The sequence below is a fragment of the Moschus berezovskii genome, chromosome 23 (genome assembly GCF_049115385.1).
Source record: "Moschus berezovskii isolate FMDL1 chromosome 23, NW_MosBer_1.0, whole genome shotgun sequence".
NCBI lineage: Eukaryota > Metazoa > Chordata > Mammalia > Artiodactyla > Moschidae > Moschus > Moschus berezovskii.
Window position 1 is genome coordinate 42,181,700 of NC_142482.1, and position 104,958 is coordinate 42,286,657.

Sequence of the window (104,958 nt, forward strand, 5' to 3'; positions counted from 1 at the left end):
CAATTCTCCTCCAATTAAAAATAAAATTTAAGAAGAGAAAATTTAAAAATGCTCTTTTTTTCTTGATGAGTATGAAGAAAAATAAAAATTTTGTTTTGCTTTGTGTAATTAATAGTTTCTAAAATTCCAGAATTGATTGACTATTTGAAAAACAAAAATCTGTATCCACCATACTTTTTCCCATCATAATTTGGAATGCTATTAACTGCAGTTATTACCATTCAAACTATGTCCTATATTAGAGATGTATGGCCGCCTTTAAAAATATTATCTAATGAGCTCCTGTAACAGACTATAGTCACAGAAGAGTAAAATGAGGAATTTAATTATTCTAAAACATCAAACACATGCTTACCTGAGGAAACAAAAATGTTGAATTCTTTTTAAAAGTTTTAGTCAGATGATTTCTTAGGAACTTCACATGGGCATTTTCGTGAAAGTGCTGGATGGTCAGCATCCACCAGAGAATGCACCCACTGAGGTCTGCCATTTCTTTGACAACAGCTGAAGGAAAGGAGAGTGTCTAATTTGTAAGTTCAGTTCAGTTCAGTCGCTCAGTCATGTCCAACTCTCCGCGACCCCATGAATCACAGCACGCCAGGCACCCCTGTCCATCACCAACTCCCGGAGTACACTCAAACTCATGTCCACAGACTCGGTGATGCCATCCAGCCATCTCATTCTCCGTCGTCCCCTTCTCCTCCCGCCCCCAACCTTTCCCAGCATCAGAATCTTTTCCAGTGAGTCAACTCGTCGCATGAGGTGGCCAAAGTATTGCAGTTTCATCTTTAGCATCAGTCCCTCCAATGAACATCCAGGATTGATCTCCTTTAGAATGGACTGGTTGGATCTCCTTGCAGTATAAGGGACTCTCAAGAGTCTGTTAGAAGGTGCTATAAGGCAAAGTTCCTTCTTAGTCCCCCAGATTGATGCCTGCTATAACTTTTAGTGGTGAAAACAAATTGAACTTTTGTTTTGGGAATAGTTTTCTGACAAACATTGCAATGTCCGTATCAATTAAGCAAGGGTAATTGATAGGGCTGTTCAGAACATCTGTGGCTTACTAATATTTTTCATCTAGCTCTATAAATTGCTGAGAAAGCAACTGACATATATGTTAAAATCTGTTCGGCCATGGCTGTGGAATTGTCCATGTCTCTCTTTAATTTTGTCAAATTTTGCTAAAAAGAAAAAATGAGACCAGTGATATGTTTATTCTCGTGCATGTGAATAAAATCATTATGACATATTTTGGTAAAATAACTTGTAAATTTATTATTCACTTGCCAATGAATGTTGGTTATGACTGCAAATCATATATGTGTTTGAAACATATTGTGTATTGGTAGGATCCTGAATCTTCTGTAAAAAAAATACCTCTAGCCCTGCTTCTTTTCAGATTGACCAAACTTATTGCATCAAAGGAGTGATTAGCTATCTATTTGGACACACATATGGAAATCTGGTCATGGTGGGGCAGAACCCCCTTAAGACTGTGAATAAACAATATAAAGATTTCATGTTTAGAACATTTCCTGACTTAGAAGTCACATTTTGCCCAAAACTTACTTTCAAATCACTGCAAACGATCAGTCCAGATAGTATCAACATTATATTTGATTCAAGCATATTAAGATTAAACTGTCTAATCCTTAAACATCTCACTTCAATTCTTCATTTGTATGCTGTGATATCCTTTTCATAGGGTGGGTGAAGGTTTTCATAAAATTATAAGATACCTCAGTTATTATGAAAACTTCTCTATTTATGGATAGATTCTTGTCATTAATTTCTTATGGTGTATATAATAACTGTTAGCATCCAGATTTAGCCCAGAAAATACCCCAGGAGTGGGAAGTGATGAAAGAGTGAAAGAATAAACTTCAAGGACTTCTGGTTTTCCTTCTTACATGCAAAAATGATACCACTGCACCAATTGGTGTAAGAATCTGAATTGATAAAGATAGGTAATTATAGGTAATATTTCAAATCTTACATGAACACATTGCCATATTATTTAATGTCAAGATGATTTAAAAATTTTCCAAGTTTCAATCAATTATCTTGTATTCAATCTATGACTATTTCTGTTTATCCTTTAAGTGCTCCTGGTCACGTAGCTCAAGAACTGCTGGGTTTTAAAGAAGGGTTACTTAACTGTGTTTCTATGCAGCATCTGTTTTTTTTAATATCCAGTCATCTGTTTTCATCTAGGCAGTGTACTGGAACTACAGCAGTGAAGTCTACTGCGTTATTCAATTGGAGTTAGTGAGTTTGGGGTCTTATGTTAGAAGTAGAGAATTGAAGAACGTGTCTATTTCAAAGTCCCAATTGCCTTATCATACCTGCACTCTTGTAGCCTTATTTTTTTCTTTTTCTGTTACTATTTGTCCCACTACAAAAAAAACAGTACTGCTTGTCTTCCTAATTTTTAAATTTATTTTTCATTAATAATCTTCTCTTTATTTATAATTTATTTGCAATTTTCAGTCTCTATTCAAAAACCTTTGGCAGTTTGGTCAACTGTAAGTGTCCTACTTATACAGAATGAAAACTTGAGGTATATTTAAGAAAAGATAAAATATAAATGTCTACCATATAACTGACACTATGCAAAATTCTCAGGATTATATGACAAACAATGTGTGGATGATCCTTTAGAGGGGAATGCAGAGAATAATATGGCAATTATAATAGTGATATATGGACTTAGATGAGGTACTTACCTAAAACTCAAGGGATGAGGGTTGTTTCTTGGAAGAAGTCGGGCTTCACTGGTGGCACTAGTGGTAAAGAACCCACCTGCCAATGCAGAAGACCTGTGTTCGATCTCTGGGTGGGGAAGATCCCCTGGAGGAGTAAATGACAACCCACTCCAGTATTCTTGCCTGAAGAATCCCATGGACAGAGGAATCTGGTAGGCTACAGTCCATGGGGTTGCAAAGAGTCAGACACGATTGAGCAACTTCACTTTCACATTTGGCCAAATGCATTAGGCAAGGAAATCTCTGTGATGACTGTCCTTATTTGGAGCAAGCTTCAGCATTCCTTTTATTTCTTGGAATACTACCACTCTCTTGGGACTCTAATGCTAAAATTTCATTTTATTTATTCATCTTCTGGTTGTGTCATGTAGCACGCGGGATCTTAGTTCCCTGACCAGGGATCAAACTTTTGCGCTCTGCCTTGGAAACACAGAGTTTTAACCACTGGACCACCAGTTCAGTTCAGTTCAGTCATTCAGTCGTGACCAACTCTTTGCGACCCCATGAATCACAGCACGCCAGGCCTCCCTGTCCATCACCATCTCCCGGAGTTCATTCAAACTCATGTCCGTCGAGTCGATGATGCCATCCAGCCATCTCATTCTCTGTCATCCCCTTCTCCTCTCGCCCCCAATCCTTCCCAGCATCAGAGTCTTTTCCAGTGAGTCAACTCTTCGCACGAGGTGGCCAAATTATTGGAGTTTCAGCTTTAGCATCAGTCCTTCCAATGACCACCAGAGAAGACCCTAAAGTTTATTTTAAACTTTAGTAGAGTTTGAATGTATCTCTACCCCCATTTCCTCCTAGGTAAGCTATTATCTCCAGCCTTTTGCAACATTTCTCTTACAGAAAACACAGCAATGCTTATCTTTCTACTGCAGACTTTCATTCCCTGCCTACCTTACCATTGCGGGCTTTTGTTCCAATATGCAATACATTTTCCATTTTTTAAAAAGTCAGATAGTCAAAGAATAACATACCAAATAAGCTTCTTCTAGAGGTTCTTTCCAAGCAAAAGAAGAAAGCTACACTAATTAAATTGATCTTTTAAAAATGAGTCTCGGTGGTAATGAAATGGAGCAGGACTCTATGCTTTTTGTTGACTGTGTCCTCTGCCTGACTTTTGTCTGTGGAAAAACTTCAGCCAAAGAATAAATTTATTCAGAGAAGTGAGAACACACAGAAAGGAAGGAAAACAAAGGAGACCAAGTAATGGTTTGGTCATTAAGCATAGTCAAAGACCTTTAGTTCCTTCTTAAGGGCTATAGACAATATTCTGAACCATATCCTGGGAGCTATCTTACAGATACTGAAATTCCCACCAGGTGGAGAGTTCACTACATGTTGTAGCCATGACAGAAGCTGCCACAATTCCTCAAGAAATGGAAGCAAACATACCCTGGAATTGAAGATTAATGGTATTTTAAAAAGTCAAGATGATGCTGGTCAGACCACTGATGACCCATTCCAAGATGACTGTGCTGTTTCTGCCTCTAGGCCCTTTCTCAGTCGATAGAAGTTCTTGCCCACTGATTGTCAGTGGTGGAAGTTGGCCTTTGGACAGCAGTCTGTCCACTCCTTGCCCTCCACTGGTTGCCAATATCCAAAATAAAACAAACTTTCCTTTCCACCACCTGGCCTCCTTATTGGCTTTTTGAGTATTGGAGCAGCCGGATCCCACTTTTACTTACAGTAAGAAGGGAGGCATGTAACTCTTCGGTAGCAGTGCCAGAAGGTTAAAAAAAATAAAAGAATAGAAGTTGGACTTCCACTTTACATAACCAATTTCCTAACACATTTTATTTTAACCTCTATAAACCTCTATTTCTATATCTATGTATCTTTGGAAATAATGGATGACTGTCTCACAGGGCACTTATGAGGACCTAGTGAAACAATCTTTTCAAAGCACTCAGCACTGGTGTCTGGATAATAATAATAACCTCAGTAGAGCCTTCCCTATTTCCAAGATCTTGGATAAGTGCGCATTACTTGATACTTTCTAAATTTAAAGAATTCTGAAACAATTTAAGTTTGTATATACTTGGTCCATTCTGCAGAATAGGGATTTACTTTTATTCATATTCTTTTTAGTCCGTTCTTTACTTTTTTCTTAAACTGTGATTTTTGTTCACTGAAATGCAATCTGTTAAAAAAAAAAACAACTATAAAGACAATTCATACCCTAGTTCAATTTGTCCCCTAACCATCCTCAACCTTACTCCTACTCTTGTGTAGAGAAGTAACCAGTGTCATTAATTTTTAAAACTTTTAAATATACACAAAGTCTCAATTTGTTTCTTTTCTAGCTTTACTTCATGCCCCATCTTCCTCTAGATATTACCCTCTGCCCTTTTCCAGATTACTCAAGCTAAGGTTAATTACATAATAATGTTAATTAAGAATTAGTCATTCTTATTATTCTTAAAAAAACTAGATATTTTCTCATGTAATCTCATACAGACACACAATACATAATAAAATCATATATAAGTGTCTTAAATTATTGTTTTATAAAAGTAGGACCATCTTATGTATTTGTTTCAGCATTTTTTATTTCCTTATTCAGCAAAACCACAGGAAAACATCTCCAAGACGTGTTAGTGCTATAATTCCTTGTTTCAGATGAATGAACACTTTCCATTCTGTGAATATATTAATTATGTAGTAAATTTCTTATCAAAGGACCCTATATTTTTCTTTATCATTGGTCATTAAAACATTTCAGCATTAAACATTATAGTTCATTTGTCCTTTCTAGAGGAATGATTCCTGCAAATAACAGCACTAGATTGAGAGTTTATGTAGTTTTTAGAAGCCATTGCCATATTTTCCCCAGGAAAACTTGTAACTCTTTGAATTTCCACCAGTAATCTGTGAGTAGCACTTTTCCTTCATTCTCATTGGTAGTAAAATTCAGTTCTTCTTTTGCTTCCAGTCTGGTGAAGATGAAGAGCTTTATCATCATTATTTTAATATCTCTTTCTCTATTTGAGAATTTGGCCACACTTTCTTATACATTTGTTTATTTGGATTTGCTATTCTAAATCACAAAGAGTCAGACACGACTTGGTGACTGAACAACAACAACAAATTGTCCATTCATATAATTGCTTTCCGGGATATTTGTGGGTTTTCCCCGTGTTTGTTAAAATCATAATCTTTTTTTATGAATTATAAATATATGTTTTCTAAATCTACTCACCTGGAAAAGAAATTGAAAAGAACTTGAATAATTAGAATAAAAATATAATATTTTGGCCACAATAAATACTATAATATAAAACATTTAAATTTTACAGACAATCTGTATAATCGTGAATTGAAGAAGAACTTGGTTACTAAACCTGGAAATTTTAAAACTCTATTAAAGAATATAGAATATATTGGTTCTGCTGCTGCTGCTAAGTCGCTTCAGTTGTGTCCGACTCTGTGCGACCCCATAGACGGCAGCCCACCAGGCTCCCCCGTCCCTGGGATTCTCCAGGCAAGAACACTGGTTCTACATAAATTCTTTAAAACTGCTTTATGTAAAATATGTTATAAACCAAGTTAAGCAATTTTCTTAAGATAAAATAAATTGAGGTCTATTTTCTGATACACAAATCAAAAGTTTGGTAGCATAACCTCAGATGGGTTCTCAGCAAATATACACATGGAATAAAAATTTCTTCCTGAGGGAAATAAGTAAGTCGCTTTAGACTGGAAAATGAATTCCAATTCAATAGCAGAAAGTCCAAATTGTCTTTGAAAGATATTTTAGTCCCCACTGTCATTTTTTCTTAGACAAAGTTGAGGATTCAGTCCCTGGAGAAAGGGTTTGCTGAGCAAATCAAAGATGAAAGAGGAATGTCTCTTCATAAAGCTCTCCTCCTTCTCTCTTCCCACTGGGTATGGTTAATTGCTAAAAACTATGCGGGAAGACTTTTGCAATTCAGTGTTTGAGATTTCTGCCAGAGACCAAAGCAAATACCAATATTGATCATCTATTTTGAAAAACTAGTGGAAAAAAGAAATCTGAAAATAGCAATTCATGCACTAATTACAGGTGATGCCAGAACACCATTCAGATCATCTGTAATACTTCATTCTTATCTTCCAGTTAACTCTGAATGGAGACATCATGACTTGCTACATTTTGAGTATAACTAAAATAAGCTGAATGAATTTCATCAAATCAGTTATACAACTAAATAGCATATGAAGATGATGACAGTTTATCTGTGCACTTTAAATTACCCCTATTTCAAACTCAAGTCTTCGTGAACATAAAATTGATCTATCGCCAATGTTTAAGATGGAGGTAAGTAGAATATATTTCAAAAATTACTAAATAAAATGACACTAAATTTGAGTATTCTAAACATGCATTTTGTGGACTGTTTATATTTCAGATCTCAGCAAAGACCAACAACTTATCTGTTAGGAAAAATCTGATTTTATCCAGCTTCAGCTTCTAAAAACTTTATAATATATTATGTGTAAGTATATATTTTGTATGTGATATAGTTTATGTTTTATATCATTATGTATTTAAAGTATAAATTACATATGTACATACAAATTATATATTGTGTACAAAGATGTTCAAACATTTTTTATATAAATATATTTTGAATATATCTGTAAAATCTATGGGAAATAAGAACTTTAGAGCAGGTCAGCTTTAGGTTCTAATCTTTAGTCTGTTATTTACTAGCTCCAGGACCTAAGGAAAGTAATTTCTCTAAAAATATAAATTCAGTTTCTGCCTGCAAATTTAATCTTTAATAAAATGGAAAAAAATTTTGACAAACTTCCTCGTATTGATGAGCCAATTTACAATGTATTAGCCGTGTGAAAAATTACTCCTATCATTCATCCTTTTGGGCTTCTCTGGTGGCTCAGACAGTAAAGAATCCACCTACAATGTGGGAGACCTGGGTTCGGGCCCTGGGTTGGGAAGATCCCCTGGAGGAGGGCATGGCAACCCACTCCAGTACACTTGCCTGGAGAATCCCCATGGACAAAGAAGCCTGGTGGGCCACAGTCCATTGGGTGGCAAAGAGTTGGACAGGACTGAAGAAACTGGGCAAAGTGCTTCGAGTTCTTACATCACTATCATACTTTGACTAACATAAGCACGTTCATCTTTTTACTCCTGCAAGAATGTGGTATCTATGTGGTATTTGGAAACCTACCTCACAGGGATATGAAATAATTTGAGAAAATGTAATAGTAAACAGTTTTTGTGCTAAAAGGAAAACATCATGCCCATAGTCTTACTGAAGGTAAAACTGATATCCAGAGCTATTTAATAACTTGCTCAGTTATACAATGATTTACTGGCTATTTGGGGACTAAAATTCTTGTTACTTCTATTGTTTCAAGGCTCTTTCCATAGTGTAGCTTAAAATGATGCTTCCAAGATTCTGTTGAACTTTATCTTTTTGAATGTTCAAAGTCAGATGTGGGATAAGAGAATGCAGTAGACAGATGATAGATATAAGAATAATACATCACATAAAATTTATAAATATCTCATCAGCAGCTTTCTAAACTTCTCTCCTTCTATCAACTTCCAGTAACTGCTGTATTAACCCAGTTATACTCACTATCTAATCTCCTTGATATCTCTCATAATTCAAATGTTTTCTTCTGCTGCCCTCTTGAATGCTACTCAAAATGAGATGAACATTATCTTGAGATTCTGGCAATGTACATTTACTCAAAAGCAGAGGAATCTTCTCAGTAACCTTTCAGGAATAGCCACAATTGCAAGCAATTGAAGCAGATGTCCACAGGTAGTACTCAGGAGCCTGTCTGATATAATTTCAGAGAAGCAGACAAGGACTTCATAGGTTTTTGTTCTTTTGTTTTGTTAATAAACACTTCAGTCCTAACACTGGGGATATGAATCAGAATTCAAATTACTTAAAACTTCTAAAATGCAAAAATGATATCACACCTAGTTAGTCTAAAGATATACTTTCAAGAATGGATAAATATTTGAAGTTACAGTGTGCTTGAAAGATGGGTGAATATACAAAAAAAAAAAAAAGAGTAAAGCAGAATACAAGAATTCAATGCTCTGAAATCTCCTGTTTTCTCTCCTCACTATTTTCTGGCTCCATCATCTTTATATCTTATTCTGCTCCAGTGCTTTCTGCTGGAGTGATAAATATTTCCCCCCTTACTGTGCCCTCATTACAGAACATGAGAGGATATTACATATGACAAGATATGTGAGCTAATATATCATATTGATGCAGAAGTAGTTTATCATGTTTGTATGTAGCGAAATATCAGAGGGAGAGGGGTCAGTTGATTAAATAACTGATTCCCTCTTCTGTAATCCGTAGAGAGGACTTTCTTGACTGAGTTCCAGGAAGTAACATCCTATCTAGGATCAGTCAGGAAAGGCCATTGTCCATGTGAGAGGAGAAAATACATGCAATGTCCTCCATGATGAGATACCTCCTGAGCAATAATATAAGAATTGTGTCACTCTTCAGTATTACATTTAAAGAGATACTACACCTTATCCAAACAGGAATACTGAGAATGAAAGTGGGTCTGTTACCAAACTGCAGGCACAGTAGGAGTAAACTCAGCAGTCCTGGGTAAACTGGGAAGTGTCATTCACCCCAGTTACATGGACGAGAGGGGATCTGTTCAACACTTGTGCAACTCAAGGAAATTATGGATTGTGTGAAATCTCTCTACTGATGCCATTTATCCTGTTTAACCTGATTCCTCCATTCCTTGGCAACCTTCTTTTTTTTGCCAATAAAATACAAAATGGCCCCCCCCACAATCCATCTCTTAGAAAAAAATCCTTGCAGATTCAGACATAATTTTTAAAAAACATGAAGAGTTTAAAAAATTAATTTTCTTCCAAAGATCTGCACCCTAATGGGGATCAAAGTATTAAACTAAAACAATGCTGGTCTGAGAGTTAAATACAGCGAGTAAATTTCTGTGTGTGTGTGTGTGTGTGTGTGTGTGTGTGTGTGCGCGCGCGTGCACACACACAAGCTCAGTCCCTCAGTTGTGTCCGAAGTTTTGTGGCCCCATGGACTGTAGCCCACCAGACTCTTCTGCCCATGGAATTTTAAGTGAGGATTTTTTTTTTAATGTTAAAAGAGTAATATCTGCTTTTTAAAAATTAGAACAAAAAACAGGCAAATTTATAAATAATTCTTTTTACTCTCCACCATCCCCATTTCTTAGCAGTGACACTTTCTTCTGTATTCTTCAAGGTGATTTTTATTTTATGTATTAATATCTTTATGTATGTATGTATAAAATACTATTTTTAAAATTAATAGAATCATGCTATACAAATGTTCAGTAACTACTTTTTTTCATTTAGAGATACATTTGAACATCATTTTATGTCTGTATCTATGACTATGTTTCTCAAAGTTTCTGTCAAATGAGAGCAAGGCAATTTTTAGGGGGCTACTAGTCCCAGAATAAGTAGAACAAAATTAACATACAGATTGCTAACATTCAAATGAACCTGAAATCATGAAAAATTTATATTCTGATATTTATAAAATAATAAAATAATTTAGAGTGTCCTGTTAAGATTTCTTCAGGATGAATACACATTTAGCAGGTGGAGCTGACATAGCAGCAGTTTTAGGAAATTCAGGGCGCTGAATAGCTTTTGCTTAAAGCATCTCAGGAGGGCTTCCTGTGTGGCTCAGAGGTAAAGAATCTGCCTGCAATGCAGGAGACACAGGAGATGTGGGTTTGATCCCTGGGTTGGTAAGATCTCCTGGAGGAGGGCATGGCAACCCACTCCGGTATTGTTGCCTGGAAAATTCCATGGACAGAGGAGCCTGGCAGGTTACAGCCCATGGGATCGCGAAGAGTCAGGCATGACTGAAGTGACTGGGCAAAGTGTCTCAGAGTTCCCACATCCCTATCATACTGGGACTAACATAACCGTGTTTCTATGTGCCAGGCACTATGCCAGCCAGTTTTCACTGAAAAATCACATTTATACTTCACAGCAGGTGGTTACTAGGATCCTTACTTTGAGGGTTGATAGTCTGGGGGCTAAGGAGAAAAAGGGAAGGTGAGTTTTCAACTGGCAGAGCCATCTTTCATTGGTAATCTTAGAAAATTTATAATTTTATAAACTATAAGTAATTCCTCTCTCAATAACCTCAAAGACCTTGAAACACTCTATTTTCATCCACACTGCTCTGTTTTCTAAGGGCCAGGGTCTAGACTAAGCAATGTGTGTATGTGTTTCGTATCAAGACAACGTAAAAAAGCAGGATTATCTTCACAAGTGAGAACTTGAAGATCAGAGGATAAGAAACATTCCCAGTGTAATGTAACTAATTAGGCAAGGTAGCCTATGAGCCTAAGTCCAGTTCCATATCATTAAATAATCTTATATGAATTCTGAACTTCTAAAATAAAAGATATATATGTCCTCAGTTGTATCCATTATTAGATACTTTCTATGTGTTCTTTTGTTTTGGAAGGGGTGAGATTTACACAATTTTAATTATTTTTAATTTACACAATTTTTACATAGGGAGTCTCATTGGCATTGGGAGAAAATAGATGGCACTAGGGTTAAAGAGTTCACCTGCCAAAGGAGATGCAGGAGATGTGAGTTCGATCCCTGGGTTGGGAAGATCCCCTGGAGAAGGGCATGGCAACCCACTCTAGTATTCCTGCCTGGACAATCCTAAGGACAGAGGAGCCTGGCGGGCTACAATCCATAGGGTCGCAAAGAGTTGGACACGACTGAAGTGACTTCGCACACTCTCACAGAATGATTTCAAATGGCAGGGACTGTGTCTATATCTATCTAATAGAAGGTACCCAGGGTAGAAAGAAGTGAGAAGAATGAATTTACAGAATAACAAAAGATCAAATTTTGATATTTTATATAAAATAAGTTCTATGAATATGGAAACTGATGTTACTTTACAATTTTTGAAATTTATTTTGCTAATACACTTAAATAAAAATAGAAACACTTGAAATACTTGGAAAGATAAATATGTATATTTTTGTCAATATATTTTCACATTATTAATAGCATCAGTCTGTAAGTTTATACAAACTTAGCAAAATGCTTGTAACTAACTGATAGTAAATAAATGTGCTTGTTACCTTACTTTTATATTCCAGAGAACCAAGAGCTGAACCATTGAACATGAATAAGATCAATGAGAGTGTCCCCCAAGAGTTCATCCTCTTAGGTTTCTCAGATCGACCATGGCTGGAGCTTCCACTCTTTGTGGTGTTCCTGATTTCCTATATCTTGACCATCCTGGGCAATCTAGCAATAATTATTGTGTCCCGTCTGGATCCCAAGCTCCATACCCCCATGTATTTTTTTCTTACCAATCTCTCACTCTTGGACCTTTGCTACACCACAAGTATAGTTCCACAAATGCTGGTAAACATATGCAGCATCAGGAAGGTGATTAGTTATGGTGGCTGTGTGGCACAACTTTTCATTTTCCTGGCTTTGGGTTCCACTGAATGTCTCCTCCTGGCTGTCATGTCCTTTGATAGGTTTGTAGCCATTTGTCGGCCTCTCCACTACTCCATCATCATGCACCAAAGGCTCTGCCTCCAGCTGGCAGCTGCATCCTGGGTTAGTGGCTTCAGCAACTCAGTATTGCAGTCCACCTTGACCCTGCAGATGCCACTCTGTGGCCACAAGGAAGTGGATCACTTCTTCTGTGAAGTCCCTGCTCTGCTTAGGTTGTCATGTGTGGACACAACAGCAAATGAAGCTGAACTATTCTTTATCAGTGTGCTATTCCTTCTAATACCTGTGACACTCATTCTGATATCATATGCTTTTATTGTCCAAGCAGTGTTGAGAATACAATCAGTTGAAGGTCGGCGAAAGGCATTTGGAACGTGTGGCTCCCATTTGATAGTGGTGTCACTTTTTTATGGCACTGCTATCTATATGTACCTGCAACCACCATCCCCTGCCTCCAAGGACCGGGGAAAGATGGTATCCATTTTCTATGGAATCATCACACCCATGTTGAACCCCCTTATATACACACTTAGGAACAAAGATGTAAAGGGAGCATTTAAGAGGCTGATTGCAAGGATTTTCTTAATCAAGAAATAAGAATATCCAAATGATAGGCCTTGTTAAAACTTGAAGTTTACTTATTTTAATAATTTAATAAATTATTTAATTTAATAATACTTAATTAAATTTAATTAAATCTGTCCAAGTTGCTTTAGTATGACTCTTAGAACTGTTATAATGACCTTCTTCAAATAAAATGTCACTGACAAAAAAGTACATTTATTTCCTACTGTCTACCTATAGTCATTGCACAAGTCCTGAGAACGGGTGCATTATGATCCTCTAAAATTGTGTAAGCTTAAAATATTTAAAATCTCAGGCTTTATAGCACTGGTTTGTATACTTGGCAAAGATCTTAAATTTCTGTGAGTCTAGAATAAAAGCTTAGGAGACATAACATTTTTATACACATTCAAATATGCTTACACATCACAAATATTTTCTTAATTACAGGAGATACAACAGAAGTCCATAAAGTCATACAAAGCTCCCCCTCCCATAGATATAAAGTTAATGATAATAGCTTAAATTTTAACACTATTCCCACATCAACACAATATTTGGGTTTCACAATGATTTTTCTTCCACAGTTTTACTTGGATCTCCTCTCATGTCTATACTTTCCATGTATCCTAAATTGAAGTATCTTATCCTATTTCATCTACCAAATAAATTTGTAGCTACATTTTAGGCCTGAATCACACACTCTTTATTGGAATTTTTTTTCATGATTCCCTTACCATCTATGTTATCTTTCTCCTTTTAAGCCCTAAAGCAATTAGAATCTAAATCATAAAACTAGCACAGTATATAACAATATTCATTGCTTGTTTAATGCACTTCTTTTGTTCAAGAAGAAAATCTTATTATGTTAGCTCCCTTAGGTGGCATAGATTATAATTCATACTTCTTCCACATGGCCTTCAGAGCTCATCAAAGTGCTGAGAAAAATATTTGCACACTGTGAGTCGGTTTTTGGCTGATTTTATGAATGGCCGGCGTGCAGCAGTCCATGGGGTCACAGTTGGACACGACTGAGTGACTGAACTGAGCTGATGAATAGCTGCACTGTAGTCATTTTAACTGATTCTTTTTCTAATTACTTCTTCTACTAAATACAAAATCAGAAAGTTCAATAACTAAGAAATACAATTAGCATGTTTCCTTTTAATACCTGTATTCAAAATGTACCAACAAGGTACATTTCTGCCTCAGTGTAATTTTCTGACACAACATGGTGGATCTTTAAACTTCAACCTGCATCAAGACCACCTGGAGCCCTTTCAAAATCCAAGATCCCTGGGAGTCAACCCACCTACACTCCCAGAGTTTCTAAAGTAGGAGGTCTGGAGGGAGGGGTTGGGAATTGCGTTTCTAATTAATTTTCAGGTTGTGCAGATCAGGGACCGCACTTTAAGGACTGCTGAGCTAATGGTTAAAATGAATAAAGATGTCTTGCCAGTACTGGGGCTCGGGGTGGGCCACCTCCTACAATATCACAATGGTATTATTTTGAGTTGAAGTTGCTTGAGAAGCAGCAGATACAAGAAGGAAACTCTGACCCTCCTCTGTCCCCCGGAAAACAGAACAAATCCCTCATGTGAAAGGTACACTCCCCACATTTGGAGGTAGGAGAACATCCTAATCACCACAGATAGGGAATTCGGGCTAAGAAGTCAGTATAAATCAACTATTTTTAATTAAACATGCAAATCACTGACTTCAGTTCTAGGATTCACATTTAGAGAGATACAAACATTGTAAATCCAAAATGTTTCTGCAGAATAATAACTAGAGAACTGAGGAATCAGAACATCATGCCTCTTGAAGAACTACTGAAGGCCTAGGTTTATTTAACATGGAGTGAAAATGCTTTGTCAATGTTTGATGCAATAGTTCTCTTCACGTATTTAAAGGGCAGTCATGTATTGTTTGTTCTGTGAAGGATAGGATTCATATTAATGGGTAAAAATAAAGTTGGTATTATACTAAAAGGGATTCATAATAAAATTTGAATTATACCATGATGAAATAGTTAAATATTTCTGGCAATGTGGGAAAATAGAAATCTATATAAAATAGACTCAATTAGTCTACCTATGCTTTTCCTCTTTAAAATCTGCTTTAGAAATTTTATGTAGCTAAATCACATGTCTTAACCATTTCTGTGAATGACCAAAGAACAAAAGTAAACACAGAGAAAATGATAGATATAACCAAGCCTTTAGAAAAATGTCATGTAGAAATTGATTATTTTGGCATCTAAGGGAAGAGTTAGGTGGAAGCTACTGTGATTCAATGAATGGGAGTCAACACTGGTAAAAAAAAAAAAGTAGAGAAGTTTCAATGAATAAATATCTCTGTGGAGACAGGATTTTCAATTCTGGAGGGAAGTTGGACTACATGGCTGGTAAGATCATTCCTGATCCAGGAAGTCTGTGTCTATGTCAGTAACAATTAGGGAGAATTTGGTTAGATATAAAAAATAACTTCCTGAAGATAAAATTTGCAATATAACAGAATATATAAATAATGAATACAGTGAAATTTATTCTCTCATAGTTCTAGAGGTTGAGTGTCTGATGTTGAGGTGTCAGTAAGGTCATGTGCCCTCTGGAAGCTGTGGTGGGGGAGTGGGTAATTGGCAGGATCTATTCCTTGTCTTTTTTGGTTTCTAAGGGCTGCTGGCATGTCTTGTGTCCTTGACTTGTGGTCTCATCACTCTCAGCTCTGTCTTTGTTTTCATATCTCCTCCTCTCTGTCTGCCTCAGTCTAATCTCCCTTTGCCTTTCTCTTATAAGGAAACACGTGATGACAGGTAGAACCCACCCAGGTAATCTAGCATAAATTTCTCAATATCCTTGAGTAGTCACATCTTTTGCTACTGAAGGTAATATCCGAAGTTCTGAAAATTATGAGGTGGACATATCTTTTCAGTTCAGTTGCTCTTTGCGACCCCATGGACTGCAGCACGCCAGACCTCCCTGTCCATCACCAACTCCCGGAATCCACTCAAACTCATGTCCTTTGAGTCGGTGATGCCATCCAACCATCTCATTCTCTGTCATCCCCTTCTCCTCCCACCTTCAATCTTTCCCAGCATTAGGGTCTTTTCCAATGAGTCAGTTCTTTGCATCAGGTGGCCAAAGTATTGGAGTTTCAGCTTCAGCATCAGTCCTTCCAATGAATATTCAGGACTGATCTGCTTTAGGATGGACTGGTTGGATCTTCTTGCAGTCCAAGGGACTCTCAAGAGTCTTCTTCAACACCACAGTTCAAAAGCATCGATTCTTTGTCACCCAGCTTTCTTTATACTCCAACTCTCACATCCATACATGACTACGGGAAAAACCATAGCTTTGACTACATGGACCTTTGTCAGCAAAGTAATATCTCTGCTTTTTAATAAGCTGTCTCAGTTGGTCGTAAGTTTTCTTCCAAGGAGCAAGAGTCTTAGTCTTTTAATTCCATGGCTTCAGTCACCATCTGCAGTGATTTTGGAGACCCAAAAGATAAAGTCTGTCACTGTTTCCATTGTTTCCCCATCTATTTGTCATGAAGTGATGGAACCAAATGCCATGATCTTAGTTTTCTGAATGTGGAGCTTTAAGCCATCTTTTTTACTCTCCTCTTTCACGTTCATCAAGAGGTTCTTTAGTTCTTCTTCACTTTCTGCCATAACGGTGGTGTCATCTGCATATCTGAGGTTATTGATATTTCTCCCAGCAATCTTGATTCCATCTTGTGCTTCATCCAGCCCGGTGTTTCTCGTGATGTACCCTGCATATAAGTTAAATAAGCAGGGTGACAATATACAGCCTTGACATACTTCTTTCTGATTTGGAACCAGTCTGTTGTTCTGTGTTCGGTTCTAACTGTTGCTTCTTGACCTGCATATAGATTTCTCAGGAGGCAGGTCAAGTGGTCTCGTACTCCCATATCTTGAAGAATTTTCCACAGTTTGTTGTCATCCACATAGTCAAAGGGCTTTGGCATAGTCAATAAAGCAGAAGTAGATGGTTTTCTGGAACTCTCTTGCTTTTTTGGTGATTCAACATATGTTGGCAACTTGATCTCTGGTTCCTCTATGTTTTCTAAATCCAGCTTTAACATCTGGAAGTTCATGGTTCATGTACTGTTGAAGCCTGGCTTGGAGAATTTTCAGCATTACTTTACTAGCATGTGAGATGAGTGCAATTGTGCAGTAGTTTGAGCATTCTTTTCGCATTGTCTTTCTTTGGGATTGAAATGAAAACTGACCATTTCCAGTCCTGTGACCACTGCTGAGTTTTCCAGATTTGCTAGCATATTGAGTGCAGCAGTTTCACAGCATCATCTTTTAGGATTTGAAATAGTTCAACTGGAATTTCATCACCTTCACTAGCTTTGTCCATAGTGATGCTTCCTAAGGCCCACTTGACTTCACATTTCAGGAGATCTGCCTCTAGGTGAGTGATCACACTATCATGATTATCTGAGTCATGAAGATCTTTTTTGTATAGTTCTTCTGTGTATTCTTGCCACCTCTTCTTAATATCTTCTGCTTCTGTTAGGTCCATACTGCTTCTGTCCTTTATTGTGCCCATCTTTGCATGAAAATTTCCCCTGGTATCTCTAGTTTTCTGGAAGAAATCTCTAGTCTTTCCAATTCTATTGTTTTTCTCTATTTCTTTGCACTGATCACTGAGGAAGTCTTTCTTATCTCTCCTTGCTATTCTTTGGAACTCTGCATTCAAATGGGTTTAACTTTCCTTTTCTTCTTTGCCTTTCACTTCTCTTCTTTTCATAGCTGTTTATAAGGCCTCCTCAGACAAGCATTTTGCTTTTTTGCATCTCTTTTTTTAGAGATGGTCTTGATCACTCCTTCTGTCCAATGTCACAAACCTCCATCCATAGTTCTTCAGGCACTCTATCAGATCTAATCCCTTGAATCTATTTGTCACTTCCACTCTATAGTCATAAGGGATTTGATTTAGGTCATATCTGAATGGTCTAGTGGTTTTCTCTACTTTCTTCAATTTAAGTCTGAATTTGGCAATAAGGAGTTCATGATCTGAGACACAGTCAGCTCCCAGTCTTGTTTTTGCTGACTGTATAGAGCTTCTCCATCTTTGGCTGCAAAGAATATAATCAATCTGATTTTGGTATTGACCATCTGGTGATGTACATGTGTAGAGTCTTCTCTTGTGTTGTTGGAAGAGGGTGTTTGCTATGACCAGTGCATTCTCTTGGCAAAACTCTGTTAGCCTTTGCCCTGTTTAATTTTGTACTCCAAGGCCAAATTTGCTTCCCTCTTTTGACTTCCCACTTTTTCCAGTCCCCTATAATGAAGAGGACATCCTTTTTTCGGTGTTAGTTCTAGAAGGTCTTGTAGGTCTTAATAGAACTGTTCAACTTCAGCTTCCTCAGCATTACTGGTCGGGGCATAGACTGTGATATTACTGTGATATTGAATGGTTTGCCTTGGAAATGAACAGAGATCATTCTGTTGTTTTTGAGATTGCATCCAAGTACTGCATTTCATGGGAAATAGATGGAAAAACAGTGGAAACAGTGTCAGACTTTATTTTTTTGGGCTCCAAAATCACTGAAGATGCTGATTGCAGCCACGAAATTAAAAGACTCTTACTCTTTGGAAGGAAAGTTATGACCAACCTTGATAGTATATTAAAAAGCAGAGACATTACTTTGCCAACAAAGGTCCGTCTAGTCAAGGCTATGGTTTTTCCTGTGGTCATGTATGGATGTGAGAGTTGGACTGTGAAGAAAGATGATCGCTGAAGAATTGATGCTTTTGAACTGTGGTGTTGGAGAAGACTCTTGAGAGTCCCTTGGACTGCAAGGAGATCCAATCTGTCCATTCTAAAGGAGATCAATCCTGGGTGTTCTTTGGAAGGACTGATGCTAAAGCTGAAACTGCAATACTTCGGCCACTTCATGCAACGAGTTGACTCACTGGAAAAGACTCTGATGGTAGGAAAGGTTGGGGGCGGGACGAGAAGGGGACGACAGAGAATGAGATGGCTGGATGGCATCACCGACTCTGTGGACATGAGTTTGAGTGAACTCCGGGAGTTGGTGATGGACAGGGAGGCCTGGCGTGCTGTGATTCATGGGGTCGCGGAGAGTCGGACACGACTGAGCGACTGAACTGAACTGAACTGAACTGCATTTTAAATGAGGTTTCCTTCATTTTGACAGTATTCAAAGCAGAGTAACATGCTAATGTTACAAAAGGGGCAATCTGGAGACACAGACTGTGTTGGTAATATTTCCATAATTGAAATGCTCTGTTAAGATAGTCAAAGCTATGGTTTTTCCAGTAGTCATGTACAGATGTGAGAATTGGACCATAAAGAAGGCTTATCACTGAAGAATGGATGTTTTTGAACTGTGGTTTGAGTCCCTTGGGCAACAAGGAGATCAAACCAGTCAATCGTAAAAGAAATCAACTCTGAATATTCTTTGGGAGGACTGATGCTGAAGCTGAAGCTCCAATACTTTGGCTACTTAATGCAAAGAGCCAACTCTTTGGAAAACAATTTGATACTGGGAAAGATTGAGGGCAGAGAAAGGAGTAACAGAAGATGAGATGGCTGGATGTCATCACTGACTCAATGGACAAGTTTGGGCAAACTGGGAGATAGGGAAGGACAAGGAAACCTGGCAAGCTGCAGTCTCAGAGTTGGACATGGCTCAGAGTCTGAACATCAGCAACAACTGTTAAGAACAGAGGATATATTTTGTATGAAAAATCTATCCAAAGATATTCTTTTGTTTGTATTTGATTTTGTCCAGGAGAGAACCCTAAAATGGATATAGTGTGTGCTTTGTCGCTCAGTTGTGTCTGACTCTTCGCGACCCCATAGACTGTAGCCCGGTAGGCTGCTGTGTCCATGGGATTATCCTGGCAGGAATACTGGAGTGGATCTCAACAGTACTCTAATCTTATTGTTTATTTTAAGATTTGATAATCCCTGTTTTATTAAGATGAACATACTGTATTTCAATGTCACGAACCTCCGTCCAGAGTTCATCAGGCACTCTATCTATCAGATCTAGTCCCTTAAATCTATTCCTCACTTTCATTGTATAATCATAAGGGATTTGATTTAGGTCATATCTGAATGGTCTAGTGGTTTGCCCTACTTTCTTCAATTTAAGTCTGAATTTGGCAATAAGGAGTTCATGATCTGAGCCACAGTCAGCTCCTGGTCTTGTTTTCGCTAACTGTATACAGCTTCTCCATCTTTGGCTGCAAAGAATATAATCAATCTGATTTCGGTGTTGACCATCTGGTGATGTCCATGTGTAGAGTCTTCTCTTGTGTTGTTGGAAGAGGGTGTTTGCTATGACCAGTGCGTTCTCTTGGCAAAACTCTATTAGCCTTTGCCCTGCTTCATTCCGTGCTCCAAGGCCAAATTTGCCTATTACTCCAGGTGTTTCTTGACTTCCTACTTTTGCATTCCAGTCCCCTATAATGAAAAGGACATCTTTTTTGGGTGTTCGTTCTAAAAGGTCTTGTAGGTCTTCATAGTATATTTCTACTTCATTGACTATGCCAAAGCCTTTGACTGTGTGGATCACAGTAAACTGTGGAAAATTCTGAAAGAGATGGGAATACCAGACCACCTGACCTGCCTCTTGAGAAACCTGTATGCAGGTCAGGAAGCAACAGTCAGAACTGTACATGGAACAACCGACTGGTTCCAAATAGGAAAAGGAGTGCGTCAAGGCTGTATATTGTCACCTTGCTTATTTAACTTCTATGCAGAGTACATCATGAGGAACGCTGGGCTGGAAGAAGCACAAGCTGGAATCAAGATTGCTGGGAGATATATCAATAATCTCAGATATGCAGATGACACTACCTTTATGGCAGAAAGTGAAGAGGAACTCAATAGCCTCTTGATGAAAGTGAAAGAGGAGAGTGAAAAGGTTGGCTTGAAGTGCAACATTCAGAAAACAAAGATCATGGCGTCTGGTCCCATCACTTCATGGGAAATAGATGGAAAAACAGTGGAAACAGTGTCAGATTTTATTTTTGGGGGCTCCAAAATCACTGAAGATGCTGATTGCAGCCATGAAATTAAAAGACGTTTACTCCTTGGAAGGAAAGTTATGACCAACCTTGATAGTATATTAAAAAGCAGAGACATTACTTTGCCAACAAAGGTCCGTCTAGTCAAGGCAATGGTTTTTCCCGTGGTCATGTATGGATGTGAGAGTTGGACTGTGAAGAAAGATGATCGCCGAAGAATTGATGCTTTTGAACTGTGGTGCTGGAGAAGACTCTTGAGAGTCCCTTGGACTGCAAGGAGATCCAACCAGTCCATTCTAACGGAGATCAATCCTGGGTGTTCACTGGAAGGACTGATGCTAAAGCTGAAACTGCAATACTTTGGCCACCTCATGCGACGAGTTGACTCACTGGAAAAGACTCTGATGGTAGGAAAGGTTGGGGGCGGGAGGAGAAGGGGACGACAGAGAATGAGATGACTGGATGGCATCACCGACTCTGTGGACATGAGTTTGAGTGAACTCCAGGAGTTGGTGATGGATAGGGAGGCCTGGCGTGCTGTGATTCATGGGGTCGCGGAGAGTCGGACACGACTGAGCGACTGAACTGAGGTCTTCATAGAACTGTTCAACTTCGGCTTCTTCAGCATTACTGGTAGAGGCATAGGTCTGGATTACTGTAATATTGAATGGTTTGCCTTGGAAACGAACAGAAATCATTCTGTCGTTTTTAAGACTGCATCCAAGTACTGAATTTCGGACTCTTTTGTTGACCATGATGGCTACTCCATTTCTTCTAAGGGATTCCTGCCCACAGTAGTAGATATAATGGTCATCTGAGTTAAATTCACCCATTCCAGTCCATTTTGGTTCACTGATTCCTAGAATGTCTACGTTCACTCTTGCCATCTCCTGTTTGACCACTTCCAGTTTGCCTTGATTCATGGACCTAACATTCCAGGTTCCTATGCAATATTGCTCTTTACAGCACCGGACCTTGCTTCTATCATCGGTCACATCCACAACTGGGTATTGGTTTTGCTCCATCCCTTCATTCCTTCTAGAGTTACTTCTCCACTGATCTCCAGTAGCATACTGGGCACCTACCGACCTGGGGAATTCCTCATTCAGTATCCTATCATTTTGCCTTTTGATACTGTTCATGGGGTTCTCAAGGCAAGTATACTGAAGTGGTTTGCTATTCCCTTCTCCAGTGGACCACATTTGGCTGTGGTCCATTTGATCAGATCAACTAGTTTCCTGTGATTATGATTTCAGTGTGTCTGCCCTCTGATGCCCCCTCGCAATACCTACTGTCTTATTTGGGTTTCTCTTACCTTAGTCGTGGAAAATCTCTTCACAGCCTCTCCAGCAAAGTGCAGCCGCTGTACCTTACCTTGGACGAGGGGTATCTCCTCAAGGCCGCCCCTCCTGACCTTGAACGTGGAGTAGCTCCTCTCGGCCCTCCTGCGCCTGCGCAGCCACCGCCTGTTGGACGTGGGGCAGCTCCTCTCGGCAGCTGGCCCTGGCCTCAGGCGTGGGGTAGCTCCTCTCCGTGCGCCTCTTTGCGTGGTCAGTTGCGCCGGGGCCGGCGTCTCTCCGTCTGCGCCGCCGGGGCCGGCGTCTCTCGCGTCTGCGCCGCTGGGGCCGGCGTCTCAGGGACCAAGACCATCCCCATGGAAAATAAATGCAAAAAAGAAAAATGGCTGTCTGAGGAGGCCTTACAAATAGCTGTGAAGAGAAGCGAAAAGCAAAGGAGAAAAGGTAAGATATAAGCATCTGAATGCAGAGTTCCAAAGAATAGCAAGGAGAGATAAGAAAGCCTTCCTCAGTGATCAATGCAAAGAAATAGAGGAAAATAACAGAATAGGAAAAACAAGAGATCTCTTCAAGAAAATTAGAGATTCCAAGGGAACATTTCATGCAAAGATGGGCTCGATAAAGGACGGAAATGCTATGGACCTAACAGAAGCAGAAGATATTAAGAAGAGGTGGCAAGAATACACAGAACTGTACAAAAAAGATCTTCACGACCAAGATAGTCACGATAACGTGATCACTGACCTAGAGCCAGACATCTTGGAATGTGAAGTCAAGTGGGCCTTAGAAAGCATCACTACGAACAAAGCTAGTGGAGGTGATGGAATTCTAGTTGAGCTATTTCAAACCTTGAAAGATGATGCTGTGAAAGTGCTGCACTCAAAATGCCAGCAGACTTGGAAAACTCAGCAGTGGCCACAGGACTGGAAAAGGTCTGTCTTCATTCCAATCTCAAAGAAAGGCAATGCCAAAGAATGCTCAAACTACTGCACAATTGCACTCATCTCACATGCTAGTAAAGTCATGCTCAAAATTCTCGAAGCCAGGCTTCAGCAATATGTGAACCGTGAACTCCCAGATGTTCAAGCAGGTTTTAGAAAAGGCAGAGGCACCAGAGATCAAATTGCCAACATCCGCTGGATCATGGAGAAAGCAAGAGAGTTCCAGAAAAACATCTATTTCGGCTTCATTGACTACGCCAAAGCCTTTGACTGTGTGGATCACAATAAACTGTGGAACATTCTGAAAGACATGGGAATCCCAGACCACCTGACCTGCCTCTTGAGAAACCTGTATGCAGGTCAGGAAGCAACAGTCAGAACTGTACATGGAACAACCGACTGGTTCCAAACAGGAAAAGAAGTGCGTCAAGGCTGTATATTGTCACCTTGCTTATTTAACTTCTGTGCAGAGTACATCATGAGGAACGCTGGGCTGGAAGAAGCACAAGCTGTAATCAAGATTGCTGGGAGAAATATCAATAACCTCAGATATGCAGATGACACTACCCTTATGGCAGAAAGTGAAGAGGAACTCAATAGCCTCTTGTTGAAAGTGAAAGAGGAGAGTGAAAATGTTGGCTTGAAGCTCAACATTCAGAAAACAAAGATCATGGCATCTGATCCCATCACTTCATGTGAAATAGATGGAAAAACAGTGGAAACAGTGTCAGACTTTATTTTTTGGGGCTCCAAAATCACTGAAGATGCTGATTGCAGCCACGAAATTAAAAGACGCTTACTCCTTGGAAGGAAAGTTATGACCAACCTTGATAATATAGTGAAAAGCAGAGACATTACTTTGCCAACAAAGGTCCGTCTAGTCAAGGCTATGGTTTTTCCTGTGGTCATGTATGGATGTGGGAGTTGGACTGTGAAGAAAGCTGATCGCCGAAGAATTGATGCTTTTGAACTGTGGTGTTGGAGAAGACTCTTGAGAGTCCCTTGTACTTCAAGGAGATCCAACCAGTCCATTCTAAGGGAGATCAATCCTGGGTGTTCATTGTTAGGATTGATGCTAAAGCTGAAACTGCAATACTTTGGCCACCTCATGCGGCGAGTTGACTCACTGGAAAAGACTCTGATGCTGGGAAATGTTGGGGGCGGGAGGAGAAGGGGACGACCGAGAGTGAGATGGCTGGATGGCATCACCGACTCTGTGAACATGAGTTTGAGTGAACTCCGGGATTTCGTGATGGACAGGGAGGCCTGGCGTGCTGTGATTCATGGGGTCGCGGAGAGTCGGACACGACTGAGCGACTGAACTGAACTGAACTGAACTGTATTTCAGGTTATCCAAAGGGGTTACTTCGGAGGGTCTGGAATTTCTCGGTTCACGGACTGTTGAAGCCCGGCTTGGGGAATTTTAAGCTTTACTTTGCTAGTGTGTGAGATGAGTGCAATTGTGTGGTAGTTTGAGCATTCTTTGGCATTGCCTTTCTTTGGGATTGGAATGAAAACTGACCTTTTCCAGTCCTGTGGCCTCTGGCGAGTTTTCCAAATTTGCTGGCATATTGAGAGCCACTATTTGTCAGTTAGCAGAGATATTCAGTGAAGAGAATTAAAAACGTTCTTGCCCTCAAGCAGCTAACAAATCAGAGGCTGAAGCAGAGATGGTATATAAAGACCAGTAAATGTTTCAGTCATCTACTGCTGGGTAAAAAACTTAACGGCATGAAATTCTATCCATTTTATTATGCTCATGGATTCTGTGAGTGATTTTGGACAGGGCACAAAGGAGACTGTTTGGCTCTGCTCTACAATGTCTGGGAATACTTAGGCTATGGGGACTAGAATTCTGTGGGAACATCTCCACTTTGTTGATCTAAAAAAATAAAACAACCAGTTATTTTACCAACAAAACAGGTTTATTCTGCAACAGCAAAGAATAGCATTTAGGCAGGATGGAATCTATGGGAAACCACAGACAAGTCCAAAGAACAAAGGAGAGGAATGCTCTTTTATAGGGAAGGGCAGTTAGGTGGATCTGCTGTGAACAAGGAGTCCATTGGAAGAAACTGGGAGTTTGAAGTGTACTGGCTTTTCACTGGCTGAGTTGTGGCAGTCTCTTACTGGCTGGGTTGTTGCCTGGCAATGAGAAATTCTTTCTTCTTCCTGCTGGGTAGTCAAGTGATAACTGTCTTCCTTTTGGAGACACCAAGGTACCATCTCTTCCTTTTGGGTCAGCAACTGACCTGGAGTGGTAGGGCTGAGAGCACTTCTCCCTACCGCCTCCTAACTCCAGTTAAAATGAGGTTTCTGCTTATTAATTTTCATAACTTGTAAGTCTGGCAACTGGATTGGGAAAATTGGAAGACTAGACTCTTGCTGGGAACGTTAATCAGGGCACTACTAGTAGCATCTCCATGTGGCTGGACTAGGCTTTCTCATGGAATGGTCTCAGGGTGGTCAGACTTCTTAACATGGTTGTTCAAAACTCTAAGAGTGATTTCTCTTCCTGTTAGGACCTAGCCTTTCTTGTCACAATGTCACTTTTGTCATATTCTATTGGTTAAAGCAGTCACAAGCTCACAGACATCTCTCATCTTCAACCAAGACAGAATAGCGTAAGTCTGGATAAGGAGGAAGTGGGAGACTCTGAATGTGGCGGATATTTCTCCTTGGCTGCCTCACACTCTCACCCTCTTCCCCTCTCTACCTTAGGTCACCCTAACAGTAACAAACAGGAATATGAATGCTTAAAAATAGCTGGAGGAAAAGAAACGAGATTAAGATAGGCCCAAGATTTATCCTCCTTTTCACAGATCCTGACATGGCAAATTAAGGTACAATGCCCAAGGTTTTTGCTGTAAGAGATGGAAAACATCCCTTATTTCCTAACACAGCATCTTGGGGAATTTATTTGAATTTCATTCAATCAAATTTCAAAATAGGATAATACTCCCCCCTTCCCCCAAAAATGATACTACTAAACTCAGCCAATTAAAGATAGTTCAGAAAGGAACTATCACTTTCACTTTCACTAATGAGATAATCTTTTGATACTGATAAGTGAAAGAGGAGAGTGAAAAGGTTGGCTTGAAGCTCAACATTCAGAAAACAAAGATCATGGATTCTGGTCCCATCACTTCATGGGAAATAGATGGGGAAACAGTGGAAACAGTGTCAGACTTTAGTTTTTGGGCTCCAAAATCACTGCGGATGCTGATTGCAGCCATGAAATTAAAAGACACTTACTCCTTGGAAGGAAAGATATGACCAACCTAGATAGTATATTAAAAACAGAGACATTACTTTGCCAACCAAGGTCCGTCTAGTCAAGGCTATGGTTTTTCCATTGGTCATGTATGGATGTGACAGTTGGACTGTGAAGAAAGCTGATTGCCGAAGAATAGATGCTTTTGAACTGTGGTGCTGGAGAAGACTCTTGAGAGTCCCTTGGACTGCAAGGAGATCCAACCAGTCCATTCTAAAGGAGATCAATCCTGGGTGTTCATTGTTAGGACTGATGCTAGAGCTGAAACTCCAATACTTTGGCCACCTCGTGCAACGAGTTGACTCACTGGAAAAGACTCTGATGCTGAGAGGGATTGGGAGCAGGAGGAGAAGGGGATGACAGAAAATGAGGTGGCTGGATGGCATCACTGACTCGATGGACGTGAGTTTGAGTGAACTCCGGGAGTTGGTGATGGACAAGGAGGCCTGGCGTGCTGTGATTCATGGGGTCGCAGAGAGTTGGACACGACTGAGCGACTGAACTGAATGAGAGAATCTAGTCTCTTGGGTCCTCTCTGTTCCTCCCCCTCTCTAGAGAAAATCTGCATGATAAAGACCGCTGATGTTCTCTTTCCCTCTCCCTCCCCCAAACTGGGTGTGTCCTGGTCCAAGATAACACTTTCTTTTCTCTTGCTAATGGCTGTGTCTCTCTTCAATTCTAAAGGAAATCAGTCCCGAATATTCTGTGGAAGGACTAATGCTGAAGCTGAAGCTTCAATACTTTGGCCATCTGATGTGAAGAACTGACTCATAGGAAAAGACCCTGATGCTGGGAAATACTGAAGGCAGAAGGAGAAGGGGACGACAGAGGATGAGGTGGTTGGATGGCACCACCAACTCGATGGACATGAGTTTGAGCAAGCTCCAGGAGATGCTGATGGATAGAGAAGCCTGGTGTCCTGCAGTTCCATGGGGTCGCAGAGTCGGACATGACTGAGCAACTGAACTGAACTGTGTTTGCTGGAAAACTTCCCATAACTAGCCTCCCTCCCACAACATCTTTCTTTCGTCTTCAGCTGGTGCAGGTATTTGAAGTGGTAGCTTTGAGTCATTTCAGAGTTACTCAGTTTTCCTGAGTATTTCCCATGTACACAGGAGATATACATGTTGTCAAACTACTCTTTGTTTTTCTCCTGTTAATCTGTTCTTATTACAGGGGTGTCTAAGCCAAGAATTTAGAAAGGAAGAGGAAATATTACACATCTGAGGTAGGGTCTTGGAGCAACACCCCATCGTGTGCGGCAGACAGAGGGCAGGACATGAAAGTATCCTTCATTCTCAGGGGACAAGGGAGATTACCAGTTTACCCAGATTACCACAGGGGGGAATGACGTCAGGTTGGCTCATCTGTTGCCAGGGAAAACAGCTGAGAAGCACCACACTCACTACCCCTTAGATAAACAACAGAGTAGATGGAGCTAGGGCAAGTATATAGGCATTTACTGATTCAGTTAAGTTCAGTTCAGTTGCTCAGTTGTGTCCAACTCTTTGCGACCCCATGAATCACAGCACGCCAGGCCTCCCTGTCCATCACCAACTTCCGGAGTTCACTCACTCATGTCCATCGAGTCGGTGATGCCATCCAGCCATCTCATTCTCTGTCGTCCCCTTCTCCTCCCGCCCACAATCCCTCCCAGCATCAGTCTTTTCCAATGAGTCAACTCGTCGCATGAGGTGGCCGAAGTATTGCAGTTTCAGCTTTAGCATCAGTCCTTCCAGTGAACACCTAGGACTGATGTCCTTTAGAATGGACTGGTTGGATCTCCTTGCAGTCCAAGGGACTCTCAAGAGTCTTCTCCAACACCACAGTTCAAAAGCATCAATTTTTCGGCGATCAGCTTTCTTCACAGTCCAACTCTCACATCCATACATCACCACAGGAAAAACCATAGCCTTGACTAGTCGGACCTTGGTTGGCAAAGTAATGTCTCTGCTTTTAAATATGCTGTCTAGGTTGGTCATATCTTTCCTTCCAAGGAGTAAGTGTCTTTTAATTTCATGGCTGCAATCAGCATCCGCAGTGATTTTGGAGCCCCAAAATATAAAGTCTGACACTGTTTCCACTGTTTCCCCATCTATTTCCCATGAAGTGATGGGACCAGATGCCATGATCTTAGTTTTCTGAATGTTGAGCTTCAAGCCAACTTTTTCACTCTCCTCTTTCACTTTCATCAAGAGGCTCTTTAGTTCTTCTTCACTTTCTGCCATAAGGGTGGTGTCATCTGCATATCTGAGGTTATTGATATTTCTCCCAGCAATCTTGATTACAGCTTGTGCTTCTTCCAGCCCAGCGTTCCTCATGATGTACTCTGCATATAAGTTAAATAAGCAGGGTGACAATATACAGCCTTGACGTACTCCTTTTCCTAATTGGAACCAGTCTGTTGTTCCATGTCCAGTTCTAACTGTTGCTTCCTGACACTCCTACAGGGTTCTAAAGAGGCAGGTCAGGTGGTCTGGTATTCCCATCTCTTTCAGAGTGTTCCACAGTTTATTGTGATCTACACAGTCAAAGGCTTTGGCATAGTCAATGAAGCAGAAATAGATGTTTTTCTGGAACTCTCTTGCCTTTTCCATGATCCAGTTGGCAATTTGATCTCTGGTTCTTCTGCCTTTTCTAAAACCAGCTTGAACATCTGGAAATTCATGGTTCATGTATTGCTAAAGCCTGGCTTGGAGAATTTTGAGCATGACTTTACTAGCGTGTGAGATGAGTGCAATTGTGCGGTAGTTTGAGCACTCTTTGTCATTGCCTTTCTTTGAGATTGGAATGAAAACTTTCCTTTTCCAGTCCTGTGGCCACTGCTGAGTTTTCCAAATTTGCTGGCATATTGACTCCAGCACTTGCACAGCATCATCTTTCAGGATTTGAAATAGCTCAACTGGAATTCCATCACCTCCACTAGCTTTGTTCGTAGTGATGCTTTCTAAGGCCCACTTGACTTCACATTCCAAGATGTCTGGCTCCAGGTCAGTGATCACACCATTGTGGTTATCTGGGTCATGAAGGTTTTTTTTGTACAGTTCTTCTGTGTATTCTTGCCACCTCTTCTTAATATCTTCTGCTTCTGTTAGGTCCATACCATTTCTGTCCTTTATCGAGCCCATCTTTGCATGAAATGTTCCCTTGGTATCCCTAATTTTCTTGAAGAGATCTCTAGTCTTTCCTTTTCTGCTGTTTTCCTCTATTTCTTTGCATTGATCCCTGAGGAAGGCTTTCTTATCTCTCCTTGCTATTCTTTGGCACTCTGTATTCAGATGTTTATATCTTTCCTTTTCTCCTTTGCTTTTCGCTTCTCTTTTCACAGCTATTTGAGGGGCCTCCCCAGACAGCCATTTTGTTTTTTTGCATTTCTTTTCCATGGGGATGGTCTTAATCCCTGTCTCCGTCATGAACCTCCGTCCAGAGTTCATCAGGCACTCTATCTATCAGATCTAGTCCCTTAAATCTATTTCTCACTTCCACTATATAATCATAAGGGATTTGATCTAGGTCATACCTAAATGGTCTAGTGGTTTTCCCTACTTTCTTCAATTTAAGTCTGAATTTGACAATAAGGAGTTCATGATCTGAGCCACAGTCAGCTCCTGGTCTTGTTTTTGCTGACTGTATAGAGCTTCTCCATCTTTAGCTGCAAAGAATATAATCAATCTGATTTTGGATCTATGATTAAGAGGGAAAGTCAGTTCTGTGAGTAGGGTGAAGCAGGCACTGGTGGAGCAGGGGATGGAGGTACAGAGAGGAAAGGAACAGCCATCTTGGGCGGCCTAATCATACAATGTGTAGGTATGGGTGTAAGGCAGGCATGTATGGCCTTTGGCATGATTTTAAGGAATGTAGGTTGATCTACACCTAGTTATACACTAGCTCCCAGCCACCCCCATCCCTAATCTAAGCTGAACCCCCAGAGTGAGGCCTTTATAAAGGAGAGGCTGCAGCTTCTGAAGAAGGTAAGGTCAGGAATGAATAATGAGAAGTATGGAGAGGATGGCACTTAATGAAGAACGCCTTCCAGGTTAAAAGACACTTGGGAACTATGAGAGGATACACTGACTGAAACCGACCACCCTGCAGGCACCATAGCAACCATTTGCAGGAGTTATTTTACAACAGGAGGTCAGGACTGCCTTACACAAAATTAACAATCCACCACCAACCAGAGATATTCAGGAAGGTCAAAGAGATGCCATGTGTCCTACCACCTCCCAGAATCTTTCTTGCTGGCATCCATCTTGGCTGAGCAATGTGTGAGCCACAAGGAAGTACCCTGAGTCAGAATGATTGTGTTGGGGCCAGTGTGAGAAAAGCAGGAGAGACTCCATCTTGAAGCCTGTCATCCATCTTAAAAGACAGGATATGAACTGGGCCTGAACCCTGCCCAAGAGTGAGGAAACTGTTGCCAGTGAAAACCAGGTCTCCTGGAGACTTCCTTCCCTACAGATGACGAACGGAGATTGTAGTTGAGGTCAGGCTGCCCCTGTTAGATTCACCATGGAGATACCCCCCTTGATGTATAATCATTGTTCCCCGCTTTAACCTTAATTGTTTGTTCTCCTAGCACCAAAATCATATACAACAAAGAGGCTGCTAACATGTAACCAGTCACAAATGTAATGGGGGGCATAAAACTGGGCCTCTCAGAAACAGGGTCCTTGTTGGGAATTGATTCTCCTTGGATCTGCTGGCATCATAAACTGTACTCCACTGTCTTGCGTGTCCTTCAGGGTGTGCTTTGAGACTCTGGATTCCACAACAATTGGACAGAGACAACCCAGAAACTAATCCCATCACCATAAACCAGAGATTGGCAGAGCAGCTCTCCTGGGTTCCCTTACCCTCCTGCTCTCCACTGCAGGACCCCTTCCCTTGTGCCTCCTCCGATAATTCATTTCAGAATGTCAGACAAGAGTTCCCTTTCAGGCCCTGGAAGGGATTCTTCCAGGAACAGAGAGACAAATCAGGGACTGTCATCCTAAGCCCCAAACTGAAACTGAATTTCAATGTGTGTATGTGCACAGGCTTTTAAGGAGTTTATACAGATCTTTCATCAGTTCTTACAGGAATGTGTGCACCCACATGGTAAGAATCTCCCACCCAAGACTTTAAGGGGAGATAGAAGCAGCAGACCAGCACCCATGGCTTTGAGCAATAGAGAGCTTCTTAAAGAGTTTAACTTGTGAGTTTAGTCCTTTTGTTTGTGCTGAGTCCACAGAATTTTCCTAAAACAGGAAGGGACTATCAGGCAAATGTATGCCTCAAAGGAAAATTATAGCACACCCTTTAGTTTCATCTGATTCTGAATCAATGAGAGGTTATTTTACAATTCTGTAAATTGTAGATGCTGCTAAGTCACTTCAGTCGTGTCCGACTCTGTGTGACCCCATAGACGGAAGCCCACCACGCTCCCCCGTCCCTGGGATTCCCCAGGCAAGAACACTGGAGTGGGTTGCCATTTCCTTCTCCAATGTGTGAAAGTGAAAAGTGAAAGTGAAGTCGCTCAGTCATGTCCGACCCTTAGCGACCCAACGGACTGCAGCCTACCAGGTAATTGACAGGAATAAAAAATAATTCCTTTCTTGTTCAGTTGCTAAGTCGTGTCTGACTGTATGCAACCCCATAGACTGCTGCATGCCAGACTCTTCTGTCTTCCACTATTTCTTGGAGTTCGCTCAATTTCATGTCCATTGAGACCGTCACGCTATCTAATTATCTCTTCCTCTGCCGCCCCCTTCTTTTGCCTTTACTCATTCCCAGCATCAGGGTCTTCTCCAATGAGTTGGCTCTTTGTATCAGGTGGCCAAAGTATTGGAGCATCAGCTTTAGCATCGGTCCTTCCAATGAGTATTCAGGGTTGATTTCTTTTAGGATTGACTGTTTTTATCTCCTTGCAGTCCAACGGACTCTCAAGAGTCTTCTCCAGTATCACAATTTGAAAGCATCAGTTATTCCTGACTCAGCCATTTTTTATGGTCCAGTTGTTGTCTTTAGATATGCAAATTATTTCTCTCTTGAGGGGACATTTTCTCCCTCCCCAGTCCACCTTCTTCACGAATCCTCAGCAGTGTAAAAGCCAGTTTGGACTTCATTTAGATTTTGCTTTCAATATTCCTGATCTATAAATGGCGTCCGCTCTTTGAATTCTCCTTTTAACTGGTAATAACACCTCACCAGTTATCTCATTAAAGAGATAAAATCTTTTCAAAGGGGTTCATTTTTACACTTGTATGAGAGTCACGATTGTATATTTTGGGGGGAAATTAGCCTTTAAGTAGGCTTCCCAGGTGGGTGCCGGAGACGTAAGAGATGCAAGTTCGATCCCTGAGTTGGGAAGATCACCTGGAGAAGGAAATGGCAATCCACTCCAGTATTCTTGCCTGAAAAATCAGAGGAGGCTGGTGGGCTACAGTTCTTGGGGTCGCAAAGAGTCAGACATGACTGAGCTGCACACACAAACACTCTTTAATTAGACTTTTATTCTCTATTTGACTGGAAGGAGTTTCTAGTGCCAATTCTATAACCATAGCAACCGGAGCCTAAGGTAAACCCACAGAATTCCTAAAGCCCCCACAGCCTCTCCTTTGTGGTGACCAGAAGGGAACAGCGCTAAGCTCCTTTTTTTCCCCTTTCCCTCTCATTCCTCTCCATCTTCCTCCTTTTGCTGTGACACTCTTCCCTTCCTCTTCTCAGATTCTCTTCCTCCTGGATCTCCCCATTCGTCCCCATTTTCTCCTCCCTTCCTGCCCTCGTCCCCTTTTTCTCCTCTTCCCCTACCTTCCAGAACCCGCCCGGACATGGAGCTCCTCCATACACACACAGTTTCCCCCACCTCTCAAGGTGGGACCGGGCCACCCTCCGCTGGGGCAGGCCCAGGACTGGGTCACTCACACCCAGACCAGCCTCCGGTGTCGCAGAGGGACGCTCTTAACTTGCAGTGGAAAGGAGGGTTTCCTAAAAAGAACGGAAGAGGGAACATTACAAGGTTCTGTTCAGTAAAAACAAAAAACTAACCCTAATATATAATTTCGATGTAGCGAGTTTAAGGAAAAAAAAAAAAAAACAACGTAAAGGTCATTTAGAAAATGAGCAAAAACGAGCGACGCAAGCATTGGTGGTTCAGTGGTAGAATTCTCGCCTGCCACGCGGGAGGCCCGGGTTCGATTCCCGGCCAATGCAAGGTTATCTCTGTTTTTCTTATCATTTTAAGTTTGAAAATGCTCTGGTTTTGAGCTCGGATATTTCCTATTTTCGAATTTTGACCTATTCGTGTATTTTTTGACCGTAAGACCCGAAATCACTTCTGCTAGGTGAAAGGGGCAGACTGGTTGGCGACCGGTTGTTTTCCTAACAGAAACATCCATTTTTTCTGCCTTCAGAATACATAAAATCAATCTTTTGGATTCATTCTTTTGTTTGTAGCATGAGTAAATTCAATGAATGGCCTTTGAAAGAAAATTTTCCCCCGTTTCAAAAAACGGCCCTTTACGTAAAGTGTAATAAAGGAAGTACTTTGAAGCTCAGGTACCTCGTTAAGCAGAGTGGCGCAGCGGAAGCGTGCTGGGCCCATAACCCAGAGGTCGATGGATCGAAACCATCCTCTGCTAGCTAGCTCTTTTGTATTTTTTTTCCTGAAGCGGGCGCGAGGGGCGCGAGGGGCGCGAGGGGCGCGAGGGGCGCGAGGGGCGCGAGGGGCGCGAGGGGGGCGCGAGGGGGGCGCGAGGGGGGCGGCGGTGGTTCGAGGAAAAGGACTGTAGTCTTAGCAACCCTGTTGCCCGTCTTTCTTTACCTGATGAAAACGTGGGTAATCCAGGAGTAAATTCTTATTCCAAGAAAATTTTGAGACGAAAATAATTCACAAATCAGAAAGGCTTTAATGTCAGGTGCCGTATCTCAGAGAGTAGAGAATTAGTGTTAACCCATCTTTACCTACTATCGTATTATAAACAAGAACTTAAATTTAGAGTTAAATAAAACCATATATAGCTAATTTCAGAAATTTGGTTAAAGGGAGTTGGAATTTATTTAAAATAACAATTCTCAAAAATCTCTCCCCGCCGCTCTGTTTCCCTTCTTAACACATCACTACCTAATATAAAGGTATATTTTATTTTATTCATTCAGTAGTTTGTCCCCCTGTGATTACTGTAGTGTCTAGACCATGGCCTGTCACATCTTAGGCACTGCTTGTTTGTTAAGTACATGAAAAGGTACCATTTTAAGTACACCAAACAACACTATTCATTGTTATTTTTCACCTTTTAAAAAATTACAAGGGTACAAAGATGACCACCCAAAATCCATCTACTGTTTAACATTATGATATATATTCACTACAAATTTCTTTTATATTTAAGGAAAACAACAACACAAAATTGAAGCACTCTTCAGCTGCACCCCCAACCCTAACATCCTTTTCTTAGGGTAACTCTGTCGTGAATTTGATATGCATATCTCCTGTTCCCCCAACTTCCCTCTTTTTTTTTGGATGAATAATTTTTATTTACCAAGAGCCTGAGAACAAGTCATATTATGAAGTTTTTATTTAAATAACACAATGCTTATTCAAAAGTGTTGACAAAGTATCTACATGAAAGGCTTTTCTTTATAATATCATTGATTAAGTCTATTTCTATGCAACAATCTATAACCAAACATGAGAATACCTAATATCTACATAAATGTCTAGAATGGAAGGCCAAAGGGTCATATTTGATTTTCACTTGGTTCTAAAGTGAATTCCTTGGTGGTCCAATGGCTAAGACAACCCGCTCCCAACACAGAGCACCAGTCTTCCATCCCTGATCAGGGGGCTAGATCCCACACTCTGCAACAAAGATCGAAGATCCTGGGGGCCTCAGCTAAGACCTGGTACAGCCAAATAAATTAACTAATAATGAAATATAAAGGCAACTTCTTTGTCAACCTGGCAACGGAGGCTTTAGAAATCCTGTCATTAAAGCCCTTTTATCAACTGTATTTTTTTCCACATTAAAGTCCTATAACTGTATAGAATCACTATATTCAGTTCAGGTGCCAGGTGAAAATCTCATTTCATTTTCAATCTGCTTGCATTGATGTCCATGGCAAATATAATTTTCATCTGAGGTGGTTCTTAAAGTACTATCCTCAGTAGCAAGTTTTCTAATCTCACAGATCACCAGAGGCACATGTGATTAATCCAAAGGAAAACATTTGTCAAGAATGATGAAACAATTCACTATTTTCTTCTGGGTTCTATTTAAGAATAAATTTTAAGACTGTTCTTGGATATTGTGACCATAGATTGAGCATCTTCTCAAAGTGGAAATTCATGCTCCCTCCCAGCAAAAATCAGGATTTTGTCAGGTGTTTAGATTTACAGAAAATATTCAAATATTTCTCGTTTGAGGACCAGAACTAGTGTGTCCATGACCCTCTTGTTTTATTTATTTTAGGGTGCAGAATGTTTGATTTTTGACTTCTTTTTATTTGGACAGCTCTGACCAGACCACAAAACAATACCTCTTCTCCCTCTCTCTCACGCTCACAAGTGATTTCTGGGGAAGCTAACTTAAATCCAGTGATTAAACGGATACAGAAATGATCACTTTACTTATTCCATTTTAGTGTCAGTAAAAAGTTGAAGCATTTCAATTGGATCTGGAAAATCCAAGGCCTTTGATCTGTACTTCTGTTTTCTTGCCACAAGATGGCAGAAGAGGGCAATACTTGTATCACCCACTGACGGTAATTATCCCTTAGATCTCTTAACAGTGGAAGGAAAAAAAATCTCAGAAAGAGCAAATAATAGAGGTGATGAGTAGAAAGTCGATGGGTTCAGGATGAAATTAGGGGACTGCTCTTGCCAGCTTCCAAGACCTAATGACAGGGGCGCAGGTACTGGAAAAAGAGGAATGAATGACAAACCCGTATATTTCGCAAGACTCGTTGACATGTTGGCATGACTTCCAGGAGGCTTGTTGCCTGTGACAGGGACAAAACTGTTAATCTGAGATAGGTCCATATCCCCAAATTTAAGGGAAGTAACAAAGGGAAAGACACGAAATGTTGCGGTCTTAAGTGGGGATATGGGTGTAGGGGTTTATTTTGCTGTTAATGGGGAGGAAAAAAAAAAATTACAAAAGCGATCCTTTGTTGGTGAAAGGGGATGCCAGAGTAGTGGAAGATGGTAAAGATTCCAACTGAGAAGAATTTAGGCACTACTGAAAGATGCAGAGGAATGGGGGAATTGAAGGGCTTTTGATCATGCCTTGAGAAATTCCATTCCCTAACAGTCCTAACTAGCCCATGCGTTAAGTAAATATGCTCTACTCTTTAATACTGAGTTTTCTGATTTCTTTCGCGGGATTTTAAGTTGCGGACTCAAGACATTGCCAGAAAACTGCTCCCCCGGCTAAATGAGTCCTGGATGTCTCCCTTCCGTTGCATCCTGATTAAACATTGGAAGAACGCGGCTTTCCCAAGATGCTGGGTTTCTTGTTCAACATTTTCTCTTTAAGTACCGTCCCGGACCTTTAATATTCACATAGCACTATGACATAAATCATTTCAACTCACCCTAAGATCTTCGTAGATAGGGCTAATGTTGCAATACCCATTCTGCAGATGGGAAATAGAAACAAAGAGGCAATTTCTTCCAGGATCTGACTGCAGAACAGAACCGTTATTTTATGGCTCTAGACTCCCGAGCCTTGTGCATTTCCCCAAGACAAAGCTTGTAATTTACTTTCGAGAAAATCTCTACAAAACGCGCGAAACTGTTGGCAGAGTATCAGGCCAATTGCAACCCACGGCGGGCTTTTCAAATAGTACTGATGCCCAATCAGAGACGGAGGGCGTTACTCGCTTCGAAAAAAATTTTGCTTCCTGTAGCTGAGGGCAACACTGAAAATCCTTTTCAGTGGGCGTCAAATAACCCATACTAAATTTGCATGGCAAGCTTTGCGCTCAGTTGCAAAGCCTTGATTGACTGAGGCCCCATAGCCTGCCAGGCTCCTCTTTTCCAGGCAAAAATACACTGCCTAAATGCTTACCCAAGACCGCTTGCGGAGAGCTTTAAAAAATTTTATCCCGTTTTCCGCCGTCCAACCAGCCGCGTAATCTGAGTGAAACTAGACTACAAGCAAGTGCACCAGCTACTTTTCTGAAAGTGTAGGTGGCTCTGAAAAGAGCCTTTGGGTTTTGTAGGGCTGCGAGCCGACTTACTTGGAGCTGGTGTACTTGGTAACGGCCTTGGTACCCTCAGACACGGCGTGTTTAGCCAGCTCCCCGGGTAGCAGAAGGCGCACGGCCGTCTGGATCTCCCTGGATGTGATGGTCGAGCGCTTGTTGTAATGCGCCAGGCGCGACGCCTCGCCAGCGATCCGCTCGAAGATGTCGTTGACGAAGGAGTTCATGATGCCCATGGCCTTGGACGAGATGCCGGTGTCCGGGTGGACCTGCTTCAGCACCTTGTAGACGTACACGGAGTAGCTCTCCTTGCGGCTGCGCTTGCGCTTCTTGCCGTCCTTCTTCTGCGCCTTGGTCACGGCCTTCTTGGAGCCCTTCTTCGGGGCCGGAGCGGACTTGGCAGGATCAGGCATGCTGACAGGAATTAGGAAATCTCCGGGAAACAAACGAAGGAGAGTCCCTTTTATAGTCACAACTCCATATGCAAATGAGTCTTAGTAAACTTCTCTGTCTGATTGGTGAATACTAGTGATGACGTTAATGCCAACATTGTCCAATAAGAGCACTAGTTGTAAGAAATTGCTTTTGTCTTGTTTAAAATAGGAAGGCAACTTTGGCCAATGGAACGGCTGCTTTTTCGCGCGCACTGTGGCTATAAATTGTGAGTTCCCTTGCTTTATTCATTTCTGCTGTAGCTTCTGAATACTGGGCTATGTCTGGACGTGGCAAGCAAGGCGGCAAAGCTCGCGCCAAGGCCAAGACCCGCTCCTCGCGGGCCGGGCTCCAGTTCCCTGTGGGCCGAGTGCACCGCCTGCTCCGCAAGGGTAACTACGCCGAGCGGGTCGGGGCCGGGGCCCCGGTGTACCTGGCGGCGGTGCTGGAGTACCTGACGGCTGAGATCCTGGAGTTGGCGGGTAACGCAGCCCGGGACAACAAGAAGACGCGCATCATCCCGCGTCATTTGCAGCTGGCCATTCGCAACGACGAGGAGCTCAACAAACTGCTAGGCAAAGTCACCATCGCTCAGGGCGGTGTCCTGCCGAACATCCAAGCGGTGCTGCTGCCCAAGAAGACTGAAAGCCATCACAAAGCGAAGGGCAAATAAGGTCTAAATTCTTACTCCAGTCTCTAAAAACAAAGGCTCTTTTCAGAGCCACCCATAACTTCTGTGGAAGAACTGAGCACTCTCTTGAAACCTGTCATGCCTGGCTAAGATTACAGTACAGTATATGGCATATGTAGTCCCCCTACTGACTGAACATTAATATCTGGTAAAGACCAATAATCAGTTTGCTCCATTGTCAAACTATGACCCTGCCAGCCTTTATCCTCTCCTCAGGAACACGTTTCTGACGATTCTTCTTTCCAGCATTAAAGTCCTATGTTTCTGGGTCTTTATCATTAGACCCAATTGTCCAATAGTTAAAACTTCTCTTTTTTCAGGGCTATTTCTGCTTACAAAAAAACAACTAATCACTTGATCAGTGTAAACCTAGCATCACTCCAGGCCTTCTGGTCATTACGCAGTTTACATATTGAGGTCCCAACTATTTGCATCAAAATCAATTAATCAAGTTAGATAACCACTTACTAGTATTCAAGCACACAGCAGCCCCCCTTCCCTACACCACACTGGGCAAATCTAAAATTCTGTCTTCACAGGACCAGTGTGCCAGTCTATTTTGAAACTTTATTTTAGGTCTTGATACAAACATTAAATGCAGAACTTGATTCAATTATGAAGTGGGACTAGCAAATACATTACTTTGCTGTAATTCTCCCCCCCCCCCCATATTATCCGAAAAGGGAAAAAGACCCCAATGAAAATGCATTTCTTTTAGAACTTAGTCCCTGACTTTCAGAAAGTCTGGACCAAATTCATTTTTTACTGGTGAAATCAATATTTCAGTCGAAAACCAAAAACTCAGACAAGATACAGTGCAGTCATAATTCCCTGCGAAAATACAAAACAATTTAAGAGGACGGAAAACACACCCTTTTCAGAGTTGGTAAGATCCAATTGACGGAGAAGGCAATGGCAAGCCACTCCAGTACTATTGCCTAGAAAATACCATGGATGGAGGAGCCTGGTGGGCTGCAGTCCGTGGGGTCGCTAAGGGTCAGACACGACTGAGCAACTTCACTTTCACTTTTCACTTTCACACATTGGAGAAGGAAATGGCAACCCACTCCTGTGTTCTTGCCTGGAGAATCCCAGGGATGGGGAAGCCTGGTGGGCTTCCGTCTATGGGGTCACACAAAGTTGGACACGACTGAAGTGACTTAGCAGCAGCAGCAGCAGCAGCAAGATCCAATTGAAGACCGATTTTTAACCAATCAGGTTACTCCAGCAAAGTCTGGCCAATCAGGACCGGATCATCTGTATAAAGTCTCCTCCTGGCACTAATCTTTCAGTTGCTACTTCCGCGACACAACTACCGCAGTTATGGCTCGTACAAAGCAGACGGCTCGCAAGTCCACCGGTGGCAAGGCGCCGCGCAAGCAGCTCGCCACCAAGGCTGCCCGCAAGAGCGCCCCGGCCACCGGCGGCGTCAAGAAGCCGCACCGCTACAGGCCCGGCACGGTAGCTCTGCGCGAGATCCGCCGCTACCAGAAGTCCACAGAGTTGCTGATCCGCAAGCTGCCGTTCCAACGGCTGGTTCGCGAGATCGCGCAGGACTTCAAGACCGACCTGCGCTTCCAGAGCTCGGCCGTGATGGCGCTGCAGGAGGCCTGCGAGGCCTACCTGGTGGGACTCTTCGAAGACACCAATCTGTGTGCCATCCACGCCAAGCGCGTCACCATCATGCCCAAGGACATCCAGCTTGCTCGCCGCATCCGCGGGGAGAGGGCGTAAACTGTCCTTAACTGGCTCGGGGGCGTTAGCTTCTTCCCAAAGGCTCTTTTAAGAGCCACTTCCGTCTTCACCGAGAACAGCTGTTAACACAAGGATAGGTCTTCCTGAAGCAGAAAAATTTTATCCAGGACCTAAAATCTTAGTCGCAAATTAGATACGAAGCGTACTTGCCAAGGCTGATAATTTTGTAAGCTATTTTTCAAAGCTTACGACGTAACTTTTGCCAACCTGAGTTTCCGAGCAGAGAGCAAGTCCCTTCCCCAGTTAGAGTAGTCTCAGGATACAGCTCTGGTTGACTGTCCCGATATGTATGTGCAGTGCTTGGAAGGGCAAGTATTGTAAATTCTAACCGATTACTGATTAAACTGCCCAGGGTCCAAGGAGGGGCAGAGTATCTAGGTTAAGTCAGGCAATGTGGCCCAGGATTTAGCAATAGTGTGCAGGCCTCTAACGTAACTGATGATTTGTTTTCTACAACTCCAAAAAATAATCCGGTTGAAGCTGGCTACAGAATGTTCAAAAAACTAAGCCCTTTTGAGAACTGCATTTCTGTTTATCGGTAGCACCTGGTAACCCTGCAGGATCACGTTCTGAGCTGTTTATTCTTCACCCTCATTCCAAGATTTTATATTGGGAAATTAACAAATTAGCCTTTGGCTTTTATTTGCCAGCTTTCAGGAACCTCCTAACACAGATAAGCACGAGGAACAATCCACAAGCATCAGTGTTCAGTTGCTCAGTCTTGTCCGACTCTACGACCCCATGGAACACCAGGATTCCCTGTCCTTCATCTCCCCAAGTTGCTCAAAGCTTGCTCATTGAGTCGGTGATGTCATCCAACCATTTCGTCCTCTGTCGTCCCCTTCCCCTCCTGCCTTCAATCTTTTCCAGCATCGGGGTCTTTTCTAATGAGTTGGCAAGAGCATCAGGTGGCCAAAATTTTGGAGCTTCAGCTTCAACATCAGTCTTTCCAATGAATACTCATGACAGGCCTCATGCATGCTATCAACATCTGGTGACTTTCTAGAGGTAGAAGCCACAGTGAGCCTGTTTGAGGCAGTAATGCCCTCCACACCACTTGTGGGTTTATCCCATACCTGACATCACACTCACACCTATGAAATTCTAGGACCAGGAGAGTATTCTAAGTCTGTGTGAACCTGTTTTATTTTTATAACTTTTTATTTTATATTGAAGTATAGCTGCTTATATAACCAAATGTTGTGATAGTTTCAGGCAGATAGCAAAGGGACTCAACCATTCATATACACATATCCATTCTCCTCCAAATTCCCGTCTCATCCAAGCTGCCACAAAGTATTGAGCAGACTTTCCTGTACTATAAAGTAGGTAGGTCCTAGTTGGTTATCTGTTAATATCTTAAATATAGCAGTGTGTACATGTCGATTCTGAACTCCCTTTCCTTCCCTTGCCCCTGGTTCGTTTTCTGAGTCTGTGAGTCTGTTTCTGTTTCATAAATAAGTTCACTTTTATCATTTCTTTTTTAGATTCTGCTTATAAGGGATGTCATACGATATTCCTCCTACTCTGTGTGAAACTATTTTAAATGTAAAATTTTGCCCCTTTTCTCTCACCATATAGATACATAAGGCCAAAAGAAATATTTCATGCTATTCACTGATGGTTCTCCAGAATAAAAAAGCCTGACACAGGCAGGTGCTCATCAAATTCTATTTGAATGAATATAGTGCTGATTTCCAACACTGTAGACACAAGATAGCCTTAGGGAATTACTGAATGCTTCCCACCTCCTGCATTGCGCGTTTCATCCAAGATACTTCTTGAAATCTATGGGGAGTAGGTATAATACTAATGACAAGAATTATGTAAAACTTTATAGTTTCCAAAGTATTTTCACATGTGTTTTCATTTGTGAACTTGGTGATAGTTCCCCGGATTTAGAGAATATACATATTAATCCTTCACTAGCTCTAGAAAGTGTGTCTTCTGAAGGTAGCCAAGTGCTGGGAAGACAAAGCCAATAGATCTGAGTTTGGGATTCTGAACAAACCCTCAAAGGAAGTGAGGAGATCTGTATAAGCCTCCCATGTCTGTAGGAAAATGAAGTAAGAGTAATTGTCTAAGAAAAAAAAAACTAGGTAGAAAAGCCTGTTTTCCTTTAAGTAGAAAGGCAGAAGTTAGGCTCTTTTTTAACATTTTGCAATTCCTCAGTAAGGTCATCTGGGATTTGGATGCCAAATGAGATCCGAAGTTAAGAAGTGTACTATGGCTCAGTGAGGACATGTTCTATTAGAAGCCTGCTCTATTATAAGGTTGGTTGTAGAAAAGCTGGTTTTAGGAAATGTTCAAAAATTCTTAAAAAGAAAGAAAGAAATTAGAATAACCACTAAAATCAAAGGCATCAACTCTGAGTACTTTTTAAAAACATGATTTGCAGAAAACGAGTGTCTTGGCCTGCTCAGGCTGCTGTATCAGAATACTACAGACTAGGTGGCTTATAAATAATAGAAATGTATTTCTCATAGCTCTGGAGACTGGGAAGTCCAAGATCAAGGCGCTGTCAGATTTAGTGTCTGGTCATGCGACGAGTTGACTCACTGGAAAAGAGTCTGATGCTAGGAAGGATTGGGGGTGGGAGGAGACGGGGACGACAGAGAATGAGATGGCTGGATGGCATCACCGACTCTGTGGACATGAGTTTGAGTGAACTCCGGGAGTTGGTGATGGACAGGGAGGACTGGCGTGCTGTGACTCATGGGGTCGCAAAGAGTCGGACACGACTGAGCGACTGAACTGAACTGAACTGAATTGAAGAACCCTATTGCTAACTCATAGATGGCTATTTTCTCCATGCATGGAAGAGTCAATGGGGTCTCTCTTATAGAGGCATGAATACCACTGATGAGGGCCCTGTACTTAAAACCTAGTTAGTTAGTTCAGTCGCTCAGTCGTGTCCGACTCTTTGCGACCCCATGAATCACAGCACGCCAGGCCTCCCTGTCCATCACCAACTCCCGGGAGTTCACTCAAACTCATGTCCATCGAGTTGGTGATGCCATCCAGCCATCTCATTCTCTGTCGTCCCCGTCTCCTCCCACCCCCAACCCCTCCCATCATCAGTCTTTTCCAGTGAGTCAACTCGTCGCATGAGGTGGCCAAAGTATTGGAGTTTCAGCTTTAGCATCAGTCCTTCCAATGAACCTACCTTCCGAATACCCTCACATTAGAGATTAGATTTCAACATATGAATTTTGGGGAAATAGAAACAGTCTATAGAAACCAGTCTGCTTTTAAAGATTAGAAGCTTAGGAACTGTGTTCATAGCCTCTGACCCTATTGTAAACCCTAGGGGACGAGACAGCAGGGGACTCCTGCTCCACAGACCCCAATCTTTATCTTGATTTTTATTTTCTCAATATCCATCCTGGAGATGCTAGTAAGGTGAAGTGAATGAAAGGCAATCAAGAGTTTCTGGCAGTTATTATCTGACATATTTAGGCATGAAAAGTGACAAAATTAGGAGATGGAAGGGACTATGAAGACCATCATTGGTCACATTGTATTACAGAATTTTGGGAACAAGGTAAGGCTAAACAAGGAGAGATTGTTAGGCATGAACAGCTGCGTATATTAGACCAGGGACCAGGCTTGATCACTCAGAGCTTTTGTGTGACAGAAGATTTGTTACAGTGAAAAAGGACAGAGAAAGCTTCTGACATAGACATCAGAAGCAGGCAGAGAGTACCCCACTTGCTAGTCTTATCAAGGCCTTATATACTTACCAGACCCACTCCCACAACATACATCTTAAATCAACAAGATCAGTCAGAAGGTTCTTGTTAAGAAGGATAAACATGCCCTTGAGCAACATACATTGTTGTTATATAATCATATGGCAAAAGTCCTCTTGGAGAAGGTCACTATAAACCCTGCCATAGAGGCAGAACTTACACAGGACTGGGGAAACAGACTCTTGGAGGGCACAAACAAAATGTTGGTGTGCACCAGAACTCAGGAGAAAGGATCAGTGACCTCAAAAGAGATTGACCCAAACTTACCTGTGAGTGTCCAGGAGTCTGGCGGAGGCACGGGTTGGAGGTGGCCTGCTGCAGGGTCGGGGGCACTGAGTGCAGCAATGCATGCATGGGGCCTTTTGAAGGAGGTCGCCATTATCTTCATTACCTCCACCATAGTTTGGTCTCAGGTCAAACAACAGGGAGGGAACACAGCCTGCCATCAACAGAAAATTGGATTAAAGATTTGCTGAGCATGGCCCTGCCCATCAGAACAAAATTCAGTTTCCCCCTCAGTCAGTCTCTCCCATCAGGAAGCTTCCATAAGCCTCTTATCCTTATCTGTCAGAGGGCATACAGAATGAAAAAACCAAGGTCACAGAAAACTAACCAATCTGATCACAGGGACCACAGCCTTGTCTAACTTAATTAAACAATGAGCCATGCCATGTAGGGCCACCCAAGATGGACGAGTCATGGTGGAGAGTTCTGACAAAACATGGTCCACTGGAGAAGGGAATGGCAAACCACTTCAGTATACTTGCCTTGAGAACCCCACGAACAGCATGAAAAGGCAAAAATATGACACTGAAAGATGAACTCCCCAAGTCAGTAGGTGCACAATATGCTACTAGAGATAAGTGGAGAAATAATTCCAGAAAGAATGAAGAGACGGAGCCAATGCAGAAACAACACCCAGTTGTGGATGTGACTGGTGATGGAAGTAAAGTCCGATGTTGTAAAGAGCAATACTGCATAGGAATCTGGAATATTAAGTCCATGAATCAAGGCAAATTGGAAGTAGTCAAACAGGAGATGGCAAGAGTGAATGTAGACATTTTAGGAATCGGTGAACTAAAATGGACTGGAATGGGTGAATTTAACTCAGATGACCATTATGTCTACTACTGTGGGCAAGAATCCCTTGGAAGAAACGGAGTAGCCATCATAGTCAACAAAAGAGTCCGAAATGCAGTACTTGGATGCAGTCTGAAAAACGACAGAAAGATCTCTGTTCATTTCCAAGGAAAACCATTCAATATCACAGTAATCCAAGTCTATGCCCCAACCAGTAACGCTGAAGAAGCTGAAGTTGAACGGTTCTATGAAGACCTACAAGACCTTTTAGAACTAACGCCCCAAAAAGATGTCCTTTTCATTATAGGGGACTGGAATGTGAAAGTAGGAAGTCAAGAGATACCTGGAGTAACAGGTAAATTTGGCCTTGGAGTACAAAACAAAGCAGGTCATAGGCCAACAGAATTTTGCCAAGATAATGCACTGGTCATAGAAAACACCCTCTTCAATTACTGCTAGGTAAGGAGGCAGAAAGTTGCCTGGTTTTTCTATAGTTGCAAGGGAAGAGGATTGTTGAGATTACACACCCAATAACATCTTCAAGGTTAAACACTCAGATTCCATTACTAAACAGGAGCAGGAAGAAGAAGAAAGCCAGACAAGTAGCTCAATAAGAAATAGATTAACTAATAGAAGATGGGCATGCAGTCTTTTGCACATATAGTATCTACAGAGATTATAAAGTACTTGGAGAATATTAGGTATTTGTTCAAGTAGTAAATAATCAACTACACACATTTGAAATAGAAAGGGTAAACATTACTGAAGCTCAGAAAAAGAGAAAAAGTAAATGTGTTATTCGTTAGAGAAGGCATTTTCTCCGAGAAATGAAATCTGCTACCTGACAGACAAGCCAGGGCCCGAAAGGTCATTTCAAATAGCCAGAAGGAAACCACTTATCATTCAGCCTTTGAAAGTTTTTTATTTTTTAAATTCCTGGAATAAAATCGTTCCTCGTCTTTACATTAGCACTTTATTAAAGACACTATTAAAGGCACAGAACTTTGGGGTGCACTTGATTTCTCAATTCAAGAAAGGAAAGAGGAAGGTGGTGTTGGCGGGGGCGGGGCGGGGGGTAAGGGGTTGGGGGAGAAGGGCAGGAAAGGAGTCCCTGAGAGGGATTTTCACTTGCTCACAGACTCGCCAGAGGAAACGGCGGGTAAAATATGAGCTTTCTCAATTTCCTGAAGTATTTCTAAGTGAAACGAAGAACGTTTGAAAAAACCAGTTCTACCAGCAAAAATGTAGCAGCCAGTGAGGGAAGAGAAAGGAAGATGATAGGGTGAGTAAAAGATAAGGAAAAGGAGAGACCACCGCTGAGAACGATGAGGAAGCCCACCCTGAAGCTATCTATAGTCAGGCTCTCAGCCACGAGGTTTCACAAAAACCCCCAAGGGACTACAATCAAGGCTCCCGGGATGGGCCATTCATTACGGAAGCCGCAACTCGCTAGTGCGATCAATGTCTAGGAGAGAGCAAAAAAAGAGAAAAGGACAGCAAGGCCTAAACCAAAGGAATGGTTTCCCAGTTGTGGGCAAGGGCAACACAATGTATTGTAGAAGCTGAACGGAGGTATTTTATTAGGCCCTTTTTTTTGACTCTGTATTTTAAGCACCTCTCCATTTTGGCAACACACTCCAGTACTCTTGCCTGGAAAATTCCATGGACGGAGGAGCCTGGTAGGCTGCAGTCCATGGGGTCGCTAAGAGTCGGACACGACTGAGCGACTTCACTTTCCCTTTTCGCTTTCATGCATTGGAGAAGGAAATGGCAACCCACTCCAGTGTTCTTGCCTGGAGAATCCCAGGGACAGGGGAGCCTGGTGGGCTGCCGTCTATGGGGTCGCACAGGGTCGGACACTACTGAAGCGACTTAACAGCAGCAGCAGCAGCCATTTTACTGAAAACGTGGGCGGGGCTTCGGGTCTGGAAACTCCCAGAGGCGTCACGGCTGTCTGAGCGGTTCCCAATCAGGTCCGAAAAATCACTATATAATCATCACCGCTTTGACAAGATACACCGCCATAAGGACTGTGGTTGCAAACATGTCTGGTCGTGGCAAGGGTGGTAAGGGTCTCGGGAAAGGGGGTGCTAAGCGCCACCGCAAGGTTCTTCGCGACAACATCCAGGGCATCACCAAGCCTGCCATTCGTCGTCTGGCTCGTCGCGGTGGTGTGAAGCGGATTTCCGGCCTCATCTATGAGGAGACTCGCGGGGTGCTGAAGGTGTTCCTGGAAAACGTGATTCGGGACGCGGTCACGTACACCGAGCACGCCAAACGCAAAACTGTCACCGCCATGGATGTGGTATACGCTCTCAAGCGCCAAGGACGTACTCTTTACGGCTTCGGAGGTTAAAGCTGCATTTAACTGTTATACCTTAAAGGCCCTTCTTAGGGCCACCCACTAAATCTGGTAGAGAGCTGTAGGCGCTAAACTCCTTAGGTTGTGTGGAGAAAATTAAGGTCTCAAGTATAATTTGCGTATGGTGACAACCTCCAGTCCTCTGTCTCTGTCAGTATTTCCGTCACCAACAGTGGCAGGAAAAGTAACCAAGTATCCTTTTACTAAGTTCCAGAACAGAACGTGGTGGCTGGGTTGACTTTAATTTCATTGCCTCCGCTTAAACACTCCTTTCATGTTATTGAAACTTGTCAATCATGATATATCTAAAAATAACACAAGACACTGAGATTCTCTAGACCAGCTGGCCCCAACCTTTTCGGCGGGAGCGACCGATTTTGTGGAAGACAGTTTTCCACGCGCCTGGGGGTGTGGGGAGGGGATGGTTTCGGAGTGATTTGAGCACATTAGAAGCCCCAGTAGTTTGGCCGCGTGATACGAATAGCCCACTTATCGAAAAGATCCTTATGCTGAGAAAAATTGAAGGCAGGAGGTGAAGGGGGCGACAGAAGATGAGATGGTTGGATGGTATCACTGACTCGGACATGAGTTTGAGCAAACTCCGAGGGATAGTGAAGAACAGTGAAGTCCATGGGGTCGCAAAGAGTAGGACACGGCAAACTAACTGAAGAGCGACGAATATATATCGTGCACTTTATTTCTCTGGAGTAGGAAACGGCAAACCACTTGAGTATTCTTGCCTGGAAAATCCCATGGGATCACAGATTCGGACACTCCTGAGACTAGCACACTTTATTCTTACTTTTGTTTCATCAGTTCCACCTCAGATCACCAGTTAGATCCCGGAGGTGGGGGACCCCTGCTCTAGACAAGTTTAAGAATTTGGATACATCCTGCAGGCTTTTTTTGAAAGCCAACAAACTATTTCCTCCCTCACCACGTAATCCTAGAGTCCGAAGTAGAGGCGGGACAATGCTTCCTAAACGCAGAAAGAATGGGCGTGGAAGGGCGGGGTAGGCGAGGGACCAGCCGTCTATCGTCCAATCAAGACGCGAGGTTCGCTATATATTTTGGGACGAGGGCCGCTCACATCACTGTTAGGTAGTTGGCACTACTTACCAATGGCTCGCACTAAGCAGACGGCTCGCAAGTCCACCGGTGGCAAAGCGCCGCGCAAACAGCTTGCCACCAAGGCGGCTCGCAAGAGCGCGCCGGCCACCGGCGGCGTCAAGAAGCCGCACCGTTACAGGCCCGGCACGGTAGCTCTGCGCGAAATCCGCCGTTACCAGAAGTCCACGGAACTGCTCATCCGGAAGCTGCCGTTCCAGCGGCTGGTGCGCGAAATCGCGCAGGACTTCAAGACTGACCTGCGCTTCCAGAGCTCGGCCGTGATGGCGCTGCAGGAGGCCTGCGAGGCCTACCTGGTGGGGCTCTTCGAGGACACTAATCTGTGTGCCATCCACGCCAAGCGCGTCACCATCATGCCCAAAGATATCCAGCTTGCCCGCCGCATCCGCGGGGAGAGAGCATAAATTTTATGGTTCCTCCAACTAACACCTACCACCAAAGGCTCTTTTAAGAGCCCCTCAACTGTCACCGAAAAGGAGCTGTTCATTTTCGAGTATACATTTTACCAGCAGAAAAACGCCATGAATTTTAAATGAAACGTATCGTGGACCCAAATGTTACTGTGCCACTTAAATGCTATGTAGAAGTGGCTGTATCCTGGGCTCCTACTCACTCTATTGAACTGTTTCTAGGGGAAACACTTTTCAAAGTGATATTTAGTCCTTGGCTAAAGGAAGTGACTGAAGTGGCCCATTCCTTAGCTAGTGCTTTCTGCGGACAGTTCTGTTATGACAAAACGCCTTTCCCCCACATTTTGCCAAGTAGTACCATAACAACTTCAGATAGTGTGTCTCCTGTCTCCCTGTTGCAGGAAGAAATAGTGGTCGAGGTTCGAGCTTCGCAGCAGCCAATTAACTGCCCAATTACTCAGCTCTCTGGGACTCACCTACAACTGTAAACTGGCAAATGAATTAGTTTGTAGACCAAACTAAGACTAGTTCCTGGCACTAAATGCTCAATGAATGTTAGCTCTATTATGCCCTCTCCTTTTATAAAGTAGACCCACCCCCACCCCTCCCAAGTTTTCTGAAAGTTTCGTGATTGAAACAGTGGGAAATGCTTGATTGGTACATTTTCTTAAGATCTTTTCTTTAGATCTGGGTTTGCATAATTCTGAAAAAAGGCAGACCTGTAAGAATAACATGAACTATCTGAGGAGGAATTCAAGACCGTGAAAGCCATACAGTAAATATTTTAGGTTTTGCAGGTAACATATAGTCTCCGTCACATCTTTAAAATAGGAAAACTCTTAGCTTGGTCATACAAAAATAAGCCACTGTCTATATTTGGCCATAGTAGGCTATAGTTTCAACACCAAGAACCCCTGAAGACATGAAGTGTGTCAGCCAACAGGTTTTCACAAGAACTGACTGTTGAATGCATGAGACCCTAATCATCACTGCATCCAGGGACAAAATCCTCTCCAAGCTTCCCCCTCCCAATAAATAACAAACATCACCCTCCATTTCACTTCACAGTCACTGCCTCAGGTCCCTTGGATGTTAATGTTTTCCTGAATTCTCTTAAACTTCTACAACCTCCACTCACTCCCTACTATCCAATCCACACTTATAGTCAGAGTTCAAGTATTTCACTGAAAAATACAGGTCTATCTTCATTAAACACGCAGAAATGTCCACATTGAGGTCCTACAAAAGAAGGTGTTCGTGACCATTCAATTTGTTAAATGTTGGTGAAGATGGAGTTTGAGGGAGAGCAGTGGAAAGTGCTGAAGCTCCAAAGGAGGAAAACAGCTTCTGAAAGACGAAGAGAGACCCATGCCATCTAAATAACCTTTCTGCTGTTGCTGGAGGCCTTCAATAATTTTTAGCAGATTGCAGAGTTTTTTTCTAAAATACATCTCTGGGTTAAGAAATTTTCTTTCTTATTTTAATGGATTTGCTTACAAATTAAAGGGAGAAAGCATCTCAATCAAAAACATACTAAATTTGTTTGAATGTGAAGACAGGTCATTGGATTCTGAAGCCAAAGCAATTTCTCTTCCTCATGGAAGAAGGCACTTTGACCACAGAACTAGTCAGAGCCGCGAAATCCCATTCTCTAAAGATACTGCCACCTGGAAACTCCTTGGAAGGCAAAACCGGTTTTTAAAGTAAAATCTATATGCTTAATTTGTGGCTATACGCAACTGGCCATCCTGCACCTGTGTTACTTGCTGCCGTTCGAAGCAAAGTTTAAGCAAAACCAAGGAACCTGGTGTCTTTCCTCTTGCAAAAATCGAAGGTCGAAGTTGGCGACAAAGCCTTTTAAAAAACATTCACTTGATACTTACTAACACTTTATTGCAATATGCAACTATGTAGCTCGATGCCTTAGGTCCGGTGAATCCATAGGAAAAGCTGAAGGGATTTTTTAAAATATCCTTCATTAACTGCGCGTGATTCATAAAAATACAAACAAGTATGTGAACTTGGAGGCTGTTTTCCTCCTTTAAAGCTTCAAGGAGTCAAATTCTGTACCACTGTTTTTAACATTTAATCAAATTTTGGAGACTAACAAACACAGTTTGGGAGTCCAACCTCGACAGGCGGCTGCCTGAGGGCGGTGGATCGGAAGCTCCACCAATCACAGGGCAGCACCGACTTATATAAGCCCGGGCCGGCGCAAGACGGCATTGCAAAACTTGCTCTTTGGAATTTGAGTCTCTCTTCTAGCAGGTTCTCCCTTCGCCATGTCGGAAACCGCTCCTGCTGAGACGGCCGCCCCGGCGCCGGTGGAGAAGTCTCCTGCCAAGAAGAAAGCAACCAAGAAGGCCGCGAGCGGTGGAGCGGCGAAGCGCAAGGCTACCGGGCCCCCAGTTTCCGAGCTGATCACGAAGGCTGTCGCCGCCTCCAAAGAGCGCAATGGCCTTTCTTTGGCGGCGCTCAAGAAAGCGCTGGCAGCCGGCGGCTACGATGTGGAGAAGAACAATAGCCGCATCAAGCTGGGGCTCAAGAGCCTGGTGAGCAAGGGCACTCTGGTGCAGACCAAGGGCACCGGGGCTTCCGGCTCTTTCAAACTCAACAAGAAGGCGGCTGCCGGTGAAGCCAAGCCCAAAGCCAAGAAGGCGGGGGCTGCTAAAGCGAAGAAACCCGCAGGGGCCACCCCTAAGAAGCCCAAGAAGGCTGCGGGAGCGAAGAAAGCCGTTAAGAAGACGCCTAAGAAGGCGAAAAAGCCCGCGGCCTCTGGCGTCAAAAAAGTGGCCAAGAGTCCCAAAAAGGCCAAAACCGCGGCAAAGCCAAAGAAGGCTGCTAAGAGCCCCGCGAAGCCAAAGGCAGTGAAGCCAAAGGCGGCGAAACCCAAAGCCTCCAAGCCTAAGGCAGCAAAACCCAAAGCTGCAAAGGCGAAGAAGGCGGCTCCTAAGAAGAAGTAGGAAGTTGGCGCTTGAGAAGCAAACCCCAAAGGCTCTTTTCAGAGCCACCCAGAGATCTCTAGAAACAGCTGTGCACTGTGATCTACCGCCCTCCAAGAAAATGTTCCTTCCCGTTAATAATAAGTGAAATCATGCACTTAAGCTAGCACTGGCCCCTCCACTCCTCTTGCTTGGAGCCTGGTAGAGAACCGAACCACCATACATGGGGGGGGCGTACCTATCCAGGGACAGGGCCGCGCTGCCGTCTATGGATGAGGTGGCACAGAGTCGGACACGACTGAATCAATTTGGCCAAACTAAGTTAGGTGAAGACTACTGTCCCAGCTCCTCAGCAGAAAAAGTAGGTGGCTCTGAAAAGAGCCTTTGGTTTGGAAGGCGTGGCTCTTGACGCCTTACTTGCCCTTGGCCTTGTGGTGGCTCTCGGTCTTCTTGGGCAGCAGTACCGCCTGGATGTTGGGCAGGACACCACCCTGAGCGATGGTGACTTTGCCCAGCAGCTTGTTGAGCTCCTCGTCGTTGCGGATGGCCAGCTGCAAGTGACGCGGGATGATGCGCGTCTTCTTGTTGTCCCGCGCCGCGTTGCCCGCCAGCTCCAGGATCTCGGCCGTCAGGTACTCCAGCACCGCCGCCAGGTACACCGGGGCCCCGGCCCCGACCCGCTCGGCGTAGTTACCCTTGCGGAGCAGGCGGTGCACTCGGCCCACAGGGAACTGGAGCCCGGCCCGCGAGGAGCGGGTCTTGGCCTTGGCGCGAGCTTTGCCGCCCTGCTTACCACGTCCAGACATATTACAACTCTTTAAGACTACAGCAGAAGAGACTAAAGTGAGAGAAAACTGCACATTTTATAGCTGCAGTTGGGCGCGAAAAAGAACCTGTTTCATTGGGTAAAATTGCAGTTAAAGTTGCAGACTAAAGTGTAGGTCCTTTAAGTGAGCGTTTTCATTGGACAACATTGAATGTGATGTCACTACGAGCATTCGCCAATGAGACAAAGAACGTTACAAAATCTAATTTGCATATTGAATTATAAAATGGACGCACTGGGAGATCCCTCTGTTTTTTCTGCGATCTTGTAATTATTGTCAGTCATGCCTGAGCCAGCCAAGTCCAATCCGGCCCCGAAGAAGGGCTCCAAGAAGGCCGTGACCAAGGCGCAGAAGAAGGACGGCAAGAAGCGCAAGCGCAGCCGCAAGGAGAGCTACTCCGTGTACGTCTACAAGGTGCTGAAGCAGGTCCACCCGGACACCGGCATCTCGTCCAAGGCCATGGGCATCATGAACTCCTTCGTCAACGACATCTTCGAGCGCATCGCTGGCGAGGCGTCGCGCCTGGCCCACTACAACAAGCGCTCGACCATCACATCCAGGGAGATCCAGACGGCCGTGCGCCTTCTGCTTCCCGGGGAGCTGGCCAAGCACGCCGTGTCTGAGGGTACCAAGGCCGTTACCAAGTATACCAGCTCCAAGTGAGCCACTGGCTGCTTCATCAGACTCCAACACTTCCAAAGGCTCTTTTCAGAGCCATCCACGGGTTCCAAAGAGAACTGGCACTTAGTTTATCTAATTTTGCTGCTGCTAAGTCGCTTTAGTCGTGTCCGATTCTGTGAGACCCCATAGACGGCAGCCCACCAGGCTCCCCCGTCCCTGGGATTCTCCAGGCAAGAACACTAGAGTGGGTTGGAAGTAGATAAAAGCAGCGGCTCAGCGGCGAAGAATTTACCTGCAATGCAGGAACCGCCGCAGAGATACGGGTTCGATCACTTGGTTGGAAGGATCCGCTGGAGAAGGGCATGCACCGCACTCAAGTATTGTTGCCTGGAGAATCCTATGGATAGAGGAGCTTGGCGGCCTACGGTCCATGGGGGTTACAAAGAGTTGGACACGACTTATTGACTGAGCACGCATAGGAGCAGGTTGTCCGACCTTTAGATTTTTCATGTGGTTTGATGCTGCTGCATGTTCTTAAGTTTAAATGTTTCACCCCTTTTGGTAATGGCACTTCAGTTCACTTTTTTACATGGTCAGATTGTATAAGGGAAAAATCTAGAACATTTCAGTTTCTTTTCTGAGTCAGCTCCACAGTTCATTTCACTCATTTCTTCTTTACCTTTTCTCCCCCTTGTAATAAGGGAGAAATTCTAAATGAAAAGGCAGTCTTTGAAACCTGAAGGAGAGTAGCAGGATGGCATTTTTGTCCCAATTTAGTTCAGTTCAGTCGCTCAGTCTTGTCCGACCCCATGAACCGCAGCACACCAGGCCTCCCTGTGCATCATCAGCTGCCGGAGTCTACCCATGTCCATTGAGTTGATGATGCCATCCAACCATCTCATCCTCTGTTGACCCCTTCTCCTGCCCTCAATCTTTCCCACCATCAGGGTCTTTTCAAATGAGTCAGCTCTTCGCATCAGGTGGCCAAAGTATTGGAGTTTTAGCTTCAGCATCAGTCCTTCCAATGACCACCCAGGACTGATCTCCTTTAGGATGGACTGGTTGGATCTCCTTGCAGTCCAAGGGACTCTCAAGAGTCTTGAGAGTATCCAATACCACAATTTAAAAGTATCAATTCTTCGGTACTCAGCTTTCTTTATAGTCCAACTCTTACATCCATACGTGACGACTGGAAAAACCATAGCCTTGACTATATGGACCTTTGTGGACAAAGTAATGTCTCTGCTTTTTAATATGCTATCTAGGTTGGTCATAGCTTTCCTTCCAAGGAGTAAGCGTCTTTTAATTTCATGACTGCACTCACCATCTGCAGTGATTTTGGAGCCTCCCAAAATAAAATCAGCCAGTTTCCACTGTTTCTCCCAGGGGGAGGTTCAATCTCCCAGTGGTCGTCCTTTAGTCGCTAAGTTGTTTCCCACTGTTTTGTGACCAAACGGACTGTAGGCTGCCAGGATTCTCTGTCCATAGGATTTTCCAGGTAAGAACATGAGTGGGTTGCCATTTCCTTCTTAGGGAAATCTTCCTGACCCAGGGATCAGACCAACATTTCCTGCAATGCAGGCCAATTCCACTTAGCCACCAGGGAAGCCCATATACGATATTCAACTTCAGTTATATGTTATTTACTGCCTATTAGTTTGGCTTCCCAGGTAGTACAGTGGTAAGAATTCAGACTCGAGGTTGGATCCCTGGGTTGGGAAGATCTCCTGGAGGAGGAAATGGCAACTCACTCTATTATTCTTGCCTGGAAAATTGCATGGACAGAGGAGCCTGGCGGCCTACAATTCATGGGGTTGCAAAGAGTCAGCTGTGATTGAACAAGAGCATGCACTTTGAGCCTGAAAATTGTTCTTTGTTATCACATTGAAAGATCAGGGAAGGGAGCAAGGATTAATAAGTGTTAGGCCTTGAAGACCTACCAGCACCAAATTAACAATTCCCCAGTTAGTTACTTAATCAGAAAGATCTAAAGAAAGTAGAAAACAGAATGATAGTTTCACTCTCTGTTTCAACATTTTAAATACCAAAGTCCACATACTACTTACAATAAATTTCCGGGCTCCCAATGGTACTTGGTACAGCTGTGAAAAAAAATACTAGTTAACTAATGTACTATTTAATTAAGATACACCTCATGCAACAAGTTGACTCACTGGAAAAGACTCTGATGCTGGGAAGGATTGGGGGCGGGAGGAGAAGGGGACGACAGAGAATGAGATGGCTGGATGGCATCACTGACTCGATGGATATGAGTCTGAGTGAACTCCGGGAGTTGGTAATGGACAGGGAGGCCTGGCGTGCTGTGATTTATGGGGTTGCAAAGAGTCGGTCACGACTGAGCAACTGAACTGAACTGAACTGAACTATATGTCTAACCCAGAAAACATAAAACTGTATGACCCAGAGAAGATCACTCTGTGTTGAAACATTTATTATACTTTTTATTTCTCAAATTAAATAATTACTTATTTTGTTGAAAGAAAAAAAAAAATCTATGTAATGTCTCTTTCATAGTAACATTTGTGAACCTTATCCAGCTCCCAAGAACACACTTGAAAGCAGTGTATATCATCTCATAAAGTCCTAAGAAAACTGGGGCTGCATTATTATCTCCATTTTACAGGAGAATCACGGTGTTAGGCTTGTACTCTGTAGCCCTGCAAGTCCTGTAATCCCCAACCTTGAGACCAAAGAAAATGTCTGGAGACAGAAACAGAGACATCAATAGTTTATTGGCTAGGGTATCTTACAGGTCTGAAACAGAGTTTTTAGAGCCACTCTCCACTGTGTACCAACAGCAGACAGGACAAGGCAGCAGTCTTCATGGGGGTAAGTGTGGCAAGGTGTACCAATTACAGTGGGAATGGATGTCATGTGGGCTCATCAACTACCAGGGAAACCAACAAATGACCTCCTTCACGGTTCCTTTGGTTAACAACCATCAAGGGTTCTCTTTATTAACCCAGGATGCTAGAGCTATTCTGTTCTAAGAATACAACAATAACTGGTTTAAACATGGGGCAAGCACTTAAGAAGTTTAATCTCTATGATTAAGAAAAAGATCAGTCCTGTGAGTGGGATGATGTAAAGCAGGGGCTGTTCAAGCAGGAAATGTACAGAGAGCAAGAGAACAGCCATCTTGTGTGGCCTGATCATACATGGGTTCACTAAAGTAAAATCCAACATACCCAGCTAGCAAGTATTGGCGTAACTTCAGTCTCAAGTGGTTTTCCGGGGCCTCTGCTACTTCTACCTGTTTGGGTTGCTTTCAGCTATACTCTTATTAGTTCAGAATATCAGAATGACCTGCTTTGGTACTCTATTCAGTTTCTCAATATTTAGCATTTTTTTCTTATATATTTCATTTGTTTTATCTCCTTATACATCTGGAAGTATTTTATTTCATTTGCTCTAATATTTTGTCATTTAGGGGATTACTGAATGTCAGAGTTTATGTTATGGCTCTTTACTCAAAGATCTGCCCTCAAGGAGTAAATTATATGGCATTTACATCTTTCTTTTGGCATATAGGTGGGAAAAGTCACATTAGTTATTGGCTGCCATGTATTAAGTGTATATTATCTTTAGATACTGTGCATTATTTAATTTTTCTTCTTTATTTTATTTTTTCAATCTAAGGAGGTAAGTGCTAATAGTATATTTGGTCTACAGGTAAAGAGACAGAGAATTGGGATTGTAGCATTATATTTATGTTACTGACTGCTATGTTACTGTTACTGGCAGATTTCCTGGTGGCTTAGACGTTAAAGCGGCTGCCTACAATGCAGGAGACCGGCGTTCAATCCCTGGGTAGGGAAGATCTCCTGGAGAAGGAAATTGCAACCCGCTCCAGTATGCTTGCCTGGAAAATCCCCTGGATGGAGGAGCCTTGTAGGCTACAGTCCAAGGGGTCGCAAAGAGTCGAACACGACTGAGCAACTTCACTTTCACCACTGGCATTAACAATGTACTACAATCTGGGTGTCTGGGTGGTTGAAAAAACAGAAAATTGTTTTCTCACTCTTCTGGAATCTAGAAGTCTGAGAACAAAGTTCTAAAGGGTTACTTCCTTCTGAGGGCCATGAGGGAAGGATGGGTTCTAGGCCCTCTCCTTAGCATAGATGGCCATGTTTCCCCCTCTGTCTTCACATATGTTCCATCTATGCCTGTCTGTGTCCAAATTTCCTCTTTTAAGAGAACACTGGTCATACTGGATCAGGACCCAATCACTCTCCAATGACCTCGTGTTAATTTAATTACCTATTTAAAGACTCTATCCCTAAATATGGTTACATTTTGATAGGGGAGAAGATAAGATTTTTCCCCATTTAAGCTGCCTTCCTTTAACTAGAACAGCCCATAGAAATCAGCACCTTATTACTGCCTTCCCTGGACTAGGCCTAGTTTTGGTCTTTTGGAATGAGGAGGACAAAAGAAACTAAGAATAAGGATAGGTTAATGTTTAGCATCCATTGCAAATAATTAAACAGCATTCAGGTCTCATCTACAGTGAAAGTTTAAGCCTTTCACTTGGGGAAATCTGAATTGCTGACCTCTAGGAAAATGAATATAAAGGGTCTTCCCAGCTGGGCTGCTGCTTCAGGGAGGGACCTCTTGCCAATTTCATTACCATTTTCAAGGCAGAAATGATGGTCAGATACGAGATATAAGTATAATTCCATGTCTCACACAGCAGTTTCAGCGGGCAGGTTTCTCTCTGCTCCTTGGTAGCATGATTTAACAGCAAATTGGCACACATTTCCAACAGATGAAATACAGTCTGTGTGCAAGCACTATGTGAATTTAAGTTGTAATTTTCGAACATTGTCTTTTGGAAAAGTTAGAAACAGCTTTCTGTTTTGATTTTTCTTTTATTTGAGTATTATAATCAACAGGCAGACTTTGCTATACATGCTTGTTTCTCACAGGAAAGGCAAAAGTTATTAATTGTATGATTATGAGTAGGGCTACAGGATCATCTAAAGAGAGCTGGACCAGTGTTCGCCAAGAAAAAAAAATAATAAACTGCCCTTTTTTTTCTTTTCTGTTCTTGGGAACAAGAAGGACAAACTTTTTTTCCCCCCAAATAAAGAATGGCAACTTTTTCACTATTAAAACAAATACACATGGCCCATCTCCATTTGTTTATTTGTTTTGAAAGAATTTAATGATAACAAAAGACCACAAAATACATCATTTTTACAGTGATGGCCACTACCATGAGGCTTGAAAACTGACTCTGTCATTGATCCTTAGCTGTTTAGACAAAATACTCCCCTCTCTGTGCATTAGTTTGCTCATCTAGAAAATATATATGGAATGAGAGTGGCCTTAAAGGACTACTGCAAGCTTTCACCTTCCTACATAGGATGGACCGAAGTCTGGAACATTAGAGCAGCAGCACATGATACACATAAATGGCATATATTCTTCTATATTTCTCAACTCCATCAAATTACAACTGAAAAACTATCCGAAGTCATGGTTTGTGGCTTTTAGAAGTCTATGTTTCATGGTGTGGCCACTGCCAAAATTTAACACTAGGTTTGAAGGAAGCAACAGCTACAGTCTCATGTAGCCTAAAGAGATAGGCATTCCACCTTAAGAAGTCAGGATAGTGTTCAGGGATTTTCTTTCACCAAGATTTCGGATCCAATGAAAATGTATCGGAGGACTGTCAGGATGACAGAAGTGAAGATCCATAGTGGATGTTGTTCTGAGTACTCTGATGAGTTTAATTGCACTGATGGCTTCAGCAGGATCGTGAAGTGATGGATGTAGTTCTGGAAAACAAGGCAAAAGTCAAAGTTTCAGGGAAAAAAATGTGATTACAGAGATGAGAGCTTTGATAAAAATGTCCTTGATAGTGAGGTGAAGGTGTTTGAATGTTAAGTGTTAAGCTCTTTGGTGTGAACTCTGCAAAAATATAGAGCCAGATGAAATGCCTAACGTTCAAGATATTTGATTCAAATACAGCATGCACTTTTTTGATGTATCCAATTTCCATGACTGAAGTGACTGAGCATGCATGCACAGTGTTGGGGATGGCTATGGTAGAAGCTGATACACAGGATAATTTAAGACTGCCTTGGGAATTAGAGCTTGGATGGATTTCCAAGAATGGAAATCATTAAAATGCAATTTGTTCTCCAGAAATGAAATTTTAGTGAGATTCTCAGGAAGATCTTTTTTGAGACTTGATCCTATAGCATCACACGAGGTTAAGTTTCTCCTAATATAAGTACAAAAAAACCTTAAGAATGCAAGGCCAGGCACCTTCTGGAGAAGAAGATAACTCATCTCCATGACATAGGGCACAAAGACTTGGGAAAATATGAATAGTGCAACATACCATGTAAACTTCTTATTCAGCTCATTATAGAGTATTTGTTCCAATTGCTTATTATCATGGATTCATAGCTTTTTATATGCCAAACTATTCCATTGGATGACTATAATTGTTCTGTTTAAATCTCAAGTTAGCACTACTTTCAGCTTCTCTTGCCTCTCTCATCTTAACTCTATTGTTACTCCAGACATCCTTGTGTTCAGTCAGCATACAGGTTTTACACCCATCAGGATTTCCTTTGTCTCAAAACTTGTAATTAGTTCCTCTTCAAGGACTTTAGATTCCCGAGAAGAGGTGGAAATCTCCAAACCAAGATTTATGTTAGACTGCTTTGTGTGATGCCCGGCTGCCTTAAAGAACTTAGAAGACTGGGATAACAAATTTTAAAAAATGTATTTTCAAAGGCTAAGCGCCTGTTACTCTTTTCACTGAAAGTTCTTAAAATTTTTTGAAAATCAGACTCTTTTCTTCTTGAGCTGATAACTTCACTCTTCTCTGCCATGTAACATGTCACGTCACATTCTCAAAACACTGTTCCACAAGAACTAACTAGTAAAAGACACTGATATATTTGACCTATATTTTAGATGCAACTCCAGATTCATATCACATATACATATTCCTAAAGTATTAAGGTGTAACTTTATCCAGGCCATGACTATACTCTCAATTTTATATTCTGCATTATTTTCACAATTAAAGGAGACAGGATATAAAGTCATTCTTAAAGAATTAAAACATATTAAAAAAAGATCGTTAATTAATGGACATTTTTCTTCATTCTAAGCACAAGGAAATCCTCTGGGAAATATTTCGTCTCTATTTTAATATAACCTACATTAAAATTATTCTTTTTAATATGCCTAATATAAAAAGTCAGTAAGTTGAAATTATAAATCACCTAGTGGGAAAAAAATAATAGTTTCCAAAGATGTAGGTTATACCTATTAATTCTGAATGTGAGGTCTTAAGCAAAGATTCAGAGTAGTTTTCCACATAGTAAGACTTTAGTCTTAAGAAACTTATCATGGCTACTCATTTATGTCTTGGCATATTGTAAATTAAATTGTAGGTCACCTATACATTTTCATATGCAATATGAACAAATGGTCATTTTTGTATCAAGTGGTCACTTGATAGAATAACATACTTTTAGGGGGAAGCATTGCTACCTTGATTCCGGGTAAAGACCAAAATTGTTTTATTTGCCATTCCTAAGGGCCTAAAATGAAGAGATGGAATTTAATCTTCCTGAATTGAGGATGGGAGAACAGTCCTCTATTTTTTAAAAAATTTATTCCAATTAATACAGCAAAAGTAAATCCCAGAGACATGCTGGAAAAATAAGAAACCAGGGTTTGGAGAAAATGGCAGAGTTCTTCCCATACAGCTGCTTGGCCCAGAACTCTCCTTTAGGATGGAGTCACAAGCGACACCGTTAGTAAATTTCAAACTGCGCGCGCAGCGTATGGATTGGCTATCGCCAAAACGTGGCACCCGCCTGATCTGTGTGTTAACTGAGACTTTCACTTCCGTTTGCTTTGCTTCAGCCTTTTTAACTTAATACTTGGCGAATTTAAACTCAGGGAAAAGGGAAGAAAGCCAGCAGCGCTTCCCAAAGAAAACATAAGTGAATAATATGATTTGTAACTTTCTTACTGTGTTCCAAGGAACTCATTACTCAGACACACACACGTTAAAATTAAGGATGCAGGGGACAAGCCATGGTCAACGAAACCTTTTGCCAACTTCAAACGTAAAGAAGAGCTGATTTTGCTTTGGGACAAAAAGTATCTTTTCTTTACACTTTTCTAATAATAAACCTGATCTTTCTCGACATAAACACAAAAACATCTCCAGCGCTGCTGCAGCACCACCTACATCACAGAGGAAGCAATTTCTAACAAGATCAAAGAAAATGTGAACATTAAGAAAACCTAGCGAAGACAGAAAAGATGGCCACCTGCAAGCCAAAGAGAAGCCTATGAAGAAACCACCTCTGTTAACAGCAGACTTGGGCTTCTGGTTTCCAGAACTGTGACAAATTTCTCTTGTTTAAGGGAAAACAAAAAACCGGAACTTGTTACTTAGGATATAAGAAACACTTACTATATAAAATAAGTGCCAGTTCTCTTTAGAAGATTGAGTGGCTCTGAAAAGAGCCTTTGGGGTGTAGGCCAAGCCTTACCGATCACTCCGTGGCGGGCCGGCTCACTTGGAGCTGGTGTACTTGGTGACAGCCTTGGTGCCCTCAGACACGGCATGCTTGGCCAGTTCTCCCGGCAGCAGCAGGCGCACGGCAGTCTGAATCTCCCTGGATGTGATGGTCGAGCGCTTGTTGTAATGGGCCAGGCGCGACGCCTCGCCAGCGATGCGCTCGAAAATGTCGTTGACGAAGGAGTTCATGATGCCCATGGCCTTGGACGAGATGCCGGTGTCCGGGTGGACCTGCTTCAGCACCTTGTAGACGTACACGGAGTAGCTCTCCTTGCGGCTGCGCTTGCGCTTCTTGCCGTCCTTCTTCTGCGCCTTGGTCACGGCCTTCTTGGAGCCCTTCTTCGGGGCCGGAGCGGACTTGGAGGGTTCAGGCATGGCCGGGAGTTTACTACCAAACAGCCCAAAAACAACAGGAAGAAAAGAGAAGCCGTAAGAATCCGTTTCCTTCCCAGCTTCTTAAAGGAGGCAGTGAGTAATGCCAGGCGTCTGATTGGTGGTGAATGCTGGAAACGTCACATAATAGTTTTGTCCAATTAAAATAAGCGTATTTCAAACTCACGGTTTCATTGGGTTAGGTGAAACTCAGCTTTAGCCAATGGTTCACCGTCATTTTCGCGCCCAGTAAAGACTATAAATAAGATAGGAATGGTTGTATACATTCTTATTTTACATTGGTGAGTTTGTACATTCGTCATGTCTGGTCGTGGCAAGCAAGGAGGCAAGGCTCGTGCAAAGGCCAAGACCCGCTCCTCGCGGGCCGGGCTCCAGTTCCCCGTGGGCCGAGTGCACCGCCTGCTCCGCAAGGGTAACTACTCCGAGCGGGTCGGGGCCGGGGCCCCGGTGTACCTGGCGGCGGTGCTGGAGTACCTAACGGCCGAGATCCTGGAGCTGGCGGGCAACGCGGCGCGGGACAACAAGAAGACGCGCATCATCCCGCGTCACTTGCAGCTGGCCATCCGCAACGACGAGGAGCTCAACAAGCTGCTGGGCAAAGTCACCATCGCTCAGGGTGGTGTTCTGCCCAACATCCAGGCGGTGCTGCTGCCTAAGAAGACCGAGAGCCACCACAAGGCCAAGGGCAAGTAGAAGCCTGGCGTTGTTTACAACTCAAACCTGTTCAAACCAAAAGGCTCTTTTAAGAGCCACCTACTTGATCAGCAAAACGAGCTGTACTTTATAAAATTCCCATTGTTTCGGGTAGCAAGGTGTTAAAAAATAATCCTGTAACAAAGTTTAAGTCACTTACATAAATGTAAGTCGTTTTCCTCTAAGTCCCTATTAAGTTCAGTTCAGTTCAGGTGCTCAGTCGTGTCCGACTCTGCGACCCCATGAATCACAGCACGCCAGGCCTCCCTGTCCATCACCAACTCCCGTCCCTATATTGCCTTCTAAAAAGTCAAACGGTTGCTTTCAAGATTTAGGTTAAACCTATGAGGGCAAAATTAACGTCTTTCTGTGATTCCTTTACAGGGTAAAATGGCTGAGACAAAACCTTAGGATCATATGACAGGCTTAGCTCCCCTCCTAATTCAGTTGAATCTTAGGGCGCAGCACTGACCCTCCTAAATGAGAATAGAATAGTAACCCAGCAAGGCAAATTACTTGTTTCAAGTAGCTTCAGACAAAGAATACGCCTTATACTGGGCTGTTTACATCAGTGCTGGTAAAGTAAAAGACATGAATTATTCATCCATTAGGAAGATGTGCCTTAACAAATAGACGGGGTAGACATTGTAAATCACATTTATAAGATAAGTAAATCAGCAAGCCAGGTTCTTACAGTCCTAATGCTGTCAATGATTCTTGTTCCCCTTTTCCCCCCACTATCATCACCCTGCTCTCAGATCAAGTCATACTAACTAAAGAGGGCCTTCAATTCTCCACACCAGCTAATCTAGTTTTCATTATGAATACATTTTAATGAAAGGAATTACTATCACATTCCTAGTCCACTGGAATAAGTTTCCTGAGTCTCCTGAAATATTTTTATTTCCTACATTTAAAATCTCAACTGCAATCACAAGTAAATAATATTCTTTGAAATAACAGTGACCACAACAATCACAATCGGGAGGTTTTCCTTTTCCTTTTTAATTTAAATTTATTTGATGTTGGAAGAATCGAATCCTGATTTCAGTGAATCTATTCAGTTCTTTCCTCTTAAAAAGTCGTGTGCATTATTTGAGTCTGTAAATTTTAAACAGCTATATCTCAGAACTAGAACTCTCAAGAATAAATGATACAGCCCCAGGGAATGCCTATGAGACCTTCATGTTTTAATAATAAAATATGCTGTGGTTATAGTTATTGATGTTGATCATGCAATAAGTAACACTTCCTTCCTTGCATCATTTCTATTCCCCACAACAAGGACCATCACACTGTTAAATAATGCCTTTATTATTAATGGTAATCAATGAACCTATAATCAAATAGTTGATAAATGAATATAAATTGTTTTAAATAAAATATTCAAGTGTGATATGTCATTACTTATAATTCCACATATTAACTGAGCTTTTAAAATTGGGCTTCCTTTGTGGCTCAGCCAGTAAAGAATCCACCTGCTATGTGGGAGACCTGGCTTCCATCACTGTGTTAGGAAGAGTCTGATCCCTGGGTTGGGAAGATCCTTTGGAGAAGGGAACAGCTACCCACTCCAGTATTCTGGTCTGGAGAATTCTATGGACTGAGAGAATGGACTATTAATCCAACTTCACTGGATGAAGCAGCACTTACTGTTCTTTACTATCTACACAATCAGAAGGAAAATAAAACTTGTATTTAAAAATGGAGATAACACAACTTTTCAAAAATCTTGCCAAAATTAGACATTTCTTTGAATTAGATCCTGAAGAATTCCGTAATTTATGCTGAAAAGTCTTCATAAGAGGTACACTTCAGTTTGAGTGACAGAAGGTTTATGAAAGTATTATTTAAACTTTGTTCTTGAAATTGGTATTCCCATTAATTTCCCTCTCTGCAGACTGGACTACTATGCAAGCATTGGGCAGTATTTTCTCATATTAGATATTTTTGTGTATTATTGGGGAGAAAGAATTTTCCTCTACCCTTCCAAGGTTCTTTTACAGGTCTAATAATCAAATTGATATGATGAGATAGATTAACAGAAGAAAGATCAAATAGAATTTCATACATATGGAAACCCCACACAGGGAAGATCAGAAAAAGAATGTAAAATAAAGTTTATATGCCATTCTGAGCTAAGGAATTAGATAACAGCTTCCAAGTACAACAGGATAATTCACAGAACAATAAAAGGAAAAGCAAATACTGGATAGTTAGTTTCCCCTGCTATGCAATTGAGTCACTCAAAATTTTTCTCTGGTAATACTTCTGGGAAAGTAAAAGTATCAGTTGCTCAGTCATGTCTGACTCTTTGTGACCCCATGGACTGCATTCCACAAGGTCCCTCTGTCTATGGGATTTTCCATCCCATAGAGTTCTTTGAGCAAGAATACTGGAGTGGGTAGCCATTTCCTTTTCCAGGAGACATTCCTGACCCAGGGATGGAACCCAGGTCTCCTGCATTGAAGGCAGATTCTTTACCATCCGAACCACCAGGGAAGCCTGGGAAGACACCCATTTTGAATTCTTCTAGATAGTTAAGAGATGAGCAGAGTTTATCTTGAGATTCAGTTCAGTTCAATTCAGTCGCTCAGTCATGTCCGACTCTCTGTGACCCCATGAATCACAGCATGCCAGGCCTCCCTGTCCATCACCAACCACCGGAGTTCACTCAAACTCATGTCCATAGAGTCGGTGATGCCATCCAGCCATCTCATTCTCTGTCCTCCCCTTCTCCTCCCGCCCCCAACCTTTCCCAGCATCAGAGTCTTTTCCAGTGAGTCAACTCGTCACATGAGGTGGCCAAAGATTACAGGGTCTCAATTTACATTTACATTTAAAGTCACTCAGTCCTGTCTGAATCTTTGCGAAACCATGGCCTATACATGGACATGAAATTAAAAGATGCTTGCTGCTTGGAAGAAAAGTTATGAACAAACTAGACAGCATATTAAGAAGCATATATTACTTTGCCAACAAAGTTCTGTCTAGTCAAAGCTATGGTTTTACCAGTAGTCATATATGGATATGAGAGTTGGACTATAAAGAAAGCTGAGTGTGGAAGAATTGATGCTTTTGAACTGTGCACTGCAAGAGTCCCTTGCACTGCAAGGAGATCCAACCAGTCCTTCCTAAAGGAAATCAGTCCTGAATATTCATTGGAAGGATTGATGCTGAAGCTGAAACTCCAATACTTTGGCCACCTGATGCAAAGAACTGACTCATTTGAAAAGACCCTGATGCGGGGAAAGATTGAAGGTGGGAGGAGAAGGGGACGACAGAAGATGAGATGGTTGCATGGCCTCACTGACTCAATGGATATGAGTTTGAGTAGGCTCTGGGAGTTGGTGATGGACAGGGAACCATGGTGTACTGCAGGTCATGGGGGCACAAAGAGCCAGACACAAATGAGCAACTGAACTGACTGACTGAACTGGACCATACAGTCCATGGAATTCTCCAGGTCAGAATACTGGAGTGGGCAGCCTTTCCCTTCCCCAGGGAATCTTACAAACCCAGGTCTCCTGCATTGCAGGCATATTCTTTACCAGCTGAGCCATAAAGGAAGCCCAAGAATACTGGGGCAGGTAGCCTATCCCTTCTCTATGATTTTCCTGACCCAGGAATCAAAACAGGGTCTCCGGCATTGCAGAGGGATTCTTCACGAACTGAGCTAACAGGGAAACCAAAAATCTGACACTTGTAGTTTCCTCCTGTCTCTTAGTCAGTCAGTTCAGTTGATCAGTTGTGTCTGGCTCTTTGCGCCCCCATGGCCTGCAGTTCACAAGGCCTCCCTGTCCATCACCGACTCCCAGAGCCTACACAAACTCTTGTCCATTGAGTCAGTGAGGCCATCCAACCATCTCATCCTCTGTCACCCACTTCTCCTCCCACCTTCAATCTTTCCCAGCATTAGAGTCTTTTTCAATAAGTCACTTCTTCACATCATGTGGCCAAAGTGTTGGAGCTTTAACGTCAGCAGCAGTCCTTCCAATGAATATTCAGGATTTATGAATATTAATTACATGGTGGAATAATAAAAAGATGGAGAGATTTGGAGGACCGGTAATTTGGTCTTCCCTGGTGGCTCAGTGTTAAAGAATCAGCTTGTCAATGTAAGAGACATAGGTTCAATCTCTGGGTCAGAAAGATCCCCTACAGAAGGAAATGGCAACAAACTCCAGTATTCTTCTCTGGGCAATCTCAGAGACAGAGAAGCCTGGTTGGCTATAGTCCATGGAGTCACAATAATGTTTGGCACAATTGAGCGACGACTGCTGCTGCTGCTGCTGCTAAGTCGCTTCAGTCGTGTCCGACTCTGTGCGACCCCATAGACGGCAGCCCACCAGGCTCCGCCATCCCTGGGATTCTCCAGGCAAGAACACTGGAGTGGGTTGCCATTTCCTTCTCCAAATAGCAACAATTTGGAAGAAGGCAGGGACTCTGGACAGGGGCCAGCATTAAGGACAGAGAATTATGGAGCCCTCAATGATACAAATTTCTGAGGTTCCCAAAAAATGTCTTTCCCCCAAGGTTGTTTTCATGATTTTTAAAAACTTCTCCACTCCCAGACCTTTATCTATGCTATTTCAATTGTTTATTTGAATATATTAGTTTCACTCATTCTATGACTGAGAGCTTCCTGTAATAAACAGATTTACAAGAGAAAAACAAGTTTAATACCATGTATGGTTGAATTATACATAGACTACACAGAGGGGAACTGAGTAAAATTCCCAGAAGTGGCCTGAACCACTACTTTAAATATCATCTTCAGCTAAAGACAAAATATGTTAGAGATAGTGGCATTTATAGGGATTGAGCAGGAAACCCAGAGTAAATCAGATGTGGCAGATTTAAGTCCTGCACCTTCCTCACGTAAGTTTGTGAGTTATTAATATCTTTCTCTTCCTGGCTCAAAGAAGGAGATACCCTTACAAATGGAGATTTCTCATATAAATGTAAATTTCCCTTAGTGTATGTGTTAGCTGCTCAGTTGTGTCCGACTCTTGGTGATCCCATGGACTGCAGCCTGCCAGGCTCCTCGGTCCACGGGATCCTCCTGGCTAGAAAACTGGAGTGCATAGCCATTCCCTTTTTCAGGGGATCTTCTTGACCCATGGATCAAACCGAGATCTCCTATATTGCAGAAAGATTCTTACCATCTGAGCGACCAGGGAAGGCCTCGGTATTAAATTCTGTTTTTATAGCTTCTCCTGTGTCTGCTTTTTCTCAAAACCATCAGCTCATTATAATTCTTATGCTTAAGAAGTATATTTGGGAGTGACATATTCTTGTACACTTTGTTAGAAATGTCAGTATAGTATACCCAAGTACAGTGAAGAAGTAAATTTTTACTAAATGGAAAAAAAAATATTTTTCAAAAACATGGTTTACTAGGGAGTTTGTTAAAACTATTAAAGAGAATTCATAAGGTTAACAAGCAGGAGTTAAAAATGCATTTTCTCTTTAAATAAGGGAAATTGATGAAAATGTAATCACTGCAGGGAGGTTCCAAAATGCCATTTATGACACTGCATACATTTTATTTGAAAGAGTATGTGCTTTTATCTGTTCACCAAAATACAAAATGGCTACTAGCAGTGATCTGTGAATTATTACTTCATCACCTGTCTTTTCTGTATATTTTACACAACATTCGTGTTTTGCGCTCGCATTCAAAAGCAATTGCTAAAGTTTTAAAGCAAGGTCACAAGAGTCAACACAGTACAAAGGAACACAGAAGGCCTCTCTTTTTTTTTTTTTTTTGGTCCAATTACCCACCCCCACTGAAGGCGCCCGCCTCCTTCTTTCTTCAGGTTCTCAGTTCGGTCCGCCAACAGACATATAAAGGTGTATCGCGAGCCCGGCAAGTCGGGGTTTTTCGAGTCTCCGGCTTTCCGTCATGTCTGGTCGCGGTAAAGGCGGAAAGGGTCTGGGCAAGGGAGGCGCCAAGCGCCACCGCAAGGTCCTTCGTGATAATATCCAGGGCATTACTAAGCCTGCTATTCGGCGCCTGGCTCGCCGTGGTGGTGTGAAGCGCATCTCCGGCCTCATCTACGAGGAGACCCGCGGGGTGCTGAAGGTGTTCCTGGAGAACGTGATCCGGGACGCGGTCACCTACACCGAGCACGCCAAGCGGAAGACTGTCACTGCCATGGACGTGGTCTACGCGCTCAAACGCCAGGGCCGCACCCTCTACGGCTTCGGCGGCTGAGTGTCCGCGTTCTCCTGTGTTCAACAAAAGGTCCTTTTAAGGGCCCCCACTTTTTCATTTCAGGAGCCGTGATGCTTCCTTCTGTTCCTCCTGAGTTTTCTTCCTCCTGTTCCTCTCTACATTTTAAACTGCTTAAGAGCACTACTTCCGCCCTTTGTTGTGAGTGTACAGTTCCGTTTTACGCTTCCAGGCAATGTTTTGAACACAGTTTTCTATTTTACTTTGTAAACCTACTCGGTGGAATGTTGAGTGTAATGGCTTGGACATTAATAAATAGAAGCAAGTATATCACCCAAATACATGTGGCTTAAGATTTAACCAGAGTGTTATTTTCTCTTGGAATACAGCCAATGTCTACCAAGGGAGAGAGAAAGGCACTTTCTTAGCGAGTTTAGACATGAAGTCTTAACGTTTCCATCACAGTGATAGCTCCATGTGTCATGAAATAAACCTGACTGTTCAGTAGGCGTTAACACTACTGTGGAAGGATGGTAAAGTACAGGCTCACTAATATTCCGCGGAACAGTTGGTGAGGGTGGGATGCAAATAAAGAGCATTTCAACAAAAACAAAGTCATTACAGAAGTATTCTCTACAATGAAAAAATACGAGGCAGCTTTACAAACTAAAACAACGAATTTAAAATTAATTTTAAAAGATCCTTAGTACAGAGTTGGAAAGGAATAAGATTGGGATTGGAATTGATATAAATTGGAAAGGAATAAAATTAGGAAATCCAGACCTAAACTCTGAAGGAGGTTTTAGCATTTTACTAGAATCTTGGAAGCTATAGAAAGAAACCCAAAGTTAAGGGGGAAACCTTCACTAATATAAACATACATTCCAGAGAGCGATTGTCTCAGTTCAGTCGCTCAGTCGTGTCCGACTATTTGCAACGCCATGGACTGCAGTACACCAGGCCTCCCTGTCCATCACCAACTCCCAGAGCCTACTCAAACTCATGTCCATTGTTCGGTGATGCCAACCAACTATCTCATCCTCTGCCGTCCCTTTCTCCTTCTGCCCTCAATCTTTCCCAGCATCAGGGTCTTTTCCAATGAGTCAGTTCTTTGCATCAGGTGGCCAAAATATTGGAGTTTCAGTTTCAGCATCAGTCCTTCCAATGAATATTCAGGACTGATTTCCTTTCGGATATACTGGTTAGATCTCCTTGCATTTCAAGGGACTCTCAAGAGTCTTCTCCAACACCACAGTTCAAAAGCATCAATTCTTCGGTGCTCAGCTTTCTTTATAGTCAAACTCTTATATCCATACGTGACTACTGGAAAAACGATAGCTTTGACTAGACAGACCTTTGTCGGCAAAGTAATGTCTCTGTTTTTTAATATGCTGTCTAGGTTGCCCATAGCTTTTCTTCCAAGGAGCAAGCGTCTTTTAATTTCATGGCTGTAGTCACCATCAGCAGTGAATTTGGAGCCCCCAGAAATAAAATCTGTCAGTGTTTCCATCGTTTCCCCATCTATTTGCCATGAAGTGATGGGACCAGATGCCATGATCTTAGTTTTCTGAATACTGAGTTTTAAGCCAACTTTTTCACTCTCCTGTTTCACATTCATCAAAAGGCTCTTTAGTTCTTCTTTCCTTTCTGCCATAATGGAGGTGTCATCTGCATATCTGAGGTTATTGATGTTTCTCCCGCAATCTTGATTCCAGCTTGTGCTTCATCCAGTCCAGCATTTCTCATGATGTACTCTGTATATAAGTTAAATAAGCAGGGTGACAATATACAACATTGACGTACTCCTTTCCCGATTTGGAACCAATCTGTTGTTCCATATCCAGTTCTAGCTATTGCTTCTTGACCTGCATACAGATTTCTCAGAGGGCAGGTCAGGTGGTCTGCTATTCCCATCTTTCAGAATTTTCCACAGTTTGTTATGGTCCACACAGTCAAAGGCTTTGGCGTAGTTAATAGAGCAGAAGTAGATGGTTTTCTGGAACTCTCTTACTTTTTTGATGATCCAGTGGATGTTGGCAATTTGATCTCTGGTTCCTCTGTGTTTTCTAAACCAGCTTGAACATCTGGAAGTTCATGGTTCACTTACTGTTGAAGCCTGGCTTGGAGAATTTTTAGCATTACGTTGCTAGCCTGAGAGATGAGTGCAATTGTGCAGTAGTTTGAACATTCTTTGGCATTGCCTTTCTTTGTGATTGGAATGAAAACTGACCTTTTCCAGTCCTGTGACCACTGCTGAGTTTTCCACATTTGCTGACATATTCAGTGCAGCACTTTCTCGGCATCCTTTTTTAGGATTTGAAACAACTCAACTGAAATTCCATCACCTCCACTAACTTTGTTCATAGTGATGCTTCCTCAGGTTCACTTGACTTCGAATTCCAGGATGTCTGGCTCTAGGTGAGTGATCACACCATCATGATTATTTGGGTCGTGAAGATCTTTTTTGAATAGTTCTTCTGTGTATTCTTGCCACCTCTCCTTAATATCTTCTGCTTCTTTTAGGTCCATACCATTTTTGTCCTTTATTGTGCTCATCTTTGCATGAAATGTTCTCTTGGTATCTCTAATTTTCTTGAAGACATCTCTAGTCTTTCCCATTCTATTGTTTTCCTCTATTTCTTTGCATTGATCACTAAAGAAGGGTAGCAATTGCCTACATGTAAAAAAAAAAAAAAAATGACAAAATGACTAGGTTTACATATTTTTATATCTGAAGCTAAAATTCCCTTGTATCATCAGAACTTAATCTTTGTAAAATCAAATGCTATATATTCATCTAGCCAGTCTCCCAACTCAGGAATATATTTTCAACAACCCTAGCCCCATCTCTGAAACACAAAGATAACAGGATCTCTGTATCCCAGAAAGAGAGGGGTCTAACTTCCATTATTACAAGATTACTAATTTTTGAGCAGATTGTATCCATTTAGCTGTATAAAAGATATAGATTTCTCTCCTTGTTTTCCAAACACTTTAGCAAAATTGCCTGTGATGTGCTTCACATTCTGGTTTAATGCTTATTCAATAATAAAGCTTCTCTGTTTTTACTCCCTTTGTGCAGAGGTTTTTCTGAATTGAGAGGTATTACTTTTAGCTATATTCCCACATTTTCTGAGGATCCATTACTATTTTTGTGGCTTTCCATTGACGTCTTGAATAATTCTGAAAGAAGTCTCTTAGTTCTTAAACAAACAAAAACCCCCACAGAAAAAAAAATCCTTAAATATTCAGTACATAATTTAATCCTATCTTATATGTAGTGTTTTAGTATTTGTCTTTGGAAATCTATTATTTATTTTATAGCCTGATTTCTTTTTGATATTATCTTCTTTAATTGTTGATCCCCAAATTTTGAATAATGAAGCCATTAAGGTATTACTTATTTAACACTTAAGTTTTTTTCTCTCATTTACATTCGTAATTAGGCAAACTCCAATACTTTGGCCACCTCATGCGACGAGTTGACTCACTGGAAAAGAGTCTGATGCTGGGAGGGATTGGGGGTAGGAGGAGATGGGGACGGCAGAGAATGAGATGGCTGGATGGCATCACCGACTCTGTGGACATGAGTTTGAGTGAACTCCGGGAGTTGGTGATGGACAGGGAGGCCTGGCGTGCTGTGATTCATGGGGTCGCAAAGAGTCGGACACGACTGAGCGACTGAACTGAACTGAACTGAATTGTGACAATTGTTCTGTTTATATATTGTGCAATATTTGAAAAAAGAGGACAAATCAAAAACAGAAACTATACATCCGTAAATTAACCAGGTAAAATATTATCAATGTAAATGTTTAACAGTTATACTTTTTAAGTTGGGTGGACCATACTTGCATGCATATAAAGGACACATTGCCAACAGATTTTGTTCCTAAGTATAAATACCTTCTCATTGAGAGGCAACAGTAGCAAATACTTACAGCATATATCAAAGGGGAAATGTCAATATCCTCACTATTTATAATACCATACCTATATTGGGGATTCTATCCCACTCCATACTGTTAATATTAATTGCTATTATACATTGACCAGAATGATGATTGCTGTTTTTTTTTTACAGTTTTTTAAGGCCCCTGTTATGAAATATTGGGCTTCCCTGTGACTCAGCTGGGAAAGAATCTGCCTGCAATGTGGGAGACCTGGGTTTGATCACTGGATTGGGAAGATCCCCTGGGGAAGGGAAAGGCTACCCATTTCAGTATCCTGGCCTGGAAAATTCCATGGACTATAGTCTGTGGGGTCGCAAAGAGTTGGACACAACTGAGTGACTTTCACAAAATACAGATCTGAAATTGAGGTTTTCAGAAGAAGCATCAAAAGAACTTTAACAAATAACTCTACCTGATACTGTCAAGCTCTACTACAGGATTTGTTTAAGGTTTTCCAAGCCATATCAGAAGCAGGGTGCTTAATCCAAAATCAACAAAGCAAGAATTAATCACACTGGACTGAATTACACTGGGCTGAATGAACCGATTTGATTATGGCTAAAAGTCCTTTATTAAAATCTTTAAAAAAAAAAAAAAAAAAAAACCTTTTTATACTTTTGCTACCTTTTTCTAACTGATTCCTCAAATTTTAGAAAAATATTTAGGTAACTGAAACTTTGACAAACTGCCAGGAATACTAACAATGCTTTTGAAAATATAAAATACATATTGCTAGGCCATGTTTACAAAACAATACAGAAGAGTGATTGGATTTTGTTGAAACTCCTTTTTCATTGGAATGTGATTATTAACACAGGCTTCAAACTAAGCGTAAAAGTGTTAATCACTGAGTCCTGTCTGACTCTCCGTGACCCCATTGACAGTAATCTGCCAGGCTCCTCTCTCCATGGGATTTTCCAGGCAAGAATACTGAAGTGGGTAGCCATTCCCTTCTCCACGGGATCTTCCTGACCCAGGAATTCAACCCGAATCTCCTGCGTCTCCTCCATAAACAAGAAGGCCTTCATCGCTTTTCACAACTGCGTCATATAAACAGACCAACTTGGTGGTCCAGTGGGTAAGAATCCACCTGTGCTCTAGAAATCCAAGAACCACAACTACTGAGCCCATGTGCAGCAACTACTGAAGACCACGAGCCCTAGAACCCGTGCTCCACAACAAGAGAGTAGCCCCAGCTCTCTGCAACTAGAGACAGCTGCGTGCAGTAACAAAGACTCAGCACAGCCAGTAATAAATAAAAATAAATATTTTTTAAAAAGCAGACCAAGTTGAACAAAAGATACAAATTTAAATATTCTATTATATACCTATCTAAGAGTATGGTCATGTGTGATCAAATTCTTGATCTTGGCTTCCTAAACATTTTGAAATATATATTTCTTATGCTATTTGCAGAGCTGTAATTCTGCTGCACAGAAACAAATGAAACTCAAAAGATGCATTAAGTATTTTACATGATTAACTGTAATCCATCTCCTTGAACCCTTATTTTAAGCCTTAACTTACCCCATGTCTTTCTCCTTGTCTCAGGCTGTATGTTTAAATTTATTTTTTAAAACATCAGGCATCTCTACCATGTTAATTTGAATTGAGTCTTTTTATGCCCTGGGAGAGGAGAAGGAAATGGCAACCCACTCCAGTACTCTTGCCTGGGAAATCCCATGGACGGAAGAGCATGGTAGGCTGCAGTCCATGGGGTAAGAGTCAGACACGACTGAGCAACTTCACTTTCACTTTTCACTTTCATGCAGTGGAGAAGGAAATGGCAACCCACTCCAGTGTTCTTGCCTGGAGAATCCCAGGGACGGCAGAGCATGGTGGGCTGCTGTCTATGGGGTCGCACAGAGTCGGACACAACTGAAGCGACTTAGCAGCAGCAGCAGCAGCAGCAGCAGCAGCATGCCCTGGGAGAACTTGCCTCATAGTTTCCTTGGAGGCTCCCAGGGCATCAAGGTAATTTCCCACAGGTTGGTGGGGGATCAAATATGGAAACAGGGAAAACACTAAGGATATTAGAGCAAGTAACCTAGGAGAGAGAAGATAGTCCTCCTACCAAGGTGGGAGCATGGTGGTACTCCCATTGAGAATTGATGTTTCCATATATATTTTGAAGGCAAAATCAGGAAGATTTCCAGAAGAATTGAATGGAGAAGAATGAAGTCATTATCAATTAAATCAGGGAGTGATTTAAAGAAAGATTAGGAGGAGGGAATACCAAAGATTCTAGTTAGGGCATGTTAATTTAAGATGTCAAGCATCCATGTGAAGAAAGCAATTAGGGGATAGGGGGAATTTCCTGGCAGTCCGGTAGTTACAATTCAGCACTTTCACTGCTGAGGCCCTGGTCACGGAACAAAGATAGCACAAGTCACTTGGCAAAAAAAAAAAAAAGAAAGAAAGTCATTGAGGTTATGTCTGTCTGGAGTTTAGGAGAGAAGCCTGAGTTGGCAATATAAAGTTGGAAGTCATTGATATACAGATGGTATTTAAAGTCTGAGCTTGGTAAGATCTTCAAGGGGGTGAGTATAGAGCAAGAAGCAGTAAATTTTAGGCCTGTATCCCCCAACATTAAGGGTCTGTGGAGAACAGATGAACTAACAAAAGATACAGAGCCTCTGATAAAATAGAACCAAGTGAAAAAAAAGCATATCAAAGAGAAATTATAGGATCAATTATGTCAGTGTTTCCAATAGATTAAGTAAAATGAAGACTAATTATTGGCCATTGGATGTATCAATAGGAAAATGATTTTGATGATTTTATATTAGTTTACTTTCTGTCTTTTGCCTAGTAGAAAAAAAGTGGGGACTTTTCCCCCTCATAATATTACCAGTGCCAAGTACAATGTCTGAAATCTAGCAGTTATTCAATAATTAATAGATAAATGAATTAGTTAACTAACATTCCTGCTGCTATTGATGGAGAACTCTTCTTCTGTCCCACACTGACTGTCCCACAGTGTACTCACTAGGGTAGAGTCCTGAGCAAGCAATGAAGCTGTTAAGCAATACATGCTAATTCTCAGGGCATTTAGTCACAATATATTTTTTCTATTTCTTAAAGTTTTAAAAACAATGGTTTCTTTTTAAGGGTAGTTTTCCTAGTATAGCTGGAAAGGAAAGCCAGGCTGTTTACCTCGGTTTCTGATGCCTCGATCCTATAACCACTGAACCTAGCAGATATTTCTGGCAAGATCTTTCTACGCAACAAACTTTAATTCATTGACCACAGATAAAATTAACGCTTGAATTTGAACGCAATCCTCTCTTGGGAGAAAGGTAAGAACTTGAATTCCTGGACAAGACCTCTCATTGCAACAAAGAAAGATTGATGCTTTGTCTCTTAATTTGGGTCTGAACTTTGGGGCTAAGAGTTCCAAGGCCTTTGACTGTATTCTCTTAAAGTTGAAATTGATGAAAAAATGATATTAAAAAACAAAATTTGCCCTTAGATTTGAAAAGGCCTGTGGAACCAGGAGAAATGAGAGGTGTTAATGAGTTGTATTTGAGAAGACACAATCCCACAGATTCTGATAACAGATCCTGGTCTAGGGAAACATCAGTTATTAATATTTAAACAAACAACTTTCTCATAGTAATTCTTCTGTGCCTCCACATAAGAGAGAGATCTCATGCCCACATAATGCCTGGGTTCCTTTTTGGCAGTTAAATTCTATGCCATTCAAAAAAATGAGATGAGGTTGATAGAAAGGGAGAACATGGAGTAAGAGAAAGACAAAAATTACAGCAAACCTATCAGTTATGCTGTGATCATCCTCAGAAAGCTAAGCAAGGCTCCTCCTCCACCCCTTTCTTTACCACCCAGATTGTGAATACAGATGAACAGGATGATACTGAAGGAATAATCAAAGCGATCCTTATCACTCAATTATATAAATGGAGAAGCTAAGGCCCAGAAAAATATATAACTTAACTCATTATCACAAGGGAATGGTGGTATAGGTTTAATCCCAAGTCATGTGCTCCTAATGATTATTCTTAAACTTTTCACCATCTTGCATCCCTTTAACTGGTATCAGTAGTAAAATCACAGTAAGTCAGAAAGAGAAAATCAAATATCGAATATTAACTCATATATATGGAATCTAGAAAGATGGTACTGGTGGACCTATTTGCAGGACAGCAATATAAATGCAGACCTAGAGAACAGATTTGTGGACACAATGAGGGAAGGAGAGGATGGGATGAATTGATTAGCGTTGAAGCATATACATTACCATATATAAAATAGAAAACCAGTGGGAATTTCCTGGTGCTGAGAGCTCAACTGTGACAACCTAGCAAGGTGGGAGGGGGGAGGTAAGTTCAAGAGAGAGGGGAACATGTGTTTACCTATGGCTGATTCATGTTGATGTATGGCCGAAACCAACGAAATATTGTAAAGCAATTATTCTCCAATTAAAACCAAATAAAAAAGAGTAAAGTCATAAAAGAAGATATTTGTATCTCTCAAAATATTTATTTTTATCTTTTACATCCTGAATAATTTTTTATGTCCAAAATACATGTGGGTCTGCTTGGTGATGCCAAATCAGACTTTTCACAAGATGAAAATAAGTACATTTTTCATGAACATGTTTACATTAGTGACCAAAAAAAATTAAGAAAAAATGTCTAAATAAAACATTTGCACTGCATATGTGGACCAGAAATTTTGTGCTTTTGCTTAATCTGAATCCATTACTATAACTGTCCCTTCTCAATTCTTACCACCAGTGGTATTCATTTCACCAAATACATAAATTAACACCTAATGAGGGCCAATTATGAACCTCGCCTTTAAAAAAACCACCTAATTTTTTAAAAATTATTTTTAAACTCTTAACTCACTTGATTTTATGAGTATACTAATTTGAAGTCTTCTCCCAGACTTCCCTTGTAGTCAGTCGAGTGGTTAAGAATCCGCCTGCCAATGCAGGGAGCATGGGTTTGATCCCTGGTCCTGAAAGATTCCTCATGGCACAGGGCAACCAAGCGCATGTGCCACAACTACCAAGCCTGTGCTCTAGAGCCCGCAAGCCACAACTATTAAGCCAAGACACTGCAACTACCGACAAGAGCCGGTGCCAGACTCGATTGTACCTTACTTGTCAGTGTACGGTGTATTAATTTAAACTTCCCAAAGTACCCTACTCTTAATAGGACGGCTTAACTACAATAATTCTTTTTTAAAAAAAGAAAAAAAAAAGTTGCTTAGCATCAAAAACTTTTATGTTGACTAGCTATGTCCATTAGCTAGTTATTCTACTTTAGGTCCCAACCAACCTAACATGAATGTTAAAACGGGGCTCCGGATCCCTCTGTACAAGTGGGATTGGGCGCACACGCGCCCTTAAGCAGAAACAAGACGGCCTTTTAGACCAAAGTATTGTGTTTCTTTGGCACTTGATTACGAGAATTACAGCGCCTTACAAGGGAAATTGGGCAGCCCTAAAAAGGGCCTTTTGTTGGGTGAATGGAAACAAAATGAACACTCAGCCGCCGAAACCGTAGAGGGTGCGGCCCTGGCGCTTGAGCGCGTAGACCACGTCCATGGCAGTGACAGTCTTCCGCTTGGCGTGCTCTGTGTAGGTGACCGCGTCGCGGATCACGTTCTCCAGGAACACTTTCAGCACCCCGCGGGTCTCCTCGTAGATGAGGCCAGAGATGCGCTTCACACCACCACGACGAGCCAGGCGCCGAATGGCAGGCTTAGTAATGCCCTGGATGTTATCACGAAGTACTTTACGGTGGCGCTTGGCGTCTCCCTTGCCCAGACCCTTTCCACCTTTGCCACGACCCGACATAACGAAGACCTGAAGACCCGATAAAGACGAACTTGCAGGCCTCGCGATGCACCTTTATGTGTCTGTTAGCGGACCGAACTGAGAACCTGAAGAAAGGAGGAAGCGGGAAGTCACGCCGTCAGTGGGGGAGGGGAATTGGACCAAAAGGGGGGAAAAAAAAAAGATGCCTTCTCTGTTCCTTTGTACTGTGGTAACTTTTGTTACCTTAAGATTTAGAATTGTTTTTGAATGCAAGCGAAAACACGAATGTTGTGGAAAATATAGAAAAGGGGAAGTAATAAAATAATAACTTGTTATCGCACCACACACAGATCTCCCCTAGTAGCTAATTTGGTATTTTGGTGAACAGATAAAAGAGCAGACTCCAAGAAAATATATGCTATTCTGTATATGGCCTTCTAAAACCTCTTTATACTGGTATATTGAACTCAATTCCCTTGAGTTTTTAATAACGTTATTAATGGCTGCTTATTATTGCTTATGAATTTTCCATAGCACAGTTTTAAACAGTTCTCTACCAATTCCTTAATCAGCAAGTTTTAATATAATTTTTTTGCTGCTCTTGAAATATCACCTTTAACATACTTAGAACTATTACTAAAATTCTGTTCTATGTATTACAGTTTCCAAATAATCTATTTGTTACATTCAGAATTAATTTGGGAATAGATTATATTTTGTCTTTGATCAACTGTCCACCCAGCAAGATTTATGGATTTATTTCCCAGTAAGAGTATCATCTTTAATGTAATTTCTGTAATATACTGGGAAAATTTTGTCCTTCCTAGTGTGTTTCCATTAGAATGTTTTCAACATTGCAAAATGTTTCAAGAAAAAAGAAAAGAAAACGCCTTTGGGCACCAAGCTTTCCTGCCAACATAGAGAAGGTGCATTGTTTCAAAGAGAACTGAAGAGGTGAAGGAATTTAGTTTTCCAATTCTTCACTCTTAAACTGGCACAAAAGAAAAGACTTACGATTATTTTTCAAACTGCTCTTTAGCCATCTACTACCTTTAACAATGCTTATTTTACAATTTTTATGGAAGGTGGTGGAGCAGGGTGGGGTAAATTGCAAGGAGAGGGATCTAGAAGAGAACCTAGAAAACTTAAAAACTATCCTGTCGCATGACTATGCAAGTCATCAAGTCCTGGTAGTAGTCTATCTTAAAATAACTCTACATCCCAACTATAAAGGTTGAGATTTTAATAATGCATGAGGTTCTGGGCCGGCTGAAGCTTGGAGAACAAGCACTCAGACACACTGGTGGTGAAGTCGGCCTCCTTGTCATCTAGTATCTAAAACTACTAGATCCCCCTCTTCAATTTCAAACGCATTAAGTAGCTAAGTAGTGAAAAGTTGCAACCAGGAGAGCCGTGAGCTACACCGGGACTCATGACCTCCGGAAAAGAGGATTTCGATCAGGGGTCAGAGATGAGGCTTGATCACTTGAAGCTTACATGAAATAAAACTTTATTAACGTATACAGGGATAAAGGAGACTCACTGGAAAAGACTCTGATGCTGGGAAAGGTTGGGGGCTGGAGGAGAAGGGGACGACCGAGAATGAGATGGCTGGATGGCATCACTGACACTGTGGACATGAGTTTGAGTGAACTCCGGGAGTTGGTGATGGACAGGGAGGCCTGGCGTGCTGTGGTTCATGGGGTCGCGGAGAGTCGGACACGACTGAGCGACTGGACTGAACTGAACTGACATCAGAAGGGGGCATAAGAAAGACACACAGTGACCCCCTTGCTAGCTTTTAGCAAGCAGTTATATATCTGTTAAAAGAATCACCTCAAAACAGAGTTGCATCAGGCCCCTCTCCCACAAGATATTTAGAGATAGCACTGGCATAAAGTGAGTCATCCCCCGCCATAAAACAATTGACATGAAATTTAAAGAAAGGCAGCTTTCAAAGCAAATACATAGTTTCATTACCATAGCTTAAGAGAAAATTTCATTGAGTAAGACAATGGTTGGTTGGGCCATTGTTCAAGGTTTGAGTCTTGGGCTGAACCGACTCGAAGACAGGCAGATTCCAAGGCAAATACGTCGTTCATTAACACAGCTTAAGAAAAAGATTTCCATAAGAAAAACTCATTGGTTAGTTCAAGGTTTCAGAAAAGTTTAACTTTAGGCAGAACCAGGTGTCATCATGACAACACAAAATTTAAAAGAAACCTTTTATTTTGTAGAGGTGGGGGAAAAAAAGTCTGCCACTTGGAGTCTATTTCCTCCACTTGGGAACCCCTAGCCTTCTCCTGTTACCCTGTGTTAAATTGCCTTTATTCAGGTCAGAGAGATAATCTAAACCGCCCAACTGTGAATGGCTACAGGAAAAAAAAGTATTAATACATGCCTTTCCTGATGCTGGCCATTCTCGGACATGGCCCTTTTTACTTCCTTATCGCCTTTCCCTCTTCTGCTTTCTGACTTTAGTTCTAAATAACTTGACATCCAGATCCCGTAAGATGGTTATAAAGACACTAGTCAGCCATCATCTCGGTTTGGCGGCTTTCTGAAGAGTACCCCTTGCCTAAACATTGTTTCTGAGGTTCATTGGCCTAGAGTGCGGCAAGCAGCGAGTTGAGTCGGCAATGAACAAGACAAATGCTAGATAGCTTAATCGAAGACCTTAACTGCAAGATCGCAGAAAAACACAGAAATGATTGCAATGCCTTGGCTACCTACACTGCAAAAAGTATCCTCAAATACTTTTGCAAGCTACTGTAAAGTGAAACTTAAGCCTTCAATAAGTAAGGAATTACTATACTGTAAAATCAAAACAAAACAATCTCTCAAACAGGAACCTTACCGAAAAATCACACCTACAAATTCAAGTAAACACTTCAAAAACAGTTACCAGTGGACAAGCCCTTTTATAGAAAGGGTAGATGGCTCTGAAAAGAGCCTTTGGGTTTGAAACGGCCAACAGAGACGTTTACTTGGAGCTGGTGTATTTGGTAACCGCCTTGGTGCCCTCAGACACGGCATGCTTGGCCAGCTCCCCGGGCAGCAGAAGGCGCACGGCCGTCTGGATCTCCCTGGATGTGATGGTCGAGCGCTTGTTGTAGTGGGCCAGGCGCGACGCCTCGCCCGCGATGCGCTCGAAGATGTCGTTGACGAAGGAGTTCATGATACCCATGGCCTTGGACGAGATGCCGGTGTCGGGGTGGACCTGCTTCAGCACCTTGTAGACGTACACGGAGTAGCTCTCCTTGCGGCTGCGCTTGCGCTTCTTGCCGTCCTTCTTCTGCGCCTTGGTCACCGCCTTCTTGGAGCCCTTCTTCGGGGCCGGAGCGGACTTCGCTGGCTCAGGCATGGTGAAGTACTGCAGTCACAGAACCACTAAAGGGCTGAAAGCGCCAAGGCACCTTTTTAAGGACAAGGGTTTATGCAAATGAAGCTCAGTAGATGTTTCTGGTGATTGGTGAGTCTTCTCTGTGACATCACAGCTCAGCTTCGCCCAATCAAAGTAGGCATCCTGCATAGTCGCATTTCCATTGGTCTAAACAAAACTAAAACGGTAGCCAATCGTACAGCTTTCTTTTCGCGCCCAGCGGGGGTTATAAACTTTCCGTTTCTCTATTCGCCTAAGTCATTTTCGACGGTCACCGTTGATCCCGAATCATGTCTGGACGTGGCAAACAAGGCGGCAAAGCTCGCGCCAAGGCCAAGACTCGCTCTTCGCGGGCAGGACTCCAGTTCCCCGTGGGCAGAGTTCACCGCCTACTCCGCAAAGGCAACTACGCCGAGCGGGTTGGGGCCGGCGCCCCGGTGTACCTGGCGGCGGTGCTGGAGTACCTGACGGCAGAGATCTTGGAGCTGGCGGGCAACGCGGCGCGGGACAACAAGAAGACGCGCATCATCCCGCGTCACCTGCAGCTGGCCATCCGCAACGACGAGGAGCTCAACAAGCTGCTGGGCAAAGTCACCATCGCTCAGGGCGGTGTCCTGCCCAACATCCAGGCGGTGCTGCTGCCCAAGAAGACTGAGAGCCACCACAAGACCAAGTAAAGAACCAAGATTGGAAACAACCAAATAAACGGCTCTTTTCAGAGCCACTTCTATCATCATAGGAAAGAGTAACACAATGTATTGCACTTGGAATTAGGTACAGTTTATTACAGTACTGAGACTTGCAACTTAACGCTGCGGTCGTGTAGGGTAAGTTTTGGTCTATATTTCAGAATTGATATTTAGGGACAGTTATGAACAAGAGAACATTTGTATTCGGCTAAGTTTCAAACTTTTGAGTCTTAATTTTTATTACCTATAATCAGGGGTCCCTATCAGGAAGTGTGGTGTGAATTTTCATTCCCTAAGTCACATGTTGGCGAGGGTCCTTTAGTGGTTTTCTATGAAGATACGCAGAAACCATTGTGTTAGTAGGAAAATAGTCTTGGCAAAAATATTCACATCGTTACCTGGACTGAGAAATAAGTACAAACTGGACAATACAAACTGGATTGTAACAACGGTGGTGATGCATCCTATTGTTTCCAAGAACACTAATGATGGAAACAATTTAAAAAAGTGAACTCTTATGGAAAATCCAAAGCTTTCAGAAAAATGAATACAAGGTTTTGGTAGTCAGGCCTGGCAAGGTCTTCTAATTCTAGAATGTGAGACATGTTTGGAACATTTATGCCATTTAGCATTTTGGCCTTTTCAAGGATTGCAGACACAAATACTTTTTCCTCTTTTATTAAATGTTAACGCACTTGTTTTCAACAAATACCACACACTTAGGTACCATACGTTGATAACAACATTAATGAGACACTGCCTGTTCAGTGAAGAGAAACAAAAGGAAATAAAATACAATGTAGCAAGAGGAGTAAGCACAGAATACAAAAGGAACATAGAGAAGACTGAGAAATAACACTTTATCTGAGGATTAAAGGAAATTGGCAAATAGAGGAAAGCACAGGGATTTCAGCAGAAAGCTAGTGTCACCAGACTCGTGGCTTGTATGTGCAGGCAAGTGACAAAAAGTTCGTTATTGGAAAATAAAGGTCACGAGAGAAGACACAGAGGGATGGATCTCTAGGTCGTTCCTTTAGTTCTAAATCCTCTAATATATCTTGTATGTTAGTCACTCAGTCGTGTCCGACTCTTTGCCACCCCATGAACTGTAGGCCGACTTCCAAATCTTTATGTCCATCCCAGACTTAATTCAAGTTCAGACGTGCATATTCATCTACTTTCTGATTATTATTATTATTTACTTGCTTGAACTCTTATAGTGGAAAAGACAATGGCAACCCACTCCAGTACTCTTGCCTGGAGAATCCCAGGGACGGGGGAGCCTGGTGGGCTGCCGTCTGTGGGTCGCACAGAGTCGAACACGACTGAAGCGACTTAGCAGCAGCAGCATACTCAGATCTCTAGGAAATTAAAAATGTATATCTCAGATTTATCATCATCATCCTTACTCCCCCAGTGATTCTTACAGGCATCTACCCATTAACATGAACGAAAATGGCCTAGTGTCTGAGTATTAGTTTTTGTTAGCCATTACGGACTACAGTCCACGGGGTCGCAGAGTAGGTAACAACTGTATACACACGCACTCACACACAATGGGATGATGAAACTTGAAGTTCCGGAAAAGGTTAGGTGGAAGGAAAACAAATGGAGTTTCGAGACCTTGAATATTTGTGTCCACGTAACTAGAAATATCCACATAACTAAGACTACTAACTTCCCCTGAAAAGAACCTTAAAGTAACTAAAATATTACTTAAGTATAACTGCATATATTCAAGTGGGGGTGCCCTACCCAGCCAGCAGAAAGGGAATCTGTCCTGGGCCCCTTTTGACTTAGTATCTGTTCCCGAAAGCCTGGCTTGCACTTTCAATTAAAATTTACACTGATTAAAAATTGGTCTTCCACTTGCCCGGGGCTAGGGGAAGGAGGGGGCGGAACTACTTCGAGCCAAGTCTCCCTTTCCATATAAAGACTGATCTTTGGAAGGAATCTCAATGCTTCTCTTAAGGTGCATGCACTATGTTGGCATCACCCCAAATTCCACGTGGTAAATCAAAGGTTCTACGTTTTCCAACGCCACTCACAAACACGACTAACGTAACATTGGTGAGCAAAAGCAAACTGTTAAAAAGAAATTTTGCGCCACAAGGAGAACCAGCAGTAAATAACAAAGTAACAGTCCTTTTTCATTGGGTATGTGGGCGGCTCTGAAAAGAGCCTTTGGGATTGAGAAGAAACGTCCAGGCTCACGCCCTCTCCCCGCGGATGCGGCGAGCAAGCTGGATATCCTTGGGCATAATGGTGACGCGCTTAGCATGGATGGCACACAGATTAGTGTCCTCGAAAAGCCCCACCAGGTAGGCCTCGCACGCCTCCTGCAGCGCCATCACGGCCGAGCTCTGAAACCGCAGGTCGGTTTTGAAGTCCTGCGCGATCTCGCGCACCAGCCGCTGGAACGGCAGCTTGCGAATAAGAAGCTCCGTAGACTTCTGGTAACGGCGGATCTCGCGCAAAGCTACCGTACCGGGCCTGTAGCGGTGCGGCTTCTTGACGCCACCGGTAGCCGGCGCGCTCTTGCGGGCTGCCTTAGTGGCTAGCTGCTTGCGTGGAGCCTTGCCGCCAGTGGACTTCCGGGCAGTCTGCTTAGTACGAGCCATTATGTGAGCAGGTTTAAAGATAGCCGCCTAGCCACATATTTATAGAGCGAGTCAGAAGCTGATTGGACAAAAGGCGACCAGGACTGTCCAATCGGTAATCGGACTGACTCAAGTCAGTTCAGCTCCTTCACTCAGTCGTGTCCGACTCTTTGCGACCCCATGGACTGCAGCACGCCAGGCTTCCCCATCCATCACCAACTCCTGGAACTTGATCAAACTCTTGTCCATCGAGTCGGTGATGCCGACTCGAACTTTTCGATTGTTGCCCAAAGCCCCTGACCTCAACTTTTTTTCTTCAATTTTTCCTGTAAAATTGTTTGCTCTGTAATAGCACTTTTCAGAAGAAATAAATACACACTACATGAGAAATATAGACTTGCTAGCAACTATTTTAGAATAAAATATAAAAACAGGAGAAATTCTTTTAGATAGTATTTCAACCCAGTATATCTAAAATTTTCATTTCAACGTCATCAATATAATTGTTAGATATTTCACAGTCTTTTTAAACTGCACTAACAGTTCAAAATACAGTGTACACATATAACACGTCTTTTTTCAGGCTAGCCACATGTCCATTGCCCAGGGCCACTGGTTTTTACCATATTAAGACAATGAATGCAGCTGTATACCATCACCCCTCACTTTCCTCTAAACACAAATTTTAAGAACTTAAAAATTATTTTCAGTAAAAATTTGATTTGCATGTGAGGAATTCAAGTTATTACTTCATAAAGAAACACATCCTTGCATGAACTTCTTTTCGACAATTCCTTTGGAACATAATTGATTTTTCTATTTTAGGAATGTAATGCCTTTGTTTTTAAAGAATCGAAATCCCCACCAATAATGTATATTTACCACACATCCCATGAGTTTGCATTTATAATAGTTCCTTGCATGCGTGATGCTCAGTCACTAAATTGTGTCTGACTCTTTGTGACCCCATGCACTGTAGTCTGCCAAGCACCTCTGTCCATGGAATTCTACAGGCATACTGGAGCAGATTTTCATTTCCTTCTCCAGGGCATCTTCCCCAGTCAGGGATCGAACCCTCTGTCTCCTGCATTAGCAGGCAGATTCTTCCCCACTGAGCCACTTAGGAAGCCACTGGCAGAAACAGGATAAACTCCTTGCCTGACATCTGATTTTTCTGATCATCTCCCTCCCCTCAGAGCCTAGAAGTTACCTGGCAAGTTTTTTTTCTTCTTGAAAGTAAGTGGGAAATTATCTAATTCCATCAGTACATCAAGATCTTTAACACAATAAAAAGACCAAGAAGATGGCATTTTAACAGTAGGATTCAGCATTTTTATCCTGAAACGTATGACCATTACCTCATATCGACACCTCAATTTGTGTGGATGGGTCTAAGGGAGCTAGGAAAATACTTGAGAACACAATAGTAAACCAACGAGTAAAATTACCAGGTACCTCAGCTAACTTTTCCGATAAAAGACCTGAAGATCTAAAATTTCCTTATTCAACGATGTAAAACAATGTACACTGATGTGAAATTAGCGATGCCGAAAGCTCGGCTTCTCTGTACATAAGTACAGAACTGAATCTCGGAGACAGTTTTGGGTGAAGTTCAGTTCAGTTCAGTTCAGTTCAGTCGCTCAGTCGTGTCCGACTCTCCGCGACCCCATGAATCACAGCACGCCAGGCCTCCCTGTCCATCACCAACTCCCGGAGTACACTCAAACTCATGTCCACAGAGTCGGTGATGCCATCCAGCCATCTCATCCTCCGTCGTCCCCTTCTCCTCCTGCCCCCAACCTTTCCCAGCATCAGTCTTTTCCAGTGAGTCAACTCGTCGCATAGGTGAAGTAGAAGTTTTATTCCTTTGCCATGCAAAAGGAGACAAAGCGGGCTCTTGTCTCAAAGTGAAGTCTCTCAGTCGTGTCCGACTCTTTGTGACTCCATGGACTGTAGCCTACCAGGCTCCTCCGTCCATGGGATTTTCCAGGCAAGAATACTGGAGCGAGTTGCCATTTCCATCACCAGATCTTCCGGATCCAGGGGTTGAATCCGGATCTCCCCCATTGTAGGCAGATGCTTTTCCGTCTGAGCCACCAGGTAAACTTGTCTCAAAAAACCGTCCCAACCTGGGAAGATTTGAAAAGGAGTTTTCTACTACTTCTAAAGGACATGGTTGCTCACAAAGTTAGGGTGTATCAGGTGGTCAGGTCTCCTAATGATGAGCTTCTCTGTTCCCTCCAATCTTGCCTCAGGTGGTATTTAGTCTGCTCCTCCTTATACTAGCAACTGTTCAAATCTGCTATTTGGAACTCAGGGGAAGCAAGGCTGGAGTCTTGCCTACAAAAACCGAGGGAAAAGGGCCCCCATGTTTGGGAGTCCCGCAAGGCCCCACTGTTTCAGTAAGTCTTTTTCAGAAAACTGACGCCTCCAATGGCCTTTGGCCTAAGATACAGGTTTGATCTCTGGAAGCATGGAATGTCTTTAATTACTAAAACCCAAAAAGCCAAAAAAACCTTAAAACTGCCACAGAAAAGGAATAGACCTTCCATCATAACTTTTGTGCTTTCCAAATCATAATTGGCACAGGGTGGGAATATTTGAGTAAATAAATCCTCGTTTAACTGCCAATGCTGATATATAAATACATGACACACACTTTAACAAAAAGCGAGTGTCTTCCAAGTTGTCATAATATATTTATATTAAAAACTATCATCTAGGATGTAAGCTTTAAAACCTTAGTGCTCAGTTCCTCCAAGAAAACTTTAAGTGGCTCTGAAAAGAGCCTTTGGTTTGATTGAGACCTTTGAACTACTGCGAAGTAATGCAGACTTCTATTTGCCTTTAGCCTTGTGGTGGCTCTCAGTCTTCTTGGGCAGCAGCACCGCCTGGATGTTGGGCAGGACACCGCCCTGAGCGATGGTGACTTTGCCCAGCAGCTTGTTGAGCTCCTCGTCGTTGCGGATGGCCAGCTGCAAGTGACGCGGGATGATGCGCGTCTTCTTGTTGTCCCGCGCCGCGTTGCCCGCCAGCTCCAAGATCTCTGCCGTCAGGTACTCCAGCACCGCCGCCAGGTACACCGGGGCGCCGGCCCCAACCCGCTCGGCGTAGTTGCCTTTGCGGAGTAGGCGGTGAACTCTGCCCACGGGGAACTGGAGTCCTGCCCGCGAAGAGCGAGTCTTGGCCTTGGCGCGAGCTTTGCCGCCTTGTTTGCCACGTCCAGACATGATTCGGGATCAACGGTGACCGTCGAAAATGACTTAGGCGAATAGAGAAACGGAAAGTTTATAACCCCCGCTGGGCGCGAAAAGAAAGCTGTACGATTGGCTACCGTTTTAGTTTTGTTTAGACCAATGGAAATGCGACTATGCAGGATGCCTACTTTGATTGGGCGAAGCTGAGCTGTGATGTCACAGAGAAGACTCACCAATCACCAGAAACATCTACTGAGCTTCATTTGCATAAACCCTTGTCCTTAAAAAGGTGCCTTGGCGCTTTCAGCCCTTTAGTGGTTCTGTGACTGCAGTACTTCACCATGCCTGAGCCAGCGAAGTCCGCTCCGGCCCCGAAGAAGGGCTCCAAGAAGGCGGTGACCAAGGCGCAGAAGAAGGACGGCAAGAAGCGCAAGCGCAGCCGCAAGGAGAGCTACTCCGTGTACGTCTACAAGGTGCTGAAGCAGGTCCACCCCGACACCGGCATCTCGTCCAAGGCCATGGGTATCATGAACTCCTTCGTCAACGACATCTTCGAGCGCATCGCGGGCGAGGCGTCGCGCCTGGCCCACTACAACAAGCGCTCGACCATCACATCCAGGGAGATCCAGACGGCCGTGCGCCTTCTGCTGCCCGGGGAGCTGGCCAAGCATGCCGTGTCTGAGGGCACCAAGGCGGTTACCAAATACACCAGCTCCAAGTAAACGTCTCTGTTGGCCGTTTCAAACCCAAAGGCTCTTTTAAGAGCCACTTAACGTTTCCCAGAAAAGAGCCGATGCACCTTTCCTATATTTTTTTTTGGGGGGGGGGGGGGGTTGTCCTACCCCATGAGTGGCATTTTTAAAAACGTAGTTGAACGGAAATTTAAAATATCCGGGCGTTAGACAAGAAAGTTGCAGTTTTGCGAGAATTTGTTATGGAAACTAGGTTCATGTAATGCCTCCCCTCATGTTTATACTGCATAGCCATAATACCTAATAAACCTCGAAAGCAACAGTTCGAACGCTGGAGAACTCCAGAAAATCACGACACTGATTTCCTAACACCTTTATCTTTTAGTAGTAGGTTCTCAGGAAGCCCGAGATTTAAATCTATTCATTGTATATCCCTTCTTTTTGTATCATACTGCAGATCAGAATGCAGGATCTAAGGAACAAGTCTTACAGCTACACAACGTGATTGAATTGCTTTCTAACTCCTTAAAAGATAGAAAGCCCTGAGACAAACTTTTACAAGTGAGAATGGCAATACAAGTTGCATTGCAACCAACCCGACCCTTGAGAGAACGTCCACAGCGGTGACCGTCTTGCCCTTAGCATGTTGGTTATAGGGTTTGGGGTCATGTTTACTTTTTTCTAAGACTTTCAGCACCCCGCGGGTCTCTCTCTGTAGCCGAGATCAAAGATGCCTTGACCACCCCTGCAGGCCAGGCGCCGGATGGCGGGTATGGTGATGCCCTGAATGTTGGCACACAGGAACTTACGGTGGCTTACCGTAATTTATAGTCCCTCCCCGCCCTGCCACGGCTTTGACTTTTTGAGAGTATAGATAAATCGAAGTTCTAAAGTCAAAAGTGGGGTGGGGTGGGGTGGGGGTGGCGGAGATGTGCTTTCAAGGGCGAGGGTCGGGGGCGGTAAGCCAAGCCTTTAGCTGAATTTTTCGGACCAAATTGAAAACTAGAGAAATTCGGCGGGACGGATCCGCAGTTCTCGTTTCTCCCGCTTCCTGTTTCAAACAAAGGCGGAGGAGGAGATACCAGCCGAGGCTGCTCCCGAAGTAGCAGAGTTCTCTTGGGTAAGGTGAGGCTGACGGTATGGTACCCGTGGAAGGAAGAAAGGATCCTATGGATTCAGAGATGTATTGGGCACGAAAAGGAGATTGACCAGTGAACGTGGATCTCCAGTTGCTACTTGCCTAACTGCAGATGTAGACACAAGATGTAGTGAAGCTCGCAGCCTGAATTGGATTAGGAACGGAAGGACTAAGTTCTGGCCCCAGCTCCACCGCTTGTTATGTGGCCATGGAGAAATTTAACCACTCTGAGTATTCCACTCTGTGGAAGGCACTGTTCACAAACATACCATGTGCAATGCGGCATATTACAGTGTGCTAACAATGTATGCTAGATTTTGAGGACAGTTCTACGAAGTAGATACTGTCATCATCTCCATCATCTCAAGGCAAAACACAAGTAATTTACCAAAAGTCACAAAATTTTAGGGTGAATGGGATTTAGGCAGCCAAGTTTAAAATCCATGCTCTTAGCAGTAGGACCCACTGCCTGTTTTAGGTCATAATCGCCACCTCTGAAAACAAAGTGACAGTAAAGCTCTGAAACAGGACTTTGTTTTTATCAGTCACTCCGACAGCATGACTATTCATGTATTCAAAGTTATTGGGCATTAGCCATGTTTTGAGTGCTGTGCTATATTCTTAGTCCAACTAGGCCACTTCTTGACTCTTGCCACAGGCTATGTAAGGTATGGATCACCAGATCTTTCCTCTGTAAAATGTAAGTAACTCGAAAATTGCGATGATAAATTTAGAGGGAGTTTAGTAGCTCTTGGTCACTCAATGTTCTTTTGTCCTTTTCTCTCCTGTATCTGCATATGTATCGGAATAACATGAGATAATAAATATGAAGATTTTAATAAAGCCTTTTTGTTCTACTGGAAAGCTGGTAAATCAGTGGGACTCTAGCCAATTTTCTATTATTAACCACCACCCCCCCACACACACACCCTGTTGCTTTACAGTATTAACAAGCTTTCAGTAATGCTTTTTTCTTTTACCACGCTTTCCAGGTTCTAAAAGAAATCTCTGTAATAGTAAAACTGCTCAAAGTGATCAGTAAAAGTTAACTATTTCTATTCTGTCTTCTAATAATCTTCAGTGAATAACAGCAAACAACATTTTAAACATTTAAATGGGATTTGATGCCAAAGGGATTTCAAATGTTCTTGCTGCCACCAAAACCCAACTGTATTTCCTAAACCATCCTTTCATCCAGTTAACTAATAAATATTATTCAGCATCTACTATTCACTACAGGATAGTCACTGTATGCTGGGATAGGAATGGAAAATTCCAAATAAGGCTTTCTTGAACTTAATTGTCACTCACTGCTGGTGGCTTTGAAAGCTGGGAGAACTTTCACACAGGGAAAGTGGGCGGTATCCATCATATTTAAAAACACACTTATCTCTGCTCTCAGCAACCTCATCTCTAGTCTAGGAATTTACCATTTTTTGAAAATGTGAAAAATGACATGTTGCAGAGTTTTCCAAGCGGCCCAGTTTGTAGTACCAAAGACTAGAAGTAATCTGAATGGTGAAGAATAAAGTAAAACATTACAGTATATCATTCTACCTGCAGGTAAAAACAAATCTGAAGGCTCTTTTGCATAATATTAGTAGCAATATTTACTGCTTAGAGTGTGCCAGATAATGTCCTAAAACTTTCCTTCTGTGCTTTGCAGCGACCGACTCTGCGACCCTTTGAACTGTAGCCCACCAGATTCCTCTGTCCATGGGACATTTCAAGCAAGAATACTGGAATAGGTTGCCATTTCCTTCTTCAAGGGATCTTCCCTACCCAGGGATGAAACTCACGGTCTCCTGTGTCCCCTGCATTGCAGGCAGATTCCTTACCTGCTGAGCCATAGAGGAAATCCCAAAAGGTCCTTGTATACATTAAATCACTTATTCTTTATAACGATATTACAGATTATAAAATATAGGTCCAGAGAGGATGAAAAACTTACCTGTAAATGTACAGCTCATAACAGTCGTGCCGCCCCACTCTTAGCGACCCTGTAGACCGTGGTCCACCAGGCTCCCTGTCCATGAAAACTTCCAGGCAAGAATACTGGAGTGAGTTGCCGTTTCCTTCTCCAGGAGATCTTCCACACTCAGGTTGTGAGCCTTGCGTCTCCGGAGAAGCCTTAAAAACAAAACAAACAAACAAACAAAAAACTGCCCCCTCTGAGGTTCGAACTCAGGACCTTCAGATTATGAGACTGACGCGCTGCCTGCTGCGCTAAGGAGGCAGATACATCTATTTTTGACTATTCAAAAGTAGTCTAGCTTCAAAATCCGTGTTTGTAACCACTCTGTGGCTTCCTCAAATATTGATAGGTGATGATCTCCATGATTTACCGTCAAGTGCCAAACGCAAGACACAGGCTAATACGCAATAGATTTTTGTATACATAGGTTTGTATGAATCTAAAATATCTCCAGAAGACTACTACACAAATTGCTAATATTGGTGATTTTTTTTCAGAAAGGATACTGGATAGCCTAGGAGCAGGGATGGATAGAAAATCTTTTTTGATTGTGATGTTTTTATGCACTTTCAATTTTTAGTCATATGTGCACATTGTCCATAAACAAACAAATGAAAAATAATAAGATAATAAATGCTTAAGTAGAGATGTACATGGAAAACCCAAGGGGCAAAGAATAAATAATAGTTACCAGCAGAGGGGAGTGGTGTACAAAACAGCATTCTGGGCAGATGAAGTAAGAATGTAGGTATCACATTCAAGGCACTGGGAATGTTGGTGGGACTAATGTCTACAGGAGGGGGCAAAAGGGAGCAGCACAAAGGGTTGAGCAAGCAGTCTGAATGTTACACCAAGAGCTTCATTCTGCATCATGAGCACGCTTCACAAAACAATGATAGGACTTCAGTATAAAACCTCTAGGTATGAACTATGGAGAGTTTATCAAATAAGATTCTGAAATAGTCATGATTCTAGATGCCAGTTTAACACTGTATGGTCATTTAAATGAAGCAGACTCTCACATTATTTGTTAAATTATCTAGCAGGCATAGATGTTTATTTTTCTGAGCATGATGGAGACAGAGAAAATACCACTAATCCATTAGGAAACTAGTAGTCCTTTTCTTAACCAGTTAAAAAGAGATGTCAAATACAGCATTCTTACCTTTGCAACCAGAGAATCAGAATTGCAAACTGCATTGATCTATATTTAAGGACTCTGCAATAATGTCTAATTTTTGGACTTCATGGACCTGTCTCTTACAAATCAAGTGACACTCACACATTTGTATTAGCTGAGAACAGACAGTGGTTTCAAATACTGGGACAGAATTTCATATTGGGCAGGAGAAAGGGAATCTAACAACACATTAAGTCACTTTTTTACAGTCAGATAATTAATAAATTAATAAAATTCTTAATATGTCAACACTTTAATAGGTGATGTGGATAAAAGTAAAGAAAGGAAAGAGGACGTTGGGAAAGGTAATTTTAAGGAAGGCACGTGGACAAGGCCTCACAGAGGAGTCATTGGCATAAAGTGATGAGTCACTACCTGGGGGAATCTGTTCCAGGCAAAAGGAACAAGTACCCAAACCAGGTCCCTGCTTAGTGTGTTTTGGGAACTGCCAAAGGCTGTTGTGGCTGGAGCAGAGGGAGCCATGGGATGAGAAGTTTTGACTTCTCATCCTTTTCTCTTTGTTCAACTTAATTTCTGCATAGAGCCTCAACAACCTGCAAGTTTTCTAGATAGCTGCTGAAAAAAAATACCCTGCAAAGCAAGAGAAAAATCACTCCATCTCTGTTAAGATCTACATCTAGAAAAACAAACAATAAAATTGTTATAAAACCATTCCTGAAGAGGTGGGTTCTACCAAAGGAGTCTTGTTCTCAGCCATACCCCAGCATCAAGCCCAGAGCCTAGAATGTACACTGAGTCAATGACATGCCAACCAGTGTCTTTTTACAGCTTAATATAACGAAAGGACACAGCACTTAGATGGTTATCTAAAGAGGGGAGTTTTCTTATCTTTAATCACCCCACTCTCACAAGACCCCACACAAACCCGCCAATTTTGTGAACAAACATTAGTTTTGAAAATATATAACAAACAAATTGGCCCATAGGAAGACACTGATGTTCACATTACTCATGGTGGCAAAATATTGGGGACACTCTCATTGAGCAAAACTAAGAGATTAGGTCAAGACAATTCCTGTTTCTAGACCTGTTCAGGTTACTGTTCCTGCATGCTAAACAGCCCAAACTTGATGGCATAAAGCATTTTATTACTCTTCATGGATTCTGTGGTCAGGAATTAGGTCAGAGCACAGCTGCAATGGCTATCAGCTCTAAGATGTCTGGAGCTTTAGGCAGAAGATCATTGACTTGTGATTTACGGGACAACTGCTGAGGGCTGCTGCTGCTGCTGCTGCTAAGTCACTTCAGTCGTGTCCGATTCTGTGTGACCCCATAGATGGAAGCCCACCAGGCTCCCCCATCCCTGGGATTCTCCAGGCAAGAACACTGGAGTGGGTTGCCATTTCCTTCAATGTGTGAAAGTGAAAAGTGAAAGTGAAGTTCCTCAGTCGTGTCCGACCCTTAGCAACCCCACGGACTGCAGCCTACCAGGCTCCTCCATCCATGGGATTTTCTAGGCAAGAGTACTGGAGTGGCTTGCCATTGCCTTCTCCACTGCTGAGGGCTAGAATTATCTAAAAGCATCTTCACTCGCTTGTCTGGCAATTGACACTGGCTGTGGGCTAGGACTAACATTCAGAGCGCTTTTTTTTTTTTTTTGCCACTCAACTTGTGGTATCTTTTTCCCTGACAAGAGATCCAATCTGGCTGCACACCAATGAAAGTGCAGAGTCCCACTGGATGACCAGGGAATGCCCAGCCTGAACACTTTTATGTAATCTGGGTCCCTAACTGTGTGGTGGCTTCAGAATGGTCAGACGTCTCATACATTCCAAAAAGGAGTGTCCCAGGACACTTAACCAGAAGCTGTGACATCCTATCTCAGAATAAAAGTCATAATCTGAACAACGTCCCACACAGCACTGCCAGTTGTATATGAGAAGATGATTAAGTGAGAGGGTACAAAGGTGGAAGCAGGGACTTTTCACCCTTAGAAAAGATCCTTGAAAATCCAGATGAAAATGTTTTACAAAAGTCATGCTGTCCTAAGGATAATTCTTGGTATAGGAATGTCCTGAGCATCACTGGACTCCCAGCATCTGGCCCTGACCTGAAAACCAGTTGTGCCACTAAACCACTGAGACAACCAAAACACCCACACATTTTCAAACTTACCCCTCCAGAAGGTACAATTTTGTTGGGGGTTTGTTGCGGGGGGCGGGGGGATCACGTTGTTTAAATTTTGGTAACTGGCATCTAGTGTCTCAAAAATGAATATTTGCCACAAGGGATACCTTTTCAATACTTTCTCTTGTGGGCCCCATGGTGTAATGGTTAGCACTCTGGACTTTGAATCCAGCGATCCGAGTTCAAATCTCGGTGGGACCTTCCCTGTTGTCTCCGCTTTCATTTTTACTTCTGCAATCTCCTCCCTTAACCCAGCCTTTTCCCTTGTAATTCAATCCACCAAGCGTCAGTCTTACGAGCAATAGTAACAGAGTCTTCTTCAATGGGAAGTCGGAGCCCACCGGCTGCTGAACGAAGCTGTGATCAGAATCCCGCACCGCCAGGACAAGCCGCCCGTCCTAAAACCCGTGCCCAGGTCTGCCCAGGTCCGGATGCCGAGGCTCCGTCTCTCTGCTGTCTCCCTTTGCTTTATTCCTAGAAAGAAGTCTGTGTGAGCAGGCAAAAGAACTTTGTTTTTGAAAGAATGGCCACTTTACCTTAAAACTGGAAAAGGGAGTCTAAACTGAGACGTGATAAATTTGTGATTAGAAGGCGGTAAACACGGGGCGGTTCTGTTCTCTCTCGCGGCGGGGCTCTTCACAGAGGGCGCTCAGAGGAGGCGTCTGAGCCCACAGGAGCAGAGCACGATAGACGGACTAGCAGTACGGGCCCTTAACACTTTCAGGCCATCTCTTCCCGTCATAACTGCAAATCCCTTCAATTCTTACTTAGACTTACGCTAAGAATACCTCTGCACAAAGTTGATCTTGTGGGACTGTTCTTCAAACTGTGGGCAGCAACCCATGAGTGAGCAGCCCTTTCTATCACCTTTGAGAATTCCAGTACAGGACAAGTTATTTCCACTTTGCTGGGGGCAGCTCCCCACATTTTCATGACTGTTGAAACCTAACCTGCCCACACCTCCAACCTCGTTTGTCACTGTTCCTGTCACATTCATCTCTCCAAAATATCTTCTAGTCACAGGCCATGATACAATTATTTCTACCATCTTCTTTTCCTTTCCGTATTTACTACCAGCAAAACGTTTATGCCATTTTGCCCCCAGTTCTGATTGTCTATTCATTCCTCAGATATTAACTTAGACCTTTCAACCCTTCTTACCTAGGCCTTCATTGGCTCCCTTTATCTAGGCTCGCATGCTCCATCTGTGTTTCCTCAGCACCCAAAAGTCCCCATCTCCTACCACCTCACAGTTTTAATTGCTTGTTGAATAAACCCTCCCTCCTGCTCTAGACAGAAGATCTCCTAGGGGAGAGACCAGTACTGTGGCCTTGTCCACCTTTCACTTCTTAGTCCCACAATCCATGGCTCCTGTTAGGAGTTTAAAAATGTTGAGTGCAGAGTTCCCTGGCAGCCTAGTGGTTAGAATTTCAAGCTATCCCTGGTTGGGGAACTGAGATCCCATAAGATATATGGCCAAAAGAAAAGACAAAAAAATAAATAAATAAATAAGTAAAGAGAAAAGAAAAACTTTCTGAATGCATAAAGTTTCACCTAATCTGATTTGATCATCCCAGAACCCAAGGTAGCTTGTGTCCATGTTTGGTTCCAAAACAGTCTGCTCTGCTTTTTCCCAAAATTCTTCTCACTCTTTTCCTTCAATGATCCCAAGTCTACAGTAAACTCTAAGAACCAGACTTTGCCCAGGACTGGAGCAGAAACTTCCCTGAAGGTGAATGTCAGCCATGATTTTGTCTTAATGAGGTCACAGCAATAGCTCAATTTGGAGTTGAGGAAGGATATGTAACAGGAGCACCGAATTTTGCACTTTTGAATGAGAATTTGAAAAGAAAGTCTGTTTTGACTACATGCTTTCCCTGTCATCCTAAAGTCTGGATGTGCCTACTTTTGGTTATCTATTGGCTAGAGGGAGGCCAGTGCCTACCGTGGGCCTAGCCTCTGAAAAGCGCTAATTACACATTTGTCATCCAGTTGGAGATTTTTGAACGCTGCACAGAAGGCGAGGATTTAATCTGAAAACGTTCTTTTTCCCTTTCTGGGGATGCAGGAAGAAGACTTTAGCCTCTGAACACTGCACTTTACTCATTCCTTACTCGAAGGGCTTCATTTGCTGTCCTCATCACAGTTCACCTGAGGGCGTGAGTCTGGGAAAGCTGTAGGATGTGGCCCTGGAGAAGTACAGGCCTTTTCTCTGCTACACGGGGCACCGCTGCTGCACGGGTCGAGGCCTCTTCCTCACGCGGTGCACTTTTGTTAACGTATCAGGAACCACGCAGAGTTAAGGCCATTGGGACTATTCTCTGGAGCTCTGGAAAATGTCAGCGGGCTGGTGTGTCCGTTGCTGACTAAGTTATGCGGAGGGAAGAGGAATCTACCCGGGTTCTCCCCGCTCAGGTTTAAAAGCGTCTCCTTTGTAAGGACATTTTTCTTGTACCCACCAGGTTTTGACAGTTTAGGATCTCCAATGGAGGATCTTTAACCTCTCTTCTGAGGGTCTTCTACCCACTCAATGCAAACAACGAACAGTCCTTGGCCATTCTTCACCTGTTCTAGATGAAAACTCCCAACCCGGCATTCCAGAAAGGAACCAATTTAAAGATTTTGTCCAGTATGAGCCACTCTGAAAAAAATCCTTCTGTAAAGAAATCCTGCAAGAAACCTGGCCTATTGTTTTTGGTGATTCCCACTCCCCCACCCCTCCTCCAGGAAGTGGGAGTTGCGCTTCACAGTCTATATCCACTAGAGGCGCACTCTCCCCGAAACCCGCCTCCAGTTTAAAATCTGAAATCCTGGAACGCAATACCAATCTACAAATCATGAACGTATTTCAGCTAGGTCAGTCTCATCCGACGGGCGTCGAATTCCAGGAAACTACTTGGAGCAAAGCTAGGCTCCCCAGTACCGCTAAAGAAATCGCTGGGTACTCATTGCTAAACTTGGGCTGGATATCTTTGCGCTCTGAGCCCACGAAAAGCCAGGCCGAGGAGTTAGTGAAGATTAGGATGCGGCTCAGAATATTCACCAAGACCCATCACAGAAACTGATTGTCTTGCAGGTTTTCACCAAGTGTGGACGCCGATGTGTGTGCGGGAAACAGATGCGGCAGCAGGGAAACCTTCTCTGTGTCTATTTGGGAGTCTCTGCAATGGCAAGCCACTCCAGTACTCTTGCCTAGAAAATCCCATGGATGGAGGAGCCTGGTGGGCTGCAGTCCGTGGGGTCGCTAAGGGTCGGACACGACTGAGCGACTTCACTTTGACTTTTCACTTTCACACATTGGAGAAGGAAATGGCAACCCACTCCAGTGTTCTTGCCTGGAGAATCCCAGGGACGGGGGGAACTTGGTGGGCTTCCGTCTATGGGCTCACACAGAGTCGGACACGACTGAAGTGACGCAGCAGCAGCAGCGTATTTGTGAAAGTAGGACCGTGGGGCTGGACTCGGTCCTAGGAAGACTCCCGAGGGCCTTTCCTTCCCTTTTCCCCTCACCTTCCCGGCTCCGCCTTGTGCTCCCAGGGCTGCAGGGATCTTACTCCAATCGCATCTTCCAAGCATGTTTAATCCAATTTTTCTTAAATGTCAGTGTCTCGTCTGCGACTCTGGTAAATCTTTCCATAACGCGTCAGCAAAAGAGGTATTCAATTCACTTGCTCAGTCGTGTCCGACTCTGCCACCAGCACGCCAGCCTTCCCAGTCCATCACCAACTCCCGGAGCTTGCTCAAACACAATCGAGTCCGTGATGCCATCCAACCATCTCATCCTCTGTCGTCCCCTTCTCCTTCTGCCTTCAATCTTTCCAGCATCAGGGTCTTTTCCAAAGAGTCAGTTCTTTGCATCAGCTGGCCGAAGTGTTGGAACTTCAGCTTACCACCCTAGAAAAAGACGATTTTCCGTGAAGTAATAGAATCTGAGAGAGAAGCGTCACCAGGTCCCTGCCTCAGGTTATTCACCTGTAAAATAGCGATAATGATCCCCATCTCGTAGGACAACTGTGAGCCTTGGGTGAAGTAACAGTACAAAACGGTTGTCATAAAACCGAGCACTCCGTGGGAATGGGTGGGTGGAAAGGAGGATTCCTAACATTAGGGAGGCAATGTTTTCCAGTAGAGTCTGGCTTAGAAGCTAGATACAGGAATGTGACAAGTAAGGGTTCATGACTTAATCCTAGAGGAAATGCAAAATGTATTTCTACCCTTTAGAAAACCACATCAAGGTTTTTAGGGAGGAAGAATTATATCACCAAAGAATAGAAAAGATAATTATTTAGGACAGGCCCCATGGTGTAATGGTTAGCGCTCTGGACTCTGAATCCAGCGATCCGAGTTCAAATCTCGGTGGGACCTGTAGAAGGTCTGTTTTTATCTGATTTCACATCCCCTCTCTGTAAATTTCTGATAACATTTATTTCTGTGGAAGTCTTCTCATTGCAACCTCTGGAAGCTTTCACCCGCAGACACAAGGCCTAGGAAAAAAGTGCTATCCCTCTTACTAAGTTCAAACACAAATTTTCTTTTCATATACCAAATGCTTCTCAAAAATTATATCTTTACTTTTTATTGGTCACTTGCTACTATTAAACTTGAAAACAACTCAAACTGAGGGGGAGACCCTTGAAATACAAAACACACACCAGAAATAGTTAAAATTATATTCATCTTTTACTATATTTTTCTGTTTCAGAGTAATATAATAATCAGTCACAGCGTTTAAGCATAGAAAAATGCAATATGGAGGGATAAAATTTCATGGTAGCTATAAAATAGAAATACCTTTGAAAGAGGAAAAGAATTCATGAACACCGTTTGACTTGTATTCTTTTAAAGGATGCTGCTGCTGCTAAATCACTTCAGTTGTGTCCGACTCTGTGTGACCCCATTGCTCTTGCTCTTGGGTACCAATGGATAAAATTCAGTGATGGACTGGACTATTTTAATGTTCAAATTTTACCAATTACATTGTAAAAATCTTGACAATTATATTCTTTAGGATGATTTAAACTTATGAAGAAACAATTTAGAAGACCACTGGAAGGCAATGTGAGAGCATCAGAATATTAAGACAATTCATGAAGACTCTAAGAAATGAAGATAGCTTAAGGATACTGTCCTAGGTTAAAACAATGAAGTGATAAACCAAAGCAGCCCACTCACCATCATCTCATTCTTAGACCCATTTATTTCTAATTTTCAGGTGGATTTATTTCTTATGTGAATTTGCCATTTAAGATCACTTACTATTTTTGTAGGCTTTCACCAAAGCGTATTTTTACTAAGCCTTAGTTACTCAAACATTTCTTATGCTACGGTTTCCAAGTAAATATTTTTTTCTTCTGAGTTTTCTTATTAATTGCAACTGCATGCTTTATTATTTTATATTTTCTATTTAAATCACTAATCAATCTGAAATGTGATTTGTTACTTGTTGAAGGTAAATGTTCATCTCTGTTTTCTACCATAGGCAAAGTTAGTTATGTCATCACAGTTTATTTTAAAATTATCTTTGCCTACCTATTGAATTGAAATATCAACTTTGTCACTTATTAATGTCTATATTATTTTATCTATTTTATAAATTTATTTCCCTTTATGTATACTTAGGACAATGCTAGGATCTTCTGATTAGATTTTATTTTAATACATTTTACTGCCCATAAAGCATTCTTCTCCTAGGGCATTTGGCATTTTCAGGTGAAGGGGAATAAGAAGATAAAGAAGGGGAGGTTGGAGATTCGAATAATGTTTCATTTTGTAATTTCAAGCTTCTGGTAAAAGTTGAGAACACATTGAATAAGCATACATATAAACCAGATATCCTGGAGTACAGAAATCTCAGGAGTTAGGTTTCAGTCCTTTGGATCTCTATTTAGTTATCTTACTTACAGTAAACGTGCTGGTGCCATTAAACACTGTCTTTTCCTTGGTGAACCCTGCAGGCTTTGAAGGGATCCAGAAAATAAAAATTATAGGTCATAAAGGTTTCAGCATGTGTTTGAGATATCTAAGATGTGATAAAGCATAGTTTCTCTCTTTCAGTGAAACTATAAGCCATGCTGTGTAGGGCCACCCAAGATGGACAGGTCATGGTGAAGAGTTCTGACAAAACATGGTCCACTGGAGAAGGCAATGGCAAACCACTTCAGTAGTCTTGCCTTGAGAACCCCATGAACAGTATGAAAAGGCAAAAATATAAGACACTGAAAGATGAACTCCCCAGGTCAGTACCTCCAATATGCTATTGGAGATCAGCGGAGAACTAACTCCATAAAGAATGAAGAGACGGAGCCAAAGCAAAAACAACACCCAGTTGTGGATGTGACTGGTGATGGAAGTAAAGTCTGACGCTGCAAAGAGCAATATTGCATAGGAACCTAGAATGTTAGGTCTGTGAATCAAGGCAAATTGGCATCAAGCAAACAGGAGAAGGCAAGAGTGAACATCGACATTTTAGGAATCAAGGAACTAAAATGGACTGGAATGGGTGAATTTAACTCAGATGACCATTATATCTACTACTGTGGGCAGGAATCCCTTGGAAGAAATGGAGAGCCATCATAGTCAATGAAAGAGTCCAAAATGCAGTACGTGGATGCAATATCAAAAACGACAGAATGATCTCTGTTCATTTCCAAGGAAAACCATTCAATATTACGTTAATTCAAGTCTATGCCCCGACCAGTAACGGTGAAGAAGCTGAAGTTGAACAGTTCTATGACGACCTACAAGACCTTCTAGAACTAACACCCCCCAAAAGATGTCCTTTTCATCATAGTGGACTGGAATGCAAAAGTAGGAAGTCAAGAGACACCTGGAGTAACAGGCAAATTTGGCCTTGGAGTACAAAATGAAGCAGGGCAAAGGCTAACGGAGTTTTGCCAAGAGAACGCACTGGTCATAGCAAACATCATTTTCCAACAACACAAGAGACGACTCTACATATGGACATTACCAGATGATCAATACCATAATCAGATTGATTATATTCTTTGCAGCCAAAGACGAAGAAGCTCTACACAGTCAGCAAAAACAATATCAGGAACTGACTGTGGCTCGGATCATGAACTCCTTATTGCCAAATTCAGATTTAAATAGAAGAAAGTAGGGAAAACCACTAGACCATTCAGGTCAGTTCAGTTCAGTTCAGTCGCTCAGTTGTGTCCGACTCTCTGCGATCCCATGAATCACAGCACGCCAGGCCTCCCTGTCCATCACCAACTCCCGGAGTTCACTCAAACTCATGTCCATCGAGTCGGTGATGCCATCCAGCCATCTCATTCTTCGTCGTCCCCTTCTCCTCCTGCCCCCAACCTTTCCTAGGATCAGAGTCTTTTTCAGTAAGTCAACTCGTCGCATGAGGTGGCCAAAGTATTGCAGTTTCAGCTTTAGCATCAGTCCTTCCAATGAACACCCAGGATTGATCTCCTTTAGAATGGACTGGTTGGATCTCCTTGCTGTCCAAGGGACTCTCAAGAGTCTTCTCCAGCACCACAATTCAAAAGCATCAATTCTTCGGCGATCAGCTTTCTTCACAGTCCAACTCTCACATCCATACATAACCACGGGAAAAACCATAGCCTTGACTAGACGGACCTTGGTTGGCAAAGTAATGTCTCTGCTTTTTAATACACTATCAAGGTTGGTCATAACTTTCCTTCCAAGGAGTAAGCGTCTTTTAATTTCATGGCTGCAATCAGCATCTGCAGTGATTTTGGAGCCCCCAAAAATAAAGTCTGACACAGTTTCCACTGTTTTTCCTTCTATTTCCCATGAAGTGATGGAACCAGATGCCATGATCTTTGTTTTCTGAATGTTGAGCTTCAAGCCAACCTTTTCACTCTCCTCTTTCACTTTCATCAAGAGGCTTTTGAGCTCCTCTTCACTTTCTGCCATAAGGGTAGTGTCATCTGCATATCTGAGGTTATTGATATTTCTCCCAGCAATCTTGACTCCAGCTTGTGCTTCTTCCAGCCCAGCGTTCCTCATGATGTACTCTGCATATAAGTTAAATAAGCAAGGTGACAATATACAGCCTTGACACACTCCTTTTCCTATTTGGAACCAGTCTGTTGTTCCATGTCCAGTTCTGACTGTTGCTTCCTGACCTGCATACAGGTTTCTCAAGAGGCAGGTCAGGTGGTCTGGTATTCCCATCTCTTTCAGAATTTTCCACAGTTGATTGTAATCCACACAGTCAAAGGCTTTGGCATAGTCAATGAAGCAGAAATAGATGTTTTTCTGGAACTCTCTTGCTTTCTCCATGATCCAGCGGATGTTGGCAATTTGATCTCTGGTGCCTCTGCCTTTTCTAAAACCTGCTTGAACATCTGGGAGTTCTCGGTTCACATATTGCTGAAGCCTGGCTTGGAGAATTTTGAGCATGACTTTACTAGCGTGTGAGATGAGTGCAATTGTGCGGTAGTTTGAGCATTCTTTGGCATTGCCTTTCTTTGGGATTGGAATGAAGACTGACCTCTTCCAGTCCTGTGGCCAGCGCTGAGTTTTCCAAATTTGCTGGCATATTAATTGCAGCACTTTCACAGCATCATCTTTCACGATTTGAAGTAGTTCAACTGGAATTCCATCACCTCCACTAGCTTTGTTCGTAGTGATGCTTTCTAAGGCCCACTTGACTTCACATTCCAAGTTGTCTGGCTCTAGGTCAGTGATCACGTTATCGTGACTATCTTGGTCGTGAAGATCTTTTTTGTACAGTTCTTCTGTGTATTCTTGCCACCTCTTCTTAATATCTTCTGCTTCTGTTAGGTC

General features: G+C 42.5%; 17 protein-coding genes and 5 non-coding genes across 24 annotated transcripts; 15 read left to right on the forward strand and 7 right to left on the reverse strand.

Moving 5' to 3' along the window:
- The first annotated feature begins 7,316 nt into the window (after positions 1-7,316).
- On the forward strand, positions 7,317-12,876 carry LOC129543254 (olfactory receptor 2B2). 2 transcript variants are annotated; one of them, XM_088831477.1, is made up of 2 exons: positions 7,317-7,331; positions 11,935-12,876. In XM_088831477.1, the coding sequence occupies exons 1-2, from the start codon at positions 7,317-7,319 to the stop codon at positions 12,874-12,876; spliced, it is 957 nt and encodes a 318-aa protein (XP_088687603.1). The 2 variants fall into 2 exon arrangements, with proteins under 2 accessions (XP_088687603.1, XP_055262288.2); XM_055406313.2 differs by lacking the exon at positions 7,317-7,331.
- Positions 12,877-33,517: 20,641 nt separating this feature from the next.
- On the forward strand, positions 33,518-33,588 carry TRNAG-GCC (transfer RNA glycine (anticodon GCC)). The gene has a single exon. It is a non-coding gene; the product is annotated as a tRNA-Gly (tRNA).
- A 356-nt stretch (positions 33,589-33,944) lies between these two features.
- TRNAM-CAU (transfer RNA methionine (anticodon CAU)) lies at positions 33,945-34,016 on the forward strand. The gene has a single exon. It is a non-coding gene; the product is annotated as a tRNA-Met (tRNA).
- Positions 34,017-34,988: 972 nt separating this feature from the next.
- LOC129543253 (histone H2B type 1-H) lies at positions 34,989-38,004 on the reverse strand. Its single transcript, XM_088831484.1, has one exon. The coding sequence runs from the start codon at positions 37,992-37,994 to the stop codon at positions 37,614-37,616; it is 381 nt and encodes a 126-aa protein (XP_088687610.1). The 5' UTR covers positions 37,995-38,004; the 3' UTR covers positions 34,989-37,613.
- A 289-nt stretch (positions 38,005-38,293) lies between these two features.
- Positions 38,294-38,700, forward strand: LOC129543734 (histone H2A type 1). The gene has a single exon (XM_055407022.2). The coding sequence runs from the start codon at positions 38,294-38,296 to the stop codon at positions 38,684-38,686; it is 393 nt and encodes a 130-aa protein (XP_055262997.1). The 3' UTR covers positions 38,687-38,700.
- Positions 38,701-40,017: 1,317 nt separating this feature from the next.
- On the forward strand, positions 40,018-40,438 carry LOC129543723 (histone H3.1). Its single transcript, XM_055407011.2, has one exon. The coding sequence runs from the start codon at positions 40,028-40,030 to the stop codon at positions 40,436-40,438; it is 411 nt and encodes a 136-aa protein (XP_055262986.1). The 5' UTR covers positions 40,018-40,027.
- Positions 40,439-47,324: 6,886 nt separating this feature from the next.
- LOC129543759 (histone H4) lies at positions 47,325-47,669 on the forward strand. The gene has a single exon (XM_088831489.1). The coding sequence runs from the start codon at positions 47,336-47,338 to the stop codon at positions 47,645-47,647; it is 312 nt and encodes a 103-aa protein (XP_088687615.1). The 5' UTR covers positions 47,325-47,335; the 3' UTR covers positions 47,648-47,669.
- A 1,097-nt stretch (positions 47,670-48,766) lies between these two features.
- On the forward strand, positions 48,767-49,253 carry LOC148774186 (histone H3.1). The gene has a single exon (XM_088831483.1). It carries the CDS (start codon positions 48,775-48,777, stop codon positions 49,183-49,185), a length of 411 nt encoding a protein of 136 aa, XP_088687609.1. The 5' UTR covers positions 48,767-48,774; the 3' UTR covers positions 49,186-49,253.
- Positions 49,254-51,259: 2,006 nt separating this feature from the next.
- Positions 51,260-52,959, forward strand: H1-5 (H1.5 linker histone, cluster member). The gene is given in 2 exon segments (XM_088831490.1): positions 51,260-52,150; positions 52,595-52,959. Coding segments are annotated over 2 exon segments (906 nt in total). The 5' UTR covers positions 51,260-51,473; the 3' UTR covers positions 52,824-52,959.
- A 164-nt stretch (positions 52,960-53,123) lies between these two features.
- On the forward strand, positions 53,124-53,650 carry LOC129543748 (histone H2B type 1-C/E/F/G/I-like). The gene has a single exon (XM_055407039.2). It carries the CDS (start codon positions 53,243-53,245, stop codon positions 53,621-53,623), a length of 381 nt encoding a protein of 126 aa, XP_055263014.1. The 5' UTR covers positions 53,124-53,242; the 3' UTR covers positions 53,624-53,650.
- Positions 53,651-56,315: 2,665 nt separating this feature from the next.
- LOC129543737 (histone H2B type 1-N) lies at positions 56,316-62,634 on the reverse strand. The gene is made up of 2 exons (XM_055407026.2): positions 62,140-62,634; positions 56,316-59,385 (listed from the first exon to the last, which is right to left on the reverse strand). The coding sequence occupies exon 1, from the start codon at positions 62,541-62,543 to the stop codon at positions 62,163-62,165; it is 381 nt and encodes a 126-aa protein (XP_055263001.1). The 5' UTR covers positions 62,544-62,634; the 3' UTR covers positions 56,316-59,385; positions 62,140-62,162.
- Positions 62,635-62,804: 170 nt separating this feature from the next.
- Positions 62,805-63,276, forward strand: LOC129543732 (histone H2A type 1-D). Its single transcript, XM_055407019.2, has one exon. It carries the CDS (start codon positions 62,862-62,864, stop codon positions 63,252-63,254), a length of 393 nt encoding a protein of 130 aa, XP_055262994.1. The 5' UTR covers positions 62,805-62,861; the 3' UTR covers positions 63,255-63,276.
- Positions 63,277-68,950: 5,674 nt separating this feature from the next.
- Positions 68,951-70,026, forward strand: LOC148774188 (histone H4). The gene has a single exon (XM_088831488.1). The coding sequence runs from the start codon at positions 69,163-69,165 to the stop codon at positions 69,472-69,474; it is 312 nt and encodes a 103-aa protein (XP_088687614.1). The 5' UTR covers positions 68,951-69,162; the 3' UTR covers positions 69,475-70,026.
- A 7,902-nt stretch (positions 70,027-77,928) lies between these two features.
- LOC129543755 (histone H4) lies at positions 77,929-82,298 on the reverse strand. The gene is made up of 2 exons (XM_088831487.1): positions 82,161-82,298; positions 77,929-79,298 (listed from the first exon to the last, which is right to left on the reverse strand). The coding sequence occupies exon 2, from the start codon at positions 79,210-79,212 to the stop codon at positions 78,901-78,903; it is 312 nt and encodes a 103-aa protein (XP_088687613.1). The 5' UTR covers positions 79,213-79,298; positions 82,161-82,298; the 3' UTR covers positions 77,929-78,900.
- Positions 80,652-82,550, reverse strand: LOC129543744 (histone H2B type 1-C/E/F/G/I). 2 transcript variants are annotated; one of them, XR_016036108.1, is made up of 3 exons: positions 82,161-82,550; positions 81,154-81,283; positions 80,666-80,921 (listed from the first exon to the last, which is right to left on the reverse strand). XR_016036108.1 is itself a non-coding variant. In XM_055407034.2 (1 exon), the coding sequence occupies exon 1, from the start codon at positions 82,535-82,537 to the stop codon at positions 82,157-82,159; it is 381 nt and encodes a 126-aa protein (XP_055263009.1). In that variant the 5' UTR covers positions 82,538-82,550; the 3' UTR covers positions 80,652-82,156. The 2 variants fall into 2 exon arrangements, 1 of the variants encoding a protein (XP_055263009.1); XM_055407034.2 differs by having other exon boundaries at positions 80,652-82,550.
- A 280-nt stretch (positions 82,551-82,830) lies between these two features.
- Positions 82,831-83,474, forward strand: LOC129543729 (histone H2A type 1-J). Its single transcript, XM_055407017.2, has one exon. It carries the CDS (start codon positions 82,846-82,848, stop codon positions 83,230-83,232), a length of 387 nt encoding a protein of 128 aa, XP_055262992.2. The 5' UTR covers positions 82,831-82,845; the 3' UTR covers positions 83,233-83,474.
- A 1,888-nt stretch (positions 83,475-85,362) lies between these two features.
- On the reverse strand, positions 85,363-86,089 carry H3C10 (H3 clustered histone 10). Its single transcript, XM_055407009.2, has one exon. It carries the CDS (start codon positions 85,863-85,865, stop codon positions 85,455-85,457), a length of 411 nt encoding a protein of 136 aa, XP_055262984.1. The 5' UTR covers positions 85,866-86,089; the 3' UTR covers positions 85,363-85,454.
- Positions 86,090-87,740: 1,651 nt separating this feature from the next.
- H2AC13 (H2A clustered histone 13) lies at positions 87,741-89,089 on the reverse strand. The gene has a single exon (XM_055407023.2). The coding sequence runs from the start codon at positions 89,072-89,074 to the stop codon at positions 88,682-88,684; it is 393 nt and encodes a 130-aa protein (XP_055262998.2). The 5' UTR covers positions 89,075-89,089; the 3' UTR covers positions 87,741-88,681.
- A 280-nt stretch (positions 89,090-89,369) lies between these two features.
- Positions 89,370-89,832, forward strand: LOC129543745 (histone H2B type 1-C/E/F/G/I). The gene has a single exon (XM_055407035.2). The coding sequence runs from the start codon at positions 89,383-89,385 to the stop codon at positions 89,761-89,763; it is 381 nt and encodes a 126-aa protein (XP_055263010.1). The 5' UTR covers positions 89,370-89,382; the 3' UTR covers positions 89,764-89,832.
- A 3,202-nt stretch (positions 89,833-93,034) lies between these two features.
- On the reverse strand, positions 93,035-93,107 carry TRNAM-CAU (transfer RNA methionine (anticodon CAU)). Its single transcript has one exon. It is a non-coding gene; the product is annotated as a tRNA-Met (tRNA).
- Positions 93,108-96,303: 3,196 nt separating this feature from the next.
- Positions 96,304-96,375, forward strand: TRNAQ-UUG (transfer RNA glutamine (anticodon UUG)). Its single transcript has one exon. It is a non-coding gene; the product is annotated as a tRNA-Gln (tRNA).
- A 4,092-nt stretch (positions 96,376-100,467) lies between these two features.
- Positions 100,468-100,539, forward strand: TRNAQ-CUG (transfer RNA glutamine (anticodon CUG)). Its single transcript has one exon. It is a non-coding gene; the product is annotated as a tRNA-Gln (tRNA).
- Positions 100,540-104,958: the final 4,419 nt, after the last annotated feature.

Excerpts from the sequence above, each read along its gene's own strand:
- LOC129543253 (XM_088831484.1), bottom strand. The coding sequence starts at position 37,994 with ATGCCTGATCCTGCCAAGTCCGCTCCGGCCCCGAAGAAGGGCTCCAAG.
- LOC129543734 (XM_055407022.2), top strand. The coding sequence starts at position 38,294 with ATGTCTGGACGTGGCAAGCAAGGCGGCAAAGCTCGCGCCAAGGCCAAG.
- LOC129543723 (XM_055407011.2), top strand. The coding sequence starts at position 40,028 with ATGGCTCGTACAAAGCAGACGGCTCGCAAGTCCACCGGTGGCAAGGCG.
- LOC129543759 (XM_088831489.1), top strand. The coding sequence starts at position 47,336 with ATGTCTGGTCGTGGCAAGGGTGGTAAGGGTCTCGGGAAAGGGGGTGCT.
- LOC148774186 (XM_088831483.1), top strand. The coding sequence starts at position 48,775 with ATGGCTCGCACTAAGCAGACGGCTCGCAAGTCCACCGGTGGCAAAGCG.
- LOC129543748 (XM_055407039.2), top strand. The coding sequence starts at position 53,243 with ATGCCTGAGCCAGCCAAGTCCAATCCGGCCCCGAAGAAGGGCTCCAAG.
- LOC129543737 (XM_055407026.2), bottom strand. The coding sequence starts at position 62,543 with ATGCCTGAACCCTCCAAGTCCGCTCCGGCCCCGAAGAAGGGCTCCAAG.
- LOC129543732 (XM_055407019.2), top strand. The coding sequence starts at position 62,862 with ATGTCTGGTCGTGGCAAGCAAGGAGGCAAGGCTCGTGCAAAGGCCAAG.
- LOC148774188 (XM_088831488.1), top strand. The coding sequence starts at position 69,163 with ATGTCTGGTCGCGGTAAAGGCGGAAAGGGTCTGGGCAAGGGAGGCGCC.
- LOC129543755 (XM_088831487.1), bottom strand. The coding sequence starts at position 79,212 with ATGTCGGGTCGTGGCAAAGGTGGAAAGGGTCTGGGCAAGGGAGACGCC.
- LOC129543744 (XM_055407034.2), bottom strand. The coding sequence starts at position 82,537 with ATGCCTGAGCCAGCGAAGTCCGCTCCGGCCCCGAAGAAGGGCTCCAAG.
- LOC129543729 (XM_055407017.2), top strand. The coding sequence starts at position 82,846 with ATGTCTGGACGTGGCAAACAAGGCGGCAAAGCTCGCGCCAAGGCCAAG.
- H3C10 (XM_055407009.2), bottom strand. The coding sequence starts at position 85,865 with ATGGCTCGTACTAAGCAGACTGCCCGGAAGTCCACTGGCGGCAAGGCT.
- H2AC13 (XM_055407023.2), bottom strand. The coding sequence starts at position 89,074 with ATGTCTGGACGTGGCAAACAAGGCGGCAAAGCTCGCGCCAAGGCCAAG.
- LOC129543745 (XM_055407035.2), top strand. The coding sequence starts at position 89,383 with ATGCCTGAGCCAGCGAAGTCCGCTCCGGCCCCGAAGAAGGGCTCCAAG.